Below are 143,467 nucleotides of genomic sequence, written 5' to 3'. Positions count from 1 at the left end.
TTTCTGAGGCTGCACTCTGGCTTGTAGGACTGTAGCAGTTCAGCAATGCTGAGATCCAAGGCATGAAGAGGTTAAACGGAGCTAAATTGTGTGTGTCTTTTAAAATTTGTTAAAAGCCCAGCAGTCACATACGCATATCTTAGCACACTGATGTCGGTATTTAGACCAAAGCACTACTGTGCCTGTAAGCATGTCCTCACAGAGCAGCTAGAAACATTATAGTTTTGTTTCCTATATAACTTCACTGTTTTAACATAAAATAACATAAATTTCTCTACCTAAATAAAGTATGAATCAACAATGAAGTGATCATGTGAAAGAAAAAGGACTACTAGGCTACTGTAGACAGCACGGTGCACGAGTGGATAGCACCGTTGAGGCAACAGCAAGAAGGTCCCGGGTTCACAACCCGGCCTTTCTGTATGGAGTTTGCATGTTCTCCCTGTGCTTGTGTGGGTTTTCTCCAGGTACTCTGGTTTCCTCCCACAGTCCAAAAACATGTATGTCAGGTTGATTGGTGACTCTAAATTGCCCATAGGAGTGAGTGTGAGTGTGTGAGGTTGTTTGTCTCTATGTGGCCCTGTGATGGACTGGTGACCTGTCCAGGGTGGACCCCTGCCTTTCACCCAAAGAGAGCAGGTATAAGCAGGTATAGATGATGGGTGGATGGATCAGTAAGACTGTGGTTGTCATAGGAAACAAATAGTCATGGATTTATAAACTCCACTGATAGATACAATGACAGAAGTAGTAAAAAAAGTAAGTATATAAAGTGAACATAAAACATTAACATGAAAAAAAAATGAAAACCTACCATAAAAAAACATAAGAATGTACAGTAATAATACACAATACTTCTATCAATATTTTGATAAATACAGATAAATTCAAAATACTAATATTTCAGAGTCCAAATATCTTCTCTAATACTGTATATGGCAATACTGATGAAAATATTGACCAAATAAATAGCCTATCTCAATTGTAATACCTCTGCTACCATGGGCATTTTCTGAATAGTTTTTTGATTGATGCCCATCTGATGTGAATATAAATTAATATAAAATGCAATTAGTATGAATAGCTTTTGCCAACTATCTTTAGGAGAGGTGGCGGTAGAGTTTTTGACTGAGCTACTTAACAAGATCTTGGACAGTGAGAGGATGCCTGAGGAATGAAGGAGAAGTGTACTGGTGCCCATCTTTAAGAACAAGGGAGACGTGCAGAGTTGTGGAAACTACAGAGGAATAAAGCTGATGAGTCACACTGAAGTTATGGGAAAGAGTAGTGGAGGCTAGGCTGAGGTCAGAAGTGAGCATTTGTGAGCAGCAGTATAGTTTCATGCCAAGAAAGAGAACCACAGATACAATATTTGTTTTGAGAATGCTGATGGAGAAGTACAGAGAAGGCCAGAAGGAGCTGCATTGTCTTTGTAGATTTGGAAAAGGCGTATGACAGGATGCTGAGAGAGGAGCTGTGGTTTTGTATGAGGAAGTCTGGAGTGGCAGAGAAGTATGTTCGAGTGGTGCAGGACATGTATGAGAGCTGTAAGACAGTGGTGAGGTGTGCTGTAGGGGTGACAGGAGTTCAAGGTGGAGGTGGGACTACACCAAGGATCGGCTTTGAGCCCCTTCTTGTTTGCTGTGGTGATGGACAGGCTGACAGATGAGGCTAGACAGGAATCTCCGTGGACCATGATGTTTGCAGATGACATTGTCATCTGTAGTGAGAGCAGGGAGCAGGTGGAGGAAAATCTAGAGAGATGGAGGTTTGCTCTGGAAAGGAGAGGAATCAAGGTTAGCCACAGTAAAACAGTACATGTCTGGCACAGTGGCACTGGGAAAAAGACAGGAGGCAGAGCTGGAGGTAGCAGAGCTGGAGATGTTGAGGTTCTCTCTGGGAGTGACGAGGATGGATAGGATCAGGAATGAGGACATCAGAGGGACAGCTCATGTTAGATGTTTTGGAGAAAAAGCCAGGGAAGCCAGATTGAGATGGTTTGGACATGTTCAGAGGAGGGACAGTGAATAAACTGGTGCATTTCCGAAAGGAAAAGAAGAAGAAAGAAGAAGCTTTGCCAACTATGAGCCAGACTTGTCTGTGCATGTACCCATTTTGCTCATGAAGCATTCAGGAGCTGTGTTAATTAGCAGCCTGTATACAGAGGCTTCTGAGTGGCAAACAAGGTGAGTGAGTGAGATTGTTCCTGTCAGGCAAGTAACAGAGCGTGAACATCCCATTAAACACCTCTTTTTCCTCTCGAGGCCACATTTTCTCTCATTCACATGGATCACTGTGCTCTAGACTGGCCTTTCACCACCTCCCTGAGCAGAGCCACCATCATGTCAGCACTAACATCAGCAGGACTAAGTATAAAAATGCCCCAAAATTACATCCCAAGACTACAAGTGGACACTGCAGCTGCTGTTATTATTTAGTGCTAGTAGATAACCCAGACAGAAGTATATAGTTATTCGTTACTGTGGAGAGGCTCAAAAGAAGATACAGTTAAGTCTGGAACAAGATCCAGTGCAGTCAGAACAGTGCACTGAAAAACACTTTCAGGGAGAAAAGGCCTTGATGAATGTATGCTGTTGCATTATGTTTATATGAGCTGGGAGAAGTGATGGAAGTAGGTGTTAACTAAACAACCCCAGGGAAGACTGAAGACTACTGAAGAATTTATGAGCTGTCATGAAATGTTGCATTTTTTTGCAGTAGGAAAATAACAGTGATTACTGACGCCTGTCACGAGATGGACTCCTTGGGGGGGGAGGGGGGTTACAGTTTGTACAGGTTTATCTATACACACACAGACACTTTAAATTAGACACTTTTAACAGCACAGCATCACTTACCTCACACTCACTCTGTATCTGTTTCCACCTGAGGCCAAGGTGAAGCCCTGTGGATTTAGCAGTTTATTAGTTTCTTTGAGGCTGTAAATAGGCCGACTCAGGCAGAACAGTATTTAACTACGCCCCAATGCATTAAAGCATCCTCTTAAGTACATTTTTCTCTGTGCTTGTATGTTTTAAAGCAAACATTTATTAATGTAGCTTCAGTCCAGATTAGCATGACTATGTATTTAAGGGAAAAAGATGAAGTAGGTTTTTCAAAGCAGTTTGAATCTCCATAACACCCTGCTGCCAAAGAAATGCATTTTTCATCTCAGTGACATCTTCGAGGAAAACTGCGTTTGTGCCACTCATACTATAAATCCTATGCTCATTACATTAAAATATGTTGTTGGTGTAACTTTCTCAGTTTCCAGATAGCACAGCAGTCTAGTTTTCCCTGTTTCCTGCATAAATTCTGCTTTCTCTTCACCCCAGACAGAAAGAAACACAACTTCCAGCTGCGTCATTTAGACAGATATGAGTGGGTAGATAGGAAGCTGGCACGGCGCTGCCACTTCCAACATGCCAGCCTGAAGGATGAATGTCACCGTAGGCACTAATGCCAGTAGAGAGATGCCACCATAGATTCTATCCCAAGACATCTGGAATCCCAGGTGCCCATCCCGCAGATCCAGGTCTCAGCTGCAGGAAGCCAACAGTTCTCACAAATGCCAAAAGCCTCGCAAAACTGGCCAAGCCACACTGAAGCTTATCAGCTCCACCACAACCCTTTATGGGGCTATTCACCTCAATCAAAGCTGTTATTTAGGTAATGAGCCAAGATGGCGGATATTGCTGCGCTCCAATTACCTGCTATGTCTCCCCCATCTTCTCCTGCCAGCTTCCCCACAACCCCTGATTCTCCTCAGCATGCCCAGCTGCTCTGGCGCTGCTCCACAGGGGGACCTTTCAGAACAGAAGGGCTCTGTTAGAGCTAGATCCACTCACAAGGGCTATTGATGACTGCCATGGTGTTTCGCAGAGCATGTCTTATCAATAGTGGAAAGATGTCAACCAAAGTGCAATGTCAGTGGCTACTGACAAACTCAGAGCTGTTATCTGATTTTTAATCATATGTAAATTGTCATAGAAATTTTAAATCAGTTATAAGGATAATTTATTCCAAATTCTTGGTCATTAATCATCACATCACTACTGCAATCTGCAATTAGAATGAGAAATTGCAGAACAAAGTGTGGTTTAATCAAGTGTGTTTTTCTGCTGGCATACGGAAAACTCTTTTTATATTTATATATTTTATATTATTGCTGTTACACAAATCCATCCATCCATCATCTATACCCACTTATTCCTATTTAGGGTCACAGGGATCTGCTGGAGCCTATCCCAGCTCTCTTTGGGTGAAAGGCAGGGGTCCACCCTGGACAGGTCACCAGTCCATCACAGGACCGCAGATCCATAAATATCTTTACAATTAATACATTTCATTTTATCATATCTTTTTAAAATAAAAAGTTAAAATGTGAGTATCATGGCAAATATCGTGCAGTACATATAATAGATCCTGTGAAACAAGACCAAACCTAAGAAACTCTGCCAAGATTAATTAATTAGATTAAAAAAACTTACAAGTACTCTACCACAGGTGGTGTCATAAGTGGGTGATGAGAACAAACTATCAACCTGTATTCAAGCTGTCCTGTCCAGACAAAGTCCTAGAACCACTAGTTAACTCACAGCTGCATGGAGGATAATATTCTCCTTCAGGGTTTAGACCTGCTCATAGCACAAAAACAGCAGCAACTGTTGTGGTGGATGGTGTTATATTAAAAAATGCAAAAATTGACATCAGATGCTATAAAAAGTTATGGTTATTCAGAGCCACTGGGGACACATTTTTAAAAATATTCAGGTCTACAGTATATTCAGGTCTTCTTAATGAAGACACATGCTTCTCAGTGCAGTAGTGTGTGTCTCTTTGGGTTTACAGTCTACAAAACAGAAGAATAAGGTAAGCCATCTTAGAGACTGACAGACATAAATAATGATTAGAGGTAATGTGCTGTTTTAATCTCTTTATAGGAAGTAAATAGTAAAGTAAAAAAAAGGAAAGTAAGTAGTAAGTAAAGAAAATGACAAAACCACTGTCCAAATTCTGGTAGATCTCACAGGAGGGTAGTTTACAGGCTCCAGGTCACGTTTTAATCTCATCTTTAGCTTAACAAAGTAAAATAGACACTCAGAGCTCAAGTCATGGTCATAAGTATAATGACCAATATAGTACTACCGGGGTACTTTCTGTGCAGAGTTTGTGTATTGTCTGTATGTGCAAACACATGCAAGTTAGGTTCACTGGTGACTTGAGATTACCCATAGGTGTCAGTGTTTGTGTCTTCATGTTACAGACTAGCAATCGGTCAGCTGGGATTGGCTCCAGCTCCCCACGACCCTTGACATGATAAATTAGTAAGGATTATACATGGATGGATTACGAGGAGGATTACAAAAGGAGTATTTGCCATCAAGGTTGTCAGCTCCTTCCCCATCTTTCTATCTAATTAGCTCTAAACCTATTTTAGTTAACCAACCCACAGGAAGTTTTTGGTTTACTTATTGACACTGTCAGTCACTGAACAAAAATACTGAGCTCAGCACAACAGGAAAAAGGGAGCAATAATAAATTCCCCTATAGGTGAAGAAATATTTACAGCCTACAGGTGAATACTGGTGTCAAAGTGAGACTTATGAAATATATATGGACAGCAGCTGTAACAGCATATGATAGTTGTTACATCATAACTTTCACAGAACCAGTGCAGCTATAGGTATGGCAAACTAAGAGAGTAATTTTATTATGGGTATGTTGCAACAGAAACAGTACAGTATATCTGCCAGATCTACCTTTGAGTAATGAGCTATACAATACGTTCTAGGTTTTTCATTCACACAAAATTAATGCCAACATATACAGTGATATGTGATACAGCCACTTATTGTGTGTGTGTGTGTGTGTGTGTGTGTGTGTGTATGCACGTCTTTCTATGGACATGTTTTACTGCTGATGCTATTCTTGTGTGGGCATTTTAGTCTTGTGAGGACATTCAGGCCGGCCCTCACAACTTGAAATGTTTTTTTGAGGGTTAAGACTTGACTTTAGGGTTGGAGTTAGGATAGGCATTCAGTTGTGATAGTTAGGGTTAGGGTCTAGGGAATGCATTATGTCCATGAGTGTCCTCACAACTATAGTGAGACATGACTTTGTGTGTGTGTGTGTGTGTGTGTGTGTGTGCGCACGCGGTGTTAATGGAAACCATATTGTACCACAATGCAATGCACAGTGGCAACAGAGATGTTACTCATACCTGCAAACGAAGTGACAATACAGATTTGGTGGAGTGAAGGCTTCTCTAATAGCTTGGTGAAAATATACCCCTTTGTGTGTACTGACAATATTAATATATACTTTATGATATATATACAGAACTTAGACAAAGCAATGGAAAGCTAATGGAAAGTTATATCTGCCTTCAGGATTTTTCTGTGAAACTGAGCATAAGTATTTATTATCCCTTGAGTAAAATGAAAAACCTATTATTTTAGAAGTTATGCTCAAAAAATGTTCTCTTAAAAAACTGTCACAGACAGTTATAGGTAACTGTATTTTATTTGACTAACACTGGCTTGATAATAAAGTGATAGATAACCTTGTAACCTTAAAGTCATCTATCTATGTTAGCTGCAGTTTCTTTCTGCAGTTGCTCTTTGTCATTGTTTTGGAGCAGCAGTTCAGTCATGCTGCTCTCTCAGTCTTCACCTCCATCTTTTGTGGCTCTGCTTCATTTTCAGTGGCTGTCACTGTCATGTTCTGTGTTCAGTTTCTGGCTCCTTGCTCTGACTGTGCAAGGAATTTCTTTATTTGTAGTACATATAAATACAGTAAATAGGTAAAAAGTCACTGAGTTTTTGTGTAAAATACAAGTCTAATTCATTTAAAAGGACAACTTTAGTGGGTTTGGGTAATTGGGCTGCAGTTTTCTCTTAAGTAATAGACATCACTTATCATCATCAGAAAGCTTCTGTTAGAATGAACTATAATTTTATGAAAATGAAACTTGAGACTTATACGTCTAGTTAAAGGAAAACTTGAGAAATTTAACTTGACTAGAAATTTAACGAGACAGAAATTTAACTAAAAAATGGCATTTTCAAAGGTTTCACTAATTAAACAGTGAGCCGTAAAAATGTATATGCTATTTTATAATTATGTAATCTGAAACTTGATTCCTCAATGCCAAACGCATTCAGAAAAAGGCATATTTAAATAAAATACAGGGTTTGGGGGATAATTCTTTGAATTCTACCCATTTTTGCTTTTTCTATGCAGTTTTCTATTGGTGTCCAATTCTCCTTTTTCAGCTACTAATTTGTATTCAATGGGTACACTCATCACAATATATCTAACCTTTATCAATCAATCTATATTCATGGTGGAGTTATGGTCCCAAACTTAGGGTCAAGCATGTGAAGGCTATCAGGGGTCCCAAAAAAGATGTGTTTAGTTTTATTTTCATTAAAGAAGATAAAGTTTTAGGAAAGCCAATGCAATTATAGAGCAATTGAAGTGACCATTATTTATTTTTAAAGGTAGATAGATTTGCAGGTCATGTGCATAGCAATGAGAAGAGACTTATTCACCATCTATTGGTTTAGGTCCTATTTAACAAATCGGAGGTTTGCAGCAGATATAAAGCCCTGGTGGTGAGTGGTTGTTAGGCTGCTCTCCTTTGGCATTTCCACTGTGCAGCTCTGCTCTCCTGGTGTTTGGGTGACATTTCCGATATGACTTGACAGGTAGATGCTGCCTTTAGAGTTGAACCTAGCTAAACTTGGTAGGCCTTACATCAAAAAGATGAGACAAAGATACTGGAATAAATAATATTGGCAGAGTAGCAATTGTTAAAGCCTCCAGGGCTGCCATTTCAATGTAGAGCTGAAGGACTTTCTCACAGGCAACACAGGAGGTGAGTAACAAGTCATTAACATATGACAACACTGACAACAGAGTAAATAACAGTAGATATCTTTTAGAACAGTTAGGGTTAGGGCTTGGGTTAGGGTTCAGGGTTGAGGGTTAGGGTTAGGTGCATTTTGGTGGTGATAGAAGCAGAAAGTGTAGAAGATGAATAAAAGAAAAATAGGAGCAGGAATTTGCAAAAAGTAAAAAGAGATTTTTAAAATAGTAGCCAAGCCTCTGCCATAAATAGAATCTTGTGGAAAGTTCAAAACTGAACAACTAAGAGGGGGAGCTTCAGAGAAGGGATGATCATTGTCTTTTCTTACCCGAGGCCGATCCCTGCAGCACTTGGCCACAGTGCAGAGGAAAAACTCCCATTAGAATGAAACCTCCAGCAGAACTGGGCTCAGTTTGGGTGGACAGCTGCCTCGACCAGTTGGGGTGAGTGGATAGAGGAGAGAGAAAAGAACAACAACAATAAACAACAAATAAACTCTGTGCAGGTTGGTGGGGCCAGTAATTGGTTATGTTTAAAGCCTTCCAGACTGGAGATGCAGTTCTAAGCTGTGGCGGCACACTACAGCTGACACGGGTTAGCTTGAACACAGACCACCATGACAATCTACATAGCATCGTGATTGGTACTAATATCCAAGTGACGACAAAAGTAAAGGCAGGCTGGGACCATACAAGGATACAGGACCAGATATGATTTTAATCTCACCAGTACTCAAGCCCTCTTCCCATATGTTCGATGTTCTTTAACATATGAGCAAAGGAGGAAAGCGCCAGAGTGACAGGGGAGTAACCCACAACAATGGCAGCATTTGAAGACCATAAAATAAGAAGTGTCAGGTAATCATAAACCAACAAAGAGTCCACAGCATATTTAATATGCACAAAACGTCACACAAACACAGGTGAATTAAGTAGCGCAGACAGCCAAACATCTTGTCCTATGTCATCATTTGTCCTATTGTAAGTAGTATAATAACAAACTAACAATAATCTCGGGAAAAAATGAATGTATGAAAATATAATGCTTGAATCAATATTGGAAAAAATAAACAGCAACAGTATCATAAAACTGTTTACCTTTAAGGCAAACTTTAAACAGCCAAAAAGAGTGAGTTTATATATCCAAATGATTTATATTTCATTGCAGAGCTGACAGTTATGAAGCAAGTAATGGGACTATATACTTGTGAATCACTGTGGATATTATTTCTGCATTCCACAAAGTCAGGATCCCATTTTCTGTCATCCTCAGAAGAATAAGCAAATCTTCAGCAGTGATATGAAACATTTGTTTATGCTGTTTGTAGCAGAGTGTGTGACGTACTAACTTTACCTCAACTTTCCCTGTGTACCTTTTCTTTCTGAGTCATTGTTCAAATTTAAAATAACACTGAACACTAGAATAAAAGAGCATTGGTATTTGGCATTTAGCTGTAGATCATTTTTAACACATATAGCACCACATCATGTGGTCCTATATTTAAAAAAAAAAAAAAAAAGTATGGCTCTGAGCATGACCGTCCAAAACCCCCAACTCCACGTCTCTAATCACAGGAAATTCCACAGAGATAAAGCACTCAGTCTGCTGATGCACATCAGAAAATGATTTAAACCAAAATGTTGTCTTGGTTTCATCTTTGGTTTTTGTTATGTTTACCTTTGTTAAATTTGGTTTACTGCTTTAATGTTTTTTACAGCAATTTTTCAGCCTGTAACGGTCAACGTTGTTGATCATCTCAAATTTTAAATCTCACACAAAATGGCAGGCAGTAAATGTATGGTGCACTATATGGAAGAAAGGTAATTTCAGACATTTGTTTTTCATTTGTTGGTACATATTCAATTGTGAAACTAACTCTGCTTTTGTTACTTTCAGATAAAGCCAGGTTTGTCATCCAACTCCCCAAATGTTACAGTGTTCCTTAAAACAGTACCCAGCGTAAGACAAAGACTGCTTTCATCTTTAAAGCTGTTGTTGCTGAGCCAATAGTTTTAGACTCTGAGCCCAAAAAGCAGTACAAGCCTATAAATTTAAGGGTCTGGGAATATGTGCTGACACTGTGCCAGCTCTTCTCTAAACAAAGCTTACTGTACATTTACTGCACATGGCTGTAACTAAATCCTGATTGTTGTAAGTGAAGAAAAAAACTGATAGAGGTAATTCATGCTCTTTTTTTTTAATTAGAGGCTGAAAAGGCGATGTCCTATTTGATGCAGGACTCACCCAGGTTGAGTTGTCTTACCACCATTTCTGTTCAGTTTTGAAATATAGTTCAGAATTTACTAGATTAAAATTAAAGTTACACAAAAAATAACATGCTTTTAAATATCCCCAAGGTGCTTCTATTAATTTTATCCTTTCATTTCAGCGTCCGTTATCCTGCTGGTCAAGCACAGGGTGGATAAAACCATAAAGTCTGATGGTGACAGGTTAGCTAATATTTTAGCATTGGGATGTTAGGCAAGGACGTCTGGCTGGGAAGGCTCTTGAGATGTGATACAAAGGTTTTTCAGACCACAGTGCACATTTCCAAAGAGTGAAGGCAGAGGAGGACAGGTAGCATGTTTGTGGTGTAGGTGGTTGACTGATGAGGCATGTTCTCGGGTTGATCTAGCTTTTATTTAATAAATGCCAAACTCATTGTGTTGGTGTATTCAACTTGAATCAAGCAGAATTTACATGATTACACGTAATCTTCTTGATGTTTCTTTTTACCTGTTTGGCTCACCAAATGACTGGAGTTCACTGTATTATGATCATGAATATACAAGTAGGGTGACCATCATAAACAACTGACTTTTAATTGTAATTTTATTTCATCTGCTTTACTGTCTACAACATCTGGCACCTAAAGAAGCTTCAACAAACTAAGAGCATTTTACAAATATTATCTGACCCAGGTTTCAGTCCTGGCTGTGGGAGCATAAAGCTGTAGAGCTGATATCTCATTAGTGACACAGTAGAGGTCAGGGTGAAAAACACTGTGCTCCTACTGGATGACAAATGAAGCCCTTCATGAGCCACAGGAAGGGAGGAGATGAGACACAGGAAAGAAAGTTAGAGAAAAAGAAGCAACAGATAGAGGAGAGGTGGTTGTGAGGATGTATGCAGGCGAGAGAGAAAAACAAGACAAATAGAGTTATTCTTATTATTGCCTCTTCTGGTGCTGTAACATCCTTCATTTTTACACATTATGACGTTTTTTGTTTTATTGGCATTTTCAGACTTTACAACAGAGGGCCGTGCATCCCTCCGAGGTATAGTTTGTTTGATTAATGAAACACTCAACAAAGGCAGTGAAACACTTAAGGGATTCATGCTCATAAGAAAATTGATTACCTTTAACTAGAAAACAATGGGGAAAGAGGAAGCGTAATGACTGGGCACCTGTTTTACTTCACAATCATTACGGGGTCCAGGAAAACAATCACCATGTTTTGTAAAACTTTAGTATTAATGGCTCCTATAAGTGAGCATAAAGTACCACTAAAAAAGCTTAGAAGACTGATTACTGGCATCATAAATGAAACATTAATATCACAGAGATAGTTTACTTTCAGCGTAGTCTTGTGTTTTGCTTAAAGACCAAGCCTCCTGCTGTACAACAGTCCATTTATTGTAACTTGCGTATCTTTGCAGTCAATTTGAAAGTAACATACTGTAGGTGAATCTAAACCTAAATCAATCTGGAAAGCTGTTCAGAAGCTTAATCAGTGTTAATTTGCACCCTATTTAAAAATCAACCAGTAAACCATTCATCTCTACTCCTTTACAACAAAAAAATCTGAATAAGGTTTTAGTGCTCCAGATTAAACCAACTCTTCATTTCACCACCCCATTTGATTCATCCTCTCTGCTAATGGACCTTGTGATGAGCTATTGATCTACAGCAAGGTGTCTCAGGAAGCAAGAGAGAGAGGACTACACCAGACAGAACCAAAGTGAAAACATGGCCTGATAAGTAATGTCAAAGGATCAGACTTGGTGTAATAATTCTATTCATTATGTACTTTTAGTATTCAATACTAATAATTAACTATTCACTTAGCCACCCTAGTTACTGTTGTTATGTCAACTTTACTAAGCTACAAACTCTGAAAACAGCATCTTATTGGCCATGAAGTTCCTAACCTGTGTTTTACTTCCTTAATGTCTAGGTTATGCAGTAGGCTGTACAGCACTTGTCTTTAGGAGTAACACTAAGTTAGTTACTATTGTGAATATGAAGCTAGTTAGCTGGACATGCTTCAAACACATACTGATGCCGTTTTTAATCTTGAGTGTCCCCAGTTCTGTCTAGCGTTCTCCTTCTGCTGATGAAAATAAACCATTCAACATCAAATTGCTCATGTGTAAGCACGGTCACAATGTGAAGACCTCACCTTTTCAAATTAATGTTAATCAATCGTTAACCCTGCTAACATGAATGTTAGTTTATCAACATGCCCTTTCCTGCCTGCAAACAAATGACTAATTTAACCTCTGACTACACTGAAGAAGAAAAGATCAAAAATCACCAAGGAATAATCTTGCCTGCTAAAGCTCCTGCTCAGCTCTGTGATAGTGGTTATTAGTGATGAGGTTTTCCATTTCTGGAAGGGGATCAGATACATTAGGAGCATGAGTGAGTGATGACGGTAATTAGGAGAGAGTTGTCCTTTTTCAACCTCTGCTCTTCAACCTTCTCTAGACCTTTGAGGACTTTCATTTCTGTCTGAGGCCAGTTCTGAATAAAAGATTAATAACATCCATCAGAAGGCTGTAAGTATTAATAAGGCTTCAGACACTGTATGAACTGTCATCCCAGAGGATAAGACAGTGATATTTTTAATAATTCGTCTATACAGTGATGTTTACGGTGCATCTGCAAAGAGCTGGAAATATGATAAGCAATTCAGCATGATACACAGCCTGTAATTATATTCTATTGCACTGATTTACTCTATACAGCTTAGCCAGACTCCCCACAGATAGTTTATAGACGCAGATATCCAACCTCCGATTGCATTCTAGTGGTTCAAACATGGCTCTATTATATTTCCTACAGTTCTCCATTTATTCACCGTGTGCCTCACCTGCTGCTTAGAAAGATTTGCAAGGCAGTAGAATTTAATCCCTCCCAGAACAAATTGAGATGTACTGTGTTTGCAGCTCAGCAGTAAGGGCTATCCAGCAGCTCAGAGAAGCCATGTTGTGCTGACTAGACTTAAGTGCTCACCTCACTGCACACGCCTACACAATGGACCTTTATTCCCATGTGTTGCAGAAAAAAAAAACAGAAAGTGTGCATGCGCATAAATGTGGTTTGTTCATGTGCTAGTGTGCATTTGGACTTTAAAAGTACATGTAATTTTCTCTGGGTAGAAGTATGGGTCTGTGTAAGTACACCTGAGCAGATGCAGTATATCTGGGTACTATATGCAAAAATGAGTGTTCCCATATTTCAGTGCTAAAGTAGAGGAGAGGTTTAGGAGTAGGCTGAGAAAAGGCAAATAAAAGCATCTCAGTTTTTCTCTCAGGTAGAAAAAGCAGTGGACAGGATGATTCTGAGCTTTAGACACATAAAAAAACTCTTAGAGTCAGCCAGGGGCCTGAGGGTTCATAGGACTGATGTTGCAACATCCTGTCTCCCACTCATAGCCTCTCATACACAGACACACAGAGAAAGGGTCTTTCTCAGTCTCTCTTCTTCTATTACTTTTCTTCTTCTGCCCTCCTCACTCACCTTTTCTCATGCTCAGATCGACTGGCTTTGTTTTGGGCCCAGCAGCTCAGGGCTAGAGAAGCACTCTGAGGAGGAATTGCCTTTAACCGAGATGAGGTTTGTCTCAGCTTGCTGTCGGCTCCCGTTTTAAGCCACAGGGTATTCAGTGTGCATTGCTGCACACACCGCCTGTATGGATTATTCCTGGCTCTTTGCCAGGTAAGTCAGATCACTTCTCTCAGGTTAACTCTATTCGCCCCTTCATTTGTGTACCCCTTTTAAAATCCACTGTGAAAAATCAGTCATAGCCACAAAGGGTGGTGGAGAAATCCTGCCTCAGCCAATGACATCAAATGAATTCGACAGTTAATTTATTGGGATTTCATACTGATGGCAAATTCAAAATCAAACAGCATTCATCCAATGCAGGGGATGCTGGTGTGACATTGGGTTGCCCTAGAAGATCTTCCTGTGTGACCGTTATGGGCATCATAATGAGGAATGGATGCACTTACAGAGTGAACATCACAGCAATATATCAGTGGATTTATGCTTTCAGTTGCCTTGCAGGCGTGCACAGCTACCTTTTTTCTTTTTCTTTTTACTCATTGACTTCTTACTTGGGATTCATATCAGTCTGTCCTCATTTTGCAGCATCCTATGGTAGTGGTGTGAAAACGACGATGCAGAGAAGGCATTGTCTGTTTTTGTCGGACAAAATGAGAGAGAAAAAAGATAATTGGGAAAGAAAAGGTAAAAAGAAATAGTGGTAAGGGTGGTAGGTAGTCTGGGTTTCTTTCTGCGATAGAGAAGAAAGTCTGGCCCGTAACGAAATGCCAACCAAATGAGGACAGATCAGGAGGCCGAGCGTAAGCTACCATTACTGAGCACCGAAGACGGATGGGGCTGGTTCTGCCGAGAGGGAGAAGTGAAACACATAAGCATTAATACACACTGTCACATTTACAACCATATCCTTAGGCTCATACAGTAGGACTCAAGGACACAATTTTATACAGTATATACACATATATACTACATGAAAAGGCACCAAGATGGAAAGAAAATAATGGAGGCAAGCAGACAAAGTGCTACACTTCAATGACAGGAAACACGTACGATCTGGTATGCACCCAGAAAAAAACTCTATTGAGGATGTAAATCCAAAGACATCAGGCAGCAAATAAAAGCACAGACTTTGACTCAACGACTCAGATACAAATTTTCAACACAACAAATCTCTGACTATAAACAGAGAATGGTTATGTTAACTCACAGATGGCAAATCATCAACCACGCAGCCAGCATATGATTGTACACAATCACATTGAAATATAATGTGATAAACTTGTAACTCAAAACCAAATTTAGGATTTTTAGTTGGCAAGTCAGAACACTTCATCCATCCATCAACTACAATAAAATCAGCTACCCATGAAGACTATGTGAGGGCAGGAGATGGGGTACAGTCTAAACAGATCACCAGTCCGTCATGTAGACACACAAACAACCATTCGTCTTCACATTATTTGAGACGTAAGAACCCAAATTGTTACCTTGGCTTGATTAGACTGTGATGTCTTTGAAACGATTCACATAAAAAACACAAGAAAGTATTTCCTACCAGAGTCCTTTACTGACATTAAATTATAGCTTTATAGTGCATGTTTAAAGCACTTCTTATTCATTTTTCTGGTCAACAGCTTCTGTCAAAAGAAGACCAGAGGAGCAGAGCGGGCTGCGTGAGGGAGATTTATGGAGAAACCCTGGCAGTAGCAGACCCACATCAAACAGTGTGACAGCAATCAAGCCATTTATAATGCCCAAGCAATAGGCAGTTCTCACAACGTATAACAATATGAGTATTACCCCTGCTAGTAGGAAAGGAGGTTGGACGGGTTTCCACTCATTCAGTAACGATACAGGAGCACTTAAACTAAGTTCTAATAGGTGCACACAAAGCCTTATATCAACTCAAGTCTGGAAGGTGGTATTCTTTACAAAATTGTTGCATACTGTTTCTTTGTTACTACATGCAAATTACTCTAAATAATATGTACTGATTATGCACTTTGGCTGTTAAGATGCAAACTGTTGGAATGGGTATGACTTCCCAACAAAACCTGAACTACTGCATATTAACATAACAACTTGCATTATGAAGATTAAGGTCATGTTAAGCAACTAAGCTCCACTTAAGTAAATGTAACTAGTCAAGCTTTCAATTTCAATTTTTGTGAATGACATATTATTTATCACCTACTGTAATGATGCAACATTACTTCCAAGGCAACAGCAGTTTCAACCAAGTTATGGAAATAACAATGAGTTATACCTTATCAACTGTGTCATTTCAGTCAGCAAAACTGGTCACCTGTTAGAAACGAGAAGACTTTCCATGTTTACCTCTGTCTGCTAATAGAATAGGGATTTCTGATACAACTGTTGTTGAAAGAAAGGGGTAATGTATAAAGTATTTCCTCTTGTTTTTCTTTCAATTACCAGGCATATGCATTACTTTCTTACTAGTCTGACACTGAAATGGACCTAAAACCACATGATTATATACACAACCCATCTGTCTGAGGACCCGGTTGCCTGATGTCTGTTAAAAATATGTGTGTTTCCACTGCAAGGGCTGATTGAATTATTACTTCTTCACATCTGTGAAACCATGACCCACTGTCTCTAAAATTACTAACATTAATAGTGCCATAAATATGCCTTCATTCTCAATGTAAAAAAATGCATGGTGTTGGGCAAGAATGTTGAGCTTCTGTGTCATATCAACAGCAGTGGGAGGAAGAGGTTATCAAATGGTCGATTAATATAATCTCAAATGATTTTCTCATTGCATTTGTAAACCTGATAATACTATAATGACACAATTACTTTTATATTTTCAAAAAATAAATCACCTTTATTGTCTGACAAAATGATGTGCAAATATATTATTGATGTCATGTGCAAATATATTATTGCTATTATAAGGCCATGTAATATGACACACAGATAAATAAACAGGTAGTTAAGAAGTTAAACAAATTAAGATTTTTTTAAGCAAGTCAGCTGTATCAGTATGAAAAATTCGAATGAAGGACTATTCATGCAAGTTGTTTTTTTTTTATTCCACCTTTGAGTATATAGAACAGGATAACCAACCCAAAGATTGCAATAAAGCTAGACAGGCAAAGTGTGTGAGTAGCTTTTTCTAACCCTTGTTGTTTTCACTGTACTCCCCAGAGGCTTGGTTCCTGTTTCAATTAATCCCTAATCAAACTGGGAGCAGTAAACATGATCTGATTTGGACTCTTCACACAGGGATGCTGTAATCAGTTTCTCTTCCTTCCAAATAGGATTTGGAGGGAGACCAGAGGACACACACCTCCTCTGTTGTTGAGATTCTCCTTTGAGATATTATCATATACTGTGACATGTCCTACACAGTAACTCCCAGTGCAGCTTGCAGAGGATGGTGTCACCACACAAATTTAGGCAACTGTAAACTTGAATGCAAGGTGACACAGAACACTGGAGGAATTCTAGTGGTGTTATCTGTTCTCTAGCGAGGTGGTGGCTCTTGAGTTTGTACAAAACCAGATAGCGGAGTACTGGTGTTGACTGCATAATGTCTAAGGAGAGAGGGGCCTGTAAACAAAATCTGATATATTATTCACACCTTGGCAAAAAGGTATCCACTGGTGCCTGATGCTGTGATGTGCTTTGACGTGTCACATCTGTTAGTTAATGAGTCTGACTGCGGAAGGGCCATCACATCAAGGGCATCAGTGGTTACCCCACTGTGGGACAACAGAAAAAACTACATCACCTTAAGGTCGAGCTACTGCTGCAATAAAGAACAACAGGCAGCTACAAAGAACCAGGAGAGCACTTAGATCAATCTATTAAGACACTGAGACACAGCATGGGTGAACTAGAGGGGAGGAGGAAGCAATGAGTAATACAAACCTGAGGTAAAAGTGAAGGAAACTGTAGTGTGTTAAAGGACAGCTAGAAGAACATTTGGCCACATATGCCTGGCAGATTAATTAATCTGCTCTATCCATTTTTAGTTTTAAAACCAATCATATTTCAAAATATTTGCTCAGCATGCAAGGACATAGAGAAAAAAGTTTTTTCTGTTGTAGCAGGACACATTCTGGAGTATACAAGACTGCTGTGTAGTGCACTGAAATAACACAAGACTGTCTGCTGGAGGCTGTGCACTCTGTCTCATAAATTATGTTGACCTGAGGTTAATTTGGTAGTTCAGCGCCCCCTGGAAGTTACTACCATTTTTCAAATGGTTAATCATCCAGGCTCTGCATCCACATTTCTACAGTATGAATTACTTTCCCCACTTATGGAAAGATACATTTTGACATATAAATGTCACAGTGTTTTTGCAGTATTTTCAAGAATGTGTGGGTTCTTGAGTGGGATTTATAAGCTTTGGCAGACAAGCCCACAACTGTCAATGCATTTTGATTTAAATTTTACTGTGCACAAAAATAGAAGACACATCACATTGTCTTAGTCTGAGTCATCAAATTCTAACCAATGAATTTAGACAAAAATCAATAAAATATCCATGTGAAATAACCAAAGCTATAATAGTGCATTGCATTCAATCTATTCCTTATTGATACTGCTTAAAGGTGCAATGTGTAAAACGTGAAACATTTAGTGGCATCTAATGAGGAGAGTGCAGAATGCAAACATTTGACGATTCCTGACACTCATTTCCGAATTGAGGGAGGGTTTGCTGGCCATCAAAACCCAATTCCAGCCAGTGTTTGGTTTGTCCATTTTGGGCTACTGTACAAACATGGTGGTGCAAAATGGCTGCCTCCATGAAAGAAGACCTTCTCCCTATGTAGATTTAAAAGGCTCATTCTAAGATTAAGAATGCAATAGTTGGTATTTTTCCAGTGATTTCACACTAATGTCTACATACTTATTCCTGCTAATAGATCACTCTAAATATCACATACTGAACCTTTAATGTGTACATGGTCAAGGGTGCTGGAGCCAATCCTAGTTCACATTTGGACAAGAGGCAGGGTACACTCTAGATAGATCACCAGTCTATCACAGGACTGACAGACACAGCTAGACAAACATTCAGGTCTACAGGCAATTTAGAGTCACCAATTAACCTAGCCCCAAACTGCATGTCTTTGAACTGTGGGAGGAAGCTGGAGTACCTGGGGAAAACCCACACAGACATGAGGAGAACATGCAAACTCCACACAGAAAGGCTCCTTGTTGCTGTGAGGTAACAGTGCTAATCGCCACGCCACTGTGCATTCCAATCAAATGCAAAGAAAGACTGGAGATGTTATCTCATAATTAGAAGAATACAATTTATGCTGCATTAATTACAGTGCGCCATAATTTGCCTGTACGTTTATTGGTTCAGAGCAAAAATGAAGAGTTAATCTTTACTATAATAAAGTGCACTCAATTCCAAAGCATAAAGAAAAGGTTGCAGCCCACCAGCCACATAGCAACATCATATTTCCTCTTCCTGTAAGTTTGCATCTGTTCAAATGTGTGAAGATTTTAAACATTTAATGTGACATTTTCCATATTAATTGTTTAAAGAGCCTATACAGGATTGAAAATATCACTTAGCCCATAATTTACCTGTCTTCTTAAAAAGCAATGACCGCTGTAACAACATTTGATCTCCGAAGCTTAAAACATTAAGCATTAGGAATCATACTGTAATTTAACAAACGCTGTGAAGTATATTTTTTGTGAGTGGAATGCACTTCTATATAAAAACTATTCAAATTTTGTGAAAATTATATGTCTTCACAGTAAAAGGCTGATAGAGGAAATATGTAACTCATAAAGCAGGCATGAAGTGCTGGTTTGCTGTCTAGATCTTCTCCTAAGAACCTGAAACACAGGCCAGTAACAAATCTGACATTTATGTCAATTCAAGGCTGCATTGCATTCTTGTCCACCAAGGTTTGCAGTTGCTAGAGAAACTTTTCTCTTTGCCTCTTTTGTGATGGACTTGTCCTTGTTTGATTGCAAAATGTTGAGCCTTAAAAGCATCTGACATTCAACACTGATGGTTTATAAACTGGGAAATATTCTGAAAATGAACAGTCCCAAAAATAATATCCAAGTTTATTTTCAACATCTGAACAAAAATTAATATGCATGGAAAATAGACATGCCAAGGTAATTACAAATAGCTTTAAATGTTTAAATCGTTTTATGTTGGACTTTTCCTTAAACACAGAGAGCAGAGATACAAGCAAAAACAAACAAGCAATTTTCATTTCATGGTTCTTGGTCGTGTGCATCAAAGCATACTTCGCCTTTCATGTCCTGTAAGTGCTCTAGAAAACGAACACCCACTTCACTCAAATCTCAAAACATGACGCATGGAGGGAGTGTGAGTAAAGTGAGCACCTCATTTATCAAGCCCCAGTTGGCCACCAGTGGGTGGGCATCACTGTCAAAAGGCCAATTAACAAGAAGCCCATTGTGAGCAGCACAGAGCAGCACAGGAGGGACTAATCATTAGCAGAGATTCATCATTAAGAAATAATAGGACCAGAGCAGGAAACACATTCTCAGCTTCAAATATCGTCAGATATGAAGGCTATTTCCAGTTGGAGAATAGGTATGAGGCTAGTGTGTCCATCTTATGATCTCTTATGTGCAGGCAAAACCTCCAAGAATATCTCAGTTACACTGGTCAAAAATAAGACAGGCTGCTTGATCTCACCATGGATTTGGAAGTGGAGATGAAGTGTGTCAATAGTGAAGAAAGACCTGCAGACGTGAATACAACTAGGATGAGAAGAAAGGGGATTTCCTGAAGCAAGTAATCAATACAACATAAAAAATAACTAAAGAGAACAGAAATGGGCCCTGGTGTTTAGGAGCAGAAGCATGGATTTTGCTGTTTTGGAAACCAATTTTTTACACAGTGTGTTTTTGTAAGACTGCTTTCATCTGTATAGACAATAATGCTTCTTAAAATCTCAACAGAGATGTGGGATTTTTGTGTGTGGACCAATGCATGACAGTATGTTTTGAATTAGTTTTGGTTTAAGATGAAATAGTCAAATAAACACAGACAGCACCAGAGCACGACGCTCATGTGGTAAAGATAATTTGGACCCATCCATGCTCCTGAGAAGGATTACATTTCATACAGGCCGTTTTCACCGTAGGACACATATGTAGGTTAGGAAATGTGCCTCTGGTCTATGGTTCTGCTTCTGTTTGCACTGCCCTCCACACACTTTGGTGGAAACAATGTCATCATCAAGTCTCCAGTATTAGCATAACAAACACGACGTGTAAATGTGTGCTTATAGTAGTGCAGAGGCAAAATGAGGATTTCAGTGAGGTGACCATGGGCGAAATGGCAAAGACATCACATTTCGTCAGCTGGTTCAACAGCTGTTTGATAATCCGCTCATACAGTGGTCATTTCTGGCAGAGTGTGGTTGTTAACTGACGTCCTCTGCTCAGCTGTGTCTAGGAGACATACTGCAGGAGCGCAGGCCAGCACTGATGTAAATAGTGAGACCACAGGGAAAATATAGTAGAAAAGCATAGCAGAACAAACTATATCAGCCCTTTAAGTTTCACTGCATTATGGCTATAGGAAACTCCAGGTTATGGCTCATTAATTATCTGTGGTGTATAAACGGTAATAGTCGAGGCAGACGTAGCTTGTTCTATCCTCTTGATACTCATCTACTTCTGAACCCACATGAAAACATTATTTACCACACATATTCAAGAACTGTCTGAAAACTACCTCTTACCCCCTCCTGTTTTAACCTCTTGTTATTGTAAACTGTATGCCATAAACTTCAGTATTTGCCACTGCCATTATTTACTTATGACCTGACCTGAATATTTGCTCCACAAATGTGTTACTCTGGTACACAATGGAATTAAGCTATATTAAATATATAAATATATATATATATATATATATATACTTATACATATGTATATATGTTCTTCACAGTATCTTAGCTGTTCCTAGCACTGCGCTCTTCTGGACTGAGATCTCTGATGTTGTTCCTGGGATCTGTTGGAGCCACTCTCCCAGTTTGGGGGTCACAGCCCCAAGGGTGCCGATTACCACAGGGACCACTGTTGCCTTCACCTTCCACATCTTTTCCAGCTCTTCTTTAAGCCCTTGGTATTTCTCCAGCTTCTCATGTTCCTTCTTTCTGATGTTGCTGTCACTTGGGATCGCTACATCTACCACTATGGCTTTCTTCTGCTGTTTGTCCACCACTACTATGTCCGGTTGGTTAGCCATCCACCAGTTTGTTGGTCTGTATCTGGAAGTCCCACAGGATCTTAGCTCGGTCATTCTCCACCACCTTTGGAGGTGTGTCCCATTTTGACCTTGGGACCTCCAGCCCATACTCGGCACAGATGTTCCTGTACACTATGTTTGGTTTTGGCCACTTGGTTTTGGCGTTCCATGTACGCTCTGCCTGCTAGCATCTTACAACCTGCTGTTATGTGCTGGATTGTCTCAGGGGCATCTTTGCACAGCCTGCACCTGGGGTCCTGCCTGGTGTGGTAGACTCCGGCCTCTATCGATCTTGTGCTCAGGGCCTGTTCTTGTGCTGCTACAATCAGTGCCTCTGTGCTGTCTTTCAGTCCAGTTTTTTCCAGCCACGGTAGGACTTTTCGATATCAGCCACTTCTTGTATCTGTCGGTGGTACATGCCGTGCAGGGGTTTGTCCTGCCATGATGGTTCTTGCTCCTCTTCCTCTGCCTCGGGCTTCTGTTGCCTGAGATATTCACTAAGTATTCCATCGCTTGGGGCCATCTTCCTGATGTACTCATGAATCTTTGATCTTTGCTGTTTTATCTTGGATGGTGGCTCTGACGCTCACCAGTCCCCGGCCTCCTTCCTTCCTCTTAGCGTACAGTCTCAGGATGCTGGATTTGGGCTGAAGTCCTCCGTGCATTGTGAAGAGCTTCCTTGTCTTGACATCAGTGGATTCTATGTCCTCTTTTGGCCAGCTTATTATGCCAGCGGGGTATCTGATGACCAGCAGGGCATAGGTGTTGATGGCTTGGACCTTGTTCTTCCCATTTAGCTGACTTCTTAGGACTTGCCATACTCTCTGTAGGTATTTGGCTGTGGCTGCTTTCCTTGCGGCTTCTTCTTGGTTCCCATTTGCCTGTGGGATTCCAAGGTACTTGTAGCTTCCCTCAACATCCGCTATGCTGCCTTCTGGGAGTTCAACTCCTTCAGTCCTGACAACCTTCCCTCTCTTTGTTATCATTCGACCACACTTGTCCAGTCCGAATGACATTCCAATGTTGTTGCAGTATACCCTGGTGGTATGGATCAGTGAGTCGATGTCTCGCTCATTCCTGGAATACAGCTTGATGTCATCCATGTACAGGAGGTGGCTGATGGTTGCTCCATTTCATAGTATTTCGTATCCGAAGCCAGTCTTAGTGATGATCTGGCTGAGGGGGTTCAGGCCTATGCAGAACAGAACCAGGCGGTGCACAGGTTGGTCTGTCTGGTCTTAGAGTCTTGAGTGACAGCTTTATCCACCAGTAGTTGATGTTTTGCTCCCCTGGTGTCCTTACCCATTCCTTTCTGGGCCCCACTCATGCATTGAGCCATGTGCTTACTCATCTTAGCCCCTATGATGCCCGACAGGAGCGTCCATGTTGTGCAGAGGCAGGTTATCGGACGGTAGTTGGATGGGACTGCTCCCTTTTGGGGGTCCTTCAGGATCAAGACTGTCCTGCCTTCAGTTAGCCACTCTGGGTGAGTCCCATCCATTAGCAGCTGGTTCATTTGAGCTGCCAGGCGCTCATGGAGGGCAATTATCTTCTTTAGCCAGTAGGTGTGGATCATGTCAGGCCCAGGTGCTGTCCAGTTCTTCATGTTTGAGACCCTTTCTTGGATATCTGCTGTTGTGATGGTTACTGGTTCCTGTTCAGGGAGGTTGTTGTGGTCTGCTCTCAGGTCTGCCAGCCACTGGGCATTGGTGTTATGTGATGCCTCCCTCTCCCATATGTTTTTCCAGTATTGTTCAGTCTCCAGCCTTGGTGGGTCTGTTCTCGTGTTACTGCCCTCCCACTGAGAGTACACTTTGGATGGAGAACATCCTGTTTATTCTCCGTGCTTCTATTTCTCCGGTGTACCTCTTCAGGCGTGTGGCCAGGGCTGTGAGTCGTTGTTTGGCAGTCTCCAGGGCCTCTGGTATGGACAGCCTGCTGTATTTTTTACCCAACTTCATCCCCCTTCTCTGCAGTTCATTTGTGTTGTATTTCTTCAATCTCTAGTTGTGATAGCAGTTGCCGTTTGCAGATGTTGGAACACTGAGCTACTAGATGTTTTGGCCCTAGTATACATGGTGGGTTTCGAAGTAACTATCGCTGGGGTTACTCATGTAGTAGCATTCCATCAGTTCTCTGTTATCAGCCCTCGTCCATGAGTGTCGTGTTCCAGTAGCCCATTTCTCATCAGGTTGCCCTGGTCCCCTAGCACCTGACACGGACCTTGTTGACCCGTGCGAGGTCTGAGCCGGTATGACTCCAGTATTTCTATCATTCATTTGTATCATTAATTTTTTTTTGTATTACAGGGAGTTACATGCAGTAACAGCACAAATGCCATGACGAACTTTTCAGAGACCAGTCGTATTTTATTGGACCAGTCGTATTTTTTTGGCCCAGTCGTATTTCATTGGAGCAGTCGTATTTTTCAGTCCTGTCGTATTTTTCTGAGACCAGTCATATTTTATTGAACCAGTCGTATTTTTCTGAGTCCGATCGTATTTTTCTGAGACCAGGGATATTTTATTTGGCAAGTCATTTTTTATCTGACCAATCATATTTTTCTCAGTCCAATCATATTTTTCTGAGACCAGTCGTATTTTATTGGACCAGTCGTATTTTATTGGACCAGTCGTATTTTTTTGGCCCAGTCGTATTTTTCAAAGACCAGTCGTATTTTATTGAACCACACGTATTTTCCAGAGTCTAGTCGAATTTATGGGACCAGTCGTATTTTATTTGACCAGTCGTATTTTTCAGCACTAGTCGTTTTTTTCAAAGACCAGACACATTTTTCAGGACAAGATGTATTTTTCAGGATCAATCATATTTTTCAGAAACCAGTCTTATTTTTCAAAGACCAATCGTGTTTTTCAGGACTAGACAAATTTTTCAGACACCAGATGTATTTTTCAGAAACCAGTCTTATTTTTCAAAGACCAATCGTGTTTTTCAGGACTAGACTAATTTTTCAGAGACCAGTCATATTTTTCTGAACCAGACCTGTTTTTTAGGACAAGACGTATTTTTCACAACCCAACATATTTTTCAGAAAGCAGTCATATTTTTCAGAGATCAGTCGTGTTTTACATAATAAGATACTTAACCTCCTGAGAACCAAGGAAAATAAGTGTCTTCCAGTTTCTTTCTGTAATTTCCTACCTATTTTTGGTTAAAAAAAACATGTTACAATTTAGACTTTTTAAAATTTATTTTTAATTTTAATTTTATAGCATGTCCACTGTACTGGACCATAGGACCGTTTGGATGTGAACAAACTGTCCACTACAAGGGACACAAGTCAGTGGGCTGGGTCTCAGGAGGATAATGAATATCTTATGGAGTAATGGAGTGCTCAGGAATGACTTTGTGAGTACCTGTGTGAATGACTGGATTCACCTACTTATGTAAAATCTCACTCAAACTCCATAATTTCTTTAATAGATTGGAGACACGAGATTTGGTGTCCAGCCTTAGTGCGTCTTTTCAGGGTTATCTTAATGAATACTCTGAAAAACAACTTAGTGGTTATAATAATACAAACATTTTCTGTAAATGCATGCAGAATAAAATTATATTTTCCCAAAAACATGGAGCAAATAGAGTGATCTGCCCTGATTAGGTGGATGAACAGTATGTGACCTCTAAGATGATACTCAAGAAACATAAGGTCCTCAAAATACTCACTGCTACAAGCATACAGTAATAATAGAAGGATGTATTCATCTAAGCTTTGAATAATTTCCAATATGCGTGGTCCTATTATTAAAGAGAGAAGGTGCAATAAGTCTAAACAGAAAATATATTCCAAAATGGATTCCTGCACAAATGACATGTCTTTCAAGGCTGATCATCAAGTAGTGACAACCGCTTCCTGCAGTTTCACCTCAAACATGAAACAAAGAACATTTCATTTTAGTATTGGGATAAAAATTTATTAATTTGCCCTTTGCCATTAAGCTGTTTAAAGAAATATACAGTAACTGAAAACCTATTACCCAACAGAGCCCTGTTCTTTTACCACAGCCTTTAGTTCAGATAAAACTGAGTAAGTTTTCTCATATTTACATAAATTACATATCTTAATTTTATTTTGCACTGTCTTTTGGAAACGTACTTGGCAGAGGTCAACTTAAAAAACTTTAAAGGATTTAACTCAAATGTTTAGTTCCACTTAGTGTCTCACCTTGACTCACCACTGAAACAGATGAGATTTTCTTCCCGCTGTAGTGTTTATGCAATATGATTTTCTTTGAGACATAAAGCTTGCATTGTCAACTCTAAAAAAGTAACCTGTCTGCATTTGTGTAATAATAATAATCCAATGAGATTCATATTCAGTTTTAGCCAAACAATACTAAGCATAAAGATCAGCTAAGAAAAAAAATGAGTGTTATAAATCTCATAACAAACAGTTATGAGGCACTCTATCTTCCATAAAGATAGTAATATGTAATGTAAAAAAAAAAGAACTTGTTCTTATTGATGATGATATCTACTGGCAGTAACAAAGTCACTACTACAGGACAATCTCATTTGAATGTGCATGTGATGTATTCTAACTATCAATCAAACAAGCGGTCATTTGCCTATTAATCTACAAGATAGTGTTGGGTGAAAAATCCAGTTTAGTCAGTTATGTGGACTCTACAGTCAATACAGCTCAATAGAGTAAAATACTGTTATATTTTACTGAAGCCTTTTTATCAGCATATTAGTAAAGTGTGGCATTTATGGATAACAGGATTTTACTGTTGGCATTGTGAAGTAAATTAACAGCAATTTCTCACAGTTTTAAAATCAGACAAGACAGTGAATACAAATAAGAAGAGAAACAAGAAACATAAAAATGGGACTAAAAATATAAATAGGAAAGTACAAAGATAAAAACAGAAAATAGAACCATGAAAAGTGGAGCTATAAACATTAACAAGGGGAACAATAAACATAAAAAGAAAACTAGAATTCTAAAAAAGGGAATGTGAAACATAAAAAGGAAACTAAAAACAATAAACAGGGAACAAGAAACTGTAGCAGGAAACTGTAAAGTGTTTCCAGCAAAAATTATAAACAAAATACATTTTAATGGATGAGAATATACAGATTCAGTAGCTTACATTCAAAAATCAATGAACCGGGTTAGTAAAGAGTGTTACCAAAGATTTTAGATTAGAACCAGAATCACACAATACCACATCAAAGCCAACTACAGTCTCTGCCGCAGTGTATCCTGCTACGCACCTGCTGAAGATGGTGGGGGGCCAGTAATGGATCACGCCCTCGTCACCTCTGAACAGTGTGTAGTGGTACCTGCACTGTGGGAGATGTGACTGGGGCTAAAAATTGGATTCTACCAAACTTGGAAAATTGGCATTTGTAAATGCAAAGAAAACTCTTACAATACCCTGAAAATCATCTTATAACTTTTCTGACGGGCTCAGATCCCTCAGGTTATGAAACTGCTCACCATATTTATTCAACAACTCTTTATAATTCATTCAGGTAAAACCTTAAATTAAATGTCAAGTGCCTGGCTCCACAGGACTGAACAGAAGAACCAAAAATGTTGTCCTTCCCAACTTTCTGTTCCTTTTGTTTCTCCTCTTGTCCTGATTCAACTAATGGCTTTTCTTTAGGTTCACTTTGAAAGCTTTGTACTTTGTAGCTCTCAGTGCATCAGTGTGTGTGTCCATGGGTTTATGTTGCCATGACCAGGTCAAGGTTGGATGTTTTGTAACCAGGAGACATGCACAGAATGGCTGAGAGGCTCTGTCAGTGGTTGCACACTGCCTATTCAGCCAGTGACCATAGCTGCCCTGTTGTCCACTGAAAAGAGCCATTCCTAAACCAGCATCTCCTGCACACACTTTTACCTTGAGTGCACCAGCCAACACACAGCTTGAAATTCACCCCACATACCAAACAATGCAGTCGTTACAATGCACACTCAGTCCTCTCTGTTTCACTTTTTATCTTTGTCTGTTTTCCTGTATCTTCTCTCTCTTTGTGTGCACCTCATTCTGCCTCACTTTTGCTTCATGCTCTTTATTTCTTTTGCCTGTTGTTGTTTTTTTATTCTTTTCTTTATATCTGCTTGTTTTTTCCGTGGTCGTATCTGTTTCAAATGTACACATACAGACTGCTTTCCCTCTCTGTGTGTCTCTGTCAGACTATGTCTGATGATAACCTGCCGAGGTCAGTCACAGTGATCAGCTGTCAATCAACCTGGCATGTGCAGCCCAGCTTGCATGCAGTGAATACAATGAGTGATGAGGTGTGTGGATAAATGCATGTGTGTGCGCTGCATCATGGGGGGGGCATGTGTGGGCGGCGTCTGCCAGTGTGAGGCCTCAGAAGACAAATAAAGGTGTAGTGGTGGTGGGGGTGACCTTGCTACTCAGTAGCACCATCTCAGCAGCTCTGAAGTAACAAAAAGATATTAGACAAAAAGTAAGCACACAAGTTTCAGATAGATGTAACAAAAAAAATGATCACTCACACAGCTGAAAGTATGTTGGGAGAAGGTTTTGCAGACATTCCTATGTGTAAAATGAAAAGCCAAAACCTATAAATATGCCCTAAACCCAAATGCAGATCAAATGGTCTTTCTGGTCTCTTCCTAATGAAAACAAATAATTTATTGAATATTATTTCTGTATTCATCAAAAGCATATTTTCATATGTGCATGTTACGCCTTGTTTTAGAAAGCCTGACATCTCTTCTTTAGATTCTTGATGACACTACAAGATTCATGATGCAGAAAGTCTAAGGTTTTATGTGAAGCAGCTACTTCCTCACCTGCTAGTTTGTGACTATGTTCTCTCCATAGTAAAACATCACCAGAGGGCTTGTTTTGGCTGTTTAATCCAACTCATCACTAATCCAATGCATATAAAAACCAAAATAACCCTCAAAGGGATGTAAGTATTTGATTTACACAGTTTCCATAGTCTGTCAACAGGATTGTACTTTAACAAAGTATTAGAGTGACTACAAGGGGTTGATAAATGAACTGACCAACAATACTTAATATTTCAGACACTGGCCTACACTTTGAAGCAAAGCAAACCAGTCAGCAGCTTTAAACAATATAAAATGCAAGATCTATAGATGGGTCAGTAATGTTTTAGCAAACCTGCAATGATGCACATGCCATTATATTTATAGACAATTATGTTCTACAATAAAGTGTCTGTAGCATGAAGCTATTCTGGGACTGAAGCCAATAAAATTGCCTTGTTAACCATGTGTGTATTAACAAATGAGTACATAAAAATTCTCTTTTTACCCGTACAGGTGATATATCTGCCTCATGTTGAGCCAAAGTGCTCGAATTGATCTTCTCATTGCCAGTGGGGTCAGTGACAGATCATTCTCAGCAATTTCCTGGGTTTAGGAGTGGATAAAAACAACAATGGGACAGAAGAGACAGGAGGGGCATTATTTCTCTATACTGAGGCAAAGGCCTCAGGATGCTGCTTCATCATGAATGGCTTTATTTTTGCTTTCATTGTCACCTGATGTCATACTGGTGTATGATGTGCTCAACTATATAAAGAAATTGTTGAGCAACTGAATATATTAATGGACATTTTGCCACTGTCTAGAAATGTATTATTCTTAGTGTAGTCCTCCAAGGGAAAGGGAAGGCCAATCCACTGAAAAGGAACAGAGAACAAAAGACAGCTGATAAATGAAACAGTTGGGATAGCAAGTGAGGGAATCCGAGAGAGATGAGGGAGAATTAAGACTATTTTTTTATAATGAAATTTCTGGGACTCTAAGTCTGTTTAAATATAATGACCTAGCACAGTCTATGGTGTCACCTCATTATTTGTTTGTCTTATTGCATTCATGCCTCTATGGGATATAGTGAATACACCATGCTAGTCAAGAGAGAAAGAAAGCCTCTTATCTTTTTCTCACTCCTCTTTAAACACACAAACACACACAGACACACACAAAGAGAAATCAGCCATCAAGGGGCGGTACAGTGCATATCAGTGTTAACACAAGTAATTGCCTTCCGGCTTGGAGGCTTTTGAGCATTAATCCAGCTTGACAAAGTTTGCTCTTGAGTGCGTGACTCAGAGCCTGGTGTTTTGTATGCACTCTTGGTTTCTACTACTGCCAAGACTAAAGCTGTAGAGTGAAAATAATTCAAACATGTTTTGTAAAATTTACAAATGTAAATTTAAAAAAACTAAATGCTTGCTCCACACTGCCCTGAAGCTGTTCGCCCAAAAAAACAACAAAATGCACAGCCCTGGTCTGTGTAAAAATGCACTCCAAAGTTCAGCTGATGCTCGTGTGAAAGAGTAGGCTTACTAAACTAAAAAGAGTTGTGTTTTTCAACATTTATGTAAGGCAGAATATCTCGTTTTCCCATACAGACTGTTTCCAAGCTGTGTCGGAGAGATATCTTCTCATAGCTGCATGTGCAGTAGTTCCACTGAGGATGAAAACCTCCAGTGTCAAAGATTGGTTAAGTAACCAAGACCTATTTTTATGTGCATAGATGCACATGCATACTGTTTTAGGACCAATTTGAAAAATCTCAGACCTATCCTATTTTTATTATTTAATAGTTTTCAAGATTGTCCATATGTAACTGAGCTACTTTGACCAAGGAATTTCCCTTGTGGACCAATAAAGTTTATCTAATCTAATCTAATCCATTAAATGTGCAATGTGTAAAAAGGGAGAGTACGATGGCCGTCACCTTTAAAATAAAACACAATTCCCTGTGTCCCTGTGTTTGGTTTGTCTGTTCTGGGCTACTGTAGAAACATGGCTCACTGGTTGGTATTTTCTGGTGATTACATAGTAATGACACCATATTTATGAATACTTTCTGTTAATAGATCGCTCTTAGTATTAAACAATGAACCTTTAATACCCATCCCACAACTTATAAGAATGTTTCATTTGTTAAGGATCTAGCCATCTTCACATTAACACGCATGTTCACAGGAGGCCCCAGGAAAGTGTCTGCTCACTTACTGGCATCAGGAATAGGATCTGATTGTTTTCCCTAAACAGGCAAAGAAGATCTGTGTCAGTGGGAGGACTTATATTCACAGGAGAAAATTAAGACCTACTAAGGCATATATTAAGATTTGCACCCACAACGAAAGTTCTGTACTTAAGGGACTGATTTTGACACAAAAATATGCACTGCAGAAAACCTTATTTACATGTTGCAGGAAGCCTTATTTACATTTGTAAATCTTTGCACTGTTTTCACTCCATGTACATCACTGACATTTGTCTTACACTTGATACTACTACGGAAGTCACTCCAGAAATGAAGTGAATTTGTCATCTATGGAAATAGAGAAATAAGAAGCCCCAAAAGGGCTAGTACTGAGACAAATTCACCTTCTAATGTACGAGATAAGGAGTATAGTGAACCTTTTTAAAACCCAAATCTCATCAAATAAATACAATATCACATTCCCCTGCTGGAAGAAGACAGTGCTGGAATTACTATGCCTACAGCAACTGCAGGGTTTCTTATCTTTTATCCTTATGATAAGATGAAATGTTTTCTCATTTCCTTTGTTTTACATTTCACACATCAGCGACAAGGTGATCTCTTGGAGGTGTGAGTACCCATGTTAAGCAGCCTGTTACTGAAAGAAGGATGTCATTCATTATGAAAAATGCTTAATGAGATCTTCCCCAATACCACCTTGTGATTTGAAACTGGACTATCCTGCCTGTGAATCTTTAATGACAATATTAAATATTTAAGATATGACTAAAGACTGAGTTGACAAAGCAATTAGATATTGACTGACCTTTTCAGTGTGTTTAGTATTCTGTATCACTCACTCGAGATTCATTTTACAGCCACACTGAGCGATGAGGAAAGGAAGCAGTGGTAAAAGTGCTACAGATCTATTCCAATCAATCAGTGCCTGAGGAGTCTGGGGGACAATTTCAAAGTTTTCATGTGTTAGGCAAAACTTATGCAACAAGACAGGGTGATATGAGATGGAGTTATGCTACCTTTGATAAGTAATAGAAGGACAATTTCTGCACTGCTGAAGTGGAAAGGATGGCACCAGGTAATTTTGATCAAGAACACTCTCAACATAAATTTCAAAAAAATTCAGGCAGATTATTTCACATATCTTCATCATGCAATATTCCTAAAACAACCTCAGCCAGATATGAATTTCATTTCTAGCCTTGTACTAAAATGGTTGCACCACCAGGAAAGAGAAAATAGTACATCTATACAAGAAAAAAAAAACTTTTATGAATTTATACTAAAGTACTGGAATAAAATAGCAATAAAAGCTGTTACATATTGTCTGTCATGTGAAGTATAATTCCCACTAATCATCATAGCAATAAAGCAGCATTTCTCATTCTGAAATTTTCCATCCCCTTTAGTTAGCATTATTAACTAATAGACAAAACTTTGTCGTCACACATATCGTTTGCAGGTTTTTACACACAACCTACTCTACACCCAGTGTCCCATAGAGAGAGGCCTAACCCTGTCATATTTCACCTGGTTTTAGCTGAGGTCTCTATGGGAAGGGTAAACAAGGAAGCAGTGCACAGACCTATTACCACTGAATTCAAGGTCAGGTGTTTAACTGCCCATATGTCCAGCTGACACTAAAGCTGAAGTTTGTGTCACCTCACCAAGTGTGGGACATCCTGACACTTTGCATTTTTGCTGCAGCGTCAAATATAACATATGACCAACATACAATCAACATCCAGTGAGTTCCCTTTTTCAGCCTAAGAACAGACACAGAACTATTGCATGAAATTCTTCCCACTGAGACAGAGAAGAATCCTAGTGGTCTATCTTGACCTGAAAAAGACAAACATGCACAAAGCTCCTGTGGCACTGCTCTAACTATGCAGGTCACTCGGCCTCTTGGCTGATGTTAAGGCAGACTGTGTTATGCTGTCCTTATAGACAACAGCTTGAGGGGGATTCAGTAGATGGATTTGAAAAGCTCCCAAGAGAACACTTTGAGGACCACAAGTAACTCCCACAGAGAAGCGGCTACATGTGTCACTGATCCTAGCCACCTGAACATTGTCACGAAGAGCTTTGGTGGCTGAAAGCTAAAGACTGCCTTCTTCCCAAAAAACCAAAGATGTCTGAAACTTTTTCATCCCACACTTTTGATTTTTGTAGTGGAACATGAACATCACACATTTTCACGTACCGGCACTGAATTCTTTATGGAGAAGCTGGCCCTGCCGACACATCTGTAAAAGACCGTGGCAATGCAATGCATGTGGAACTACTGAATACAGACGGCTCTAATAAGGTATGAGACTGGGCTTTTTCTTTGTTATATTCACTATATCAGTGCATACCTGCTGAAATGACGTAACAAGACTCTTTGTCTCCTCTTCCTCTATCACACACACATTCACACTCCAGCACACACATGCTATGCCATGTGAAAGTAGAAAGGCCAGTGACACTGGTGGCTAATTAGGGACTTGGCTCATTAGTTGCCTAGTCTCCATTTCTAGCCCCAGCAATTATCCCTTTGAGGGCCACAGCAATGTTGAGCCTCCATGTCCCTCTCCCACTCCCTCTCTCATTCATACACACACTTATGGGGGGGGGCATAAATCTGTTTACACAGTCACATTGTGTGGACTCAATGTCCTTATGGGGACAAACAGCAAATCCCTATAACAGGGACGATCACTTTTGTCATCACACCATAAATTCTATGATTATATTATACTTTATTTTTATTGTATTATTTTTAAAGATAGTTAAACTTTTACACAGATTTTTAGGGGGCCCTGAGCTGTCAGTCAGGGGGTTTGAGACTCCCTGAGATCCCCAGTATATTGCACGCCAGGTTTAGGTTATGGTTAGGGTTAGGCATAGTGGTTCTGGCTAGTCTCCATGAAATGATTATGTGTCAATGTAATTCTCTCTGATGTTATAGAAACACTGTATGTGTGCCTTGGAAATGAGGAATGGAAACATATGTGTGCATATGACAGGAGGGGAGAGAGAGAGATTGGTAGGGAACCTCGTACTTTGGCCCTTTTGACCCATCCTCAGTGTGTATGTCGTATATTGTATATAGGTGCGTGTGTCTTCCTCAATCTCGGGTCCTCTACCAGAGGCCTGGGAGTTTGAGGGTTCTTCGCAGTATCTTAGCTGTTCCTAGCACTGCACTCTTCTGGACTGAGAGCTCTGATGTTGTTCCTGGGAGCCACTATCCCAGTTTAGGGGTCACAGCCAATTACCACGGGGACCACTGTTGCCTTCACCTTCCACATCTTTTCTAGCTCTTCTTTCAGCCCTTGGTATTTCTCCAGCTTCTCATGTTCGTTCTTTCTGATGTTGCTGTCACTTGGGATTGCTACATCTACCACTACGGCTTTCTTCTACTGTTTGTCCACCACTACTATGTCCTGTTGGGTACCCATCACCTGTTTGTCGGTCTGTATCTGGAAGTCCCACAGGATCTCGGTCACTCTCCTCCAGCCCATACTTACCACAGATGTTCCTGTACCCTATGCCAGGCACTGGGTTATGGTGTTCCATGTATAAAACATATGAGAGAAGGAGGTCTATGACGTGAAAAACACATCTCAGTTAGATTTAGCTAATGTTACAGTAGATGCACTGCAATAATGAGAAATTCAGGAGAAATTCAGATTAAAATATATCACAATACAACAATAATTAACTTTGTTTGTAAATCATGCATTTTACAAGAAAGAACAAATTATAATCTTTAACATCATGTGTTTTTATTTTACTAAATTGTGACTTTTGTTTTGAAAAGCTCATGGCTATGGTAAATTATTGTTTTCTGACTTCAGAGACCTATCTTTAGGCCTCACTAGGGCTGTCTTGGCTGTGTGTTATTATGGTACTGAGAGGTGACCCATCACCACAGTCTGAGGGCATGTGCACTCTGCAGTAGGTTTTCCTGTCTGTATTTGTTTGCACTCATCCTTCCCTCACGTCTGACCTGTCCCTGCTGCTGAGAAGCATCCAAAGAGTTCAGGATTTGTCTGAGTATTTTTTCCTAATGCTCTCAAAGTGTTTAAATAGTTTTACAAACTGCAAATGTTCTGTAAAATCCCCTTTGTGAGAGAAGCACTTACATTCTTAGGTAAAAGTAACAATGTGTGTAAGAAATACTCTGCTACAAGTTAGTCCTGCATTCATTTTTTTAATCATAGTACAAGAGTACCAAAAGCAAACATGCACATAATGTAAAATTGTACATTGAATACAAATTTACAGTATACTGTTGAAATATACATGTAAGTATTAATAAATGATTGTGTACATGATTTTAATGTTGCAGCTGATAAAGGTGAAACTCATTTCCACTACACTATATGCTTATAATTTGAAATACTTCACATACTGCTGTGTAGTTTGTAAACTCTCCACCAGTGATAAATAAAGTCTTATAAATATATTCCATTTCCTGTCCAAATGAAAAGTTGCTATTTGAATTTCAATAAGTTGAACTCCCGAACCTTTGATTGGATAATTACTGCAATGGCTTAATATGTTTTGTGCAACAATTCTCTTTACCCTAAATGATGCATTACGTAAAGGGAAGAAAAGAAGAAAGATGTGGAAAAGATGTTATTGTATTTCAAAGGCTGAAATTATTAGCCTGCATCAAGCAAACAAAACAACTAAGGAGACTGTTAAGAAAAGGCCATCACATTATTTAAACCTGAAAAGATAATGGTAAGCCTTCATCTTCTTGGAAGAAATGTAGAAATTCTGAATGACCATGATCAGAAATGACCCTGACGTAGTAGTAAACTGACAGTAGAAATCACATCTATATTTAACAAGGGACGTAAAATCATTTCCACTGGTGCAATGTGACAAGAACGCACAGGAATGAGAAAGCCTCTTGTTACTGAGGTTCATTTTAAATGAAGACTCTGTTTGCTAGGGAACATAAAGACTGAACTTTAGAGCTGGTCTGTGTCCCTATTCAGGGGGAACAAACTGAAAGCCGAAGGCTGAATGCATCACAGCGTCATGACAAGGCTGGTCCCATTTCAAAGGCTACTTTAAATACAGCCTTCTTTACTTGGGAAATTAAGGCTTCATCTGTTTTTCCTTTTAGCCCAACATATCCCAGCATTCTTTGTGCGCCTGTAACAAAAGGTCATCTGAATTAAAAAAAAAGTATAATATACAATATATATATTGTAACCTACCAAAATAAATGTTGCTCTATTGTCCCCACAGCTTTGATAAAGATGGCATCTGGAAATAATAAGACCAGGTTTGATCAATTCTAGCAAGAAATAAGACTTGACCAATTAAACTAAGAATCCTATTTTTCAGTGTCAAACACAATAATAATGACACGATACCCAAGACAATATAATAGCAACACTGGCAGTGATCACCGCAGAGGATAAGTTGTCTGAATGAGATGAAAAACTGTTAATATACTAACACAATCAAAACCGGAACATCAGAGTAAACATTCATGCATATAAGCCCGAGATCTGTGTCAAGTGTGTTCAAGTCAATCCATAGTTTACTCAGCTTATAGACTCCTACAATGTCTTAGAGTCCATTTGGTGGTGCTGTTGGTCCATCACGTTGAGGATCTGTGGAATTTGGGATTTATAGCTAGGTCGTAAAGTGAGGATTATACTGTCAGTGATAATGTCTAGGCTATGAAAGCCAGCAGTGTTTGTGAGTACAGGAATGTCCTCTCTATTCAGTCGAATCGGTTCTGCTTGGTTCACCGGATGGGCAATCGCACCCTTGTCAAAGATCTGATGAGTCTTTTGATATATACTAAATATCTTACCTTAGTTCTGGGAGTGATGAGAGTGTCTAAGTTTAAGAAACAGGTCAAGTGTCACATTCCTTTCCTGAGACTGCTGTCTGTTTTGTTACAGTTGTCTACAACAGCTAAGAAGGTCATGCTTTTGTAGACCACATCCTTCAAAGGATGAGGCCCCTGAATTGGGACACAGCTGTGGTGTGATGAATCCAGATTTACCCTCTTCCAGAGCAATGTGCAGATCAAGGTAAGGGAAGTGCATGAAGAACCTACGTTGCCCAGCACCCTCTGTACAAGACAGAGTATTAAATCTGTGGTCAGGCCGAGGCTCAGCAACAATATTTGCTAATAAAAAAAAAAGCACTGAATGACCAGATTATCCCATTAATGGATTTTTTTTTTTGTTCCTGATGGCACAAGCATATTCCAGGACCACTGGGATTAATCAGGATCAAACTGTGGAATCACACATGAACTGAGTCTTGTCCTTAATACTATTGAAAGTCTAGGCAATATGCTAGAGAAAACTTTATAGAGTGTTTTGAATCTCTTGTCACCAGTACAAGATCTTGGCCAAAAATCAGTTCAAGTCTGGATGTATGGTATACAGTTGTATGTACTGAAAAGTAACTAATGAGTAATGGTATCAGGTAAATATAAGTGCTAAGTATGTTACTTAAGTAAATGTAACTAGTTACTTTCTGTTGCTGAGAGAAAAGCAGATGCACCTGACGAGTTTGGATTGCTAGTACAATACTTTTGTAAATGAGAGATTTCAGCTTTTGATTTTTATTGGATTAACAGAAACTTCTAAAATATGTTTTCACTTTGTTATTGTGGGTTATTGAGCATAGATTATATTTTATAGAATTATATTTTAATCCATTTAAAAGTAAAACTACCAACTACAATACAATGTGTGGAAATAGGTCTGAATACTGAAGTGACTGTACATTGCTAGATGGAGGACCTTGGACAAGCACCAGATGAACTCTGGAAAGGGTTCAGGATGCTGATGGGAGCAGTTTGTCACAGCACAATGCAGTACAGAGCAACACAATCAAAATGCTGCGTCAGAGGGTGCACAGGATGTCTGCAAAATAATGGAGTATGTGAAATTTCTGACCGGACGGGGTAATGTGTCAGTGGCTTGCTCCTTGCTAATTAGTATGACTGTCTCACTGCATTTTGTCTATCCTAAAGAGGACATGTACATATTTGGAGTCTTTTCCCAGCTCTGGGTTATTCAAGGTTTTCTCCAAAAGTACATTTTAGCAGGTTTGCACACAACCTGTGTTTGAAATCAATCCTTCATTCATTTCCCTCTATATAATGTTCACTCAAGAGTTCAACCAGAATTGAGCTCTTAGTAATCAGCATCATTTTGCATCAACACTAAAAGCTAAGGGAAAAGGCTATAATAGTGTATAAAAGTGTAGTAGTTGACGTAATGCAAAATTACGTGATAATGCAATTTGAAAAAACTTTAAATGTTATTTGAGTGTTAAGTGTTTCAGCAGTGTTTTTTATTAATCACTCAGTGGTAATCTGTACCAGGGCACATTACATGGTGGGACTGTTGGGAGGAATTCATTAAAAATATATGATGTTTTTTTAAATATATTAGTGCATAGCATACACAGCATTTGCACACAACTACGAAATTGCAAACACATTATTGTGAGGAGTGAGTGAATTTGGAAACAGTCATATAGTTGTTACTAAACTGCTGCTGTCAGATTGACTGTTCAGATTGTTGCATAATGGTTCAACCAGTGTTCACCCATTTATTTTCATTTGTTCAAATTGAATAAACCTAATGTGCAACACATTTTTACACAAATGCTAATAAAAATAGATACTTGTACATTTCTAGCATACACACTGCATAAACCCGTTTCTGTACTTAACATTTTTTCCACCATCTTGTAACATTCAATTCAAAAAGTGGAATTAAAGTTACAAATCTGCTCAGTCAATCACAACACAGCATGTTCAGTTAAATGATAATTTAACATATTACTGCAAATAAATTATAACCTGTCATCCACACCCACAACAGCACTACAAAGTCACAGCAAAACAATACCATCAAAAAAAAAAAAAAAAAGAAAGAAAAGACATCGTACCCCTGAGGGATTTGAATCTACTGTGATGGTATTCACACACACCATAAAGTGTAAAGGTTCAGTATTAAGGTCCATTGTCCTCCTCTCAGTGTGTGCAGAAGAGCAAATGAGCGCAAAATTGTCCTACTGCACAGGCAGAGTCAGTGCAGTTCAAACTCTTTCAACTTCAAAGGTCATCAGACTGGATCCCCCTACAGGGGCCTGCCATCCTTAGGTGGAGCCTTCACAGGATCAGCACAATGAAAAGAACTCCTGACCTGTACATCACAGTCAAAGGAGCATTCAAAAGCTGTATCTAACGTAATATATGGTGCATAACATAAAAAGTTATTCACGTCTCACTTTCTTGTACAACTTTCAGTAATTCATTCAGTTCATTTTAAATAAAATTTTAGTAATTGAAATCTATTAAATAACATTGGCTGTCACATTGTTGTCAATGATTGCCAACCATATTAAGGTGCTATCTGAGCTCAGGGTTTAACACAACATTTATGTATTTCCTTTTAAGCAGCTGATGCACTCAACCTAAAAGTAAGAATGCCCAACTAGACATCTAAAAACTCAGTATAATTTCAAATGCATTATGCTTCAACTTAATTTACTCACAATGTCAGTTTGGTTAATACTATCAATTTGTATGGGTCACACTTAAGTTAATGGAGCTAGATGCCTTCTCTCCACAGGACCCAGTTCTTGTCTTCAAAATGTTATTACAGTTTGTTAATGGAGTATTTTCCCCCATAGTCACAGTACTATGTTTCCTAACAACCTATTGCAGATAATCAAAATATAGTTACCTCTGTGCATGTAGACAGACTCCTGCACATCTGCACATATTGAAAGTATTTCAAAGAATGCTTCAAACCATATATCATCTTTGAAATGAAGGTTTGGATTTATAAATATTTAAAAACAAAATGCTTTGGTAGCCATGGTAGCCTGTTTCTTTTCCCTCTAAGTTTAGTGGACTCAGTGTACTGTAAGATGTATTTCTGAAGTCTTCTTTGAGTGCAGATATTGCCAAATTCAACAGGGCACAAACAATTATTAAACCTAACTGCAAATATGAAACTCTTGGTATTTTTTCATTCGCTCTCCTGTAGGTCTTGAATCTTTGATTCTTCATTAACTTCAATTTGCAGCTTTTTTTTTGTCAGTTTGGAAGAATAAGAGGAATATTTATAGTTTCAGCTTTTTGTTGCCTTTTTATCCCCCATGACCAAAGTAAAGCTGAATTTTAATGTAGAGTATTAAATAGGCAGCTGGGGTGGTCCAAGTTTCTGGGATTTGAGTGGCATACTATTTGGATATCACTGCGTGCATCTGTCCTCCCATCTCATCGTCTTCACCACTCAGACGAATACATAATTAGTTGCCTCTGCTCTGCATGTTTCATGGTACAACAGGAGCAAATCACACCAAGTCAGATTTGGTCTTATCAGTTCAAGCAAGTTTTTGGCCTAAGGTGGCTACTACTACCAGAGAGTTCCCCATGGGCATCACATAATGGGCAGTAATTTGATGTAGTAATCTACCAAACTTCTCCTTCCTGATGCTCAACCAGTTCACTTATGTTGCATTTATGCCGTAACTTAAAAAATAAAGTTAATGTTGATGCAAGACAAGTTATACGTCTGCAAGTTGAATTCCTCTTCTGTTAGTTAACGACTATGTCACTTTAATTGCTAATATTGGTCTAAAATTGTAACTGTGTTGCTGGTACTCTCTACCTGCCAGAGTAAAACTCAAGAGATGGAAGATTTTAGTGTGTTTGTTAGCAGTTGGAAAGCAGAAGATATGTCATACTGGGTGTGTGTGAGTCAAATCAACAAATGAGATGTGCTGCTGATTCGTGGCAGGCATTCAGGTGGAGCAATTTTCCTTGATGGTGTGTCTCTGTAGACATTTACATGTTTTTTCCAGAGTTGCTTGTTTTGACAAATAATTTTGATCCAAAACTGCATGCTATGAAAGAAATGTAAGAGATGAAAGAGTGTGTGGAGTGACTTACCTAAATATGAGCTCTGAAGTGATTTATGAACATCTAGCCCTGTTCACAAACTGCTGCTCCTTCAAGAAACATATAGAGTACTATACTTTATTTAGCTACTCATGGACATGTGTGCCATGAGACACTAGAAAATCTTTATAACACCTGCAACGTACAGGCTTAAGCCAAATTTACACCATACCTTATTGCAATAATGGCGCACCTGTACAGTAGGCACCACTGCCTATATCTTACTGAATCAAAAAATACCAGCATGCGTTTTGTCTGAGATATATATATAATAATAGGACCATTCATATTTTGGATGGATGGATGCAGCCACCTTAGATTAACTATGTTGAGAGACACACAAGTCATAAAATGAGCATCAACAATTAGTGTTTAGTTAAATGAAAGGCAATTGAGAGTGTCTTCTGAGACCTACCATATGCAGGACAGTACACTTTCCTTTGGACGTTTGTTCCAAAGTTAAAATACAGAAGTACTCCATAGTTATTTTAAAAAAACAGTGTTTGCTGGCCTCCAATGCTAGCAAGTGGCCAATATTATTATTCCATTCTCACAAAATATCCCATCTATTACTCAGTGAGAGTCATCATATTATTGTCAATAATGGAATCGGGGTAACTATCGTAGAGTTTCTGAAATTGTTCAATCCTTATGGCTAAACCTTTCTTCCCTTGTATTGATATGTATTGGTATGTACTGTATAGGTACAGCCATGTTGAAAAAAATGTTCACTGTAAATTTGGTTTTATTATCCTGTAAGTTTCTGGCTGAAACAAAACCCTTTAACAAAGTCTTGTTTTCTCTATGAGTATCATTGACAACTCTTTTCTTCAGCCAAGAGACTGTGGAGTAAACAATCCAGACTTTTCTCCTGCACAGTGTGCAACACGGGCTGAATTCCTCTTTCCTCAAAGTGTGAATTCCAAGACACAACAATTGCATTATATGGTCACAGTGAAACACAAACAACCTGAGGGGAGGACGAGAAGCTGGATGTACTCTAATTAAAACTGGAACAAAGAGAGAGTCCAGACCTTGATAAGAACTGTTCTTTGTCTTTATCTTGTACTGCTTGAAGGTGCAGTGTTTGCATCTTTATATGATGACTGCTACAAGGTAGCATGTTTTATTAATCTCCAGAATTATTATGCAAATATTTGCATAGCACTGCTCTGACATCTCGACTACTGTGATCAGAATTATAAAATACAATAAAATTGCAACTGTCTAAAAATATTTAAGCAGCTCTTCATCTTGTCTTGTAGTAAAATATACCTCAGCAGAAAATACTTATTTCTTACATTATTTATATATACATATAATTACTATCTAGCCTTGGACTATATTCTCTGAAAGATGCAAATCTTCATTAGTTTTTGGATTCTAGTCTTGTGTCTCTCCATCTGTGAGGTTTATTCTCAGCACTCAAATGCTTCACCCAGTCGTGTCTCTACTCAGGATGAGGTTCATGAGCTTGCATGAAACCCCAAGATATCTGTTTGAGAGGGTGATTCGTAACGGAACCACTGCCAGTCTACAGATAAACAGCTAAATTTAAGCTTCAATTGTCCTCAGGTGTATGGCTGTACATTCTGAGAACCAGTTTGAGCTTTACCACGGCAGTGAGGACATAACAAGAAAGTGAGGACATTGTGGTCAGTTCTTAAACATACTGAAATGACTGTATGAGAGTTGAGGTTTGATTTTTTGGTTCAGATTAGATTAGGTTTACCTTAAGGTTAGGAAAAGGGTTGGCTGTTGTCTTGTTTTCTGTGCTGTCCAAGTCAGCACCAGTCTTTTAGCAGATTTGAAGTATGGCAGCAATCTTAATGCTAGGGTTGCCAACCATCCTGTAAAATATGGAATCATCCGTTAATTGTCAACTAAAAGACCTGTTCCACACAGGAAAGGTTTTGTTGCTTATTTTTGAGACTTAATTCTGTGCAAATTTATGAAAGAAATGTTACAGGTTAGATTATAAAGATATATGTGTTTTGTTAACTGGAATGTTTGGGGTTAGCCTAGGAAATGCATCATGTCAATGAGTGTCTTAAGATGGTTAGGCAAATCTGTGGGGGAGTGCTGGCACAAAAACATATGTAAATAAGCATGTGCTTCAGCTCTCAAGGGAAATATATTGTCAATTCATACAGCAGATGACTTTTCATTATTGTGATTAGGTTTATAAAAGGAAGGTTTAAGAAGTCCAGCCTTCAATTTATTAGTTTTGATGACTTACTGAACAGTGAAGCGAAACAGGAGTATGACTGGAACAGGAACCCTAGATAATGATCCTTAGAGCCAAGAACCTGCTGAGTTTTATTTTAGCCTTGGGGTAAGGGATTGATTTACATCTGGAAACAGAGATGATCACAATTAACTACAATTAACTAGCTTGTGGTAGAGAAATGAGCAATGCTGTGGGTGGACACCCAGGATTTAAAACTACTCGACACAACTGTAATAAAGTGAGCCAGCACAATGTCGTAATGTTATATTGCTGAAGTTTAAATGTGATACAGGGATCCAAGTGAACTGAGAGCGAAGCCACAACAGAAGTGATATATTTGCATGGAGTTGTGGCTCCTGCTAAAAATTGGTTGCTTCTGGGCATGTTGACTATAGAAATCAGTGTTGACTTGAGATATAAATCATCCTGATGGGCTGGATATTGCAGCTTGTATGTTGTTGCATTCAAGTATGACCCAAATATATCATCACTAACTACACTGTTTCTTCTGTTACACCTGCTATGGCAGAACAACTTACACCTTTATCTAGCTTATTAGTCCTCAAGCATTAAGCCCATAGCAGGCCAGTAATAGGTGGGATTAATAACAGTGTTAATCACAGTAATGATGGCTCTGTTCCACTGAATTATTCCTGTAAGCCATGCACACACTCCCAATGATCAAGCTGTCATTAATATTAATTTCATTTTTCTGTGATATGATATGAAATAATGAATTGATATGCTGCAGTTGTGATTAAACGAGGATAGTAATATCAGTGTAAACACACATATTCTTCTGTAGAACCTTTTTACTTTATGGAGCATTTCAGCATATTTTTGTTGTTTTGTTGTTTTGGTCTTTGTCATAGGGGCAGAGGATTTGGCTGGACCAGCCTCAAATCCAGCCATACAGTATTTGAGCAGAAAAAGACATTTTTCTTACACACAATATGAAATTTATGGAAAAGTTGCCTGTGTAAGCATCGCATGCCAACAAAAAACATATTTATGTGTAGCTACAGCCCAAAAAATTATTTATGCTGTAGTTACTCTAAACATGTCTTATATAATATAGTGTCTATTTAATCTGTAGAAAAACTAGCATGTACAAACTTCAGGTTGTGGTTTTACAAGGGGGTATGTCTAAGACGAGAGCACTGCCTTCCTGGACTCTTCACCTCACTGTAATGGGTGGATTACAGAACAGGCCTAGTGGGCACAGGCTCAGGGGCTCATGCTGTCACGTAGCCTCTGTGGAGCATCTCTATGAAGTAATAGTTGATATATCTTACTGGAAAGTCAATTAAATTACTACAGAGTGTCACAAATTTTGAAAAAAAAGGAGATGCAGAACAACCATCTGAGTTCAGCACTGTACTTCGAAACTACTGAACCATATCTAAGCAGTTTACACCTTTGTAACTCGGGTTTATTTTTGTAATAGTACACTTTGCCATGTTTTTATTTGGCACTTTTAACATATACTTTCTACTCTCTGCCTCCCCTTGTTCATCTCTGTGTATCAAATTCCTTTGAAGCCCAGTCTCTCAAACAAAAATCCTGTTTTCTGTTGAAGCATGATTTGCCTTGAACACTAATATACTGTAATACAAACAGATTATGCTGTAACTTGTGTAATTGCTCTTCATAGATATAGATTTTTCAATAAAACAGTAATTACTGGGTGAAATCCCAGCTGTCCCATTACACGCGCATTTGGGCTGTCACTTTATGGGAAGGTGATTAATCACACAAACAGTTTCTCATTTTTAAATACATCCTTAATGCAGTCTTTTGCCTCATAGACTGCACACTACCTCTACTGCTTTCCCATGTTTTGTGTTTACTGAAGATCTAAACTTTTATGTGACTTTTGGACCACTGTTACAAAAGTGGTCTATGTGTGCGTCTGTCATGGGATGACTCTGAGGCCATCTCTACTGGAGACAAATCTGAAAAAGGGCCAGGTGATGTTGAAACTCACTCTGGTTCAGCTCCCACTGCACAGAAAGCAAAGTAACACATTCAGAGTCAGGGACCTCTTACATTTTCCAGTTGCACTCCTACCTGTGCCAGTTTTCGTTCATTATTTTACACTCACCAACCCCTGCCTGTTCATCTTTTTCCTCTCTCAGGAAATTGTTTTTATATGCCTCTCTCAAGCCCTGCTCCTTTCTATATTTTACCCACTTTCAATACCCTAACGTTCACTATTTCCTTCTTTGCAGTGTTATTTTTTCTGCCTCCCTTTGTTCATCACTTTCACAGCATGGTGCAGAGTGGACAGCTGGACATTAATCTGTCACTGATGAGCCCCACTCACCATACAGCTCATGGCTGCTTATTAGGCATTCAATAAGATTAGGAGTCATTGGTGCCACAGAGACTTTTCGCAAGATGGGAAAATATGAACAACTAATTCAGGCACTAATTCAAATGATCTGACTGTCCTCTTTTCAGAACTGAATATTCATCTTTGTCATTTCACTGCCTTGCTTTTTAAAGATATCATTGTGACATCAAACTGAATCTACAGTAAACCTTCACAACCACATACTGTTAATACTTTTACATCTACAGTTATGGTACAGATGGCATATGATAGACAAAGCATGTAGAGAACTTCATTCTTAATGCATATTTTTAGAGATCTCAAGAGGAGGACATATTGATCAAGCTCCATGGTAACACTTGTTCAGATCCACAATCCACAGCAGCTCCTAAAAGAAAATATGTTCCTTTTTTCAGACAACAAATAAAGACAAATGTCAATTAGTGCACCCAGGTTATTCTGCAATCCTTGTTTTCTTCTCCCTTCCATCCATGTATGATTGTACACACATCTCCATTTTGCTGAACAGTCTCATCTAAGCACTTAACCTCCAATTTGCATAAGTCATTATGGTTGTCAGAACGGAGGAGGCTATAAATTCTGCTAAGTGTTCATCCATCGTTGTAGGTTTAAAAATGCCCAACCAATTTTTACATTTCATTGACTAATGGAGACAGAAAGAGCATCTATCACCAAAACATTAATACATTTGATGAGCCAAGCAGTTTCAACTTAATTCATTTGGAGGTACAGTACCTGGTGTGTGGAATCTTAAACAGGGTCACATGTAATGCCAGCAATTATATACTGTATTTAAAAGTTCTTCTGACTGAGGAAGTGCCGCTTGGTCAGTTGAATCAAACTTATATTTATTCTTTAAACCTTCAGGGAGAACTGTACTTTCTTATTCAATACTTTTTCCTCTTGCCAGCATCAATTGTAAGAAATGTTTGTTCTACCAAATCAGAAGCACGGGTATCCCTCCCACTCCATCAATAAACAGACACCAGAACAATACTGCTATAGCACGGTGAAAACAGGAAACTCAATAGAACTGCTGCCGCCTTTTTAGAAAACATAGATTTTCCTCCAGCACTCCTGACAGATGCTGGTGTTAAAGTGTCTGTGCACAGCTGGGACTGTGGGGAGCAGACTGTGGCTCTCAGTGTGTGCACTAGAAGGACTGTCATTGATGCCACATCAAAGAGCTGAGTTGACATTCCTGGGTCATTGACTGCAGACTGAAAACAGCAAAGACACTGAAAATGTCCTTTAATGATAAGACAGAGGTGAGGAAACACCAGAACAACTTGGACAAGATGAAAATTTCTGCTGACTGCGCTAATGCAGCGAGACTCCACCACAGCAGTACTAGCTTCGAACCAAGTGAAAACTTCAGGCTTCTGACAGAAAACACACTGGACCTCCACACCAGAGAAAAAGGCTGTATTGTCATTATATATTTAAGTGACGCTGGTAAAGTTGCTCAAATTCCATTTAGATTTTGCATTTGAACTTGAAATAACCAAAGTGTGCATAAAAATATATGCATTCCCATTACCACCCCTGCCTTAACAGCATGCTCACACACAGGACAGAATCCTGAAAAGTTTTCTCACACAGCTTGGTTTCTGCTCTTGTTTACTCCGTACACTACCACCACAATCTTTTGAACTGCAGTCATATCCACAGACATAAGGCAAATAAATTGGACATATTGTCATTTGCCTAATTAAGGCACACTGTGCACTGTTCTTGGAGGGTGTGTGTGGGAGGTTCCACTTACTCTCCTCATCATTGCCACTTGTACTTTATGCACCAAGAGCGAATTGTTAAGCAGGTCTTTCCAAAATCTCCAAGCTCATTGACATAAAGTGCATCTCACCACTTAGCTCACATAACACTTCCATAATAACAGTCATTATTTTCAGCACACATTTTTCTGCTTCATTTAAGCCATTCTTAACAAGGAGCATCTATCATGAAGGTGCTTCTAGTCTGCGGTCACACTGACCTCCAGCACTCTGAATTATTCCCGACTATCTTCTCAGCGCTGTCTTTCCCTCGCTGCAGGACAGAACACGCCACTGTGAACCTTTTTAATTATGAAGACATAATTTAAAACTTCATCAGTCCTGGGTGGTTGCTGGACAGGGTGACATAAGCAGCCAGCAGGCTCTCCGTCTTACAGTTGGGGTCATTTTTTTTTTTTAAATGGAGATGAGGGCATGCTAATAGGGTAGGTAAATAAGGGCAGTTCAGCTCAAAGTGTACTTCATAGTTCTAAAATTAGTCACTAATAATGATCACACTCATGTCACTTTGATGAAACTTTCCTTCTTCTACAGCATGCATTTATCCAACAACAAATTATAGCCTTGCATTGATTGTAGGCTATATGTCATTATGTGCGTGTGTGAGATGAGATTGGTGAAGCTGTTAGGCGCACACAGCATCATTATTTTGATGGTGTCATCCTCTGCTCCTGTGACTTGGTGAAGCAGCAGGACACTGAGAAATGAGGGTGAGGAAGCACAGCCTGGACAAACACAAGGACAGCTCTACCTCTGACAACACTGTATTAAACCAATTATTCACTATCATGGATTGTTTTCTGCGACAGTAAATGTTTTGTTTACGCGGCTCAAAAAAAAAAAAAAAAAAATGTAGTGGATGAGGTGCCATCTACAGCGCAGGCGGTGGACACTGTAAACATGTTTTTCTGCTCCCGCACTACGATAAATAAAGAGACTGCTGTTAGAAGATTTAATTCTGAGAAGCCTCTCTCTGGGGCTCAGCCCTGCATTAAGAAGCCTATTGTGAAAAGCCTTCAATTAGCATGTGTACTCCTTCATCTTCTCACCAAAGTCACCTTGAACAATCAAATTATCTCTAAATTTAAATAAATCAATCACTCCTAAACAATCGGTGTTCATTATCTCCCAAGGAATTTCCACTGTCTCTCCAAAGAACGCCTCCCTTTCTACTGTATACACCCAAGCACTTAAAATACATGAGTTTAAAGTCACCTACAAAAACATGTGTGCACAAATAAAAAAACACTGTAGACAACAATAGCTTATTCTTAAATGTCTTTTAATTGTCGATCACACAAGGCACAGTTGTGTTTGTTTTCACCACAGTTTGGGAGGTTTTAGTGAGTTTCCCCAGACTTAGAAAAGTTGGAGTTCACTATCTCCAAACCTGCACTCTGCTCAGTATGGGCAGACAGACAACCATTTATGTTTTACAAATTGCTCTGTGCACTGAGATAGAAATTCATGCTCACTAACACAGTATAATGATAAGTCTCTAAAATATGTTCATTTCGATGAACATAATTTAAATTTATTTAAAACTTTGGGACAGATACAGTAAAAACCCATCTTCAAAGTGTCTAAAATAGGATAAAAATTATGCTACAGCCACCATATTGTAGGTGAAAATATGATGATTCTATATAATAGTGGAGCAAACCAGTCAAACTGACTTGTTTTCATTCGTATGAAATATAATGATAGCAATTCTAGTGTGTATGACTTCAGATGTAAACCGTGATGCATTTACCTGGCAGTGAGCTGGTTCAAAAATATCTCAGAAAAATAATTTCTTTTATCCTCGAATGGCAATGAACAGTTTACTCTGTGTGCTGTTTAAAAACTACTGACTGCTGTGTTGTTTCCATCTAGGTTGGAGTGATATCCTGCTCTCAGTCTCATCAAAATCACTCCATCACAGCCAACAGAAGTAAAAGCCTTTCCCCAGACAGAACAAAAGGAGGAAGCTTGTCTGCACTAAAAGCATTTTCACACTGCAGGACCAATCTGCAGCACTATTGCCCAGACTAAGGTCATTTCTGTTCAAAAAGCAAAACCCAAGGTGATGTAGTGAACTGATATCCCCTAGGTCAGCATGGTACATTCCATCTTGGTAGCTTTGCGTGGTGAAAACTACCTCTGGGCTTCAGCATCCACAATTTTATGGTTTGAGAGGCTACAGCTGAGAATGCTGTTTTTCTAGGTGTGAAAAAAAAGAAAAGAAAGAAAAGCTCAACAGATGTTCAAACACGCTTATCTCCGTATCTGCTGTCAGCCCCAGATGTCCTGTAAATAGCGCTTCTCCTCCCTCAGCTTTGCTAGTCTCTTCATGGCCTCCAGTTGGTCCACCTGAATCTCTGTTTTGATCATCTCCAACAGGGTGTCATTCACATCTTTAGCCATGTTCTTAGCATCCCTGGAAAAGGCAGAAAATGTATGAATATATTAGGACGAAGGTAGTATAATTAATAAACATGTTTTCAAGACTGTGCTACATGTGTCCAAACACTGTGGCAGGCTGATATTTTGTAAAACCAGTGGGTGCTGCCAGTCTAGCACTGCATCCTGAAATGAAATTGCAAAAATCTCTATCTTGCTGTTGCAGCATTTTGAGGGAGATTTGTCATCCAGCAGTGATATTTTTTGACTGTAAAGTATTCACACTATTTGGATGCTTCAAAAGTCATTTACTCCAAGGTGAGGTAAGCAGCCTGGCAATGATGAGAAAGGATAAACACTAGACAGATACTATACATTTGTTGACACGACTGGTTATATGCCCATGTATCTTTTTTGTCTTTGTACTGGCAGAAACAATGTGCTGTGACAGCAAAGGAGTGTAAATATATGCAATAAATGCTACAAAGCAGGGTAGAGGAGAGCTTGTTACTTGTCCAGGTCTGTCACTAACATCCAGTTTGCCTCTTACACTGTTAAATAAATACTGCTCACACTCCATCAAACACCTGATACTGAGAGGAGACCAAAGGCTGTAGATGAACACTGAATGGGGCTGGGTATGACATAATCTGCAACATTTTATGGCTTTTCTAACCCTGCTCACACTGAAATGTAAAAATCATAAGTAACCAGGTTACTTGTATATACACATATTTATAGCAGAGTGAACTGAACTGAAGACAACTTCAGCCATGAAGCAGATTTCCCCCTCATGCTTCCTGACTACAGTGTGGCGGCTCACACAGAAGAAGGTGAACAGAACATGCATACATGAGTTCATCCTGCATCAAAACAATTCATAGCAAAATAAAAATTGGTATCAGGTTTGCCAGCCATACTATATGTTTACATAAAAACAAACAATCAGGCAACCAGGAAATTAACATGTTATTGATGTCTATGCATTTTGGTAAAGCAGCTATAAATGTTCACTCCTGTACCAGCAGCCATCAAAACTGGCCCACTGGGCTCCATTAAAGCAATGGAGCCTTTGAGAGCAAGTGACCCGCTGAGCCGTAAATGATATAAAGATAGCGATTAGTTTCAGTTTTAGTCAGCAGCAGTGAACAAAGACAGGAGACCAGTGTTTCAGTTTCGGTGACATTTAGCAGGTTAACACACCTTTACAGAGCAGTTCTTAGTTTGTCATTTTGTTAATTCTGATGTTAATAAGTATCTGTTTAAATCCTGTCCAGACCAAAAGCATTCACACTGGCATCCTCTATTGGTATAGATCTGAAGCTCCGAAACTGAGCTATTCATTGGAAAAAGATGATGATGATGAAACTGTCTTGGTTGTGTCACAGGTGTAAAATATCTCTAGCTTACATCAAATGTCCACTGCAGCATTTCACAAGACCTCCCACAGCGTATTCTTTAGCAGCAAGTCATTGACGGTTTTTAGGATCTTTCACTTCCTTTCTCAGCAATCATTTACCTATAAATGAGAAACCCTAAAACTACCTAAAAGCAGCATTTCGGGTGTCTTTTGTTTTTTTTTGGTGGTGACAATATACTAGAAGATATTATATTTTTAAGAATAAGAATTATATTTTTATGTCATATACATTTATCGGCTGAATTTGTACATACAAAGTAATTTCTTTTGCTGACCCCATTAGTTTTGTACACTTTGTATTGCAGATTTGTAACTAAACAGTTTAATATTTATTAGATAAAAGAATGTCCATCAGTCTCCACTCAATAATCCACAATGACGAAATGAAAATTAAAAAAAAAAATTCCAGAATTAGATTTTTTTTTTCTTTTTTTAAATTCAATAAAATTAAAAAATTAAATTGTTAATTTACAAACTCATTCAGATCCTTAAATTATGCCAATTATGGCTTTGAGTATTCCTGGGTAAGTCTCTACGAGCTTTATACACCTGGATTTGTGCAGTTTATCCCATTCTTGCAGTCAGATCCTCTCTAGCTCCGTCAGATTGGATGGGAAGTGTCTGGGAACTGAAATCTTCAGGTCTCTATACAAAATGTTCTGTGGAGTTTAAGTCTGGGCTTTGGCTGGGCCACTCAAGCACAGACAGACGTGTCCCAGAGTCGCTGCAGATTTGTTGTGGCTGTTTGCTTCAGGTCATTGTCATGCTAAAGGGTCAGTTGTCACCCCAGACTCAGGGCATATGCACTCCAAAGCAGGTTTTCTGCAAGCACCTCTCTGTATTTGGCAGAATTTCTCTTTCCATCAGCCCATGCTGTGAGGTGCCCCCACAGCATGCTGCTGCCAACATTGTGTTTCATCATGGATGTGGCATTAGCAGGTGATGAGCAGTACCTGGTGCTCACCAGACACAGTTCTTGGAGCTCTGCCCAAGAGTTTAATTTTTGTCTCAGAGAATGCTCTCTGCATCTTTTAAATACTGTTTGACAAACTCCACTCAGGTTGTCATACAAATTTTAATCCAAATGGCTTCTGTCCAGCCACTCTGCCATAAAAGCCTAAATGACCGATCAGCTGAGATGGCTGTCCTTCCTGTAAGCTCTGTTAGAGTGACCACTGGGTTCTTGGACATCTCCCTGACCGAGTCCTCTGCCTACAAGTGAATGTAAGAATCACTCTCCTGTTTCAGTTACCAGTTTACAACATATGGATGTACAATCTTTAGTCTGAGACAGTGTTTTGCACAACGAAGCATTTCAAGAGACTTCCAAGCAAAATAAAGATTTTATTGAAATTCACACATTAACTGTATTCTTTATGTAAAATTTCCAATTATAAGCTGCCACCAAGTCAGTTAAACTTCAGAGATATCAATCTATTGATCCAGGAAGCACAAGTGATGCACACCTGCTTTGGAGACTAATGAAAGTGACAACAGATGTAATGAAGAGGCAAAAGCAAAACAAGCCCCAAAAAGGGAATGGTTTTACATGTGGCTGGCACAGACCAATGCTCTCCCCTTATCCTTCATGAGTGATTTTTCTGAAGTTTTGTGTTTTGACAATCTTTGTCACTACTGGCAGCATGAGGCAGTACCTGCAGCCCAATCGGGTTTCACAGGTAGCCCAGTTACTCCAAGATGGTACATCCATATGTGCAACTACAAGAAGGTTTGCTGTGTCTGCCAGCAGTTTCAAGAGCATGGAGGAGATATCAGGAGACATTACATCAGGAGGGCTAGACAGGGCTGTAGGAGGACAACAACCAAGCAGCAGGACTGGTATCTCCTGGTATTTGTGCAAAGAGAAACACTGCGAGAGCCCTACAAAATGACCTAAAGCAGGCTACTGGTGTGCATGTTTCTGACCAGACTGTCAGAAACAGACTCCATAAGGGTGGCATGAAGGCCTGACATCCTCTAAGGCTCACAGCCCAGGACTGTGCAAGTTGACTGACACACACTAGATAACACCAGGGTTGGCAGGTCTGCCACTCATGCCTGGTTCTCTTTACAAATGAAAGCAGGTTTACACTGACCACATGTGGCAGGTGTAAAAGAGTCTGTAGATGCCATGGTTAACTTTATGATGCTTGTAAAATCATTGAGCATGACCGGTTTGGTGGTGGGGTCACTGATGGTCTGAGGCTTATCATGGGAGGGAAGCACAGATTTTCACGTCTTAGCCAACGATATCCTGACTGCCTTTGAGGTACTGGAATAAAATCCTTAGAACAACTGTCAGACCAGTTAGTTAGTGTGTTGGAGGTTCCTGGATGACGAAGCACTGGTGTCAAAGGCCCTTACGCTCCCCTGACCTAAATCCAATTGAGCAGCCACTGGACACTATGTCTGACTCCACCAAGTCCCACCACAGCCTGGCCAGGAGCTCACTGATGCCCTGATCCAGGACTGAGACACTATCCAATCTTAGTCATAAGATACTTAGCTGTGTGGATGAACTTGAATGAACCTGTCATTTTAAATTTTCAGATTGATTTTTTTATGTGATTTTGAATACAGCCCTTCATGGGCTGATGATTTTGGTTTCCGTCGACTGTTTTGTCATTTTGTTCTGAACAAATTATGTAGTACCATGTCTGTAAATGTGCATATGTAAAGACTTTCCAAACTCATTCACCTTCATTTTTTTTTTTTGCGATATTTTTACCTTATTTTGGACACAAGATGATCTAATGAAATCAGATCATGAAGAGACCTTGCTGAAAAAGTCTCAGCTAATATAAGCTGCAAATTAAAATGCACTGCAGTCATTTTAGACTCACAGTGGACACTGACACACTGAATAGAGCAGCCAGAATATGACAGAGTCATACCAACCAGGCATTTCGATAAATATAAAACTCAAAAATTCATTTAAAATATTTAGAACACAATTATTTTTACAAATGTCTTACCCACAGACATAAAGGTAACCGTTCTGTTTGAGCAGGATGTCAGTGATGCGTTGGCTGTGAAGCAGCAGGTTGTGCTGGACGTATCTGGGTCGTACTGCTAAAGTAGTGCCCTCCTCCTGGTCATCTCTGGAGAAACACACCTTGAGGTGACTCAAAGTACCGTTGGACTCAAAGCCCTCCAGCTCCTCTCTGGCAAAAAGAGAAGGTATTCAGTGACACATTTCAACATTTAAGGTCACTGTAAAGCTAATTTCCCAGACATTTATTCCTGCAAACTCAAACAGGCTGAAGCTGATTTGTGGAGTGTTTCCAAAGCTAGATTAAGAAGATGTGGAAAAAATGATCATGTGATAGTGAACAGGAGTACAAAAAAAAAAAAAAAAACAAAAAAAAACACACACTTTCATGCATTATATCAAGAGGTATATATGGAAATTGCTAGTGTAATAATATTAAGTATTCAACACATTTTTATACATTCTGTTTATCCTTTGACATCCTAAACTCCCTTCAGATATTTAACAACAGCTTCAATTGCCTTGTAGGACATATAACCTCCAGAACATTTCCTACAAACAAAACACCTGTCATGCTCAATAAAAAACACTGATGGGCAAAAGGTCTTACCAAAACTGTTGCAGACAATTCATTTATCTTGTTTAACAAGAAAAGCACAAAAAAGATACAGATTTCATAAGCAAGGTCATGTCACTGTTGTAAGCATCTTTTTATAATCATTCCTTCCGGCCTTTCAGTTGGATGTAACACTGCTCCCTGTCGGTGATTTGCTTGCCAACTACTCCTTCAGCCTCAGTGTTTTTACAGGGCCTGGGGTGCTATTCGTAGGGAAAGGAGGAGGACAGTGATCAGGGAGTATGGTTTACTGTGGCTCAGACATCTTGTTTAAAGTTAAGCAGTCGGAATGAGCACAAATACACACAGATGCAACCGAACACACACAGAAGCTCATAACAAACCATGGCTCTGGGATCATGTGTGAAGGTCTTTGCCTCAGGGTTCTGTTTTTTGCAGTTGCCTGAACTAAAATAAGGTATTTTTGATAACAAACAGACATTGTGGTGTGAATACTAAATGGAGAGAAGAATATTGTTGTCTTTGTTCGATCTGAACAGTTGCCTATCCTGCAACATTTACCCCGTAACCTTTGCTTAGAGACCATGTCATTAAAGGAATTTCATTGATGTGTAATTATAAACTCTAAACCTAAAGAACATCACGAATAACAAGATGGATGGTAGAGTTTTGTTTGTTTGCAATCCCAGTTATCATGTTATAAACTGACAACCACATGAGTAAAAACTGCTCAACAGTGTCTTCTAAAAACACACAAGTGTGAAGGGCTCCTGAAAGTCAAAACCTGCCAGAACCTGTTTATATAGCAAAACTATGAAACTACCCTTCCAGTCGTGTTTCCTTAACAGTAATCATATCATAAAAAGGCTAAGAAATCAAAGGAGGTTGAGAAGAATAAGAGCATTTGAGGGGAAAAGGGAGGACAAGTTTGATGTGACAAGCTGTCAGATTGGCATTAACCTCTCACAGAAACGTTAAGTGCTTCAGCTGATTGAGGCACGTCACAAGCTTTGTTTTTGCTGGTGGAAAATTCTGAAGGCTGGGCACATCCTGTCTTAACATTTTGCAATATTTCCAAAGCACTTAAGGCACTATATTTATGCAAGTTCAAATTTCAACCCCTACATATGACGTCAGCTAAACTTTTAAATAAAAAAAATAAAAAAATCTTGGACACTGAAAATGCTACAAATTATGGTAAGAGGGTTTCGGCATTTCAAAGCAATGACAGGCATCAAAATGCACTTAATTTTAGAGAAGTCCAACAGAGATGAATGCGGGCAGGCAGTACAGCTGAGGGTATGTTGTTCTCATTCTGTTAACCTATTTAAATTGACGGGTGGCTCATAAAACACAGACTAATCGCTTTGGTCAACACTATGGGGTGTTCATCAGAAGCCCACACCGTGAACAAACGCTGCCTACTACCTGGCTGTGAGCTAGTATTTAACTAAGGGATAGAGGAAGTAAAGGGGAACAAACAACATCCTTTGTGATCTATCCTTCTGTGATTAAGCATGCTAATCCATTCGCACTATTTAATCCTAAAACAGAACTTGATCAGCGCACCAGTAATCAGTACACGCTGACCGCAGATACTTAAAAGAACTGATCGATTAGTATGTTGTCAGCAGAGTAACGGCAAAGCGAACTGATCAGGGCAATGATCTACTCACAGGGTGATGCTGATTTACAGTGCTTCGATAACAGTAGAAATCAGTGAAAAATAAAGTTTAACCAAGCAGGTTCATTCACAGAAAAAAACAGACTGAAAAACTCATAAAAGAAAATTATTAACAAGATAAAAGAAAATTATTAACAAGTGAAAGAAAATTACACCACTTGCAGACATTAAAGTTGATGTTTCAAAATCTCTCCTGGAGATAGGAGGAACACAAAGCAAAAACTCTCCAAGTAATAACAGAAGGATAGTGGTTCAGTAGCACTTAACTGCTTCTGAGTCTAGAAGCAAATCAGATCATCAAATCTGTTTGTATCCCTTACAGAATATAACAACAATGTGTAGCTTTGAAAAACTTCAAAAAAATACGTCAATTTATTTCAAATTGTAAAAACTCAAATATTGCCATTCAAATGCTCAGTATTTGGATACAACAGGCACTTAAACCTGCATTAACTGCTTTTTCTGGCCTAACAATAGCACTGACTCACTGGTTTTTGAAGATAATGTGTCAAACTTGTTGATAAACACTTGCTAATTTACACAAATGCCACAGAGGTCAGTATTAGCATTCATTTGGAGTCAGTTTCTGGCCACCTGACAAATGAAAATCCAATATTCACTCTCCTTTTAGCACCACTAACTTCTACGAGAAATATTAATCAATACTGAGTGACTTCTTTCACATCACACATAGTCACTTGATTCAATGTTCATTTAAAAATCATGTACCTGAACATTTGGTACATTACCCTTTATCCATTAAACCAAGTTCAAAGACAAAATATGTAATATTTGTTAAGACTTTAATAAATTTAAATATTTTAACACATTCAAACTTGATCAAAAACACAACTATAACAATGAGTGCCACAACCACCTAATAACCTCAGTGCAGCTTCCTGCCTTCAGTCACATTACATGTTCTGGTATTCCTGTCCATTATCATTCATGGCAAAAGAACATATGGGCCTGGCGAATAGAACAACACAAGAAGCTAAGTGCTTAAAAGTGTCCACAATACGCAGTAGAAGTGAACAAAGAGTACAAAGTGTACAGACAGGACTCACAGACACACTTACAGTTCATTAGGCAGGTTGCACATATCCATATTTGAAATATACAGTAGCAGACCAGTATATTTGACTCACAAGAACTTACGGAAATAACGTATAAAAGGTGTAAATAAATAAGTGTATTGGATCTGTGAATACCCACCAAATTGAAAAGAGAAACACGACTCACCTGAACAGGTAGTCTCTGTCTCTGTGGCGACAACCAAAGAATAACCAGGTCTCGCCAAATCCAGCCTCGGGGTTCTCCTGCCTCTCCTTCTCTCTGAAAGTCAAACAACGGTTGTTGGTGGTCAATCAATACTAACAGACGACCAGACCAGATGGAGGAGAGGGAGTCCTTCCTCACAGCAGAGGTTAAAGAAGAGTAGTGACACCATTAAGCACTGTCTGCTGTAATAGTACAATGAGCACCGCAACTGCCTAATGCACGGAAACAACTGTGCATGCTGCAGTGAGGACATTATATGTATTATTAAATTTCACCCAAACAGAAGGATAGAGCCCATAACTATAAACAGTTACTAAAAATGAACCTCGGGTTACTGCTTTGTGTGTGGGTGTGTTACTTGTACATTTGTGTCCAACTGTGCTTGAGTGAAAAAAAACTGCTTAGGCTAAAGCGATTTCTCTTGTGGTTTGGGAATTTGGCAAAGCTCCCAGGATCCTTTGCAGGCAATGGCAAGGCAGTGGCACAAAGCGCTTCTGAGGATGCCTGTATCTGTGCTGCACACCTGCTGCAAAGGTGTCAGCTCTCTCAGAGATAACAACAGTTGACCCCCCCAACCTTTCGTGATGCCATCAGTCAGTTGACTTTCTACAGAACACAGCATTATCTGTTACTCCAGTCTTGAGGGAGAGAGTGAGGGAGAGAAAAGGGAGTGGGGTGTTGAAGTGACCAACCACAACAAGGAAGGATACCACAGACAGCAATTGAGACCGAGCTGTTAGTGCTGTGCTGCTGCTACACTCCAAGGAAAAAGCGATGCTTTCTCAAAAACCCATCCTTTTCTATTTACCAATAAAATACATCATGCTTTGTCTATTTTCACCAGTTGCAAAAGGACAATACCAGCAAACGCTTACGCTTGACAGGGTTGTATAGTGCAGAAAAAGTAGGTGATACTGCACTGATTTTGTGCTGAAATGATCAGTAGATTTATTGATTAGCACAAGTGATTGCTTTGAATTATAATAGGAGTCATATGTTTTTCAACAAAAAGGTTCCACCTCTAGTTTAAAACTCTCAAAATTAGATCAACTCTATGAAAATGTGCAAATATATTTCATTTCAAAAGTTGCTGCTGGATACAACTCTCCCACTTCCCCATAAGTCCATTGTATGTGCACTATAAGATTTGAGTCTCAACATCACACCTTATGTAAGCACCATATTGAGTCAGTGACTGGCTTCCAAAAATGTCAATTTCATCTTTCACATGCACACCTTAACTCAAGGTGAGCATCAAGAAAATTCAGCAGACGCACTCCCAACATCCAAATAGAATAACAGTGTGCAAGAAACTGATTACATTGTTGCTTAAAATTTAAATAGCTGGATCAAAAGTTATACATTTGAGGTGACACACTGAACCATGCACTTATGCCAGGGTTCTACACTGTGGCTCACGAGGTTCAGATTTCAATTTCACTTTTTGCCTGAACCAAAAACTTAGCAACTTCAGATTCTGTAATAGTTTTGTTGTCAGTGCAGCACTGTCAAATATAGCTGGTTAATTGCATACAATTTCCACTTGTCTAGCTCAAACAGGAGTATGGCACTTGTACTTTAATGACTGCCAACATATTGTCAACTTCCTATTCACTCACTGTTAGTGAGTGGTGCTGGAGTTGTTGCGCAGAGAGGGCTACTAGGGAGTACTTCTGCAGACAGCAGTGTTGTAGTCACATTTCTCTGTGCTGGGTTTTGCAATAGGCTGGAAGTGGACTTCAGTCAGAAGGATGACCCACCTCTCTGCAGTGAAAGTGGTCACTATTCCTCTCTCTTGCAGGAAATCGCACAGGCCTTTTGGTATAACTGTGGTGGTTCCTCTCAACATCCTCCATAGGAACTCTCTGTGGATATCCCCAGTGAATTAAGTACAGCAGTAGACCTCATGCCCTCACTCAAGGCATTGTGTCTATACCAGGAACAGGCCTGACAGAAACAGTAACAACAAAGGAGTAGAGAGCCAAGAACCCTACCATCTTCTCGGAAAATTCTCTTCCCTCTGACCCCATCCATCCACAGACTCTGACCTACACATTCATCACTTTCCAGCTTCATATTCAGCACTTTATTTGGACCCTGCTCTGCAAAATAAGAACACTTCCCCTGGTGCACACAGGTGTAACACAGAACCTCGACTCAACTTGCTTAAACCCTGGTGCTTTACTGATTAATCTGTTGTGCTGTTGATTTGACCTTTTAATTTCAGCTGTCTTTAGGTCTTTAGTTCTGCATCGTATCCAAAATAGAGCTGAAATCTCCTACTCATTGATTCACTCACCACAACTGCTCATTCCCCATTTCAATTTTGGTGTGTCTTTGTTGTGTGTTAGTTGTATTGTTTTGTATATGACAGAAGATGCCTCACCAACTCTACTCTATTCTACTTAAATAATGAACAGCATTGCAGAGCCCCAATAATCAGTCTCAATGAAAAAATGAAAACACATGCAAAAGTGTGACTGTGAATATTAAAACTACATTTTGTTCTCTTTTAGTTAACCAGTTAATAAAAATGCTTTGCAGAAGTTTGCTTAAAGTTAGTTTCTGTGAATGGGGACTGGTAACAGAGTTGCCTGGCTTACTTGATCCGAACTCTCAGACCCCATCCATTAGCATCCTGGACGAGATTCTTCTGATCTGCAAACAGCCTCAAGTAAACTCATTTTAGTGGGCTCCTCTCACTTCTCTCACTGCCAGCCCTAAAGGGATCAATACCAATATGAAAAACCTGGATTCCATTCTTACCCCACCGGCGCCTTCCCTTGAATACAAATCACATCACTTCACATATCCACACTATAACAGCCTGCAATACAATCCCGGGGGGAAGGCAGCATCTACAGAGAACTCCATTTGGGGTCAAAATCAGAAGCAGTTGCCTTTCAACGGCATTCAAATGATCAGCAGGAGGGGAAACTGCAGGGGAAGCTGAGGTGAAGACTTGGTAAACATCACAATTATATTGTTCACCTGTTTTCTTTGCAGATACATGCAATGGTACTGAGTTGCTATTTAGGCAATGTCAATGTGGGGGGAAAAAAATCTTAAATACAAAAACAACTTGAGGCATAATTACTAAAATTACAAAATTGCTAAAATTATATAGATTCAAAATGTTGAGTTCAAAATGTTTTTATAGTGCAGGACACTGGAGAGCAGCAAGATGCTGTAGCCTGATCGTCTGTCAGGTGAGACCTATTAATGAAAGGTCCAAATATGTTTAGACAGACTTTAGACTTTACTACAGGTTGTCATATTGAATGTTCCAAGTATGCCTACTGTCATATCTAAGAATGAAACCGAAAAGAAGCTTGTTAGAGCTGTTACAGAGATTAAGCCTAACCACTCAGTTAAAATACAATATTTGCTTTACTGTCCGTTGTCCAAACTAAACAAAAAGACGCTGAAAGGCACATTCTCCATAAAATCCTAAACTACAGCAATCAATACCAGACAAGTGGGGCCTTATTAAAATCTCCTAGTACCACCAAGTGAGCCTCTGACCTTTAGAGACTTGTCTTCTACTTGTTACTAGTGCTACAAACTCATACAAAGTACTTTCAAAAACAACCATCGATTAACAGCAGGGGTAGAAACAGGGAGAGGTAGCAAGATCGAAGTGTCCCCATGGTGTTTTGCTGCTAACAGGACCCTACTCAGGCCTTGAGGCAGATATGGCATCCCGTTGACAAACTGGTGATTGTTATCTCCTATCAGTGTGCTGCATCAGCTGCCAAGGCTTTGTTTGGAATCTCAAGGTGGATTCTGTACAATGCCACTAGCCATGACAGGTTTTCACAATCATCCACTAGCAGAAGAAAGGATGAGAGGCACAGAGAAGAAGAAGGGAGTGAGGTAGACCTGATGAATCTGTTCATATGACAAGGACAAGCCTCTTGAAATTAAAAATAAAAAGATAACTGAAATATAATTAAATAAATTGATTGATTGAAATGTTGAAATAAGAAAAAAAAAAACCACTGATCTTACAAGGATGCGTTTGATGAGGCCTTGCAGTTATGAAACAAAGCCTTCAAAATCAATCAAGGTCTGATTGGTTTATCTGCAACGACAATCAGTCTTGCAAGGACAGGCTAATAAATGTGTATTTTACTATCTTGGACGTTAGAGGTAAGCTATGTTTGGCTAATGCTGTAAGGATCTAAGTATGTCTGATTGGGTCATATCATTGCCTTCCACCACAGTAGTGCCCCTCTGGCTCAACCAGGATCAAGAATAGGAATCTGTCTGCAAATGGTGTGACCAGGTCAGTCTGAAAACATGCACTATCTTCTGCATCCCAACGGCACAAACACCTCTCACCCAATATGACCGCTCATCCTGCCTAGAATCTGCCGCAGACAACCCACCATCACTCTATTCCTGTGTAACCTCTCCAAGCAATTATCCACTGACATCACCCAACACAACTGAGGAGACATTGGGGGGAATTTACAGAGAACTGGCGTTGACTGGGGCACAGCCTTGTTTATACAAAGCCACCCAAGAGTTAGACATGGCAGTCTGACTAAGAAGGCTTACTCTGCTTTCTGAAGTTATGGTGGTTATGGGCCAGGTTGAACACAGAGCCATCAGCCAGGATTGAGAAGCTGCAGTCACATTAAATCCTTCTGACAGATCCTACTCTGAAATCTTAAATTATCCATTAATTCAGAATCTCAAAAATTAAACAAAATGCCAGGTTTTCTACATAATTATTGCAGTCCTTCAGAATTTAGACAGTGATGGTTAAACAAGCTGGAGAGAACTACTGCATACAGAACTAGCACTGGCAATTACAAGCAATGATTTACTCCAGCAATGTGGCCACCACCTTGGACTTTTTACTTTGGAATCAATAGTGCTTTCACTCCTTGCTGTTCCCTACAGACCAAGTCATGAATGTGTGCATTGGAGAGGGTCTAATTTATTCCTGAAGAGAGTGAAACATCTGAAATAATCCCTGACGTGATCACATCGTTTGCCACAAAATTTATTATGCCTTACAAGATGAACATGAGTGGGACTTTTATGGGCTTTGAACAGGGTCTTGGTTAGGGTGGCTGCAGATTACTTGAAAATATGCATAGATGATGTGCGCTTAACATCACTTCAACACTGTGAATATTCATTATGGGGTCCAAGAATTTTAGATGTAATAATCCATCGCACACACCACACCAATCAGCACATAACATGCACGTTTCAGATGCTTGACATGAACATTTGATTGACCTACTTCACAACTGTATAATGTGTAAAAATGGCATAGGATCAAATACATTTGGAAAGGCACTTCTTTCTTCTTGACAGAGCCATTTGCTCAACACAAACCATGTATCTCTTGCATGATAAAAATGTTACTTGCAATTGTGCATAAAGCAGTATTACATTTTCTATACCTTTGCTGGAGGAAGCCAATGAACGGAGCAACTCCTGTGCCTGGTCCAACCATTACGAAGGGCACTGACAGGTCAGCTGGTGGTCGAAAGGAGCAGTTGGCTCTCAAACTCATATAGATCTAGGATCAGAAGCCATTACAAAACATTTAAAACAAAAAGGAGTAATTACCAACAATGCTGAGCAGCCATTGTGGGCCTACAAATCTATTAATTGATCTATTTAATATTCTAAAGACATACTAATGAGAAAACTCGACTTCAACTGGAATCCAGAGTCCATAGTAAAGAAGATTTACTTGCTTTATTTCAATTAATTTTTTAATTAACACACACATCCCAGCCAAAATCTTTGTTTTTAGTGTTTCACACATTAAAATAGATCCTTCTAAAATGTGTAATAGAGACAGCCTGAATCCCTAATGCCAGACACAGAACAATTTTCTGAAAGTCTGCCTTCTCATTTACTCAAGATCCTCTTCAGCTGTAAAGTAAGAAAGGGAGTCTATCTTGCTTTTTTTGTTTTTTCAAATAGGGAAACTGCAACAGAGCCTAGCCTGTAGAAGTACATGTATTTTTTATTCCTATAAATGTGGAGATATATTTATTACAGCACTGTGAGTATTTGTACTCACAAATTTTAACACTTACAAATACATGCCAAGGCCAAGAGACCACAAATTTGCACATTCTAGTTTCACCCATTTATTTCCCACTGTACTCATTACCTTTGGCAGAGCTGGGCTGCTGGACGATTCGGCCTTTCTAGGGAAAACCAGGCTAGGATTGATGAGGTCAAAGAGCCAGCCGGTACACAAGCCTCGGCTCCCCGCAGGCCGCCCAGAGCATGCTGCTAACTGTACCACGTTGAAGACAAAATGCAGCTTTCCTGGGTGCCTAAGATGTGAGCTATAGAGATGGGACCACAGAGAGTTATAGATGGAGAAAGACAGAGACAGGGAAACAACAATGTGCAAGAGTGTGCACAAGGCATATAGACAGTGACAAGCAGAGAGGCAGAGAGATATACAGAGATGAAGGGAAATGAGTAAAATTCAGAGAAACAGAGGGAGAACAGAGGGGTACAAAAAGGTGCAGATATTATGAGGGAGCATAAATTCTCTAGACTAGACAATACTCTTACAAATGATTCATAAGAGATCACTTATAGAAAAATATATAGTTAAACAACAGCTGATAAACGTAACAGAGTTACAGAGAGGTTTAACACAATGGCAACCTCAAATATGGACCTAGCCTTGAAATGTGACAAACTGATTTACAGCAATGGTTTCAAACTTTTTTGTCTGATGTTTCCCCACAGCCCTGTCAAGTGATCCTCAACTACTGCTTCATCAAGTCCTGGCATGTTCTGAAGAGATTATTTTAGTTTCATTTTAAACTGGATGTTGATAATAATAATATCATCACCATAATAATCTGCATTTTTTGGTATCTTATAAAACATCAAATTACACCTTACAAAACAAAAAAGACGATAATTAAACGAGGCTAGAATAACATGACAACTGAACCATTACAAAAGTGTTAATTTATATAGATGTGTTTAAATCTGTTATTTGACAAGTAAAAACAGTCCAGCTCATGGATTTGTAACAGTATTGAGTCTGCAGGAGCTCAGGAGCTGCAGAGCAGAGCGAGACATCAGAGCAGCTGAGGAGGTTGATAAAACACAGGAAGAATGAGCACATAGAAGGTCAGAAAAGTATGGGGGACCGATTATAGAAGACTGAAGTTAATAAACAGCATCTTATCACTTAGTGATAAGATCCTTGTAGCAGAGGTTTGTATGAGTATATAACACAATTATGTAAAAATTAAGAATTTTACAACCCAATCACTTTTTTTTTTTTTTTTTTTTTTTTTAAAATCAATGGAATTGTTATTGTTTAGATTGGTTCAAGTTTAACTTTTTGTGGCTACCACTTGGAGTGACCAAGTTCAACCATTCATCCATTACTTTATGAACAAACCTAGATAGATAGACAGATAGACAGACAGATAGACAGATAGACAGATAGACAGATAGACAGATAGACAGATAGATAGATAGATAGATATGCTAAGAGAGGAAAAAATAACTTTTGTCTGTCTAGCTTTAATAAAACTGCCTCTCCTTTCTCTCAGTTCAAATCTTCTCTGCAAGCTGAAGCACTCCCTTGCTTTCTCATCCCTCACTCTCCTGTTACTGTGGGCCACTGGAGACCTCTATTGACCACAGCATCAATAATGCAGGTCTCTAATGTCTCTGCACCATCTGATAAACTACAGCTACCATCTCTCCTGTCTGCACCCTGTGTCTGTACAAACACACACACAAGCAGTTGAGTGAGGAACTAATTAGAAGAGCTGAGAAGTTTTGACATTGTGTTAGATGCCACTTTTCCACATGAGCTTTAAAGCAAACCTAATAGACACCAGTTTAACAATGAAAGCAAATCAATGGAAGGCAAAGTGGGGCAAAAAGTAGGAACACTCTGGCCTATTTAAATTAAGCACAACTAGCTAAAGGCTACACAGTATTTACAGTCCATTCATTTCTGCAGTTTTTCCTATCACTGAGCTTGTAAGAGAATTACTTCTATAAATATCTATCAAAACAAAAGCACACATAACACTGTCCACAATGGACTGTCAAAGCAAATCCATAAAACCTAGAGAGATATACAGACTGAGATACATGTACACTCAATGCTGATAAATACCCCCAGAGCATGCTTCACCAGACGGATGGTATTAGCAGGTGATGAGCAGTGCCTGGTGTTCACCCGACATAGTGCTTTGAGTTCTGCTCAGAGAGACCAATTTTTGTCTGATCAGACCAGAAAAACATTTTCCTCATTATTTTTCAGATATGACCCTGAGAGGGAAGACAATCAGTCGGGAGTAAAGACAGTTCATAATAGACGTTCACAAATCCTCGCAAGAGACCAGAAAATTGTAATATATTTTTAAAAATCTAGCTTTTATGATATGATAAGTTGCATAATAATCCAGGCAACAGCACCCCCTCCTTGAGTCCAGAAAACTTCAAGTAGGAAATAAACTGTTGCAACAAGATTTGGTCAAACTATGAATACAGGTGCAAGAGTTGATGTATAGGCTAGACTTACAGTGGGTATGGAAAGTATTCAGACCCCTTTAAATTTTTCACTCTTTGTGTCATTGCAGCCATTTGCCAAAATCAAAAAAGTTCATTTTATTTCTCATTAATGTACACTCAGCACCCCATCTTGACAGAAAAAAACAGAAATGTAGAAATTTTTGCAAATTTATTAAAAAAGAAAAACAGAAATATCACATGGTCATAAGTATTCAGACCTTTTGCAGTGACACTCATATTTAACTCACATGCTGTCCATTTCTTCTGATCCTCCTTGAGATGGTTCTGCTCCTTCATTGGAGTCCAGCTGTGTTTAATTAAACTCATTGGACTTGATTAGGAAAGGCACACACCTGTCTATATAAGACCTTACAGCTCACAGTGCATGTCAGAGCAAATGAGAATCATGAGGTTGAAGGAACTGCCCAAGGAGCTCAGAGACAGAATTGTGGCAAGGCACAGATCTGGCCAAGGTTACAAAAGAATTTCTGCAGCACTCAAGGTTCCTAAGAGCACAGTGGCCTCCATAATCCTCAATGGAAAAAGTTTGGGACGACCAGAACTCTTCCTAGACCTGGCCGTCCAGCCAAACTGAGCAATCGTGGGAGAAGAGCCTTGGTGAGAGAGGTAAAGAAGAACCCAAAGATCACTGTGGCTGAGCTCCAGAGATGCAGTAGGGAGATGGGAGAAAGTTCCACAAAGTCAACTATCACTGCAGCCCTCCACCAGTCGGGGCTTTATGGCAGAGTGGCCCGACGGAAGCCTCTCCTCAGTGCAAGACACATGAAAGCCCGCATAGAGTTTGCCAAAAAACACATGAAGGACTCCCAGACTATGAGAAATAAGATTCTCTGGTCTGATGAGACCAAGATTGAACTTTTTGGCGTTAATTCTAAGCGGTATGTGTGGAGAAAACCAGGCACTGCTCATCACCTGCCCAATACAATCCCTACAGTGAAACATGGTGGTGGGAGCATCATGTTGTGGGGGTGTTTTTCAGCTGCAGGGACAGGGCGACTGGTTGCAATTGAAGGAAAGATGAATGCGGCCAAGTACAGAGATATCCTGGAAGAAAACCTCTTCCAGAGTGCTCAGGACCTCAGACTGGGCCGAAGGCTCATCTTTCAACAGGACAATGACCCTAAGCACACAGCTAAAATAACAAAGGAGTGGCTTCGGAACAACTCTGTGACCATTCTTGACTGGCCCAGCCAGAGACCTGACCTAAACCCAATTGAGCTTCTCTGGAGAGACCTGAAAATGGCTGTCCACCAACGTTCACCATCCAACCTGACAGAACTGGAGAGGATCTGCAAGGAAGAATGGCAGAGGATCCCCAAATCCAGGTGTGAAAAACTTGTTGCATCATTCCCAAGAAGACTCATGGCTGTATTAGCTCAAAAGGGTGCTTCTACTCAATACTGAGCACAGGGTCTGAATACTTATGACCATGTGATATTTCAGTTTTTCTTTTTTAATAAATTTGCAAAAATTTCTACATTTCTGTTTTTTTCTGTCAAGATGGGGTGCTGAGTGTACATTAATGAGAAATAAAATGAACTTTTTTGATTTTGGCAAATGGCTGCAATGACACAAAGAGTGAAAAATTTAAAGGGGTCTGAATACTTTCCGTACCCACTGTAGATTGTAATCCTGGAAGGGCAGAATGACTCTTTCTCACCCCAAGAGGATCGATGAAAGTCCATCTACAATCCTGAGGGTCTAGATGACTTTTGCTGATTTGCTTTTGATTTTGCTGATTTTTGCACCAGATGAGATCATGTTGATTTTCTACTCAGTCATAACAGTGTTCAGTTTTAGATTATAGCCACTGTTATGGAAGATGAAAATCATACATCATCTGCGGGATAGACATTTTTGTTGATTTCATGATTAAATTTTTTTTTTTTTTTTTTAAATGTGAGGTATATTGTACTAAAATGTATATGAATAACAGCTGAATCACTCTTAAACTGTACTAACTCATAATGTTAGAGTGTGCAGTGTAAACTGTCCTTACTGGAATATATTCTTAGAAAAGAGATAACTGACCTTGTCCCCACTGCAGTTTGGTATACTAAGTTGGGGCATTAAGAGTACTGTAATTAGGCAGATTCTGTATAATCTCCTGTGTGGAGTCTTTCCTAGGCCCAGAATAATTAAATTAATTTAATTCAACAGAGACTAACCAGAGAGTGTGTTTTTCTATTCATCAATTTGGTACCGTTTGTGTGGACACACATATATGCAAGAAGGATTCATTATTTTCCCTCTGTCTTACCTGGGGTCCTACTTCCAGGATTAAAAAAGAAAATGTGTATTATTTGAGTATTTTGTCATAGGTAGGATTTATCTTCTGTTGTATTTCTAATAAATCCCATATGATTCATAAGAATCTGGCAAACCGTTCGGCGCCTCAGGAGGGGGAAGCAGTGCTCTGCTAACACTGTTTACAGTGGAGGTGGGGAGCTGCTGACCTCGACTGGGGATATTGTCGGACGGTGGAAAAAAAAAATACTTCGAGGATCTCCTTAACCCCACCGACATGTCTTCCATAAAGGAAGCAGGGGCTGGGGATTCGGAGGCTGATTCATCCATCACGCAAGCTTAAGTCACTGAGGTAGTTCGGCAGCTCCGCAGTGGCAAAGCACTGAGGGTGGATAAGATCCGCCCTGAGTACCTCAAGTCTCTGGATGTTGTTGGGCTGTCATGGCTGACAAGCCTGTACAACATTGCGTGGCAATCCTGGACAGTACTCCTGGATTGGCAGACCGGGGTGGTGGTCCCTCTTTTTAAGAAGGGGGACCGGAGGGTGTGTTCCAACTACAGAGGGATTACACTCCTCAGCCTCCCTGGGAAGGTCTATGCCAGGGTGCTGGAGAGGAGGATCCGGCCAGTGGTCGAATCTCGGATCCAGGAGGAACAACGCGGTTTTCATCCCGGTCATGGAACACTGGACAAGCTCTAAAACAATCTCATGGGTGCTCGAGGGTTCATGAGAGTTTGCCCAACCAGTTCACATGTGCTTTGTTGACTTGGAGAAGGCATTCGACTGGGTCCCTGGCAACATCCTGTGGGAGGTGCTCCAGGAGTATGGGGTCCGGGGCCCTTTGCTAAGGGCTATCCGGTCTCTGTACAAATGGAGCAGGAGCTTGGTTCACATTGTTGGCAGTAAATCAGACCTGTTCCCAGTACATGTTGGACTCCAGCAAGGCTGCCCTTTGACACCGGTTCTGTTCATTATTTTTATGGACAGAATTTCTAGGGGCAGCCAGGGGCTGGAGGGAGTCCAGTTCAGGGACCACAGGATCTCATCTCTGCTTTTTGCAGATGATGTTGTCGTATTGGCTCCATCAAACCAGGACCTCCAGTGTGCGTTGGGGTGGTTTGCAACCCGACTGTGAAGCGGCTGGGATGAGAATCAGGACCTCCAAGTCCAAGGCCATGGTTCTCAAATGGAAAAAGGTGGCTTGCCATCTCCAGGCCAGGGGAGAGACCCTGCTTCAGGTGGAGAAGTTTAAGTATCTCGGGATCTTGTTCATGAGTGAGGGAAGGACAGAACGCAAGAATGACAGACGGATCGGAGCATCAGCAGCAGTAATGCGGTCGGTGTACCGGTCCGTCGTGGTGAAGAAGGAGCTGAGCTGAAAGCCGGAGCTCTCGATTTACTGGTCAATCTTCGTTCCTACTCTCACCTATGGTCAGGAGCTTTGGGTCTTGACCGAAAGGACAAGGTCTTGGTCTCGGATACAAGCGGCTGAAATGAGCTTCCTTTGCAGGGTGGCCGGGCACTCCCTTAAAGACAGAGTGAGGAGCTCAGTCACCCAGGAGGAGCTCAGAGTAGAGCCGCTGCCCCTCCACATCGAGGAGAGCCAGCTGAGGTGGCTCGGGCATCTGGAAGAGCTGGAGGAAGTGTCCAGGGAAAAGGAAGTCTGGGTATCCCTGCTTGAGCTACTGCCCCTATGACCCAGCCCCAGATAAGCAGAAGAAGATGGATGGATGGATGGCCCATATGATTTTCAGAAATATTCTTATTAAGAATCAAGTGTGGAAGAACACAGCTGTTTGAAAGAATTGAATTATTCTGGTGTCTTATGGGAAATATCTAAACAAACGAGAGGAAAAGAAGTATTTCTGATGCTGTTAAAAACATAAAAGTGTTCCATTTTCAAATAAATTAGATATCAATTTTTTTAGACTAAAAAAATCAAAACATGGGTTTTTATGTAAAGGTAAAAGAGTTTGTCAAGAGTAATTCAAAACTATTTCCACTATTTTTCCAAGCACTGTTCACAGGTGTGTAGTTCTGTATGTTATTTAACTCCACAATGGGACAGATGTTTGCAATGCTATAGAAACAAAGAGTCAGTTCTCTTGTTTTTCCATAGAAATGATGCTATAAGAGCACAGTTAGACAGTTTTATGCAATATAAAATAGAAGCTACATTCTTATTTTGCTGTCACCTTACCTGGCTGCTGAATAAGGCCTGGACTGCAGTTTCGGCAAATGCTCTGAAAGGCAAGCACAACTGTCAATCTTCCAGCTGTTTGCTAGGATTTTGTTACACAGACACCCATAACAGAGAGGAGACAAAATATATAAAATTCTCCTCAGTCCATTGAGACATCCTAGCTACCAATCTATCCGCAATAACCGCCACCCAGGTTACAGTACTGTTTCTGGGACACACTTCTATATTTACGAAATTACAAACTCAGGGTTATGGAATCCCAAGTGTCCAGATGTGGAGCCAGTAGGAAACAGATTGCTTATGCACACCTTATTTCAAGCCAGCCATGAAGGTGCCCTCTGTTCTGTAATGTGTAGTCTGCATTGCATCCATGAGAAGGTGTCAGAGACATCAGGAAAACTTAGAAAACTTTTCATCCAGTAGAACAGTATATGCCCTTTGCATGGCTACTTTGATTAAGAGTTATGATATGTACTTGTATTGTACTTCCTTACATTTAACTTGTATCTCAATGATATATGATCTTGGAAAAGCAAAGTGTCACCATGTATACCAGCTGAGACACATTTTTCTAATATATTGGTGAGAAAGACAAACAGCTGGACTAAATGTGTCCTCTCCTGTTTTTCTCGATTTCTATGGCATCCAAACACCTCAGTGTTAGATAGACAGTGCTGCTCTTTGACATCTATTTCATTTCTTTGAGCTGGGAATTTATTTTTTAAATGATGGTGAATAAAACACTTGTAAGTTTGGAAAAAGGTTTCTGAACCCAAAAAAAAAAGACCTTATTTAGAATAGACCTTGTCTAGACTCCATCATATTGTACAATTAAAAAAAATAAATAATTAAAAGCTGTTTTATTTTTGGCTCGTCACAAAATGTTTAGTTTAGCCAGTTAAACTTTGGACATCTAGTGATTATTTTCTTATTACATTATATTAATTTTGCAGATGCTTTTGTCAAAAGTGACTTAAAATATGTGTTCAAACCACAACTTATATATATATATATATATATATATATATATATATATATATATATATATATATATATATATATATATATATATATATATATATATATATATATATATATACATATATATATATATATATATATATATATACTATATATATATATATATATATATATATATATATATATATATATATATATATATATACACAGTGGGTACGGAAAGTATTCAGACCCCTTTAAATTTTTCACTCTTTGTGTCATTGCAGCCATTTGCCAAAATCAAAAAAGTTCATTTTATTTCTCATTAATGTACACTCAGCACCCCATCTTGACAGAAAAAAACAGAAATGTAGAAATTTTTGCAAATTTGTTAAAAAAGAAAAACTGAAATATCACATGGTCATAAGTATTCAGACCCTTTGCAGTGACACTCATATTTAACTCACATGCTGTCCATTTCTTCTGATCCTCCTTGAGATGGTTCTGCTCCTTCATTGGAGTCCAGCTGTGTTTAATTAAACTCATTGGACTTGATTAGGAAAGGCACACACCTGTCTATATAAGACCTTACAGCTCACAGTGCATGTCAGAGCAAATGAGAATCATGAGGTCGAAGGAACTGCCCAAGGAGCTCAGAGACAGAATTGTGGCAAGGCACAGATCTGGCCAAGGTTACAAAAGAATTTCTGCAGCACTCAAGGTTCCTAAGAGCACAGTGGCCTCCATAATCCTCAAATGGAAAAAGTTTGGGACGACCAGAACTCTTCCTAGACCTGGCCGTCCAGCCAAACTGAGCAATCGTGGGAAAAGAGCCTTGGTGAGAGAGGTAAAGAAGAACCCAAAGATCACTGTGGCTGAGCTCCAGAGATGCAGTAGGGAGATGGGAGAAAGTTCCACAAAGTCAACTATCACTGCAGCCCTCCACCAGTCAGGCTTTATGGCAGAGTGGCCTGACAGAAGCCTCTCCTCAGTGCAAGACACATGAAAGCCCGCATAGAGTTTGCCAAAAAACACATGAAGGACTCCCAGACTATGAGAAATAAGATTCTCTGGTCTGATGAGACCAAGATTGAACTTTTTGGCGTTAATTCTATGCGGTATGTGTGGAGAAAACCAGGCACTGCTCATCACCTGCCCAATACAATCCCTACAGTGAAACATGGTGGTGGGAGCATCATGTTGTGGGGGTGTTTTTCAGCTGCAGGGACAGGACGACTGGTTGCAACTGAAGGAAAGATGAATGTGGCCAAGTACAGAGATATCCTGGAAGAAAACCTCTTCCAGAGTGCTCAGGACCTCAGACTGGGCCGAAGGTTCACCTTTCAACAGGACAATGACCCTAAGCACACAGCTAAAATAACAAAGGAGTGGCTTCGGAACAACTCTGTGACCGTTCTTGACTGGCCCAGCCAGAGCCCTGACCTAAACCCAATTGAGCATCTCTGGAGAGACCTGAAAATGGCTGTCCACCAACGTTCACCATCCAACCTGACAGAACTGGAGAGGATCTGCAAGGAAGAATGGCAGAGGATCCCCAAATCCAGGTGTGAAAAACTTGTTGCATCATTCCCAAGAAGACTCATGGCTGTACTAGCTCAAAAGGGTGCTTCTACTCAATACTGAGCACATGGTCTGAATACTTATGACCATGTGATATTTCAGTTATTCTTTTTTAATAAATTAGCAAAAATTTCTACATTTCTGGTTTTTTCTGTCAAGATGGGGTGCTGAGTGTACATTAATGAGAAATAAAATGAACTTTTTTGATTTTGGCAAATGGCAGCAATGACACAAAGAGTGAAAAATTTAAAGGGGTCTGAATACTTTCCGTACCCACTGTATATATGGATTTTTTAATTTGAACTGATTTTTCTTAATTGAACTGCAACTAACTAAGAAGTTAAGAAGATAGTTGTTGATGAATGTTCTGTACATATATATACAATATATACAGAAATAAAAACTAACTAACCTTAGTGAAGCAGGCAAATTTTACAAGGACAGCTAAAATTACAGGCTGGACTTGATTCTAATCAATATTCTTCAGCTGTAGAGAAGTCATTTGTAAATAAATGATTACAACTATGCTGCAACAAAATAGATTTAAAAAAATCAATAATGTTTTCAAAATTTCTCAGTAAAGGGCTGTAAGTAACACCAGATGGGCAAAATGTTGTTGGACAAACATCACAAACCACACATGTGGCAATCCTTTCCATCAGAGCAAACACACAGTATCAATCAGAGGGTGTATCATGTACATTAACACAATCCTCAGCAGCCGCATGGTGCTTGAGCTGCTGCCTTTGGATCACAGACTGACAGCACATGTCCAGAGCTGAGGACATATCAATTCATCAACTTACATCATTGCACCGTGATGATACTTCTGGTAGTTTCATAGGATATATAACCTTTCCAACATTTTCAGGGCACAGTGTTTGTTGAAGTGAGTGATTTGAAGATACATCTTACAATATGCATTTCAAAAAGGTTCCAAAAATAAAGTCCCAGGGTCCCTGCTATGTTTTTGGAAATAATCATTTTCAGGGGTATCATCGATCAAATTGCACAATATAATCTATTCCATCTCAAAACTCTCTCTACACTGCAATTTATATGCAGAGGTAGCATTTTAGTGGGGGAAAAAAAAATTAGATTGCAATGTAGCTGAACATAAAAGCTGTGCTTCTTAAGATATATGGAGAGTTTTGACTGCAAACAAAATTAAGAAGGTTGTTAGCATTAAAGCACTAAGAATAATTCTCTGTGGGAAGTTTTCTTCCCTTTTTTAATGGCCTATATGCTAATTTCAAGTCACTTCTGATAAAATGACCTACTAGGTCATGGGGTTTCAAAAACCATTTAAAATGTTTTCCAAGGCATTTTATCATATCCTAAATGAATAAAGTGGGCATATGTGTCCAGGTTCCTGGACATTTTATTTTAAATGTGACAGCTTTTCTGGAGTGAGAACTTGAAATGTAGACCTGTTGGTTTTACTTTAGTTTTCTTTACTTTGGATCACAGTTAACAATTGTGCTGAAAAAATAAAAAAAAATAAAACTACACCCTGGTACCATTACATTTGAGCCCCATGGTAAAGTAAATTGAAAATGATGCTCATGGACAACATTCAGTTCCCTAGGGCTATGACCCCAAAGTTTTCATCTGACACACTCTATGAAACAATGGAGCATAAAACAAGGGAGCTGACTGAGGGAAGCAGGTATCTTTCTCAATTTATACCCAGCCTGCACTTGGCCAAAGACATCTGGGCCTAGACACATTTCTTCTCATTATTTATAGTTAGTGTATAGCATAAACTCTGATCAGCAAACACCTCCCCTTCGGTCGAGGTAATGAACCAAGGACTGTGTAAAAATGCAGCAGTGTACTTTAACAGTGACACACAGAGTCAGAATTGACCATTAACCTATGATCCAAATTGACCCTGAGTACTCATGTCCTTGAAAAGCTTAGTGGCTCAACAGTAAATGGCTCGATGTCTCCCAAATAACAGCTGTTGTCCTGAAGGGCCACCAACTCAACATTTTTCATGAGGGCAGAATTGTCTTGATTTCTACCAATTTCTGCATCACTACTCTATAAAAGGTGCTGTAGCTGGCAAGTAGACCTAAAATAACTGACATTGGTGTAGGCAAAAAGCAGTGACACAGCTGTTTTAAAGGACAACTCAACTTGTATGTAAAGCTGTAGCCAACTAATTTCACTGTCTGGTAGGCTGTAGTCAAAGCTTATAACATCTATACTCAATGGACAGTCAGCTATCTTAATATGGTTAGAGAACATGTAAGTTTTCTACTAATTGTTGGCTTAAAGAGTCAAAAAAGGGAAAGGTGTACAACAAAAAAAATGATCTACATAATTAACATGGAGGGAGATAGTGAATAAAGTCAAAAAATATCTTTTGACTAGCAGCTATAGTATTAACATTATATTCACAGAAACTGCAAAACAAATCCCACTTTGGAGCAATATGGACTTAAAAATGAGACAAGGAAATGAGTGTTGATCCTTTGGGGAGTCCTCTGATCTATACTCTCTGACCATGGAGTATAATTAAATGTGCTGACAGAAACAGCCTTAAGACTGTGCACACTAACCTCAATTTACTGGGGCTACAGTGACCCCTATTGGGTGAAAATGTTCCCAACAACCTCACCTGAATGACAACATACTTGACATAACCTGGGGTCTTTTAAAAGTGAAATAAATAGCTTTGAATGAATCATTCCACTGATATTTTGTACAGGTGCAGTTAAAATCCCAGACTTATGTCATTCAGTGTAATTCCCAATTTGCTTCTGCCTCTTTTAATTAAAGACAAATCTATTATAGATTTTTTTAAACAAATTCAACAGCCTCTTAAAAATGCACCTAAATATCAGTCTGTTTTTTGTTAGTTACTGATTAAGTATATGGGTTAAACATGAACTGTAGCGAGTGACATGAAACAAAATTAAAATAGTAAAAGTGTTTGATCAGATGTGTTTACTTCAGACTATTTTCATGCAGTTTGTTATGTAATGCATGCAGCAAGGTCTTACCACGAACTTGTATTACTGAAAACAACTCATTTTGGATTTCAAGAGGCCCTGAATGAGCAAGATAACAGCTGTAGTTCTGACCTATCAGGAGGGTGAGAGGAGGTGAGCAGGATGGAAAGGCTGTGAGAAGCTCCAAAATGCTGAGGCTGGGGTCTCTCACATACTGGTTATAGTCTGCAGCGCCTTGTTTACTGCAGAGTTCCTGCAGTCTCCTCCTCTGCACACCATCTCCAGTATGTTCCACCAGTGCTCGCAGAAATGCCTAACACAGAAGGAGAGATTGTATATGTAAGTGCTCAGCACCTCCAGCAGCAGCAATGGTCATGATTTTTTCAAGTTTTCTGACTCAGGCACTAATTCACAAATGTAAAAAGAAGAGCCACTGCAATAAGAAAACTTCAATGCTACATTGAACAGAAACTGTATAATACGCCTTTATAAGTTTTCTAGATACTGTGAATGACAAATGTCAAGGTAGACCTTGACATCAGCCCACTTATGGAATCCGACCATTTTAGTATGTGCAATGTGCTTTCTCCCCCCATAAAATTGCAATTAAGTTTTTACATGCTTTTCAACTTACTGAGAAATCAGCCAAGGCAAAGGCATTCTTTTAATCCCCTGGCAAATTAATCAAAATTAAGTAACACAATCAATGTATGAAATTTGCAGAAGACAAGCTGCCATTTAATTGCCTTTTTATTAATAAGTGATAATTATTCTTATTGTGTTGTATTGTATTGCATTTAAATTACTGGATTAAAGATATCATGAAGAAATATTAAAATGCAGCTCCTGCTCAGCTTTTAAAGCAATTTGACTTCATTCCGCAATCATTAATCATTCTGATTCAGTAATCAGGACTTCTAAATATTTGTCATGCCTAAGCGTTGTGTATAATTTCAGTGATTCATTATAGTTCATGAGTGCACATATGGAGGGGTTAGTGGCAAATTCTTGCAGCTTGTATTGGAAGATTTATTATCCCCATCTACCAATCCAAGTGGTAGAACCAGCACTGTGCCACCATTTTACTTGTGTCAAATTTGTGACTGAAACTGTCCAAGATAAATCAAATGTTCTGACATTTGTCTCTGTAGAATTGGTTAGACAGTATGTGCAAGTACATCTATCTGTATTTGGTGGTATTGCACATATTATGAGTTAGAGGCTCAGGTGATTATCTTTACCTATGCTAAAAAAAAAAGGGTTTAAAAAAAAAAAAGTGTTGTAAATGCTTTAGTAAAACAGATTAACTACACAGGCAGGTGTTGTGAAATAAAACTGCTACTGCCTTGTGAGTCTGAAGACAACACTCTAACCTAAAACCATTAATTTCTGCACAGGAATTTATTCACAGAAAAAGAAGTGTCTATGCATAAGTCTTACATGCAACAGGGAACTGAACTTATGATAGCTGTATCAGTTGGGATGTCTGATATTGTTTTGTCACATTATCATTTCAACTATCAAAAGTATATGCTTTAAAAATCATGGCTGGCATCAGCAGTCGTGTTCCTTAATGTTTTTAATCCCCCAGCCAAGTTCCCTTCTCATTAGATATCATTGTTGTCTTTTTTTAAAAACATCACTTAAACAATGCTGAATTGTTGTATTTTTTATGGAGTTATTGGAAGGTTGTCTTATGTTAACATTTTCCAAACAGCCTTTCTTTTATCATAGTACAATGTTCGCAAAGATCAGTAAACCACTGATGCCAGAGGAAATTGTATAGACTATATATTTTCTTTATTAAACAATGACTTAAACTTGCATAATAAAAAACAGGATTAGAAGGTAATGTTGTGAAAAAATAATTTCAGACATGGAAATTAGAAAAATCGGTAGAGAAATGTTCATTGCACAAGTAATGGTATTTTAAGAAATGTTGCAAATTTTGGCTGAATCAAGGAAACTCGCACATGCTACATTACCAGACACTACCTAAGCATTCATTGACCGTGAGTGCCATTGGAGTTGATAGTATGAATATGTAACTTCACACTAATTTCTAAGTATAATTGCATTTCTGCAAGTACTTCTCCAAGCTTTCATAACACAAAGACAGTGTGCCCTAGCTGCAGAAAGTGGAACTAAAAATAATGTCTTCCCTCTTGTTATGCAAATGTGCGACAACAGTAGGAGATCACATGAAGTCACTTGGCTTATACTATTTACAAAGTCAGTAGTTGCAGAGCAAGTTTGGACAGACTATACACTACCTTCTTAGGAACACTTCTGATCTCTAGACACCATGTGAGCAAGTAGATCAGAGAAATGTTTTGGGGGATGTAGGGTGGCACATGGGCACCTATAGCCAGGGAGACAAGGAGATCACAGAATAACTCTAAACTGGTAAATAAGGACCATTTATAAAATGTAATCCTTAGTATGAGATGTGCTATCATCATGTAATAAATATTGCATTATGCATGCAATTTTGATACATAATTGTGCATAATTTCAATACTACTATATATAAGAGTATAGATATGTTTTAAGAGTGTTAGACATGGATGTCAAAATGACATGACAGGTGCACTTTACCTTTTTTCTTAGTGTCCTTTTTTAAAGAAACACGGACACAATGGTTCTTCTTGTCCTCAAGGCCCAATCTGTGCAGCATTTTGTCCACTTCAGAGGCATTGTTTGGGCAGAACACATCAAAAGAATCCCCCGGCTGATAGACTATTTCTGGGTAAGCCTAAGGGGGGGGGGGGGACACATATAGTTTAAGATAAACTAATCTAATCTATGTAATCCATACCGCATGCTTAGAAAAAGGACGTTAACATAATAAACTTACAGAGATGTCCAGCTCTAAGAGAAGAGTTATCTTGACTGAATCTTGTCTGGTAAGCTGAACTGCCCTGGATAGGGGCACTTCATGAAGAGTTTCTTTGTTTAATGGGCCATCAATCTAAAAAACACATTTATGAGGTGACTGCTGAAGTATGGCACAAATCCTGGTTTTATCAACAGCATAATTCCTCACCTGTCCCACAGAGACCACATCCTCAAGAGAAACATCGAGGTAGGGAGGAGGCAGTGCAGGAACATTAAGAGAAGACTCTGACAGCGGTGGCAGAGAGCATGTCAGTGAGCCTTCCAACAAAACATGGGAACCTCCCGTATCCCTGGTCTGTGTCTCTGCTGCTGATGCAGAAATCCTAGCAACATAACCAGACTCGGATGACATGCCAACACCTCCGGCAGGAGAAGCTGGCCTACGATCAGAAACAGCAGTCTGTATAGCAGAAACTGAAGACGAAGCAGCAGGTGCATTTTTGGAGTCTGTGCCTACAGTTGATTTAACCGAACCACAGTTCTGGTCATCAGTGAGGCTTAGGAGGTTAAGCTGGACATCTAGTAGGGACAAATCAGGAGTTTCCTTTGCTGAATCCTCTAAAACCCCTTTCAAGTGAGCAGTTTGATCAGAAGCCATTTTTGATAGAGCTTCTTTGATGGCTTTCCACAGTCCTTCAAGCCAGGGGTCCACAACTACTTCCAGTCTGGAGAAAGCAAAGTCCACAAATGAGAAAATGATGACAGTGTAGCAAAAAGGGGAGAAACAGAGCACTGTTAGGTGGTTAAAAGTCAAATGCTTAACTTCGTTTTACTGCAGAACTTACCCTACACCATCATCTGCATATCCAGTCATATAGAATTGTTTGGCTCCAAGTTCTTGCAAACGACGATCAATTGTCTTCCCACAGTTGCAGAAATTTGCATAATTTGTATCTCCCAATGCTGGGGACAGACAGAGCAAAACAGATGAAGATTTTTCAAGCCAGAAACTGTTCATAAAGTAAATAATGTGCAATGCTCTGTGCTGTAATGATTTACACTATTATGTTTTGCATCAAGATCCACATTTTCACAGATGAACAGCAAAGAGAGCAACCTCAGATCCTTGTGGTTAATTTTACCTAAAAGTGCATAGCAAAGGTGTTTATAGTGGTCAGGGGCCAGAGACTTCTTCTTGATGTGCCTTACAAATTGGAGGGTATTGTCTGGTGGTTCACCATCTCCAGTAGTAGACACAATAAAGACCACTGGGGCATTCTCCTTCTCCAAATTGTACTGAAACCAGTTATATGATTAATCAATGGCTGGTATTTCCACAGTCCATTTAAAAACACTCCACATTAATATCCACGCAATTGTCATGCATGTATCATCAGCCAAACAATAAAAGAAGGGCTTAAATAACCCAGAAGCTAGTAAAATAGGTATAATGTGCACCTAACTACCTTCTCAGTTTGGTTCAAGCAACTGAGCTCAGCAACCAGTCCATGCCCCTCTGCCTCCTCAGCTATCCCTTCAGCTATGGACTTGGCTTGGCCCTTCTGGGACCCATATAGAATCACAAAATGAGGTTTCACTTCACAGGGCATGCTAGAGAATCTGAAGACAAAGCAATGTATGTAGACTTAAATGACATTTATTAATGACATTTGTTAATAGACATCTTCATAGATGGTATGTTGATATAACTGCAAAAGCACAGGTGTCTCTGGTAATAAGAAATATTCCTTTATTGTGTCCAATTCTCCCAATAAACCATGGCATTGTCCCAGTAATCCACTGTATGCATGCACAATATCAAGACTGCAACTAAAGGAGCTACTTCTTTAATTTTGTTATTTCCACCTGTGACGTGTCAAAACATGCTCTAAACAATTAGTGCAGCAGAGAAAACCACTGTGGGAAGTACTGGTGTGAGCCAAAGTTTGACAAATACAAATGTCACAGACTTTTGAAATCTTTACTTGATATATTTTATTGAAAAAATGGTCAAGTTGTCTAGCTGGCAAACATTGCCCACCCTTGTAAACCGTGCTTGCACAGACAAACACAAAATATGGGGTTAACATTAGATTCCAAAGATCAGGAGTAGATTCTGGGGTAAGTGAGGTCTGTTGCTGTATTTCCTTTATCTTAATATAAACCAAACCTGCACCCTAAGCCTAATCAGTTGTTTGTGTGGTTTTGTGTGTTTGTGTTTGTGTGTGTGTGTGTGTGTGTGTGTGTGTGTGTTAACCTGACCCCAAGCAGGTTATCTTAGTTATCTTTAAAAAGCACCCAGATGTTGACATTACAGAGGCGGTGTAATTCAATATAGCCACCCCAGTTTACCTACACATTTCTGGCTTTTGTCACAACACAACCTACTGTGCACTGAGCGCATTGCCCGGACATTGCGTCAGTTTTTGACGTTGCCAGTTTTACCCAAGGCTAAATGTTAGATCCCAACACTCGGGCGTAAGTATAGGTAGGTGGTTATGGTTGGGGTAAGGCTGGGGTCAAGTTAAGCAGCATAAAACACAGCCAGTTAGGGTTAAGGTGATGAGTACGCTCAAATTAAGGCAAACCCAAACCGATTTCACTCCCCACTAAATCGACCCCTGAGTCTTGGGATCTAACGCACATCGTTACACAACTCCACGTGGATTCGAACATTTTATTTGCCCTTTCACGTCTAAATCAAATCCACAATGACAGCAGAGTCTGTCAAATAAGAACTAACTATATGCGTGTTTGCTGGTGTGTTTTTCACATTAACAGCAACTGACGACTTGGCTAACATAAGCTAACTTAGTCAGACTTTACGGACTTGCAAACATACAATCTTGTCCTTTTCAGCGCAAACTGTCCAAACCTACATACATGAACAATCATAAAGCACAGAAATAAATGTAGTGTGAATTTCTCTGAATGTGTATTTGATACCTTATTCTGAAGCGCTTCAAAGCAGTCCTCCCATATAAGCACTGAAATGTCTCTTTGCAATTGAATGGACCCCGAAATTCACGCGAGATTTCAGTACTCCGCGACTGAACGTGATCTTTTTATTATTAGGACATGAAATGCGTGGAATTATTATTCTCAAAATCAATTTGGTAGTTATTAGCGTGTAAAGGATGAAATGGAATATAAATACATGTTCAAAAAAGCAGATTTGTTTAAATGCCTGTAGGCTACAAGAAAACGAATCAATCAACATGCATGGAAAAGACAGAAATAATCAGCATTAGATGTTACTTTAGGATTTACCATTTGTTAAGGGAGTGAAATGAAAAGGAAGGGAAGTGTTGCAGTTTGCAAGTTCAAAAATTGTGAATGAAAAGATTGGGAAATAAATAATAGTAACCTGCAATTACTAAACATACTATGAAAAGTTTCCTGCATGATAATTTAAGGAGGATCTTGATCCCCTTCAGTTTGCCTATCAGAAACACATGGGAGTAAAAGATGCGGTGCTTTACATGCTGCACCGGGCATATCCCTGTCTGGATGTGCCTAGTTTGTATGTGAGGATTATGTTCTTCGACTTCTCCAGTGCTTTCAACACTATACAGCCTCCCATTCTGAGAGACAAGCTTCTATGTATGGGGGTGGTCCCCTCCCTGATGTCATGGATTATGGACTATTTGACATCCAGACCGCAGTATGTCAGGCTGGGGAGATGTGTTTCTGGGACACTGGAATACAGCATTGGGGCTCCGCAGGGGACTGTTCTTGCTCCTTTTCTGTTCATGGTCTACACATCAGACTTTAGGTATAACTCAGAGTCTTGTCACATTCAGAAATATTCTGATGGTACAGCTGTTGTGGCATGTGTGCACAGTGGACAGAAAGGGGAGTACAAGGACCTAGTGGAGGCCTTCACTGACTGGAGCAGAAAGAGCGACGTTCTCCTGAACACCACCAAGACTAAGGAGCTGGTTGTGGATTTTAGGAGATCAAAAGCACCATGCCAGTCAGTCTGCATTGATGGACAGGAGATAGAGACTGTGCAGACGTGGGATGGCACTGGACAAAAAACTAGAGTGGTCTGCCAATGTGGATCAGTGTACAGAAAAGGGCAGAGCTGCCCCTTCTTCTTGAGATGTCTTGGTTTGTACAATGTCTGCAGTGACATGTTGTGCATGTTCTACCACACTGTCATGGCAAGTACACTGTTCTATGCTGCTGTCTTGTTGGGGGAGTGGCATTACAGACAGGAACTGTAGGTGCCTGGACAAACTAGTGAAAAAGGCCAGTTCTGTGATAGGCAGGGGGCTGGGCCCTGTAAGAACTGTGGTGGAGCAGCAGATATGGACAAAGCTGCTTGCTATAATGGACAATAATAAACATCCCCTCCATGGTATACTCATTAAACAGAATAGCAGCTGCAGTGTGAGGCTCATCTCACTGCACTGCAGAACTGAGAGGTTGAAGAGATCCTTTGTCCCCACAGCCTACAGCCTTTGTAGGCTTTTTAATAGTAATTGTTTATATGTTATTTATGTTATATGTTATTGACTGGGTGCCTTTGTAGCGGGTATCAGGCTGGTACAACACTACTAACAGTTTAAATTTGTTGGGGAGTACCAGTGCTCTGAAAACAAGTCAAAACAATGCGAACACACATTTGTGTGTGTCACACCCTTATCTTCTTCTCCTTTGGGCTGCTCCCTTCAGGGGTCGCCACAGCGAATCATCTGCCTCCATTTAACCCTATCCTCTGTATCCTCCTCACCCACACCAACTATCCTCATGTCCTCCTTCACTACATCCAAGAACCTCCTCTTTGGTCTTCCTCTGGGCCTCCTTCCTGGCAGCTCTAACCTCAGCATCCTTTTACCAATGTATTCACTGTCCCTCCTCTGAACATGTCCAAACCATCTCAATCTGGCTTCCCTGGCCTTTTCTCCAAAACATCTAACATGAGCGGTCCCTCTGATGTCCTCATTCCTGATCCTATCCATCCTCGTCACTCCCAGAGAGAACCTCAACATCTTCAGCTCTGCTACCTCCAGCTCTGCCTCACACCTTTATCTGTTTATTATATTTCATAGTGAAACTTAGTAAATATAAGAGCTGCTGGACAATCTGAATTTCCCCTATTGGTAATGAATAAATCTATCTATCTATCTATCTATCTATCTATCCAACATGAAGCCCAGTAATGATGTTGTTACACACTCTGGTACAGTTGGTGGCGACAGTGCAGCTTAAAGTTGGTTTGTAGCCGTCCCTCCAAACCAAAGAAGAGCACTGACGTACTGACGCAGTTGGTTCCTCTCCATCCACCCATCGACTCTTCTGGAAGTCGCCGGCAGACTTGTGCGGCTTGCAGCTCCGTCTCTCACTGGATTTACTCCGCAAAAGCTCATTATTTCAACTGTTAAACACTCTTTAGGCATTCTGATCCCTCAGTCAACATGTCCAGTTTGGGGACATTAGCCTTCGATGAATATGGGAGGCCTTTCATCATCATTAAGGACCAAGATAAGAAGACGCGGTTATCCGGCATTGACGCACTCAAGGTACAATGGGCTAGCTAGCGGTGCACAATTGTGACATGTGGTTAGCAAGATACCGAGGTTGCATCTCGTTGAGCATATAAACTGTTAATACGGTATGATATCTGCTCACGTGTAAGGCATTGCTTTATAAGCACTGTACTGAACTGGTTAGTTAAAACGTTGGTGTCATAGCAAAAAGCTAGCATTAGCAATAGGATTAGCTGGTCATGCTAACATGAGGCCCATGTGCTTGCTGTGCTACACCCAACGGGTATAGCTGTGTGTCATAGGACTGCCTCCACAGTGGTCAGAAATGGATGCATATCCTGGTACAAGCTGAAACACTCAAGAGTGAGACCTTCTGTTAAATCGACTGATTCCTTGGTTTTTATTTTTGCAGTCTCACATAATGGCAGCCAAGGCAGTCGCCTCAACACTTAAAACATCTCTGGGACCTAATGGTGAGTATGAAGCAGTCACATCTGACGTGCTATAATCAGTACCTTAAAGCTGTTCGTTTCATTGGTGCTTGGATACTTGGAGTTTCTTTGTAGTACAGTAAAATTAACTATATTTGAACACCATCTGTAAACATCCTTCCCACTAAATTGTGACAGCAATTTAAATCTCCATTATATATTTTTTAATAAATGTTTTCAGTAGAAAGATGCTCGACACCAAATCTTAATGTGGAGAGGTATTGATAGAAAAAGGTGAGAGGCTTCTGCAAAGATATCCCCCTGTCACGTTTTCATACTGACAATTTAACAGCAACAACTCAGACAAGACCAAAGTCAGGGGTGGTAGCTCACTGATTGCTTTCAGGCCTCATGCCAGTCCTAGCATATTATCCAGAACTTTCACTGACATAGCTTGTTCTGTTTTTGCACCCAGGTCTGGACAAGATAATGGTTGACAGTGATGGAGAAGTGACTATCACCAACGATGGAGCAACTATTCTCAGCATGATGGATGTTGACCACCAGATTGCAAAGCTTATGGTGGAGTTGTCCAAGTCACAGGATGATGAGATTGGTGATGGAACCACTGGAGTTGTTGGTATGTGAAAGAACTGTAAACCTGAATTTGTAACATTTTTGCTGCGGTGTTCTGGTGGTCCTAGTATAGAATCTTCTGCTATGTGAGTACATTTGTAGTTCTATTTATATGTTGATAATGTCATGCAATACTATATGGGTAAGACTGCAAAGGAGGCAGTAACTTCTGTGTAAATTAAATGTACACAGGGAATTAGACATCAGTAACACTGCTGTAGCTTTGATCCAGACAACCTGCCTTCATAAGTAACATAATCCAGCTATTGCTGGTCACTAACTGTATTTTTCTGTTCTTTAGTGTTGGCTGGGGCTCTTCTCGAGCAAGCAGAACAGCTGCTGGACCGCGGAATCCACCCCATTCGGATTGCTGATGGTTATGACCAGGCTGCACGCATTGCTATTGAGCAGTTGGATAAAATTGCAGAAACCTTTCCCTGTGATCCCAACAACAAAGAACTGCTCATTCAGACTGCCATGACAACACTGGGATCTAAAGTGTGAGTCTCCTAGATGCAACAGTGTTGGGTTGCTGTTATGATGCAGGGAAAGTGCCAAAACCTAGACTACTGGGAAAGTGCAGGAACCTCTATCTGTGTCGAGGAAGCTGTTTACACACTTGCCAATCTCAGTCACCCAGTGATAACTCCTATTCTTCGTGACTCTCAATCCTTGCAGGACGACTCATATTCCTACCTCGGTAAACTAATGGATATGTAACTAACTCGGCTGGTAACTCCCATTCCTTGAATGATTCCCATTGTTCGGCAAGCGTCTCATTCCTCCCTCAGTAATCCCAATAGATATGTAACTAAGACAGCTAGTCACTAGCATCTCTAGGCTGGCTACTCTCATTGCTCGGCTAGCAGTACTCGTCCAACTCATGAGCAAAACGTAACTTTTTTTTTTTTTTTTAGGCTAAATAACATTTTAATGTAAGGTATTATAAATTGGTTAATGCATATATAATGTTAATGCCATAGCCAGTGACTGGTTCTGAAAATGAAATTAGACACACAAGTTTTTAGGTATCACATGAATTTCTTTATTGTGCAAGCTATAATGTTAATGAGATGCAGACAGTTACCTGTATTGTTGCCTACAGTTTTCATCAAGCCTGTCAAGCATTTATGGCTTAGAGCGCAAGTAATGTTGGCTATCCCTATATTCTTGTGCCTACTATAACAGGTCTGTTTTTTATTCACTGCATTTTTATATTAACAGGCCAACCCCACTGAAAATTCATTCTACTGTAAGAGTGAAATTACTAACCTTAATACTGAACATCTTATTGCCCCACAGGAGTGGGTTGCATTAGGAACGGCATCCGATGTAAAAATCCAGGGTGACAGGCTTGAAAGCACAAGGATATCTTTTAATGCCTGTGGTGAAAACTGTAGGCAGCAATACAGATACACATGTTACATATTCTTTGGGCTAAAAATCAGCTGCTGACCTTGACATAGATAAAGGCTCCTACGACTTCTCAGTAGTCACTCTCCCTGCGCCATATTATGTTGGTATAATTACAAAGCTATTTATCATTTCATTACATATCCATATTCTCTCTTTACTTGGTTGGTATTAGATCGTTATCTCTCATATTTAAGTTCTCTGATGTTAGAAGGGAAGGTAATATAGTGTTTTGTGTAACACGAGATCAGATCTGCTGAAACACTGTAAGATAAAGTTTTACTGTTGTCTTTCAGTATCAACAGATGCCATAGACAGATGGCAGAGATTGCAGTGAATGCAGTCCTCACTGTAGCAGATATGGAGAGGAGGGATGTTGATTTTGAGCTTATCAAGATGGAGGGCAAGGTTGGAGGCAAGCTGGAGGACACACAGCTCATCATGGGAGTCATAGTTGACAAGGAATTCAGCCACCCTCAAATGCCCAAGGTATGAGAAAAGGGATATCCAACTGTTTCTGCATCCAGTGATGTCTGATTACAACTAAGTAGATAACATTTAAGTACAAACCTGATTTGCATTTATGACTTGCAACAAAAATCCAAGTATTCCAGCCAATTCTGCTGGAGAAAATTTACGGATTGTTTGTTAGAATGTAAAGGCAACCACTTAAATGCGAATGTAAATTCTATTGGCATGTATAACATAGAGAAACATAGGCAAACAGTAGATAATGGTGTATAGGCTCAAATCTCAAGGACTGCTGCTGCAGCCAAAAATTAGAAATTGGATTGCTTTTTCCTTTTGTGTGACTATTCTATATTAACATTTGTTGTTGTTCATCACTACTCAGGTTCTGAAAGATGTAAAAATTGCCATCCTCACCTGCCCGTTTGAGCCTCCTAAGCCCAAGACCAAGCATAAGTTGGATGTGACCTCTGTTGAAGACTATAAAGCACTGCAGAAATATGAGAAGGAGAAGTTTGAGGAGATGATTCTGCAGGTTAATGTCACAGAATCTGTTAGCTCCTGAAGCTTCAGATACCATTGAAATGTGAAGTTGTCATAAATATGACATCTTCTAAAACTTAATTCATGGTTATCCACATTATGGTATTAAAACTAATGCTGTTTTTTTTTTTTGTTGTTTTTTGTTTTTTTTTAAAGGTCAAAAACAGTGGTGCCAATTTGGCCATCTGCCAGTGGGGCTTTGATGATGAAGCCAACCACCTTCTTCTGCAAAATGAACTCCCTGCTGTCCGCTGGGTCGGAGGTCCTGAGATTGAGGTTCTTATCATGACAGAACTTCTTGAAGACAAGTTGTTCTTGAACAAAAAATTGTCACATTCTTCACTCATTTAATATTTTAGGGCTATGAAATGCTGGTGACCAGAAAGTGTGTAGTAAGAATGTACTTACCTAATGATTTAAATGTACAATGTCAAATATTTCCTGCGCAGTTGATCGCCATAGCCACAGGAGGTCGCATTGTTCCGAGGTTCTGTGAACTGACCCCAGAGAAGCTTGGCACAGCTGGTTTGGTGAAGGAGATCTCCTTCGGCACAACAAAGGACCACATGCTGGTTATCCAGGAGTGCAAGAACACGAGGGCTGTCACCATTTTCATCCGTGGTGGCAATAAAATGGTAAGTACAGATGTGACTTGTAACAGTGTCATGCGTTCATTTGTTTATCCGTCTCTGTCAATTCACTATATCTGCACTGTAAACAGATCATCGAGGAGGCTAAGCGTGCTCTCCATGATGCGCTGTGTGTAATTCGCAATCTGGTCAGAGACAACCGTGTTGTGTATGGGGGAGGAGCATCAGAGATTGCATGCGCTCTGGCTGTCAACCAGGCTGCAGACAAGGTGAGGAGCACTAAAACCACACTACACTATGACTTCTATTTGCTCTTACCAGTAGAATAAACATAATGTCCATTGTCCTGTTTAAATCCTTTATAAATTCTGGCCTTTTCCTTTCTAGTGCCCATCATTGGAGCAGTATGCGATGAGGGCTTTTGCTGATGCTCTAGAAATAATCCCAATGGCACTGGCTGAAAACAGCGGCCTGACCCCAATCCAAACCATGACAGAGATCAGAGCCAGACAGGTCAGAGAGAACAACCCCTTCCTTGGCATAGACTGTCTGCACAACAACACCAATGGTAAGGAACAGAGTGGTCCTGAATTATTTACCAAAATGAATTAATTTCATCTGGTGATAGCATGCTTTCTCTCAAAAATTGGTGATGCTGCACCTTTGTGACAAAACTGACATGACAATGCATTGCTGTTTTGTGTTGTTGTTGACTCTTGCACAGACATGAAGCAGCAACATGTGGTTGAGACCCTGATTGGCAAGAAGCAGCAGATCTCGCTGGCTACTCAAGTAGTTAAGATGATCCTTAAGATTGACGACATCCGAAGCCCAGGAGAGAGCGAGGCCTGAACCTTCTGAACACCAAGATGTCTGTGCTTATGTCTAGGTTTTTGGCACTTCCCAAGCACCATGTCCAAACCGCACTGAATATTGCTATTTATCACTTGATGCATAATGTTCAGGCTGTTATGTCGAAGTCACCATTAAAATGCTGTCTGTTTAAAATTTCCAGATTCTGCACTGCTGATTTTTAATTCTCAATGTCAAACCTTGATATGCTGAATTTTTATTTTGAGGTTTTTACATCTTACATGTCTTAAAATTTGACAATCAGGTGGATAAGTGGTAATTATACTGCAGTCTTTGACTAAATAAATGCTTGCAATATTACATGTACAAGACAGGATACTGCATTTGTAGACACTTGCCTAGTGCTAACCACATTTCACACTCATGTGTATTAGTATCCAAAATAAATTTGTACTTCTTGATCATCAATGAGCAAAAATTAAGAGCATCAATCACCAGCTCTCACTAAATATCACGGCTACATTCTAAATTCAATCCGATTGAATTTAGAATCTGTATGATTAGAAAGTTAAATGCATCATTAGCCACTCCAGCACCATGTGCAGCAGAATGATTTGCCAGCTCTGACCTCATTTACATGTACTTCTTGAGCCAGTTGATCATGTCTGTTCTGGCCTCTTGGATCCTGGGTTTGTCTGTGGAGTTGATGTCCTCTCTCTTGCGGTGAACAAACCCATGAGTCTGACCAGGAAAAATCTTCACCATGTAATCCACTGTGCATTTTTCTTTCAGCTTAGTTTCAAGGGCATTCACCTGACCAGTAAAAGGATATAAGTGTAGGTTATTGTGATTATATGACAGAGATCATAGCATTCTGAAAAACCCGCAAAATGTTTCATTACTGTTTTATTTTAACATGTAGATTGCTGCCAATAACACTTCGAAGACCAGGGCCAGACATAAGGGAAATAAGATCGTTATCAAAATCAAAGCAATACTGAATCTGTACCTACAAAAACTACTGAGGTCATGCAGGTTTACCTGGTCCAGTGGGATGACCTCATCTTTCTCCCCAAAGATGAACAGTGTGGGACATTTCAGCTCATATATATCCTCCCTGTCACGGACAATCCCTGCACAGTTTCATGTAAATCCATCATGAAAGCAGCTGTACAGCAACCATACTGCGTTCATTTTTACCTCAACACACAATGAATTAACACTCATATAGCAAGACCTTACCGTAGACTGACACTCCAGCTTTGACTTCTGGATATTGCAGGGCCAAGTGATGTGTGGCAGCTCCTCCCCAGCAGAAGCCCACTGCACCGATGTGTTTGGCCTCACATTGCCCCTTGAGGAACCTTAATACTGCATCCACCTCTCTGGGACAAAAAATAAATTAAAATTCTTAAAAGCACATAAGGGAAAAGCGAATGAATAGTTGTTATCACAGGACTGAGATTAGCAAGCCATTAGCAAATCCACATCAGCAGCTAGGCCTCTTAATGACCTTTAGGTTCCAGCATTCAACAGGACTTGAAAAAGTCTTACTTGTTTATCTTTGTTGGCTTTTTGTCCTCGTACCACTCCTGAAATTTGGACCAGTCATGTGATGGACTCCATGGCTCTTTTCCAACATAGAAATCTGGACACACTGCACTGCTCAAGGCAAAAATAATGGTAGAAAAGAATTCAACATTTTAGGAAACAGACCAACATAAACCAGGGATTTAAAGCTAAAGTCTGTATACTATATGTAGACCTATTGCTTGTAGACACACATGTAGCCTACTTATCACTATAGTATCCACAATAATTTTTACATACATGTATCCATTGGCAGCCAGCATGTCAGCTATATATCTTGTGTTGGAAAGCTGCCACCCATAGATGTCATGTATGACAATAATGGCCTTGTCAGATGCAGTGGATGGCTTCACTAGATAAGCTCTAGTATGCTCTATCTGGACTTCATGGCCGAGCCCTCCATACTCCATCCGATCACCAATATCACAGGGGCATGGATTGGCTTCATTTGCCATCTGCTAACAACAGACAGACAGAAAGTCTTGCTGAGGGGACAGAGGGGTGAATCTGCTTAAACTAACATTGACTTTATCTGCAATGTGCACCCCAACGCAGTTAGGAAGCATTTAACACAAACTTTTCCAGTATACCCCGTTAATCTAAAGAAACTCACTTTCAAGTGTAAAAATAATGTGTTCAAAGCTGTTCAAAATAATTTCACACAGACATACCGTATTGTTTCCAGTTTAACGACGAGACACGAAACAACAGGAAGAAGTCTTTTACACCGCTGAAAAAGTTGAAATCAATGTTCAACTCGGTGATTGTAAAGCTTGTGTAGTTTGCACAGAGAGCAAGGTTCCTGACATTACCTTCAAAATAAAACGCTGTACGCTCCTGCATTCAAAATTGTCTGATTATCTCTGGCACACTATATTAAAATGAAATGCCTTTGCTGTCCTTTGCAAATAAGCTACCTTGTCATAGCTAATAGTAATAGTCATAAAAGCATATGGTAAAAGTTTAACATGCTAGGCTATGCACTGTCTGCAGGTCTTTTTGTCATCTTAAACATGGGCCATCTATAAATTGGAAAAGGCCTAGGAGATTCAAAAAAGTTGTGTCCCATGACACAAAAACGTTAACACGCATTGACTGACTGATTGGTTGACTGATTGGTTGATTGGTATTAACTTTAACTGCCACAGTGTCCGTCCAAAACCGGTACCAGGTTGTATTGTATCTGCTTGGGTGACTTGACGCGTTGCTTAGACAGTCAAACTTTAACTGAGAAGACCTCAGGAGTTCACGCAGTGTGTGACGTAAGTAGGTTATCTTTCCTTTCAACAGAGTATGGCACATGCTTCCCAAAAGGCACCGCTGGGATTCGAACCCAGGATCTCCTGTTTACTAGACAGGCGCTTTAACCAACTAAGCCACGGCGCCGCGGGTAAGCTCGATGCATGAAATTTTGAAAATCATATGTCTACCTTGGTTTATTTTTTGATAGCCTCTAAATAAGTAAATATAATATGTTATATCTAGTGTTTTTTATGAAACACCACCAGCCTATAAATGGGTGAAAGCCTATTCATAAATTCTTTCACATGACATGCCTGGAAATGTGATCAGTTATATAACCTTAAATCCACTAAGGCTATGTCCAAAACCACTTCCTCATACTCTGTAATGCAGACCTATTAATCATAACATCTTGCATCATCATTGTAATTATTCTCATATCACAAGCACTCTTAACCGATATTTAGAACCATTATTCAACTTAATTATATTGTTGGAAAGCAATGTTTCCTCAGATTAATAAGACTATTTGGATAAACTTTTTTGCTGCCAGTTAGAATGAAGAAATGAAACTAAAAATCTAGAAATTTGTTGCAACAGAGATATATAGCTGCAATTATTTTTTACAGATTAGATTAGATGTTTCTCCTTTATGTTCCTGCTGCCTGGGGTACCCCATGAAAGAATATAATTCTGGGACCCCATTGTAAATTTGTATATATGTTTCATGGGCCCCTGTTTGTCTCACAAACAACTCCTACCAGTGGCCCTATGCCTGATGCATAAAGGGAGTGATATCTTTAACTCATTTATTTTACTTTTGTCCTTAAGTAATTTCTGGACTCAAATTTCCTTATTAATCTGACAAAGTTGTAGGATCTCGGTGGCTATTACAGAAAGCAAGGTCCTATTACTGAATGTGGATTTCAACAATAGTGAAATGAATAATTCAATAAAATCCCTGTCTCTTGAAAACATCACAAAGCCAGATCACACCACACATCTCATATATTGTGAAAACCTTTTGTATTTGATTGACATATGGATCTTTTTTTTTGATTGACATATAGATCTTTATTTTTATTTGATTGACATATAGATCATTCATTTTTATTTTAGTATATTGTATATATTGTATACATCAGATTATTTTTTACTATACTCCATGTGCTGCTGTTGTCTTTCAATATTATTGTAGTAGCAATAAACAAAAAACAATTATTTTTACTTGACCTTCACCAACTACATGACGTTTGTTAACGGGAAGGTTCCTTGCTGTAAAACAGGATCCATTGTCGTAACCACGGTGGTAAGGGTTGTGATGCATTCACTCATTGTCGGCATAATGAAAAAAACAAAAAAATAAATAAAAATTATTCTGACTTCTTAGTGTTCAGGCATTATATATTCAGTTTGTTGCCTTGCATTCACGCCATATAGAATCAACCTTAAATTAGCTACGCATTTTGTATCCTGTAATGCAGCAGTTCACTGAAACCAGATAACGTTAGTGAATCTTTATAAGTGGTAACCTAATACAGCAGCCAGCAGTTTGTTGACATGTCTGTAGCTTTTATCTTTTATGTCAGAAACTGGTAGTGTTTTATCATTCTAAACTCAACCCAACCCCAACCTCACCCTAACTTAACTCGATGCAGTCACTTTTGCATACCCAGGACTTTCATGATCTGATGTTTACCACTTACTCATCAATTATGGTTTGAACCGGTTTTAAACGATGCGACGCGAACGCACCATGAGCGCTATTAGAACTGTTGTGACAGGAGGTAACAGTGACGTCAGCACACGCGTTAGCGAGTTCAGCGATTCGCCTCCAAGGTTTTATCTGTGTTTTTAGCGACGTGAAGCATGTAACGTTTCGCCCTGAAATACAGCGTAGAAATAACACTTTGCGTGTATCGATGAACGCAGACTGGGTGTGAGAGGACAGCGGCGCAAGCGCGGGTGCTCAGTCTGTGAGGAAACCATTTAGCGATTGTCAGTTAAGGATACACTCCTGTGCCTAGCTTAATTTGGTGCTTTGTGTCGTGGATGGGTCCACCGTACACGGTAGTCGTGTCTGAAGAAGGGGTGAACATTGCTTAGCGAACAGCATGGATACTGTCGAAGAAGGTAAATAACCGAAGAACTGTCCTGTAACGTTACGCCAGCTGGGGTTAACTAGCGTTAGCTCTGAAAGTGGAACAACCAGCACAACCAAGCGTGCTGCTGAGCTGGCCTTATCGTGCTGAACTTAGCTGAGTGACATATATATTTGTAACCTTTCTGTCCAGTGTGACGCTAATTTACGAAACAAAGGTTTTATGCGGCCATACTGTGCAGCAGCAAAGTACTAAAGCTAAGAAATGACCTGACGTTGCTGGTGATGTCCTCATTCGCCTGATGTGTAGGCGTATACCTAGATGAAGTTTCTTTTGTAACTTGAGTGTATGTAAATACCCAGGCTTATCTAACTTGTATATTATGTGGATGTTATTGTGTTTGTGTGTGTGCAGCGGATATTTGTCGTGTGTGCCGATCTGAGGGGACACCAGACAAACCACTTTACCACCCTTGTGTCTGCACCGGGAGTATTAAGTTTATCCATCAGGAATGGTAAGTGGGGTTTGCCTGTGTCTTCCTAATTCCCATGTGGTTATGTTGAAAGTCAATGTAACCCTTTCCTCCTGCACAAAGGGATGCAACTTTCCTCTTTATTAAACATTTGCTTGTGCACAAGCATACAATTGGCACAAATATGATTAATTGGGGTAAGACTGTTGGAATTAAGACAGGCTACACAAAACTGATTTGGGAGTTTGTGGTCCAGCAAGGTTATTCCTGTCCTGCCACAAGGTCTGTAAGAAACCCTCCCAAAATAAAAACCTACTGTCTTTAAAATGGTTATGGGACTTTTTATCTCATAATATTTGGGGTTGTGATAACAGTGATATTAGATAATTAGATTGCCGAACATCCAACCATCCATTCCTATTATCCTGTAGATGATTATGGATTAAAGAGGGTCGTAGTCAATTACTACATCGTATAGCAAATGCTTTGACTTGATGATAAAATCCAATATAATCTGGAATTTTAATTCAAAGTGCTTGAGAAATTGAGTAACCTGGAACACAGGTTGTGTACTATGATTACTTCTATAGTTGTGGCTTGAAATAAATTAAAAAGAATCCTTCCATCCATCATTTATACTACTTATCAGTCAGAGGGTGGCAGGAGGGCTGGAGCCAAACTCAGCTGACATTGGACAAGAGTTGGAGTACGTGTTACCAGTCTGTGAATGTTATTAAAGGATCTCTTAAAATGATGCACAACAGGTCTGTCCTTTACCATATTCAGGTTACGTAGTACTCCAATTTACTGGCCTGAGGTTTGGTATTACCATGATGGAAACAATAGTAGCCCTTGTAAGTAGTTGGACATTGTGCTGTGTTCTCATCTCTCCTGTGAGTCATTGGTTACAATAGCATGGAGGAGATGGAAATCCCCAGATAGAAACATATGCCAGGCTGGATTATTCTCTGATAATTGCTGAGCCTCAGCCTATATCCATATAAGTCCACAGTTATGCCCACAAAGTTTTGAAAAGCAGCTTGTTATGTATGATACTGTTGCACAATATACAGAATGCTAAGCAAGAGAGTTTAGCATGAACCTATTTGGGACTCAAAAGAGGAATGTTTTTTTTTTTTTTCTTACCAAAACATCACCACCAAACACCATAATCATTTTATAACAACAAAATTATGCAAGGTGTTTTGTCTCTTTATTGGTCACGCAATTTTAAAATACATTCTCCAACTGACAGTTAAGTATGGAAAATGGCAATCAAAAATCATTCCAGTTTGGACCTACCAGCTGCAGGTGGGGACCTGCTTTGATGAGCGGACTAATAGTTTGCATTTCCATTTGAGTCTTCACACCAAAAGAGTGTGGTGACAAGATCATGAAAACGCAGTTGACTGCGGGTATTGTTCCACTGGCACATTTGAATAAGACTAATTACCATGGCAATATTAAAAAGCAATTCATTTAGTGTTCATTTAAAAATTATTAAATAAATTCACTTATTTGAGTATTGAACTGCCACTCTGAATACTGAATTTTTAATTGCAGAATGCATTTTCAAATTGAAATGACAAAAGTGTAACTTGAATTTCCAATTGAAAATATATTTCTTAAATGAGTGAGTAGGAAAATTATTCTCTTTGTTGCTAAGATGCTAATTAGTGCACTTGTTCAAGTTTATGCACTGCACATTTTAGGTTGTTAAATTGTGTATATTTGACTTTCTGAATGTTGCTTTACAGCTTGGTCCAGTGGCTAAAGCATAGCAGGAAGGAGTACTGTGAATTATGCAAACACAGATTTGCTTTCACACCAAGTAAGTCCTTGTGGCATTAATGGATCACCCACTTAATTTACCTAGACTACATGAAGTTTCTTGCCCAAATGGGATCTAAGGTTGTGGTTTTGCTTTTACATGTGAACATCACATTTACTGAAATTGGCATTTATTGTTTTGTTACTACATAAGTATGAATTAAAAATAACTTCTAATAGAAAACAATTGTATAGAAAAGATTTTAGATTAATGTTTGTCTCTTTCACTCAAGTCTATTCCCCAGACATGCCTTCGCGCCTACCCATACAAGACATTTGTGCTGGCCTTCTGACCAGTGTGGGAACGGCCATTCGTTACTGGTTCCATTACACATTGGTGGCCTTCGCATGGCTCGGGGTGGTTCCTCTCACTGCATGTAAGCCCAATTAACTGAATGTATACTGAAAACCAGTATGATCATTTTGTACAAAGGTGTAAGTTGCTACATATTTGTCATTTTGTCTCCTCTTGTTTGAATTGATCTTTCAGTGCATGGAAGGATCATAGATTTTTATTTAGTTGAAAATTTTTATTAGTTTCAAGTATTAGAAAGTGAATGGTCATGATTCCTTTTTAGCGTTGGGCAGTAATACAGTACCAGGGAATCCTGGGTTATTTAAAAATAGCAACAGTATTCTTTTAACTACCACCATGAGCTACTTGGATGAGTAGTGAAATGTTTCAACCTAAAAAACTAAAAGTCCAGTTGCCATGACTCAACCTCTAGATACCACCATAAAAAAACCTACTGTGTACTGTGCATTGTTTATAATAAATGTTGTAAGAGTGTGTGGGTCAGCCGATACGTAGCTGCTTGAGGTTATTTGTGTGTCTGTGTTCACACTGTGTTGGCTGCTGCTAGCTATTAGGTTTAGGTGACTGGATGTTTTGGAAAACACTGAATGTCCATAACTGCTCCTAACAGAAAGAGCTGAATCATTGAATGCAGAAAATAGTGAACTCTCATCTAATGTTGCACTGCTGTCACATGACATGGATGCTCAGAAATGCATTTATTACAAAACCAAGTAGAATTTAGATTTATCCTCCCAGAAACAATCATCAGTAGGCAGATGGTAATACTGTATACGGGGCTTAATTTGGCAAAGGTTTAAATGTATCAGAAACTGTCTAACCCTGTTCCTTATCCACTGTTGCCCCAGCAGGCTATGGTGGAGTGTCACAGTTTTGTGCAAATGTGAAGACGCTAATAATTTACAGTTTGCAAAGCACATTATTAATGAGGTGTCTGTAGGAGCCATGAATGCATTTAGCAAAAAGTTTGCGTTGTCAAACACTTTTATTTGTCGGTATGTTTTTATGTCATTATATTGAGTTCACAAGGTAGTTATTGTATTATCACCAGATAGCGAAGATAAAGATATAGGTTAGGTTTATTTAATTCTGAGATATTACATAAATTGTTCTATTTTAAAATTATCTGCTATATACACATTTGTGTTTTTTGTAATATTTTTATATACTGCATAATTTAAAATATTTTGGTCTTCCTCAGGTCGCATCTATAAGTGTCTGTTTACTGGCTCTGTGAGCTCACTTTTGACACTGCCACTGGATATGCTGTCTACGTGAGTAATAATACAAGTATTCTTCCGCATTACATATTGTAATATGGAAAATTGTTTTGATCTCAACAAAGCTGGTGTGTTTTACTTGTTTATTTTTCACATTTCTCCATAACTTAAGTTTTTCAGTTATGTTTTTTTGTATGTGTTCTTGCAGTGAGAATCTACTTGCAGATTGTCTGCAGGGCTGCTTTGTAGTCACCTGCACTTTGTGTGCATTTATTAGTCTTGTGTGGCTGAGGGAGCAGATAGTCCATGGTGGCGCTCCCCAGTGGTTAGAGCAACACCAGCCGCCTCCAGCACCACCACCCAATGTGGCAGGACAAGCCAATGAGGTACATTTCTTAACTGATTGGCAATGAGCTCAAGAAATATCAAAAATATAAAGGAGAATCATTAAAATAGGTAATTGACACTAATCTCTGAGAATATGCACATGTTAGTGAGTTCTTGTAATCAGACATTAAATATAAGTGAAGAATGAAGATACAAAGGTCTCTGTGTACCTCTTATATCTAGATACTATATCCTGCCTTAATCTGTAAAATCCATCAACTCTACAGTATCCTGTTCTGGCAACATATTTGTACATCCAGTCTTAATGACAAAATAATTTGTCAACATCCTAAAATGAAGTCATTTATACTTCCCTCACCCTCAGGCACAAGTTGCAGGTCATGGAGCAGCTGATGAGCCCCCTCCACCCCCCCAAGTCCCTGCTGATCTGCCAGCCCAGAATGAAGAGGAACCTGAGCCACCTGATGCCGCCCCAGACCAGGTTGATGATCAGGAGCTTGAGGAAGAGGGTGTAGCTGCTGAAGATCCAAACAATGGTCCACAAGGTTAGAATGTGATAAAGTTATTTAGTTTGGTGTTGATTTAATCTTTCCTGTGTTGTCTGAATCTAATTATGTAACATAAAACACAGAGAAGTTGTGCACTTTGTGTAAAAATGATTTGGAGCAGAATGTCATGATTAAGTGTGATTGTGTCTCCAGTAGAGCAAACAAAGTAGTAAACTAGTCTTTATGTCAGTGTTTCAAAATTCTACCAGTAACACTCATATTACTTATTTTACTCATATTACATCATTTTATAATTTTCATTGGTTAATGGACTGATTTCACAGCAGGCTAGGCAAATATGACCGATAATGAACTGTGATTGTATAATCCATTATTGTAGTTGTGAAATACCGTTACAGATAAGTGAATACAATGAGTGACAGTAACAGGGTTCGTCAAAATTATTGTTTGGTCTTGATGCCTACGACCAGCCTGACTTCATTTGACTCCATAAACCTAATATAGGTGTTTTATTGATATTGAGCACTGTAGTGGTGTGGCTTTATATGACAAGCAGGAAGATACAATAAAATTTTGAATGACTGAAGTTGCTGACTATTGCTAGTGCAGTAATTGTTGATGTCTTTCTCTGTAGATGACATGAATTGGAATGCTTTAGAGTGGGACAGAGCAGCAGAGGAGCTCACATGGGAAAGGGTAATTCTACATGACATTATTGATGTTATACATCTCAAGTACAAAATTTACAGAACTTTGTTTGAAATTTTGCTGTTTGTGTTGCACATATACGCACTGGTGGAATCTTTAAAATTTTTTTTTAGATGCTTGGTCTGGATGGTTCACTGGTATTTTTGGTAAGATTTTGGAATAACTGTTTTGTCACAAATGTTTTTTTATCCCAGTATAAATATGAGAAGTGTGTAGTTAATATCTCACCAGATGATGACTACTTGTCTTTGTCTTGTAGGAGCATGTGTTTTGGGTAGTGTCACTAAACACGCTCTTCATCCTTGTCTTTGGTGAGTAGACTGAAACAAAGACGTACAATAAGCATAAAGATGTACTGTATAATCTTTTGATCCTGCACCCTTTGTAATACTGAAAGCAGACCTAAAATACATTGGTGTGTTTGTATATGCTATAGTGAGAACATTTCTTACTTTTTTTCCTTTATTTAGCATTTTGTCCTTACCACATTGGACACTTCTCTGTTGTTGGTCTTGGATTTGAGGAATATGTAAGAAACCACATTTATCAGCTCAGCTTTATTATTCAACAAAATATTTTATTAATTATACTTTTAATTTACTGACCACTGGTGTGTACTTTTCTTCAGGTCCAAGCCTCCCATTTTGAGGGCTTAATCACAACCATTGTGGGGTACATACTTCTGGCCATGACCCTTGTTCTCTGCCATGTATCCTTTTACCAAAGAACATAAGTTCCCTGTACTTCAGTGAAAGTCTATGTAGAGTGAAAGTCAAGTCATTGACTTTCGCTTCCCAATATTACAGGGTACTGGATTAAAAATCTTTTCTGTTAAGTGTGTGTAGATGCGTGTATGTAATGCCAATGTTGATCCTTAATTGCTGTCTCAGGGACTTGCTGCTTTGGTCAGGTTCCAGCGTTCTCGACGCCTCCTTGGAGTCTGCTACATTGTTGTTAAGGTAACTTAAAGCCTTTAAAGGTATAGTCTGCGATTCTAGTGAAGGATTGTTGAAATTTTGATAGTATCTAGACAAATCCACTAGTCGTTTAAGTTGGGGTTTCGTAACCACGACCCTCAGAATTCATGAACGCACATTACCACGGCAGCAATACTAGCGACTGGGGGGAAAAGCCGATGCCAAAGGAGACATGTCAGAATCCAGCGCGTCGGCTCATTGTGGGTAAGTTAGACTCAAAGTTAAAACTCAAGTTTCCACGTTGCAAGTTTATTTCTTTCCAGGTCATTGCCAAGCCGCCTTATTTGCATTGTTCCGAAACGCTCACAACTTTGGAAAATGAGTTAAAAGATTTTTCATTCACTGTAATTAAAATGTAACCATTCCCAAGGTTAGAACAGTCTTTGTGGACTCTGCACATTAGAGTCCACATTAGACTAGCAATTTAGCGACATGTTCATGGAAAAGTTGATTTAGTAAACCTGGTAATATGACATGGGTAATGTAATTTGCTAACATGATATTACCACAATTAAGCAACATCATTGACACTAATGTTTTTTGGTAGAACATAGCAAACTATTTTTCCACCTGTCTACTAGAAAAAGAACAATTTCATTCAAATTGTTGAAAAGAGGCACATACTGTATGTGTAGATCTTTGACCTGGCCTGATCATAACTCTTCCTTTTCAGTTTTTGTTCTTCTGGCTTCCTCCTCTGCAGTTGTCAAATTGGTATTTATTTAACTGTTTTGTCTTTTCTCTCAGCTGCACAATTGATGATGTGACTCTCCAAACTCTAGCTTATCCCTCTTACCACTTCTCGTTACGCTGCACAAGTGAGCTCCTAGATCTAGTCAGCTGAACTCCACACCTTTTGTCATGAGTTAGAGAGCAAGAGCTGCAAACAACCATCTGTGTTTTGTGGAGCACATTAACTGTAAGGCTGAAAAGAGAAATGTGACCAAATGTGTAATGAAGTAGAATCGCGGGCTATACCTTTAAGTGCATTTCAGCTTTGTGGAACTCACACAAAAGTACCATCCTTTGTGGAAATACACACAGAATTACAGTATAAACGGAATATTTTCCATCAATCATATACATAAACCAAGGGATGAAAATAACTTAATACAGTATGACTCAGAAATGATCAAGTATATGCCTTGACTAAATTATTGATAGAACCCCCAAAAGGGTGTTTATAGTGCTATGGTGTCACGTACACTAACTCTCAAAATAACTGAATTAGAGATAAGGTTTCACATAACTTTTATAGAGAGATTTTAAGTTTCCAGTTGATCTTCATGTGGTGTAAACTGTTACTGAGACACATATTTGTTTGCATTACAGGTTTCTCTGCTAGTTGTTGTGGATATTGGGGTGTTTCCACTCATCTGTGGCTGGTGGCTTGACATCTGCTCTTTAGTAAGAATCTCTTGCTCTTCTCATTATTCTGTTACACAGATAAATTATTTTGTTCCTCTTGTTTTTAAAAGTTACAGCTCAACACATTTGTCTACATTTTTTTAAAATTAAAGTTGCATATTTAGTTTGGACTTGTAGTTAAATAGAATTATATATATTATATATGAATGTCGTAAGGTTTCTCTTTTTTTAGTAAAAAGGGTCATTTTCTGAAAACGCCTGTTTTTCCTATTTAAGTCCATTGGATGCTTCTGTGTTGGTTTGTCAAATTGAGAGGGGTGTGGCTTTTCCCCTGGGAACCTTGTCACTGCCATTGAAATGGCTTTTAACAAGGGCGTCTGTCAAAGACAGAGGTTCTGATCACATAGTTCATACATTTAACACAGTAAAACAGACAAACTGGATGGGCTGATTTGTTGTTGCTCTCATGGAGGGGTACAACTGCCATGTCTTGCAAAAGTGATCAGAGTGCCATGGAATTGGTAAATGGAGAGGATAAATAAAATTAATTATTATTATTATTATTATTAATAATAAAATTATTAATTAAAATAAATAAAAAGCAAATACTGAAGTACAGACTTTTGTCATGTATGCAAAGTATTGTCTGGAAACAGACATCTTACTTTTTTGTTATAAAGTATTCTATGTTGACTGTCACCATAGCTATACCTGTCAAGTTAGCTCCAGAGATTTGGTGGTTCCATTCTCACAAACTCTATGATGGAAACCATTCACTATAGGGCAGTGGTCTCCAACTTCAGTCCTCGAGGTCCACTGTCTGATTGGCTGAACACACCTGATCCAGGTAATCAGCAGTGGGTAGGGCAGGGATAGTTGGAAAACAAACAGGACGGTGGCCCTTGAGGACTGGAGTTTGAGAACCCTGGCATAGGGCTTGTGTAGCCTCCTTCCTCTTAAATTATTTATTATTTAAAAAGTAAGCCTACTTTCAAAATTATTTAAAACTAAATAAAATACATTTTTTTGGTTTCTGTTTATATTGTCTGATTAAATGTCAGCTAATGAATCTGCTACTATTTTTTTCATGGCAGTTGTAACCCCCAGTAGTTCTCACTGCTTTTGTCTCAGTCTCAAAAGTTTGCACTTTTTGGTGTTAACTGGTACAGTGTCAGAAAACCAGGTCACTCTCCACTTCCTGATACCTCCTAATCATTCCCATATTTGCTAATCATTGTAAACCAATGGGTATGTTTTCTCTGCCCTGCCCTGAGCAAATCTACATCAGAAGCTTAAGCCCAAGGAAACAATGTCCCTCTTTATCTGCATGTTCACTTGTGACATTAATCTAATTGGTCTGAAAATGGACTGTGTCAAATAAGCTGTTTTTATTAAAGTTCATCACACAGATTTAAAATAGCCTCTGATAATGAAAAGCTGTAACTGTAAAATGTAGAACATTAAAAATATCAATTTTTTTTTTACAGGTAAAAAATTAAAAAGATAGAAAACTACACTGTATGAGGAAAAATGCCAATATGAAAAATTGGACTTAAGCTTGAAAAACACTACATGAAAATGAAGAGTAACTTTGGGATGTACAAACATTCTTTAGGGCTTATTTTATCATCTGGCCTACTGCATTCATCGAGCAAGTAATTAGGACAGGCCACTTCAGAACAAACACTGAATCTCTTTGTTTTGCAGGAGATGTTTGGTGCCTCCTTGAAGGATAGAGAGTTGAGTTTTAAATCAGCGCCTGGTACCACAATGTTCCTGCACTGGCTTGTGGGAATGGTTTATGTCTTCTATTTTGCTTCTTTCATCCTCTTACTCAGAGAGGTAAGATAATAAAGTGAAGCATTTGTTTTGTGTTTGCTTTCTTAAGTTGGTTAGTGTTGGTTAAATTTCACTTGTTCTAGCTAGAATTTGAAAAAAACAAACATGTTGTTGTTGTTTGTCCTCCAGGTGCTGAGGCCTGGAGTGCTTTGGTTTCTGAGAAACCTTAATGACCCAGATTTTAACCCAGTGCAGGAGATGATACATCTGCCGATCTATAGACACCAGCGGCGGTTCATTCTGTCCGTGGTGGTGTTTGGCTCTATTGTGTTGCTCATGCTGTGGCTGCCCATCAGGCTGATAAAACTGCTGCTGCCCAACTTCCTCCCATACAATGTTATGCTCTACAGGTAACCAGCAGACATGGCAAAAGTTTCAGCCAGCTGTGTGAAAGCTTCTGCCTTTTCTCTACCTAAAATAGTGTGCATATATCCACTTCAAATCAGATAGCCACCATATGTAATTGCAGTAGATCTTGAATTAACAGGGAGGTATTGCACATATTGCCAACATGAATAATTGATCAAAACAGGCATTGTAGTGAAATACTCATTTGAATGTATACTAATAGAAGATAAAACCGATACTCAGAAGTTTAATTATTGTCAAATCAATATTGGACAGAAATCTTAAGCATAATAACTGTTGGTTTACGCACTGACATGTACTGTTGAAATATCTTTTTCTGATCACCTCTTTCACCTTAGTGATGCCCCAGTCAGTGAGCTGTCTTTGGAGCTGTTATTACTTCAGGTTGTGCTCCCTGCTCTACTGGAGCAGGGGCATACCCGCCAGTGGCTCAAAGGCCTAGTCAGAGCCTGGACAGTCAGTGCTGGATATTTACTGTAAGTTTCAATGGACTTTCTCATAGTGTAATATTTTTTCATATTGGTTGTTTGCAACTGTCCAATGATTTCTCTTTGTCTCCACAGAGATCTTCACTCCTATCTCCTTGGGGAGCAAGAGGACAGTAATGCCAATCAGCCTGTAAACAACAACAATAATAACAACCCCGCTCCTGCTCACCATAACAACAACAACCGTGCTCCAGTCGTTGGCGAGGGGCTACATGCAGCCCACCAGGCCATCCTGCAACAAGGGGGGCCAGTGGGCTTCCAGCCCTACCACAGACCCCTTCGCTTTCCACTGAGGGTAAAACAATTCCAAGGTTTTTTGAACATTTACCATTGCTGTTTTTTGGGGTGTGGTCTGCAGAGTTAAATGTTGTATTGTTACTATTTTTTAGCACTGTATAAGCTCTTTTGGATTTCCAGTGATATATATATATTTTGTTACAGTTCTTTTATTCATTGGTTCAGGGTGATGATTTACCATTTTCAGAACTTTCTGAAATCATTATTATAAGTTGGAAAGCCAAATTAATGGCATTGAGGCCGGTTTTGAATTATTTTTTAAATATTAAATGTATTTAAGTATATCTGACATTTCATTCACCAAAAATTTACATTTCCAAAACAAAATCCATATTTACAAACATTCTGTTCTTAGTTTTTGTTCTCAGTTTTCTCTGTTCTCTCTGTTCAGGTTTTTCAGATATTATCATAATGTCATTACATTAACATAAAATATACTTATTCATGAACACCTATCTTATCAAATCTCTAGTTTTTGTTTATGATACATGAGAATTATTTATCAAGCACATTATGGTTGTCTGTACTTATAACATAGATAAAGGTCAGATCATGTTATATGTGCAATTCATACAGAAAACCAGTTAAGATATGTGTTTTCTTGGTCCTGTAACCCCATCGTAGTTTAAAAATAACACCAAAACTACAGTATAGATGTATTTCGACGCTGTGGCTTGGAATAGGAATGTATCCTCATTTGTTGACTTTTCTACATGTACTTTTATTCTAAAACCTCTCTCCTCCTTTCTCAAGATTGTGTTGCTGATAGCTTTAATGTGTATCACCTTGCTCGTGGCCAGTCTCGTGTGTCTAACCCTACCAGGTGAGATGTGGGTGCATGTAACACAACCAGCAGTCTATTTTCTACTATGTAGATCTACACCCAAACCATAATTGAGGGGTGTGTCTATTTAAATACATGTTTCTAGTCTTCTATTTTAAGTTCAAACAGTAATTTTTGTGTTCCTCAAACAGAATTGACATGTGCTGTATGTTGGCCATATGTGTTTCAGTGTTCACTGGGCGCTGGCTGATGTCCTTCTGGACAGGAAACTCTAAAATCCATGAACTGTACACAGCAGCGTGTGGCCTGTATGTCTGCTGGCTATCTATTCGTGGAGTCACTGTGCTGCTGGCCTGGATGCCCCAGGGACGCACCGTTATCCTACACAAAGTCCAAGAGTGGGCACTCATGGTAAGCATCAGTGAACAGGCTCCATTGTTGGCAAATACCAAAACTTGGCCACAGAGTGATATTACAATCACATCTTCCCTTTCCACTTACAATATTCTCTAGAGCTACACCTGAGTGCAGTGTTTTTGTTAAATGGTTGGTTTCTTATTATATTGTTTATTACAATGCAAATATTACTGGTTGGAAAACATCTGCATAGTTGTAATATCCCATCCTTATAGCATCACCTCTTCCAGTGCTGCAGCTTGTTTCATGAAGCAAGAAACCTGCTATCAGTAAATGGGAATAAAACTTAAGACTATAATATTTGCTCCCTTAATTTGTGTAGATTCTGAAGACTCTGGTTGTAGCTGTGCTGGTTGCTGGAGTGATTCCATTGCTTCTGGGCCTGCTGTTTGAATTGGTCATTGTGGCTCCACTAAGAGTACCTCTGGACCAAACACCCCTCTTCTACCCCTGGCAGGTATGATTGTGTGTAAATGTTATTTTCCTTCTCCTCTTCATTGTTTCCCAGTTGAATCTTTAAAGTCTCACTGCATACTCTTTAAAAAATACTGTATAGGTGCTCTTACATTTTTCTGTTTGTGTTGTCTTGAGGACTGGGCTCTTGGAGTGCTTCATGCCAAAATCATTGCTGCTATTGCTCTAATGGGCCCTCAGTGGTGGCTCAAGACTGTGATTGAGCAGGTGGGTTTTTTTTTTTTTTTTTTTTTTTTTTTTTTTTTTTTTAAAGCTATAAAGTCTTTTCTGCTGTGTTCCTCACCTTTAAGAGTCTAATTAACAACTGTAGATTTTGTATATTCTGTTTCTAAAATGACAAGAGCCAGGATAGTTGAGAGGTTAGTGTACATAAGTTGGAGAACATGGGTTTATTCTCTCACGTCACTCTGCTCAACTGCCAGACACTGGATCCCTGCCACAGCCATAGATGCTGTTTTGTAGATTACTTTGAATTCTGCACTTAAACAGATGGATAAAAGAAGCCAGTTTCCAAATGGAGATCGGCACAGCACAATTACCTGTACAAACATTTATTTATACATTTCCTCAGGTTTATGCAAATGGAATTCGTAACATTGATCTTCAGTTCATCATCTGTAAACTGGCAGCTCCAGTCATCACAGTCCTGCTACTGTCTTTGTGTGTGCCGTACGTCATTGCTGCTGGTGTTGTGCCAGCTGTAGGTGAGTGCCTATGCATCACTTAAAAAGTTAATTTATTTTGCTATCTTGTTTTAAATTCACTTACTCGTGTTAAGACTTTTCACCACACTCAAAGACAAATGTCAGTAAATACACTCTTCAAAGCTGAGTAAATATGTAATGTAGATGGCAAAGACTGGAATAAAACATGTATAAAACTTAAGTTTCTGTTACATCCTGTAAATATTTTGTACTTTTTTAAATTCAATGTATGATGCGACTTTACATTACAAAGTATTCTTACAAAATCTTGCTTTTACTCCTATCATATTTATTTGTACGCAATTAAGATGACTACATTGACAGCTAATGGGACTTTTACTGAAATTATATGACTGAAGTGTGTTGTCTCCACAGGAGTGACCCCTGAGATGGAACTTTTAATGCAGAGGAGAATATACCCATTTCTTTTGATGGTGGTCTCGCTTATTGGCATTCTGTCATTCCAGATCCGACAGTTCAAACGTCTTTATGAACACATCAAGAATGACAAGTAAGTATGTATAAAACACAGGCTAGGTGTACTAAATTTAGACTTTATAAAGATGGCAAAAAGTACAAGACTATCAGTAGGCTACTGAATTTGAAACACAGACCAGCAGTGTTTAGGGGTTACAGGAAAGCCAAATTACCAGAAACATAAGGCACATGACTCTCCATGAAAAATGATGCACAGCTACCTCTGACTTTGCACAAGTTTTTGGAAATTGGTGTTTCAGTGACTGATCAGTGTGAAGGATCTTAGATAAAGTTGGTCTCAATGGACAGTATCTAAGAACAAAACAAGTTTCTCACAAAACTGCACATCAAGCTTTGCCAAAGAGCATGGCAAGACTGATGAGTATTGGCAGCGTATTCCCTGGCCAGGGCTACCAACAGCAACTCAATAATACCAACCATGAAACATGGAAATTATAGTCCACTTAATTCGGGGCTACTTGAGTGCAAAAAGACTGGTGGAAATGAGTGGAAATGACATTTACAGACGTCACTATGAATCCAAAACAGCATTAGTAGTATAAGTAACAGTATAATAGGAGTATATTAAAACAATGTAAAACAAAACCCATCCAACAAAGAATAGCGGAGAAGAAAATCATCTGTGAAGAACTGCAGAACATCTTCTCACAGATGTGACCAGGATCAAGACAGTCACATACAGTACAATATATTAAAAAATACAGGAACCTCAACATGAAGGGTGTATTGGCTCTGGCTAAAAATAAAATAGTTTGAAGTAGCCAGAATTTAAAGTTACTTAACAGCTCTGCTCTGAAACAATTACAAAGTCGTAATAGTGTGGAAATCTCTCTTCCCAGGTACCTGGTTGGGCAGAGGCTTGTCAACTATGAACGGAAAGCCGGAAGACCAAGTTCAGTTCCCCTATCCAACCCTCTGCCAGAGTAAATGTTTGTCATAGGTTGCTGCATTTTGCGCAACCTACCCACAACCCTTACTCCATTCATTTTGATTTCATCGCAGTCCTGTGCACCTTTGTGGATTAAGTAGTTGTTTAATGTTTTATGTTTAATTTCTTGAATTCTCTTTCATGCCATTCAAAGCTGGCATGGGAAAATGTTATAATCAATTGAGTAATCCCCTCAGACTAGGTAGGAGGGTGAAGGTTACAAGATTGATTTGAAGCTGAACATTCGTATTGTCAGTTACGCCTTGCTTTGGAAAGTGATGCCTGATAATTGTACATGTGTAAATACTTTGAATGCAGATTTGGTCTTAAAAAAGATGGATCAGGATTAATGCAATGACCATTGTACATCTTAAGTGTATGTTTATTAAATAAACTGACAATTTATCATTTTTGCTGCATATGTTCTCAATATAAAATGTATGCCTATATGTGGTTGTTTAATGGATAGATTTAACCATACATGGTAAGATTAATGTAAACATCGGGGCTTTTTCCAAGCTGAGTTCAGTTTCACAGACAATTTAGACTGGTAAATGGTCTTAGCTTTTCTTAGACAGTTTTATAAAATAAGGACTGATGCTTATTTTAAGCCTCAAAACTTAGACATTGTACCCACAGACTCTTAAACCCAGACCCACGTTTCCATGGTAACAACCAGTGACACCAGCCATCTAATAAGGAGAAAACATGGCTCATAATTTGTGGGTTGCTAATAACAGGGAGCAAGCAGTGACAAGGTATTTTTAGAGAGCTTTGTGTTGTACAGTTACAGGTTTGTGTTTTTTTTTTTTTCCCAGTAACAACCCTTTATTGTTAAATTCTTCCAGAAAAATAAAGCCTCCTGTTAAGTGAAAAGAGCTAAGCTGTTGGGTGTGTTTGGTTGGTTACCCATATTTTAGATTTTAGTCTTAAATTACCCAAAATTCATAGCAAATTTGTCCTGCTTAAAAATCTTAATATGTTTGTGCTACAGATACATTTCTAAGTCTACATCTTGTACATGTATTAGTTTTCAGTCATCATAGAGAAAGGATATGCATTTTCACCTGGCGTTTTCTAATTGAAATGGAGATATATCATGGAAGTGTGCTTAGTACATGACAGGAGGAGGTGTTATGGCCTCATCCTTTGGTATGAGCGGAGACTTCAACACAATCCCAAATTTCTCCGCTAGAATATCAGGGATCTCCTCATCTTTAAGTTCCCTGGTTGTGGTTTCCATCTCTCCCTCTGTCTCCACAGTGGGAAATATGGCTGTGATCAGCCTGCGGCCAATAAGCGTGATCCTTCCGCCTGGCTTTAAAACAGTGCAGAAGGCCTTGCAGAAGAAGATGGACGAAGGGGAGCTCTGGTGGTACTGGCACATGTCAGTAAAGTCTTCCAGACACCTGGGTTCCAGGGTGAACTTGTAGATCTCTGCCCAGTCTCCATCTGCACCTCTGTTTTCCTCATTTTGCCACTCCAGAAAGTACATCCCTGTGCCTTTTCTGATACGGTACACCCGGTGGCCCTGCTCTTGGGGGGCACTGGTTTCTAATGAAAGAGGGACAGTGAAGCCAGGAATCCCGAACCCGACGTCGCACAACCACCGCTGCCCCTGAAGGCTCACCATTAGGATCAGATGGTCAAAGGGTGGCCCATAGCGGCCCGTGGTCATATTCTTCACCTGGCCGGAGAGCAGAGTGACCTGGAAGCCCAGTTTGGACAGTAACCAGGAGAAGAGGCCGTTGTTCTCAAAGCAGAAGCCGCCTCGGCGCTGGTTCACGATCTTTTCGTACAGAAGAGGAAGTTCAAGGTGGACTCTCCCGCCGCTGTGCACGGTCAGGTCTTCAAAGGGCACCGACAGCAGGTGACAGGTGTGCACCGACCGCAGCACGTGCAGGCTGGGTACAGCTGGAGCCGCAAAGCCAATGCGCGACAAATACTTGTCCACGTCCATCTCCACGGAAGTCATGTTCGCTGCGATTTGTATTTTTATCATCTAATACTCTGACTTTTAGCTAACCGAGCTCTCTGCCTGGACTTTCACCTGTTTTGAAAACCACCATGTTTGCCCTGGTCTGACTTTTTCTTCCGGTTGTGAGTTATATTTGAGGGCAGCACACTGTCCTGCTGTTGGCTCCTCCTTCATGTCATCATAAAGCAGCCATTTCATCAGATGTTACGCAAATAAGAACCTGTATTTGGGTCACACAGCATCTACAATAGTAAGGTTTATCGGGACTTTTCATTAAGTCTACAATAAAACATGCAGAGGGAACTTAAAGTGAGACTGAGGGAGAGCAAAGACACTTACAGGAGGAAGTTGGAAAACAACTTCCAGCAAAACTGACGTCTACAATAAAAACATGCAGAGGGAACTTAAAGTGAGACTGAGGGAGAGCAAAGACACTTACAGGAGGAAGTTGGAAAACAACTTCCAGCAAAACTATGTGAGGAATGTATGGTCTGTTCTGAAAAAGCTCCCAGGTTTCAAGGTTAGTGGTAGTCAGACTAATGGAAACCTGAGCAGAGCCAAGAAAGATGGACGTGCTCTTCAACAGGTTCAGCACAGGACCCACTGAACTCCCATCACTTCAGTACCACTGACCACCACAAAGCTTTCTTTCACCACATCCATCAACATGTAGAGGGTCCTTCTACTCCCTCACCCACCTCTCTGCTACCAGCAGCTCTCAGACTGCATCATCTGCTTTCTTTAGTGTAATTTCACATGGACAATGGAGATTGATTTCTCCTGTCCCATTAATGCAATTAGACCAGATACCACTGCTTGTCGTCCTGGACAGGTCACCAGTCCATCACAGGGCCACATAGAGACAAACAACCTCACACACTCACACTCACTCCTATGGGCAATTTAGAGTCACCAATCAACCTGACATACATGTTTTTGGACTGTGGGAGGAAACCACAGTATAGGAGCAACGTGACTATGAAGAGATTGCTAAAAAAGACACGAAACTACAAAGAGACAACGCAACAACAGGAAGACACGAACGTAGGAGATATATAGGGGCCTTTTACACGTCTGTCCCCAGGGGCCCGATATCTCATGATCCGTCTATGCATATCCCCTCACAGATAGGGGGTCAGGTCTTTCATCTGTCACCCATTTGTAGTACGTTTGTATGCAGTTTTCTATTATTACACTGTTTAATATCTCAAACTGATGTTTAATTCTGCTCCACTGAGTTTTGTATATAATTTAGTCTTAATCCTGTCCCTTTTTATCCCGGACCACCTCCTTTGGTTCAGGTGACGTCACACTGAGACACGCCCTTCTCCCCACTAGAGGGAGAAAGATGGCGCCCACACAAGTGCTGAGATGCTGTCAAAGGGGTCTGGCGTGGATACCTGTGATTTTTATCGCCCTAGTTGTGTGCTGGTCGTATTATGCTTATGTGGTGGAGCTGTGTATATGTAAGTAGACGTCCTGCCGCCGTGTGTTAGCTCTTTAAAGCGTTTAGCCGCCCGTGTTGTCCCTGAGCTGGCCAGCAGGAAGCTCAACAATGGTGTTGGCCGGCTCCTCCAAACCCAGATACAGCTCATTATCCGGCAGCTGCCGTCGCTTTTGGCTGTTTTATTTTAAGGAGACATGTGTTTGGGTCCAAGATGAACTTTTATAGTTCAGTTTATATCGCTGCCTGTCTCGTCTCTGGGGTTTTTTGAATGGAGTCAAAACACCAACTAAATAGCATTTGATGGCTGAGCAGATAAGTGACAGCTTTAAATAGGTAACTTATTCATGAAGTTACTGTGGCTTTGTCTTTGTTTGAGTTAAAATGAGAACCCGGCTGCTGTTATTGCCATGTTTTACCTGTTAATGGTGTGTAATTCATGATTTAAGGGTTTCACAAACTTTTTCATGCCAAGGTTGCCTGTTTCCTCATTATAGATGTGTTTGTATCTAAGTGTGATATGCAAATTGCACACACTTAAATAGATCAGTGGACCCACCCATTAGGGAACCCAGTCAGAGGTGATTAGATTAGTGGCTTGCAACCTTAAAGGGATCCATCAGCTTCCGTGTGGGGATGAATAAGAGATTTTGATATTTCTGTCTGTGTCAAAACAAACCTAAATGAAAATCAGGTGATTCTGAAGGTTTATTCTTGATCCTGGAAACTGGGATTGACAAAACGGCTTCACCACAAAGTCCATTTAGTAGCAGTTCTCGAGCTTTTGATCATATCACGCAGTCTTCCTCAGAAGTGGAGTCTGTACAGTTTTCATTGAAGCTTGGATTTAAAACTTTACCCCCTTCTCAGCCATCAGCCCAAGTTTTGAATATTTACTGAAAGTTAAACCCAACAGTTGATAAAAAAGTGTCTTCACAAGGTCGGTGAGAAGTCTCTTAGTGTGCTCGGAAAAATGTAAGCTGCAGAGAACAGCTGTATGACTATATCTAAAGCTTTAGTACTGCAGAAGAATGAGCCTGTGGTGAGAGGGTCTAGTAACATAAGGTTGAGAAGAATATAATTTGTTAAACTTGTCCTCTGGTTTTGGGAAACACATAGGAGATTTTGGTACAGTTTAAATTTACTGTACAGTGGTTAAGGAGAGTCATTGCACAGTTTTATATAAAATGCAGTGGTGAGAGAGGAATTTATCTCCTCTGATAAACTGCAGTGCACTGTGGTACAGAGTCAAGGGTTTTTAAGATGGAGGGAGATATATGCACGTACATATAACAGTAAAAAAGAGGAGACACGGTAGTTGACTGCACAAGCAAGCAAAACAGAAGCAATTTTTGTTCCCATACACAGCCAATTTTGACATTAAGCTTATTAGTCTTTATAAAGCATCCTTTTCATCTTTCCAAAAATCATCATTTTGCTGTTAATGCCTGTGTTTTGGTTTAAATGGTTGGTGGATTGTCTCATATTTTTCTGTTTTGTCTCTTACAGTTACCATCACCAGTATTGGAGAGCAGAGTAAGTGTCCTAGGGAATCAGAAGAAGGTTTATTTTAATGCATTGTAAAACTGATCTATGCCAGTTTGCTATTTATTGAGCTAATCTCTGTTTGGTCATGTGAAATATGCTCTGTAGACTTAGCTGAAACTATCTGGCACAGAAAATGTGCTCTTTTAAAGTGCTGATGTTGGTCTACTTAAAGCAGAGCAGTTCCTCCCCATTCAGCCTTATCTTTCCTCTCTCATTAATTAAAAGGTGTATAGATGTACAGTATTTCCTCTTTTAATCCATGTCATAGCATTTCCTTATGTTGGCGTCTGCTAATCTGCCTTACGTCTGTGCACATAACAGTCTGTGTATGTGTTGGTCCTGACACTTAGTTTTTCCCTGCAGTTGTCTACCTGATCTTCTTCCACCTCTCTTTCATAATGTTTGTATGGTCTTATTGGAAGACCATCTTCACCAAGCCTGCTAACCCTTCCAAAGAGGTACAGTAACCTGATTATCCAAAACAAACACACTGCACGTGTTTGTGTAAGACCCTGTTGCCATAAAGTCAATTTGATGAATGCATTTTTTCAAAAGAAAATCTGTATGCTCCACGTTTCTCTACAGTACTGCCTGCCAAAGGCTGAGAAGGAGCTTTATGAAAAGGAGGAGAGGCCAGATTCCCAGCAAGAGATCCTGTCCCAAGCAGCCAGCAGCCTGCCTCTGTACACCCGCACAGGAGCTGGAGGTATGTCCAGATGTGAATGTGTGAATTTGTGTTTCTTCCTATTTGCACCTGTGGGTCAGAACCAACTGTTCAGTATTAATGATTTGTTGTTGTGTTAACATGATGCAGCAATCCGTTATTGTGACCGCTGTCAAGTTATCAAGCCTGACAGGTGTCATCACTGCTCTGCATGTGACATGTAAGAAAAGCCTATTTATTTAATACAAACATTTGCTTACCTTATCAAAAAAATTCCATCTTTTAAACTGAATTTTTTAATCTTTCTTTTCTATTATCTTTCTATATCTGGCAGGTGTGTGCTAAAAATGGACCACCATTGCCCTTGGTATGTAAGACCTGCTTAACAAGAGATACACAACAATCTCACATTGTATTCTTACATTTTCCATCTCTTTAGCTGCTTCATGCGACTAAGAGTACAAATGGATCATTCTGATAGCCTGCAGTTGCTCAGCTACAAATACTTGTGCATATTGTCTTGAGTTTTTTGTGTAAATGTTAAACAATAAAACAAAACAAAAAAATTTGAATTTGCTTAATGTTACCTTACCAGTGGGGCAAAGCCTTTATGTTTTTAAAGTTTGATAAGATTTGTATTCAGAAGACGTCAGATGTTACATCTTTGTGTTTTTTTGTTTCTGCAGGGTGAACAACTGTGTAGGATTCTCCAACTACAAGTTTTTCATCCTCTTCTTGGCCTACTCGCTGGTGTACTGTTTGTTCATTGCAGCCACTGTGCTGCAGTATTTCATAAAATTCTGGACAGTGAGTAATGATGTAGGGTATTCCTCGCTACGCAGTCTACTCAGCATGGTGTAAATGTGAATTAGTGATACAGAGGATGCAGATTTGCTTGCATGTTGAAGGCTGGAGGAGCATCCTCTGAGCTGGTTGTGCATGGTGCTGAGCTCCCTTGTGCTGAGTTGTGCTGTTTCTCTGTTTTCTCTGTTCTCTCTCACCCTTCACCCTCTGACCCTCCCTGTGTTTCCCCTTCTGTTATTACACACTGGATCATTGTTCTCGGTCTCTTTTCTGTCTCTCTCTCTCTCCGCTATCACAACCATCAGTCACATCACTCATGTGGCCATAAGCACCTCTGTCCTTCTCTTTTCTTTTTCTCATGTAGCTGTTCCACTTTGAATTCCTCTCATCTCTGCTTTTTAGCCCAGTGTATACTCCATTCTGTGCAAGCTTTTTACATTCACTCACTCTCTTTCTTTCATGTTTTTCCCCATTACCCAACTTGGCCATGACCTGTATTTGCCTCCTGATTTCTAAGTGCTCTGCCTCCCCTCCTGCCTGTTCTCTCCTGGTTTTGCTAACCAGTCTTGTTTCTGTTTGTACTAAAGCTTTGCCGGAGGAAATCGGCAGAGAACTGTCCAAAGGTAACCCAGCCATCCTCCAAAGCCTTTAGTGTTGCTGTGCCTCGCCATCGTTACCATGGGTTTTGTTGTGATGTGCATGCATTGACATCACGACTCTTCTGAATTCTCTGTTCCTCTTTCTTTTTTACTTTGTCCCCTCTATTTCTGTCTTTTTATAAATATCCTGTAAATGTGAATTTGTTATTGATTCGTCTCTCGCTCTCCTCTTTTCCAATCTCTTCCCCAGAATGAGCTGCCAGACACTCACGCCAAATTCCATGTGTTGTTTCTTTTTTTTGTGGCGGCCATGTTCTGCATCAGTATTCTGTCCCTTTTCAGCTACCACCTGTGGCTTGTGGGGAAGAACAGGTCCACTATAGGTAACACATTAACCAATGTCTGCTGTTATTTGACCAGTTCAAAAAGTGAACATTTCTCTGCAGCTAATATTAAAACAATGCTACCTTTTTCAATTTTAAAAGCTGAATGTTCACTGTTGTCACACACTCTTCATTCTGTCATTTTTCTTGTCATGTTGAGATTGCAGTTTTTGGTTTGTTTGTTTAGTAATCTCAGTATTTGTATTCTCTGACCATTCTTAACTTACTATGTTGCTTCCTCTCTGCAGAGGCGTTTAGAGCACCAGTCTTTAGGACAGGTTCTGATAAAAACGGATTCTCTTTGGGTTTCCGGAAGAATATCTCTCAGGTCTTTGGAGACCAGAAGAAGTACTGGCTGCTGCCCATCTTCACCAGGTAGGGATTACAAATTTAAAACTGAGGAGATTAGACATAGAGGGACTAGGTGTGCTGTCAGTGGTACAAAATTTTTGCTAAATTTTGGGTTTGTATCACAGGGATTGTTTGGTTTGTGCCTAAACATTATGTGGTTGCGTGTGCATCACAGTATTTGGTAACTTGTTGTAAACCCAAAAAGAAAAACCCTTGTTTTTAACATGTCTGACAGATATTTGTATGCTAAAGTAAGAGTTGAAGTGAATCTCTCCTTTTAACTATTAGCTTATCTTTTCATTGAAAACTAGCCCAGATGTGGTTTTTTGCTCTGTGGGTTGACTGCACCTAATTTTCACTTTCCTTTATGTTTCATACAGCCAGGGAGATGGTCTGACATTTCCCACACGACTGGTTAATGCTGATGCAGAGCAGGCAACAGTGAGCCTGCATTCTGAGCCCAATAAAAGGTGATTAGTCTTAGTATAATGAAAGACATATAATTTAAGACTGGACTCTGACAAGGATTTATGTTTTGGAAGTTGAGTTCATTTAGCTTTTTTATTTTCAGTGCTGCTGACATCTCTGTGAGCCCGCTCAGTGAGTCACAGAATCGCCTCCTCAGCAATGAACAGCATGCCAACAACATCGGAGACCATCTGGTTAATAACACCTTCAAATCAGGTGAGCTCCACTGGGGATAATATTTTGCAGACAGAATTACCATTACCAACTCACTGTTTTGGAGTCTATCACATTTTATACAATTTTATATTTGTTTTTACAGCTGAAAGTGAAACCATTACAATCTCCATGGAGAGTGAGTCCTAACCAGGTAAACCCAAGTGTTAGAGCCATTATCAAGTAATTGGTAATTGTTCATGTTTTATTTTTTGGTTTGCTAAACAGCTCAGTGATTTTATTTAGCAGGCTTAAATCAGGGCCAGTAATTAGTTGATGGTTAAACAGAGAGGTGTATGTGAGGATATAATGTAAAATCAGATCAATAGCAACATTCTAATTAAGTGTGAAACTGTCAAACAATTAAGATGCAGTGGTGATGTTTAAACTGTTTCAGTAGATTAGTCGATTAGCTGTTGTGTTCAAATCAGAAGAGGACTGTTTGTGTGTGTATGTTAGTGTCGCTATAGAAAATGGTAGCTGCTTCCAACAGCCATAAAAATATGCCACAGCCCTCAACAAACACAGTATAAGGATTAAATAGACCAAAAAAAGGAAAGCTATTCCAGTTTACTTGTAAAAAGGAATTTGAGGGTAAGACAGAGTAAAGTAAATGCACAGTTGAAGGAATACTGTTTATCATTGTGGAGGTCTTTAGAGACTTCCTTAATGCACAAAAACTCCCTCTTTTTGAAGATAAAGAAGAGGATTAGTTGCTTTATGAACAGATGTGTGAAATTCTAACATGCTCTTAGCATGTGCTGCTAAAGCAAACACAAGAAATTTAAATGGAAGAGGCCTGCTTAAACTCGTGCAAAGAGCAGATGGAGCTGGAAGCCAAAGTTGCTGCATCAGAAGCCAAGATAAAGTTTTAGGGAAATAACAAAGGTGTACAGGATTGCATGTACAAGCATCAAGACCAGAGCAGGTTTAAAGGACACTTGCACTGTTAAAGATGAAGGTGATGAGAAATTCCAATGGAATTTTCCTGCAAATGTATGCACACAGCAACCAGCTCAGACTACTAATGTTTAACAGAAAGCTTTGCGTCATAGAGCACCTCTAGACCAGTTACAGCATGGACTCATGTCTGGTGCATTTGCAAAATAATGCAGTATCAAAATGAGCATGATATGCTAGTCAGCCAGCAAAATGTATCACAACTCCTACAGGGAGGCGTTCTGACATTTTCAGAAGAACCACTTGGCTACAACTCACTCATAGTGGATTTTGAACAGTGCACTGAGAATAAGAGTGTTAGTTCACAAGATAGGTTCTTCTACCTGCTGCATATCAGAACAAAAGACCCCGGAAACTTGTTTATAGTTTAGAACACAAGTAACCAGATGAAGGTCACAGGGAAACTAGGACGCTTTTCCAATGACACTACTATCACCACAGCCCGTAACAAAGCTTCTGAATGTCAAGATAAAGGCAGAGGATAGGAAAGTGTCAAACAGGTATGCTTTGTACCTGAAAGGATGTTAAAAGACTGTGAACAATGTTGAGTAAACTGAAAGAAAGAAATCAAACATAAGAAATCCAAATCAGTACAAAAGAAGGACCAGGTTTTTTGACCTAGTGGATTTCATTAAGCAAGGGTGAGCAATGACCCATGGGTTGGAGATATTTTGGATGAAAGCTTTGAAGGGGAAGAAAAAGTTAAACATTAAGAAAACTAATTCTTGGAGTAGCAGCTTTGCTACAGGTGTTTCTCACATCGGATGATACGGTGGGGGTCAATAACCACAAGAGAAAAGACATGCTTCCTCCAGACCAGGCGACGCTTTTCAAAATTCATGCATATATTGTTAAAAACATCATCCTATAAAAGAACAGACTATCAAAAACTGAATCAGGTACTGAACTTCCAGTAAGGGGACTAGGGCTTTTGTTGGGCAGGAAATAAAGAAACTTTCCTTTCCATTGTAACAGTGAATATTAAGTCCAACAGAACTGACAAGGTAATCCAGGTCTGTGCCTTTTTAGACCAAAGAAAGCAATCTTCTGTTGGTAATGATGTTATGGGTAAGCTTAATCTATGAGAAAGGATGCCAGAGATCTTATCCACTACAATGGGAACAGAAGGGAAGCCACATGTGCCTTCTGATCATGGTTAAAGGCTTTAATAAGCTGCTTGTACTTGTTAGTTTAGTTTTAGCTGAAGCTATGGAACCATAGAGAACATACTCTATGTATGTATACTTGATCACAATAGTGTAGTAATTGAAAGGTAATTTCGACACATTCTTTTGGTATTTGAGCATTTTAGTAAACTGTTGAAACTAGGACTGCAATACCTTAATACCTTAAAAGTATTTTCTACAGTCACTATACAAAGATTAAAACCAACAATGATTTGCCTCCAGTCACGGTTAGGGCAGCATGAGTCTGAGTAAAATATGAATCGCATGGCACTTTTTTTTTTTTTTTTTAAATGAAACCATAATTTCCTCTGTCAGTTCTTGACCAATGAAATATTCTTCTAAATATTTATTAGATTACATTTCTTTACATTCGGGCAATACTAACATCATGATCTTTATGTTACTTTTATTGTGCATAATTGGGTTGGAAACATTTGTTTAATATTCCCCACCTTTACTGGAAGGCTCTTCTTGAGCCTGACTTATTTTCTCTTTCTGAGACTTTCCTCTCACCATGTCAGTCATGTTGGATTTGTTTTTGAGTCAGTCTTTCTGTGTACAGCTCGCCACATGATGTAACACATTTCTCTTATTGCCTAATGCGGTTAAGCGAGGAAAAGGGAGTGCTGGCTTTGTTGTAGTGTTTGCTAAAGCAAAACCTGATAGTGATCGAGACTGAATAACTGTGATTAATATCTGTCACTCTCCAACTCAGATTGAGTTAGTCTGTGTCATAGACTGTTGTTCAAAACTGATTAAAAGTCACAACAGCGAGACACAATGCTGCACTAGGTAGCCTGAATATTTGTTAAGAATGTTGCACAAAAGCTTGTTGTTGCACAAAAGATCTCACGTATGCACAGTTGAATCTTGCAAACTTCAGACTCTGTAAAAATGTATTGTTTGTTCTAAGCCTTTGGGACAACGGTTTCAATAAATATTCAGGTCATATGTTATGTCGTAATGAAAGAGAAATGTAACTGTGCGCAGCTATATGTTACAACCGGGTTATATGGCACAAATGGATAAGTTAATCCAGGTTGGAGACTGATCAGTGTAGGCAGTCATTTTTGCATATATATGGACATTTTTTGTGAAATACTAGAATAATTTAACAGCCTTAACATTTAAATTTTAATAAATAGAGCCACACTAAGACCAAGTAAAACATGTCAGTCAGACGATTTGAGGACAACTCTGACTTTTATATGTACAGAAGTCAGATTTTCAGTATTGCATTGCACAATTATGTAAATTTTCAGTGCAATCAAGAGTAATTCAGCTAATTACCTTTTGTTTATTTCTTCTTTTTTCTCTACCACAGGAGAAACTCCTCAGTCATCTAATACAATGCCTTAAGCTGCGCAACAATTTATTTTGTCACCATGGCAAGTCTCCCAGTGCAACCCCAAAACCATCAAGCCCCATTCAGAGTAACTATGGAATTGTGTTCCTTTTGCCCATCACGACGCAGTAATGCGTCTATGGAATTGGCATTTTTCACATGCAGTGTCATAAGCAAATCCTGCACCTGCCTTTGCTGGACTTCTGATTTACAAGCTTGTTCTCTCACACCAACACATTCACTTGCTGTTTATCACACATTGAGCTATATATATATTTTTCTTGTATTGCTTAGTTTTTTTCTCACAGCTGCAGCATTTATTGATGATTCAGTTCAATTGAAATTCAAGAATATTGGAGGGAATCACAACTACTTTTGGTGTCTAGTGAGAAAACCTTTTTGTGCCAAAAGCTTTCTGGCTGCACCAGGACTCATTAACTTATTTACTAGGCACAAAGCTGGAATGAAGAGTGGGTGACAAGATGGAGCAGTTTGGGTTTTTTGAACATTTTTCTGTGAATGTACACCACATGTACATGGAGATGGATCAGTTTACCAGTGTGACTCTTTTGTCAGTAATGTTTAACTCATGAAGTTGGAGCATCTTTTGAGAAAGTGGTTTTTGCACTAAAACCTGGACTATATTTCAGAGGAATCTATTGCATGTTTTAGTGGACTGAACCAGCTCAAAGCTGGGAAGATTGCATTTGGGTTTTGGATGGTGTTTTGGATAACAGAGCACAAGATGGCGCATTTGCACTTTGATGTCCATCAAATAACGTTTATCATGCTCAAAAAGCAACCCAGGCATTTAACACATTTTGGATCATGTGATTTATGGTGTATTGTGTGTCTGAGTGATCAGCAGATGAAATGGCAGTGTTTTTAAAGAGCTAACTGAAGTTAAAAGAGTCCTGTGTTATAACGTGACACTTACACTGATCAGCTGTAACACTAAAACCACTGGTGGTTGAAAAGAGTAATATTAATTATCTCTGCAATGGCACCTCTCAAGTTGTGGGCTATATTAGCAACAAATGAACAGTCACATCTGGAAGCAGGAAAAAATAATGGGCAAGTGTAAGGATCTTAGAAACTTTGGCAAGGACTGAATTGTGACCTGCAAAACAGCAGGTCCAGTATGAATTGATTCATATCTACCAGAAGGTCAAGGAAGGATAAAACGGCGAACCAGTGACAGGGTCATTTGTACCCAAGGCTCTGAATGCAAAGAGAAAAAACTAGCCCTTCTGGTCTGATCCCACAGAAGAGCTGAAATTGCTGAAAAAGCTAATTCCGGCAATAACACACAGATGTCCCAGTGCATTGCAGCTTGCTGCATATGGGTATTTGTAGCTGTAATCTGGCCATCATATCCATTTTGAGCCCTGTCCACCACTGAAACTGCATACAAAGGGGACATGAGCATCCAAACTGGACCATGAAACAGTGGAAGAAGGGGGCCTGGCCCAATGAATCATACACATCATGTGGATGGCCAAATGCATGCTTGTCATTTACCTGGAGAAGAGCATGAAATGTGATGGAAAAACAAGTAAGATCCATGGAGACACCTCTTCACAAGTTACAGGACATAAAGGCTGTGCTGATAATGTCAGATATCTGAGCATACTCTCAGAGATCTGGTGGAGGGTCAGAGCTGTTTTGGGAGCATAAAGGACACCTGCACAATATTAGGCTGGTGGTTTTAATACTGTGGCTGATCAGTTTAAATGGACGGTTTTGACTTGGGAGAAGCAAAACACAGTGCAATGTGCAGCATCCTGCATTACCAGTTCTTTTAGTAAGGTAATTATGCTATGTGATGATCAGTGATTCTTAGCCCAGTGTCTATAGCCTGTTTTTTCTACAACTCAGCGCTTCAGTGTTAACTGAGACATCAACACTCATTGCCAAATAAGGGCTGACCGGTCAGGAGCTCTGATCGTTGAACCTGAAGTGTTTACAACATCCTAGCTTTATCTTTGCCTCACTGGCCAATGTCATCGTAACCAAATTCTATTTACCAGTTGTTGTGGCATGATGTTTTATACGAGGTTTGTCTGTCCCACTTGCTATAGTGAGTCATCATGTCCTTGCAATACCAGTTTTGGCCAGCAAGTGGCAGCAAGGCTCCTGTTATCTGCCCTCATTCAGTGGCGAGTTTTCTGTACTTGATAAACGTCCTGCTCAGGGCTCAATTCACTTTCATCTAATTTGCTGGTGCCGCTTTCTTCAGAATAAAATATTTTCATAGTATGTGATTAATATGCATTATTTTCCTTTAATGACTTCAGATTTAATTTGAAATGAAAGTGAAGTGAACCCAAGCGATTTAAAAATAGATGTCCGCTCACTTTGTCTACTAGGTATGTAATTTGGAATCAGTTCAGCTTGGTATGAACTTGAACTGCTTAAAGAGCCTCAGTTTGTGGAAAAGTTAATAGGGCATTGTCTGTCCTGTCAGCTTTCAACATTTGGGATGTGACTCAGAGGGTGTCTGCCTAAATCAGTAAAGGAGGAATTAACAATGTACCAGAGGGATGATAGTGTTGCATTACACATGCATGAATCAGGCAAACGATGTTTTGTCTGGACTTCAAAATAACAGTTTTCAGGAAAGAGAACCATCATTTTCTGAAAAACCTTTGCCATTTATGTGCAACTTGCATCATTTTCCTGACTGTTGCTGGACAAGCTTCCTACTCACTAGATTCCACCAGTGATGTACAGATTTACAGCTGCTTCTGTCGGGTCAAGTGAGTTGGTGGTGTTGTATGGTGTGTTTTTTGGTAATCGTCACAGTTGTGCTGAATGCTGTGAGGGTACTTCATCAAATGATGCAGCATTAACAACAGTCTGCTCTTTGGAGTTTATGTTTACATTTTATTCCTCCAATCACGTTTGACTGTTTTAGCCCCAAATGTGTTTATAATTACTCTTTGCAAAAAGATGACTGGACGGTTTTTGTTCCTGTTTGGATTATTCTTCTAGTGGATAAGGATCCGTTTCACACTTTGGTCAGACTCAAAGTAGTTGATGAAATTACTTTCTAGAGATCATAATTCAAGCTGTGGTTTTGTTATGATCATGTATTGATGTTTTCTAAATTTTTAACAGGAAAAAAAAAAATCAGTATCATCTGTAATGAGCATGGTTCGTTCATTGATTCTAAAATACAGAACCTGTCATCTTGTTTTACAAATTGCCTTCATCTCTCTGGTTGTTTGACCTTGAGACTAAAGTGTGTGTGAGTGTATTTTGTAATGCTTAATTGAGTGTTCTTTTGTAGTGTCGTCTTGGGGGAAATGCTTCTGTGCTGCCATGAGATTTTTATGTCTGTGTACATACATAACTGTCTGATAAATGCTCGAAAGCATGGCTCCTAACTTCTGTAAAACGTGTTTTATCATGGATTACAACATCTAAACAGACATGGGGTTTTAACTATAGCTAAGCGCATCATGTTTGGAATTAGCTTTACTCTGTTCTGTCTCAACTTTACAAATGAAGCCATAAAAACCCCTGTTAAAACAGAAGGAGGATCCGATCATTTCAGTCTAATTTCAGTTGTTCTGTTTTTTATTGAATGAAGAAATATTTTACATCTGTATTGTCTGTATTGTACACAGTGCAGGTGAAGCCTATCATAACTTGCTTATTGCTACTTTTGGTTTCTTTTTGTTACAACGTGCTATTTTAAAATCTGTGTATATATATATATTGATAATGTAAGAAAAAGACTACATATATATTTTTCTTGTCTGATTGATTTTACTGTTTTACTATTTTGTGAATGAAATACATGCCTCTAAACAGTTAACATGAAAATAACAATAAATGTTTTTTAAACCTCCAGTCTCTTAATTATTTTTGCTGTCATGCTGTCTTCAGTTCTTTGTTATGGAGGTAGTTTATTAAGCTTCACACAGCTCCCTCTGGAGATACCAAAGGCATCATGCAATTGTTAACACAGTAATACTCCCTAAGACCCCTGGGCCACTGGCTTGATGTATGAGCTTAATGAATGGCCTCTTTAATTGTTTAAGATTACTAATCAAAAGGGAAGTATTGTGCATAATTTTTAGTAGTTAAGTTAGTTAGTTAATAGTTTTTGTCAGTGTGGTTTTAATCTTGAATTTTGTAAATGGGTTAAAGATAACAGGAACTGTAGAAGAGCATTTAGTTTCTCAGGGGAATAAGAAGAGGACAGTTTACACAGTGTTCACAGTCCATTTTTGCTGCCAGGTATCAGAATCCGCATGTGCAAAATTCCTGTAGTGAAACTTGATGCTAGTTACACAACAAGACATGACAACTAAATGGGTAGCTGTGTTTACCCTTGTACAGCCAGATAAAGACAGTAAATCTGCTTTGGGTACGACCCACATGGTCTAAACCGGCATGTTGCTTCATGCCCACCATGTCTGAAGAGAGTCAACAGCCTGTAGATTCATGAGCCCGTATGAACCTTGAGCTTTGTTATCTGTCTAACACCCAGGCCCTTGACTTCTGCTATCAAAGCTGTAGTTAACAGCTCTGATCATCCTTTCTAGTCCCTAACGCTTCACTTCATTTTCTCTACAAATGTGCCTGATAGGGCTATTTATAAAGTAGAAGTTAAGCACATAAAAGAACAGACCCATGAACCTTCACATCTGTTTTGCAGACCTGAGCAGCAGCACACTGCTAATATGTCAAGAATCCCCAGACAAGCAAAATGAAGACAAATCACTTTTTGAATCTTGACAGAATGATTTTACACTTTATGCATATTTCCGTATGTGTATTATACGTGTCCATGCCCTTTTTATCTATAAGCTCTGAAGTTAATGACCTCAATGTTAGTATTTCAGGGGGACTAGATAGTGACTTATTGAAAACCAAACAAGTCTAACGTCCGCAAGGCCAAAGCAGTCACTGTTTCATAGAAGACCTTTAGATGGTTCAGCTATTAAACGGAAATCTTGCCATCAAATATTGATTGAATATTGGTTGATGGTAACATCAGTATCTACAAACACAGCCAACAGTTTACCTTGGCATTGAAATTGGATGAGGCAATCAGGTGTGAATTTTTGGAACTGGCCTTTTGTCTTCGTGGCTGAAACCCAGTTAATTGAATGTCTGGCGTAATGTTAAGAGTCAGAAAATTCTCATGTCCCAGTAAAATCAAGTGTGCTGAGCTATTACCTTAATCACTGTCTTAAGGACTTTTCCCTCGATGATTGTTAATATTATTTTCACAGCCTCTTTTTAATGAGATTTCAAATTTAGAAAATAAAACAAAAACAGAAAGATATGAATTCTGTTTAGAGTAGCGTTATCCCACGCACCTTCATAGTAAAACTGCATTGCTATGAAGAAATATGATGCTGTTGGAACTTTTCTGTCAATTTCATAAACTGAGGCCAGTCTGGACAAATCATTTCTGATGTATTAACAGGCTCTGTAATGAAAACTAAGGCAAGGAGTGCCTTGACGTAGCCAGAAACAGGAAAGGTGCCCAGACTTGATTCAAATGATTCAATGGTAATATAAGGTTAGACAGACATGGGTCATGCTCTGTATTTTGTAACATTGGGGAGAGTAGCTTTATTGTTGCATGTTGTGTACTTGCCATCTGTCCTTGTTTTTATGTGTCTTGGCCATATTTGTCATTCCTTAAATGTGCCTGCACTTGTAGCTCAACGATAAAGAAGTGTAAAATTTGAGCAAAGGAAAATCCAGTGAATTTAAATGAATTTAACCTCTTGGAGTCATGATTCTTCTGACAGACAGCAGGCTGAGGAAACAGTCAGGATGCAGAGAGAGAAGATTTTTGTTGGAAAAATTCTCATGAGCTCTTACTGGATGTTTCAACAATGTTTAGTACAAAGCTACAGTGTTGTGTTTGTTATTCAAATGGAGCCAAAGGGGGAAAAGCATTTGCAGCAAATGCCTCACAAGACGGTACCCCTGCACATGTTGCTATGGAAATTGGGGTGATGTGAGTGCCTGCATTGGCTTGGGTCGTGAAAAATGTCCCCACCAAAAAGCTGTGTGTCACTTTTGTGACTTGCAGTAAAGTAACTAATATGGCCAAGTCTTCTCAGAGTCAACCTAGTTTGACCTGTGTCAAATATAAGCAAAATACTTTCCTTTAGGTAAACCATGGGATTTCAGAAGAAACTCAAACTTTCTTTTGGAAAACATGGAAAAAGCCAGAGGACATAGGATGCCGCAAATGACGCTAACTCACTTATTGGGAAATAGTTGCTTGAGTGAGCCAATTTCTAAGGAGTTTCACTGCTATGCTGTGATAAAATGCTTTAGAGACCAATAAAATGAAAATTAAGCGATGACAGACAACCATGGGGCGTTTGTAGACAAATCACTGTGTGCTTCTCATTAGCTTATTTCACATCTCCCTGTTCCTCAGAAAGGCTACGACCACAAAATTGTTCCAGTCTGCTATCATGTAGGATGTCTCAGCTCCAGATCTGGTCCACACCTGTGGGTAGTCAAGTGTTTACTTGTGTGTTGTATTCCTGGTAACTGCCATTAAGACCTACACTTATATCAGCACTCACCGATACATGCAAATACAGAAAGGCTGATGAACATGACACAATCCAACTCCAGTGAGTTGTTGGAACAAGTAAAGAGGATCAGGCAGATGGTTTTATTGTTAGGCACAATCTCATGGTAAATGTCATAAAAGTCTTCATGTGTGTTCGATAATGGAGTACTGCCAACAAGCCGACTGATGTGCAGTAGACTGATGAACTGTGTGACATAGCTCTGAATGTGTTGGTGATTGGAGGCTGCAGGTCATTGAACTGAGCTGATAGGTTACTACATCACAGTGAAAACAGACTGTGGAAACATTCAGCTCCTCTCATCAATTGATTTTTTCTTGCGTTCAATTAGATTGAACTTTAATATGCAAGATCTCGAGGCTCTCCAGTGTCTTGCCTGTGCAATGAGACAAAACAAGACCAAGTACTGCAATTTAATTGTAATTGTATTTATAGCAATGTATAAAATTGAATTTTAAAAAACTATATATAACCATATGTGTGGTATAAGTCGTGTGTGAAAATGGGGCAAGTCGAGGTGTAAGATGAAGTTCAAGTGATGTGAAGAATCAGGGAGACAAAAACAATCCCCATCAGCAGAGCTGTGGGGTGCAGAGACCTGGCAGGACCTGGATGACTGGGAAGACTAGCAAGGTTCTTTTTACTCCTTTCATGGTCACCTTTATTGTCGTATCCTTGCACCAGTCCACCCCATGACCCTTATGATGCCACTGGTCCAGTGCAAAACAAAACTGTGGGATGACCCCAAGTTAAGTTGTTAAATAGTTAATAGTTAAGTTAAGTTGTTCTGGTCAGATCCTTTGCATAAAGATCCTTTTTTCTTAGAAGTTGTTCCAGAGCATTTTAGCATTCTTACCATTTTTTATTTAAATTCCTCTCTTTTAAACAGTTTTCCTGCTACTAAATATCCAATGTATCTCAGGACCCAGCCCATCCACTAATCTCCAATTCCCCTGTTTTTTCCCCAGCTTTAGTCCCAATCATAGGCCACGATTAATTAGCCCATCTCAATCCCTTTCTCTGACAGTCTGACTTTGGAGGAGGCAGGAGCACACAAGTTGATTACATCTTGTGCAGATGTTTCAACCCGAAAGAGATCAGGGACTGCAAAGTAGTGGCTGGGGAGAGTGTAGCCAGACAGCATAGGATGGTGGTGTGTAGGATGACTCTGGTGGTGAGGAAGATGAAGAGGACAAGGGCAGAGCAGAGGACCAAGTGGTGGAAGTTGAAAAAGGAGTGTTGTGTGGCTTTCAGGGAGGAGCTGAAACAGGCTCTGGGAGGTCAGGAGGTTCTTCCAGATGACTGGACAGCTACAGCTAAAGTGATCAGGGAGACAGGTAGGAGGGTACTTGGTGTGTCATCTGGAAAGAGGAGACTTGGTGGTAGGTTAGCTAAGAAGAAGTGGGACTCAGGACAAAAAAACAGGAGTACAGGGAGATGCAGCGTAAAGTGAAGGTAGAGGTGGCAAAGGCCAAACAAAGGGCATATGTGGATTTGTTGTGTGATAGGTTGGACACTAAGGAGGGAGAGGTGGATTTGTACAGGTTGGTGAGGCAGAGACAGAGATGGGAAGGATGTGCAGCAGGTTAGGGTGACTAAGGACAGGGATGGAAATGTATTGACAGGTGCCACAAGTGTGATGGAAAGATGGAAGGAATACTTTGAAGAGCTGATGAATGAGGAAAATGTTAGAGAGCACAGAGTAGAAGAGGTTGTGGAGCAGGAAGTAGCAAAGTGAGGAAGGCAGTTGGTCCTGACAACATACCTGTGGAGGTATGAAAGTGTTTAGGAGAGGTGGCAGTAGAGTTTTTGACTGGGCTACTTAAAAAGATCTTGGAGAGTGAGAGGATGCCTGAGGAATGGAGGAGAAGTGTACTGGTGCTCATCTTTAAGAACAAGGGAGATGTGCAGAGTTGTGGAAACTACAGAGGAATAAAGCTAATGAATCACACAATGAAGTTATGGGAAAGAGTAGTGGAGGCTAGGCTGAGGTCAGAAGTGAGCATTTGTGAGCAGCAGTATAGTTTCATGCCAAGAAAGAGAACCACAGATGCAATATTTGTTTTGAGAATGCTGATGGAGAAGTACAGAGAAGGCCAGAAGGAGCTGCATTGTGTCTTTGTAGATTTGGAAAAGGCGTATGACAGGGTGCCGAGAGAGGAGCTGTGGTTTTGTATGAGGAAGTCTGGAGTGGCAGAGAAGTATGTTCGAGTGGTGCAGGACATGTATGAGAGCTGTAAGACAGTGGTGAGGTGTGCTGTAGGGGTGACAGGAGTTCAAGGTGGAGGTGGGACTACACCAAGGATCGGCTTTGAGCCCCTTCTTGTTTGCTGTGGTGATGGACAGACTGACAGATGAGGTTAGACAGGAATCTCCGTGGACCATGATGTTTGCAGATGATATTATCATCTGTAGTGAGAGCAGGGAGCAGGTGGAGGAAAATCTAGAGAGGTGGAGGTTTGCTCTGGAAAGGAGAGGAATGAAGCTTAGCTGCAGTAAAAGAGAGTACATGTGTGTAAATGAGAGGATGGATAGGATCAGGAATGAGGACATCAGAGGGACAGCTCATGTTAGATGTTTTGGAGAAAAGGCCAGGGAAGCCAGATTGAGATGGTTTGGACATGTTCAGAGGAGGGACAGTGAATACATTGGTAAAAGGATGCTGAGGTTAGAGCTGCCAGGAAGGAGGCCTAGAGGAAGACCAAAGAGGAGGTTCTTGGATGTAGTGAAGGAGGACATGAGGATAGTTGGTGTGGGTGAGGAGGATACAGAGGATAGGGTTAAATGGAGGCAGATGATTCACTGTGGCGACCCCTGACGGGAGCAGCCGAAGGGAAAAGAAGATTCTAAAATTGTCTACATACTCCATATCTGTATATGTGTTTACACCAGACACCAAGACAAATTCCCAGACCTGTAAAGTGTTCTTTGCTGTACCTGGCAATAACTGGGGGAAACCTCTGCACAGCAATAGTTCTACCTGCAGACTGACAGCAGACCAGCTCTGCCATAATCTGAAAATGATGATAACACAGTTGTTCCATTTTTCTAAAAGTTGTGCTTTTTCACTTCTGGCACTGGATGAGACGCAACTAAGGAAAACGAGGAGACACCAGGAAGCAGCATGAAGAGCAGCCCGAGCTGGCAGCGGGGAGGCGTGCCCAGCGAGTACTGGATGTGTTTTTGGGGTGTCAGCGAGGAAGGTGTTGTTCTGAGGAAAGTTTGAACAGCGAGGACGCTTCTCCTATCACGGCATCTGACTTTTACGCGCCGAGTGTTTGTGGATATAAACGGGACTCTGAGCTCATTTGAACCTGCATTTGTGAAAATCTTTCGACAGCAGCCATGAATAATGCATCGAACCGAACCATTGATCCAAGCTGTGAGGACGAACCTCCTTTGGCCATGGACATCATCGTCAGTGAGTAGACTGCGCCCGCTGACTGTGCCATAAATCAGTCAGTCGCAGGAGTTTTATCCCGAAGAGCCTCATCAGATTATTGACAGACTGATTCCCTTTTATACTCCAGTAGATTAAATCTGCAGGAATCTCAGTTATTATGTGTGACAGACTGATCTAGTCTAGTAGAGTAACTGTATGATACTATCTGTTTTGTTTATGGCCACATAAAAAAAATCCGCAGGGTCCAGTGAGCCCAGGTCAAAGCTCTTACTGGGGTAGTTAATGCCACAGACAGAGCTCAGCTCTGAGCTGCTTGGTGTTTTTATTGGGGTTGAGGTTATTGTATAAATTGGTATTAAGAGCTATGACTAATGTTGGATTATCTGTTTCACTTCTCATGACACTCCTCACTGCAGTCTACACACTAATCCCGTTTTGATAGTCACTATTCCTTAGGATATTGAATTTGTCTTTGTGTGCTCCTCAATTCTCCAGAAACTTTTATAGAGTTGCATTATTTATATTATTGCACTTGACGGCTTCATAGGCTAATTCAGACTGGGCTGAATGAAGGTAAAATTACACCCACTTCTGTAGCTGATCAGCCTAATTCACAAAACTCCTTTATTTTCAAATTAGAACAGCACTAAAACAACTCTCCACAAAGTTGATATGGTCTAATTTAACCTAGGCTGCAATTGTCGAGCCTATATATTGTCCTGTGCAGGTTTAAGATTATTGCAGGTTTTAATGTCCAATAAATAACAAGAAAATATAGTACTGAAGTGCCAAGTGTGGCAGGATGTTATGTAACTTTTACCAGTCATGCCACCAGACTTTTTCACCTTCCCATTAGGGAGCTGTTGATAAGTAAGAAGCTCTGTCCTGTAGCGATTTGTCCTATACACATTTTTAATACATGAATTGTCTAAACAGTGATGGAAGCATAAGTCTCATAAGTCTTATCTTAATGCATGTCAACCAGGCTAACCAGTTGCAATACACAACTCCTGCGGTTCTCTGTCCCCACAGCTGCTTCCTTCCACGGCTCTGAACTAAATAACACATGTTAAAAGTTATCATCATTAGTATTATTATTACTATTGCTGTTGTTTGGCCACAAGAGAGCAATGATATATTCATTTCTCAGCTGTGCCACTAGTCCATACAATCCCAAAGATTTATTTCAGCCTCATCCACCATAATCTAGTAGTTATTGATTAGGCTATGCTTGTGATAGTTATACTTTACAATATTAGTACAATCTGGATCAGGTTTGTCAGTAAAACAGGAAAGTTTAAATGTTCAGGGTTTGCTTTTTGATTTATATAAAGCTCTATGATGTGTAGATGCATGGCTGGTTAAGAGTTAAAGTAACAGAACACAAATGGATGGCAGTACTATAGAAAGAAACATAAAACATTATTATTAGGGTTTAAGTACTTTAAAATGTAAAATGGATCAGTTGACAATAAAAAAGTACTGAGCAGACACATTAAACGGGCATAGCGACCACTTACAAAAAAAAAGTTTACGTCTGCAGACTTTTGTGTATTTTTTGGTACTGATTACCATTTCAGGTACCAGAAATTAAGTGACGCACAGTGTGAAGCAACGTGCTGAAACTATGTACACAACGTTTCCTCCCACTCTTTGTTTCGCTATGAACATTATGCCATTGTGGTAATCAAATGCAGCTTTGTCATCACCTACCTTCCTTTGTCTGGGACATCTGTTTGAGCAATTCGGCCGCAAACTGCTGGTGCCCACAAGGGAACTATTCCTTACATCGTACATGACATGATAACTTACAGCTGCTTTTAGAATCATCAAACCTTTCAGAAGTTTTAAGAAACAGAACTAATTTTCTTTCCTGTTGTACAAACAATAGCCTGTTTCATCCTTGGCTCACATTTCCAGGCCTGTTTGTTTTCATGAATCCATTTGTATTCGGATGACGCAATTGAAGCCCTTGAATATCTTATTACATGAGGAAAACGCTCCGCAGTCCAAGAAATGACAAACTTAGATGATGTTTCCAATTTCCAGTGTGTTTTATTGCAATAGTCTGCCTCTGATGTCCTGCATTCTTATTTTCACTTACATTGTACATTACTTCACAAACTGCTCTGGATCACTATTGACTCTGTTTACCTCAATCAAACACAAATTCAGAATCAACTGAACCTAGACTCTTGGCTGAGCTGGTCCTTGTAACTGTATCACATCACTGTTTTCCTATTTTGTAATCCTACATGTAATTAAGGCCATTCCTTACACTATTCCCTGGTTATTATTGGATGTTACTTCTAAGTAAGTCATTTCTACATTTATATGATGTCCACATTAAGAAGAATTTAATGGTATAAATCTCATCCAGGGCATTTCCTGTAGCATGCAGTTTTCTGATGTTTTCAGTTTGAGCACAGTTTGGTGTTATTTGCAATAACAAATCTGGGGCTTCTTTTGTTTTTTATCTTTTTAAAGTCATGTTACAGTCTAATTTAAAGTTGTTTTGAATTTACTGACACTAATTTACTCAGACTGCACGACTACTCATTTCCATCCTTTGATAAAGGCTGCAACAAACCATTAGTACCCATTAGCTTCATAATGGCACAGTCAAAGATTGTATCAACTTTCAGTTTCGGTAGAATGAGGTCTGGGTCTAGTCCCAGCTGAAATTTGAAGACAGTTCATTTGTTGCAATTTCCCTTCTCTCTCTTCAGATTTGGACATCTTTAACATTGCCCTGTACTCCATACTCACTTTCATGGCAGCAGTGTCCTTGCTGGTCTTCATAGAAGAATGTATTTACATCTATAGGAAGGTGCCGCCCAATAAGAAAAGTGTAATCATTTGGGTGAATGGAGCAGCACCGGTAAGACTGACACACCACTGGAAGGATTGTATGCAGAAAGATAGAGACAACTTTGATAGTCTTCCTCCTTCCTGCTGTTTCTTTTCAGGTGATTGGAACTATGTCATGTTTGGGGATGTGGATCCCCAGAGCCACCATGTTTACTGATATGACCTCAGCCTGGTGGGTATCTCTCGTAATCACCTTTCTTCTCTAACTGTACTGTGTCTTCCCACCCACAGTCTCAGATAAAATACCACAAATTTGAGTAACGCTTTATTTTGCTCTTTAATCTTTCGTCTAGGTTTGCTTCTATTCTTTGTGCTTTTCTGATTTTTCTTTTCTGGTGATCTTATGTTTCTTTCTTTTTTATCCATTTTTTTTGTCTTTCCCTAGTTACTTTGCCATTGTGGTATTCAAGTTTCTGATCCTTATGCTGGAGGAGGTGGGAGGTGATGAGGTATTCCTTAAGAGAGGAGGAAAACATAAACTGAAGATCAGCACAGGACCGTGCTGCTGCTGCTGCCTCTGCCTGCCACATGTGTCCATCACACGGTAAGTAGTCTTGTAATATGCTGTCTGCGGTTATTGTAATCAGTAGGAAATCCTAAAGTTTAAAGCTACTGCCCCTGGTTAAAATTAATCTGGAAAAGAAACCCTGCTAAAACACCATTTTGACATTGAGGTTTTTGTTTGCATTAAACAAACATCTCAGCTAGTGAGCTTTAGAGGTGCGAGCAGGCGGGTTTTCCTACCCTTAGACACAAATAATATTTCTCCTTGTTTGCTGTCTTTATGCTAAGCAACAACATATCTGCTATAAAGATGTGGAAGTTGTATCGACTGTTTCACCATAATCTCACCAAGAAAGCCTTCCAAAAGCCTAAATGAACTCTGCGTATGGGACTATGCTTTTCTCTGTGATGTATGTTGAGCCACTGTTGCTTTAATCCTGAGCAGTCCTTGTATTACCAAGTAGTGACTGTAACATCTTGCTAATGATGCATAGACCCTGATGTTGCTTCAAAGGTAATTGCTGCCACATGTACTATGAGGCCTCAGGGCAGTGCACTGATAACTTTGATGTAGTTGTTGGTGTAATCGAAAGTTGCATAACCTCAGAGATCCTCTGCATACAGTGTGGACCTAGAAGCACACATATGTGAATCCAACTGGAACACACTCCTGGTTATTGAACTCTGTCAGGGCTGGACTACATGTGTATCATATTGCGCATTGTGCACACTAGTCCCATCATTCCCCTTTCCAACTGTGCAAAGCCTGGTTGTTCTTTCACTGTGTCATAGTTGACTGATACATCTGCACAGTTTAAAGAAAGATTACAGTCTATAAAATATCTTTACACACATGTTGTTGTATACAAGATGTATAGCTATTAGAGATAAATAGAAATTAGGATGTAATCTTGGGGGTTTCCATATAGTGAGTTTTTTTCACCCTGAGATGTGAGAAACTGCTTTCAGTTCCAAAACAGAAAAAAAGTTGAGTCAGTTCTCATGGTACATACTATGAAACACTTGCAGGTTTTCACCAACAAACCTGAGTTTCTCTTTGTCTCCTCCCTCCTCTTTCAAACTACAGTTTTTATAAATAAAATGCGTGGTTGTACTGCAGTTTTAGCACAGCAGCCAAGTCACCTTGCTATAGTTTTTGCGTTAATCACATGGCACACCCTGGCCCTAAAGATCTCCCCATAAAGAATCATTGGAACAGGAGGGGCAGTAAAACACCCAATACATCACAAACCCTGTGAAATGTCTCTCTGATTATCAGAATTTGATCCATTAGGCTCAATATAATTAGGAAAGTCTGTAGAGTATTTTTATTGTTTCCTAGTAATTGTTTTGGGCAGTCACTAAATGTCTTGACTCACGTATAATGATGTTAGTGCTCATGCTCTATGGGCCCAAAACACAGAAGCTTGTGGATTATCTAAGTAATTTTTATTGCCAGCATCTGGAAGCATGAAGATTATTTTCAGAATTTTTGCTACTGAGCAACAAGTGAATTAGATCCCATACTGTGATCCTGTACTCCTGGTTTGTCCCCTGCGTGGTTTCCCAGTGCTGGTATTAATGACGCACACTTGCCTATCGCCATATATGAAATGGAAGTCTCTCCGAAGCAGCAATATGCAGGTACTTGGGCTACTGTCTTAATATAGAGTTGGCCTACACATCACAATATACTGCATCTGGTTACTCTGTCAAACATTAGAAAATAACATCACACATCTCCAGTTGGACTAAACTAATTCTGATCAGCTGTTCAGGGAACAAGAACCAGAGTTTCCTATCTCAAAGCTAGTCGATTGAGATTTCAGGATTACCTTCAGAGTTTGTTAAAGCCCCTTTCTGGCACTGGGCCCTGGACTTCAGGAATGACAAACGTGTGTGCTTATTTTTGATGCTATGCACAAATTAACAGGCAATCACTCTGTGTAAAGTTATCAAAAATCTCGTGTAACTCCACCTATTCCTCACAATGTTGATGATGATATGTGAGCCAGGACAAGATCCTTTTCTTTGATCTAGCGCTCAATTTCCTGTCAGATGATGTCATGAGAGATTTGATATCTGTTTATAAGAAACTAGGAGGTACTGTTTCTTCAGAAAGTATTAAGACCCCCTTCCCTTCTGCACACTTTGTGTTGTAGATTTACCCTCTTCCCTCAATAACACATAATGACAGTGAAATTTATGAAAGATTAAAAATGGAAGTCCCTCATGTCCAACCGGAATCTCAGCGAATACTTGCCTCAGAAAAATAAGAAATATATGGCTAGAAAGCTTGAAATGTTTTCTTTTAAATGAAACAATACAAGTTGAAAACAAATCATCACTTTTTATTTAATCCGTATGAACGTAAGGAGAAGTACGTTTCATCCTGTCTCACCTCATTACAGCTAATGTGATCACACTGTTCATATGGAAATAATCTGAGGTGAACCAGGTAATTATGTGCACACCCCCTGAGAAATGACATAAAATGTCAAACTTCATCATAGAATTTACTCACTTTTTCTGTGCGTTTGGATGATGGCACATTATGCGGGTGAAGAAGCGCTTTGTATGTTCCAGACAGAGACGAGTTTACTTTCTCGTCAGTGAAAAAACACGACTCAAATGACAAACGTTTGCATCTGTATTGTGTGGCACTAATTCCCTCTCCGCCACATTCCTGACTGAAAGGCTCATTATGCGGGTCTTTGTACAGGTCTTTGTCTTCTCAGGTAAACCATTGTGATGATTACGATGATCCTGGCAAGGAGTCTGCGCAGACTTTAGCCATTAACATGTTTAAAAGCAACAGAAAAAAACACAAATGTCAGGGCATGTCAAAACTTGTCCAGGGCCCCAAAACATCCTCAGACCCCAGAGGGTTAAAGCAATAACAGCCTTAAGTATACTTGGGCAAGCAGGCTCTGCACACTTGGATTTGTGCAGTTGCCCTGCCAGATTCTCTAAGGCCTCATCAGATTGGATGGGAAGCGACTGTGAAATTAAATCTTTTAAGTCTTTGTATTTTAACAGTCCTCTCACAAATGTGCATTCAAAAAGATGACCGGTTTCCCAATCTGTAGCACAGAGAAGCCATCAGAGCATGATGCTGCCACCACCATATTTCACTGTAGACACGGTATTAGCAGGTGATGAGCTATGGCTGGTGTTCATCAGACATAGCACTTGAAGTTTTGCCTAAACACATATCTTATCAGATCACACTCATTTTCCTCATGGTCTGCTTAAAATGCTGCTGGTAAACTTAAACTGAGCTGTCATATGACTTTCACTCAAAGTGCAATCTGTTATCCATCATGATGGTTGTCTTTTGGATGACCTAAAATGACTGATGGGTTCTTGGTCTCATTCCTGACCAAGGTCCTATTTTCTTTGTCACTCAGTCCTGCCGGATGTGCAATTTAAGGAAGACTCCTCGTGGTTCCAAACGTCTTCCATTGCACAATTATTGACACAACTGTGTTCCTGGGAACGCTCAAAGTTTTAGAAATGGTTTTACACTCTTGACCCGATCTATGTCACAGTTTTATTGCCAAAGTCAACAAAAAGTTCTTTGGACTTCGTGACTCAGTTTTTGTTCTGGCATGCAGTGTAATTTGTGGGATGTTACATACACAATCTTTGTGTGTCTTTGTAAACTAAGTCCAGTAAATTCAGTTTTCCACAGAGGGACTCTAGAAACATCTCAAGGAAAATTGAAGTGATCAGCATGTGCCTGACCACAGTCTGTGCCGTAGAAAAGGCTCTGAATATATTTGTTACAGAGGTTTAGGCAAATTAGGATGAAAAAATGCCTTGTCTGTCTTTTTGGTCATCATGGTAATAAAATGTGTACAAAGTAGCTATGTTATATTTGAAGCCACTGTATAATTAATCTCAGTGGGACAGTCAGTGTTGTTTTTTATGTAAGAACACTCAAATATGGACATGCCTGAAGCCAACAGAGATGTGCCCAAGGCCATTCTGAATTGTTCAAAACATCCTGCATTAATAATTCCACAATGGACTTTTAATAGCTTTTAAAAGATTTAGAGACTATGTTCTTTCATCAGCAGCTTCCATGAAGTAGTTTCCTCTCTTCCAGGCACTCTCTCCTCCTGCTCAAACTTGGCTCCTTCCAGTTTGCTCTCCTGAAGGTTGTCTTGACCATCCTCTCCATTGTTCTCTGGACTAATGGAAATTTTGACCTGGCCGATGTAAGTTGTTAACATGGAAATGCTGAACAACACCCCTCTATGCTTTTGTACCCCACAATTCTGCTTGAACAATTTAAACATTTATTAATCTGAAGTGTCTTTCCAGCCAAATCATAAGCATGTGAACTGATGTAGCTCTGTGAAATAGCTGAGTTAATCAGTTACAATCCATACACATTTATTAATCACACAAACTCAGTGTCTTGATTATTTCTAAACCTCTGAGCAATGGGAATTTATTCATTTGTGCAATTTGTAGATTCATTTTTTTGCATTACTTAAATATGAATCTTGTACCTTTATTATAATAGTTATGCTTATTGCTAGTGGAGTTATAGTTTAACAAAATAAATGATGAAAAAGGTACAAGAAGGTCAAAGTAAAATAAATTCTACTACATCCAAACTGTTTATGAAGCAATAACAACAATAGTATCATTAATAAAAATTAGACTGAATCACAGTGCCAATTGACACATTTTAAAAAGCTCCATTATGACAAGTCTCCCATGTCTTTTTATCAGAGTAGTGTTGTTCTGCTCTTTCTCTTTCTCTCTCTCAGACCTGATTATACTCTCTGTGTGTGCGTGTGTGCATGTTTGTGTGTGGCTACATTTCAGATGAAAATTACTGGTTCTGCTATATGGATAAACCCATTTGTGGGCATCCTGACAATCATAGCCCTGTGGCCTGTAGCAATACTCTTCATGCACCTGAAGACTACTCTGAGGACACTCAAGATCGTCCCCAAGTATGCCATGTACCAGGTAAGGCAAAGAAGAAAAATATATGCCCACAAACTGCTGTTTAGACATGTCCAACTATATATGGCTGTAACACACAGATTTCTGGGTGTTGGAAAGTTAATGCTGAGTTGCATTTGTTGATGGCTTGGCTGGCATGGAGCTGCTTTGATGACTTAACTTTGTATTAAGGAGCTGTGGAGAGATGGAAAGGGATGCCAGATTCAAAATTTCTCTAAGCAATAAGAAGTATTTCAATAAGCCTAATTGCACATTGGAGCTTGGGTATCCTTCAAGTATTCTGGTTGGAATAAGGGTAATTATCAGCTGATGTCATGTTCACGGATAATTACTGCAATTAGCTGAAATGTACAAAAAGCACTTGCTTGGGGGGCAGTCCAGTCCTAAGCCTACATTATACCCCTACTGTTGGATGCTTTTTGTTTATACATTCTCTTTTTGCCTGGAGTCTGTATGTGTGTTTTTCTGTAAGCTTTGTGTGTACTGAGTGTGTTTGGTATGTTTACTGTGTGTCCTGTCACAGAAATGATGTTAATTTTTTCAAACGCGTCAGTGTGCATCTTAATTGAAACTAAACTTATGTAGACTGTTGCACAAACAAGTATAATGAAAAGGATACAAATGTTGACCTGGATAAATGTATTTAGTCATTTGTACACTGTAAAATAATCATGTGGGTGTAGATTCTTAAATATTTTAGGAAATATAGAAATTCCATCTATACAATATCTACCACTTATCTGGGAACATCTATGGTTGTGGGGGGCTGGAGTCAATCCCATCTGAGAGGAAGGGTAAACCCTAGAGAGATCACCAGGGCTGACTCCTGTAGAAAGACATACACTCCCACTCACAGCTAATTTAGACTCACCAATTAACCTGACCCCTGTCACGATGGCAGCCTGGGGGTGTTGTAGAGCAGACAGGGTACATGATGGTTTGGGCACAAACCTGATGGCGCATTAGGTGCAGTAGGCGGTCTTCAGGTTTTTAGGCTCTAGTAGAGGAGAGGCTGGATTGTTTTACCCCCATTGTGAATGTTTTGTCCTGTTTCTTTCATATTTGGATTACCTTGTTATGGATATCAGATTTCCCTGGCCAGGGTTTCACTCTGCCTGCTGTCCTAATTCCCATTGTTGATCTCTGCTCTTAGACTGTTTTGGCCACCAATTTCACAGACGGTGTTATACTTGGCTCAGCTGGGTGCTGCTGTTGGGTCAAGAACCTAAACTGAGACTGTTTCTGACGTCACAGTCCAGCCAGTAATGGACCCAGAAGGCCTGGCTGATTTTTGCCAGGCAGACATGTCTCGTCATCATGAGAGCCAGTTGTCTGAGCTCTGAGAGTCAGTAGAATAGTAGGGGTTGGGGAAAATTTGGATTCTTAGATGCATTACAATGTGGATGAGAACAATTATGAAGCGATTCATAAATCGCAATCCAAAATTGATTTCTTAAATGTTAATTGACAGAATGCAGCAGGCAGAACTCAGAACTCAAACATTATGGCTGACATTTCACAGACTGAGTTACCTGTTACTCAGCTGGGTGCTGCTGGTGGGTCCAAGCCCCAAAGTGAGAAACTGAGGAAGCCAAACCAGAGTACCTGGTGAAAACCCATGCAGGCATGGGATGAGCATGCAAACTCCATGCAAAAAGACCACAGGGTCAAACAGGATTCAAACCTGGAACCTCATTGAAGTTACCAATGAAAAATTCTGATCAAGTTTCTTCACTGAATGATTTTGAACTAGTTAAGGGCAAAAAATGAAAGGCAGCATAAAAATAACTTTTGTTAAAATGTCTTATGCAACACTGACATTAACAATGTACATGTGTGTGTGTGTCCATGTGTATAGCTAGTGCTGATCCTGAGCCAGCTGCAGACAGCTATCATCAACATCTTGGCTCAGGCTGGAACCATTGCCTGCACTCCACCTTTCTCTGCTAAAGCTAGAGGATACAGTGAGCAATCATTCATCCACATAATTAGAATTAGTCCATTTGTTTTTATATGTAGTATCAACAAGGAGTCAATCCATGCACCGACTCCTTTCATATCTCTTCTTCATCCTTTTTCTTCTTCCCTACAGTGATGAGTCAGCAGCTGTTGATCCTGGAGATGTTCATCATCACGCTGGTAACACGTCTGTTGTATCGACGACAGTATGACCCTTTGCCTAAAGAAGAACTTGACAACAATGAAAACACAAAGATGATTGCACTGCATGAATCAGTATGAGCGATATAAAGATGTGTGTCTATGAATACATTTTAATTATCTATATATATATAGAGAGAGAGAGAGAGAGAGAGAGAGAGAGAGAGAGAGAGATAGATAGATAGATAGATTACCAGTCTGACCTAAGAACACTCCTGGAAAGAAATGTGTCATTTAGTACTTGGTGGCTAATTGTCCATTATCAAGATCAAACTTAAAACTAACAAACCAACCAAAAAGCCACAGAAATTACATGTGCACAGGTACAAAAAGTCCATGCGAAATTTTTGTTTTGCTGTGCAGTGTTTACCTTTAACCTTTCTAATGAATCAAACAGCTGTATAAAAATTGAATTAGTATTGTGTTACACAACCCTTTCCAGGAGTAAAAGCCTTTGAATGAACATAGTATATTTTTGGAAATTGGGAAACCAAAAATGAAACTTTTGCCACTTATTTATATCCGATTTTGTTTAGTGAGACATTATTGCATAAATGATTATAAACTGTATGTTTGTTTTGCATTTACAACCAGTGGACCTGTATTGTTACTGTTAGCCAGCTTTACAATTTAAGCATTTTTAAACATCCTCTGATAAAATTTCAAATATTGAATGACTCTGTCTTTAGTTACAGCATTTTTAACATTTAAGACATTTTTTGATATGTCTTAAATATGTCTTTGACATGCATCAAACATAAAACAAACAAAAAACGAATAGGTACACAAGACAAACAACAGTACAACCAAATATTATAGGTAAAAAAAAAAAACAAGGAAAAAATAGGAGAGAACAAAGAGAGAAGTTTTAAGTGTGGGTGAGTGTGTGTTCCCGGTGTGATTTGTTCAGGGATCCCATGTAATGGAGTTGACTTTCGCAGTTATTGAATGAGTACAGTCTAGATGAAGTTGAGTCAATTATTTTGATGACCTAAATACAGGCAAGTCCTGTCTTGTGCTTAACAGAGCTGAAGAACCAGCTGAGATATTGAGATATGACAGTAAATTAAAAACGTTTTAAGTTTCCTCAGCAGAGACATTGATGAGCTTTTGTGAGTCTGTTTTCCTAACGCAAAGGTCGGCAACCTTAAACACTCAAAGAGCCATTTGGACCCATTTTCCACAGAAAAGAAAACACCGGGAGCCACAAATATAAACTGAAATATAAACTAACTCAGGATAAAACGTTTCTTGCCTTTATTCTATGTCTTTTAAATATTCTCCGTCTGTATCTGAATTTGCAGACCTCATCCACTCACATCAACCTTCCGCATCAGTTCTCAAACGGCTTTTTTTTCTCTCATCTCCATCCGGATATTTTTGAGCAAAGGCTGCGTGTTTATTCTGGAAATGTCTTGCAACATTTGACTTTTTGTTTGATAGTTTCTCATCACATATTAAGCAGACTGGTAAACCAGTCTCGTCAGCAGTGAAAGCAAATGAATATGCCCACGTAGCATTAAGCGTTCATTTTTCTTCAGATACTTTTCTTAGAGTTCTCCATAGTTGGTTTAGCTGGGGTCGAAAAATTAGCAGGCAGACAGCAATTTTTTATCATGTTTTATTTAGATTTTACAAGATCACAATAATTTTCAAATTTGGATTTACATTTTAAAAACTAACTAAACTAAAATATATTCAATTAAATACTCATTGTTTATTTTCCAAGGCCGTAGGGAGCCGCAGCAGAGGCATAAAAGAGCCGCGGGTTGCCGACCCCTGTCCTAATGTAATCAGCTTCACTGTCACACTGGATACTTTTAATCTTTTGCCGCTAGGTGGCAGTAAAAACCAAACAGCCTCAGTCAAACCTGTGGGATTGGAGCCTGTTTATCACCGCCTGCCTTTATTAAAACTGTAGCATGTGGTTGACATGGCCATGTTTTACACGGGGCACACTCTCTGTAGGCCTGTGTGTGGGCGAAGACGCTGTCAGATTGAATACAGATAATGCAAACATGTTGATCGACACGCCTTCGTCCAATTGCTTGGCAGCTGTTTCTCATTTCTGGGTTTTCGACCAATCAACAAGGCCTGGTCAAGTGCGGTTGAAACAGAAAGGACGGGGGCTCACGGAGCGTCAAACAAGTGCAAGCATGCCGGAAGTGTGGCGTGTTCTTTTCAAAATTAAATGCTTTGCATTTATCTAGTTTAAT

General features: G+C 39.5%; 7 protein-coding genes and 1 non-coding gene across 12 annotated transcripts; 4 read left to right on the top strand and 4 right to left on the bottom strand.

The window, feature by feature from the left end:
- Nucleotides 1–48,503: 48,503 nt before the first annotated feature.
- Nucleotides 48,504–81,961, bottom strand: mtrr (5-methyltetrahydrofolate-homocysteine methyltransferase reductase). 3 transcript variants are annotated; one of them, XM_026292259.2, is made up of 15 exons: nt 81,880–81,953; nt 80,400–80,553; nt 80,076–80,229; nt 79,779–79,896; nt 79,142–79,658; nt 78,953–79,066; nt 78,694–78,850; nt 78,369–78,457; nt 76,228–76,408; nt 70,592–70,634; nt 63,727–63,907; nt 63,002–63,120; nt 57,540–57,632; nt 54,020–54,208; nt 48,504–49,661 (listed from the first exon to the last, which is right to left on the bottom strand). In XM_026292259.2, the coding sequence occupies exons 2-15, from the start codon at nt 80,541–80,543 to the stop codon at nt 49,517–49,519; spliced, it is 2,244 nt and encodes a 747-aa protein (XP_026148044.1). In that variant the 5' UTR covers nt 80,544–80,553; nt 81,880–81,953; the 3' UTR covers nt 48,504–49,516. The 3 variants fall into 3 exon arrangements, with proteins under 3 accessions (XP_026148044.1, XP_026148047.1, XP_026148045.1); XM_026292262.2 differs by lacking the exon at nt 80,076–80,229 and having other exon boundaries at nt 80,400–80,495; nt 81,880–81,961; XM_026292260.2 differs by lacking the exons at nt 80,076–80,229; nt 80,400–80,553 and having other exon boundaries at nt 81,880–81,945.
- A 2,247-nt stretch (nt 81,962–84,208) lies between these two features.
- On the top strand, nt 84,209–89,520 carry cct5 (chaperonin containing TCP1, subunit 5 (epsilon)). Its single transcript, XM_026292639.2, has 11 exons — nt 84,209–84,461; nt 84,841–84,901; nt 85,335–85,499; nt 85,797–85,995; nt 87,205–87,397; nt 87,762–87,911; nt 88,076–88,195; nt 88,369–88,554; nt 88,641–88,778; nt 88,897–89,077; nt 89,234–89,520. The coding sequence occupies exons 1-11, from the start codon at nt 84,357–84,359 to the stop codon at nt 89,359–89,361; spliced, it is 1,626 nt and encodes a 541-aa protein (XP_026148424.1). The 5' UTR covers nt 84,209–84,356; the 3' UTR covers nt 89,362–89,520.
- On the bottom strand, nt 88,943–91,704 carry cmbl (carboxymethylenebutenolidase homolog (Pseudomonas)). Of its 2 annotated transcripts, none has more exons than XM_026292642.2 (6): nt 91,584–91,704; nt 91,153–91,367; nt 90,877–90,984; nt 90,565–90,707; nt 90,364–90,455; nt 88,943–90,135 (listed from the first exon to the last, which is right to left on the bottom strand). In XM_026292642.2, exons 2-6 carry the CDS (start codon nt 91,365–91,367, stop codon nt 89,956–89,958), a joined length of 738 nt encoding a protein of 245 aa, XP_026148427.1. In that variant the 5' UTR covers nt 91,584–91,704; the 3' UTR covers nt 88,943–89,955. The 2 variants fall into 2 exon arrangements, with proteins under 2 accessions (XP_026148427.1, XP_026148428.1); XM_026292643.2 differs by having other exon boundaries at nt 91,153–91,370; nt 91,584–91,690.
- Nucleotides 91,705–92,224: 520 nt separating this feature from the next.
- Nucleotides 92,225–92,298, bottom strand: trnat-agu (transfer RNA threonine (anticodon AGU)). Its single transcript has one exon. It is a non-coding gene; the product is annotated as a tRNA-Thr (tRNA).
- A 1,615-nt stretch (nt 92,299–93,913) lies between these two features.
- Nucleotides 93,914–109,210, top strand: marchf6 (E3 ubiquitin-protein ligase MARCH6). 2 transcript variants are annotated; one of them, XM_026292136.2, is made up of 25 exons: nt 93,914–94,287; nt 94,671–94,770; nt 96,486–96,559; nt 96,792–96,935; nt 98,076–98,148; nt 98,303–98,480; nt 98,807–98,987; nt 99,586–99,647; nt 99,773–99,805; nt 99,919–99,970; nt 100,130–100,188; nt 100,288–100,368; nt 100,550–100,618; nt 101,969–102,043; nt 103,712–103,846; nt 103,973–104,193; nt 104,551–104,688; nt 104,776–104,995; nt 105,751–105,820; nt 106,011–106,192; nt 106,521–106,655; nt 106,790–106,879; nt 107,244–107,376; nt 107,752–107,887; nt 108,714–109,210. In XM_026292136.2, the coding sequence occupies exons 1-25, from the start codon at nt 94,269–94,271 to the stop codon at nt 108,799–108,801; spliced, it is 2,748 nt and encodes a 915-aa protein (XP_026147921.1). In that variant the 5' UTR covers nt 93,914–94,268; the 3' UTR covers nt 108,802–109,210. The 2 variants fall into 2 exon arrangements, with proteins under 2 accessions (XP_026147921.1, XP_026147922.1); XM_026292137.2 differs by lacking the exon at nt 99,773–99,805.
- Nucleotides 108,874–110,872, bottom strand: LOC113121544 (arylamine N-acetyltransferase 2-like). The gene has a single exon (XM_026292138.1). The coding sequence runs from the start codon at nt 110,802–110,804 to the stop codon at nt 109,914–109,916; it is 891 nt and encodes a 296-aa protein (XP_026147923.1). The 5' UTR covers nt 110,805–110,872; the 3' UTR covers nt 108,874–109,913.
- Nucleotides 110,873–112,115: 1,243 nt separating this feature from the next.
- Nucleotides 112,116–124,604, top strand: LOC113121526 (palmitoyltransferase ZDHHC20-like). The gene is made up of 13 exons (XM_026292103.1): nt 112,116–112,246; nt 113,734–113,760; nt 114,136–114,230; nt 114,358–114,478; nt 114,587–114,656; nt 114,771–114,803; nt 115,123–115,243; nt 116,090–116,222; nt 116,471–116,597; nt 116,954–117,043; nt 117,145–117,257; nt 117,361–117,408; nt 120,726–124,604. The coding sequence occupies exons 1-12, from the start codon at nt 112,129–112,131 to the stop codon at nt 117,402–117,404; spliced, it is 1,092 nt and encodes a 363-aa protein (XP_026147888.1). The 5' UTR covers nt 112,116–112,128; the 3' UTR covers nt 117,405–117,408; nt 120,726–124,604.
- A 5,600-nt stretch (nt 124,605–130,204) lies between these two features.
- On the top strand, nt 130,205–141,442 carry slc51a (solute carrier family 51 member A). The gene is made up of 8 exons (XM_026291730.1): nt 130,205–130,748; nt 133,460–133,611; nt 133,700–133,773; nt 133,987–134,145; nt 138,217–138,328; nt 138,948–139,094; nt 140,950–141,055; nt 141,184–141,442. Exons 1-8 carry the CDS (start codon nt 130,673–130,675, stop codon nt 141,330–141,332), a joined length of 975 nt encoding a protein of 324 aa, XP_026147515.1. The 5' UTR covers nt 130,205–130,672; the 3' UTR covers nt 141,333–141,442.
- The last annotated feature ends 2,025 nt before the right edge of the window (nt 141,443–143,467 follow it).

The sequence above is a fragment of the Mastacembelus armatus genome, chromosome 20 (assembly GCF_900324485.2).
Source record: "Mastacembelus armatus chromosome 20, fMasArm1.2, whole genome shotgun sequence".
Taxonomy (NCBI): Eukaryota; Metazoa; Chordata; class Actinopteri; order Synbranchiformes; family Mastacembelidae; genus Mastacembelus; species Mastacembelus armatus.
This window is presented reverse-complemented; position numbering and strand designations above follow the sequence as displayed.

Coding starts and splice junctions, on each gene's coding strand:
- cct5 (XM_026292639.2), top strand. CDS start 84,357: ATGTCCAGTTTGGGGACATTAGCCTTCGATGAATATGGGAGGCCTTTC. Junction 87,912..88,075: donor TTGAGGAGATGATTCTGCAG/GTTAATGTCACA, acceptor TTTTTTTTAAAG/GTCAAAAACAGTGGTGCCAA. Junction 89,078..89,233: donor TCTGCACAACAACACCAATG/GTAAGGAACAGA, acceptor ACTCTTGCACAG/ACATGAAGCAGCAACATGTG.
- LOC113121526 (XM_026292103.1), top strand. CDS start 112,129: ATGGCGCCCACACAAGTGCTGAGATGCTGTCAAAGGGGTCTGGCGTGG. Junction 114,231..114,357: donor CTGCTAACCCTTCCAAAGAG/GTACAGTAACCT, acceptor GTTTCTCTACAG/TACTGCCTGCCAAAGGCTGA. Junction 114,479..114,586: donor CACCCGCACAGGAGCTGGAG/GTATGTCCAGAT, acceptor AACATGATGCAG/CAATCCGTTATTGTGACCGC.
- mtrr (XM_026292259.2), bottom strand. CDS start 80,543: ATGCCCTGTGAAGTGAAACCTCATTTTGTGATTCTATATGGGTCCCAG. Junction 79,659..79,778: donor TATGCAGATGATGGTGTAGG/GTAAGTTCTGCA, acceptor TGCTTTCTCCAG/ACTGGAAGTAGTTGTGGACC. Junction 79,067..79,141: donor ATGTGGTCTCTGTGGGACAG/GTGAGGAATTAT, acceptor TGTGTTTTTTAG/ATTGATGGCCCATTAAACAA.
- LOC113121544 (XM_026292138.1), bottom strand. CDS start 110,804: ATGATAAAAATACAAATCGCAGCGAACATGACTTCCGTGGAGATGGAC.
- marchf6 (XM_026292136.2), top strand. Junction 98,149..98,302: donor CCACTGGATATGCTGTCTAC/GTGAGTAATAAT, acceptor GTGTTCTTGCAG/TGAGAATCTACTTGCAGATT. Junction 99,971..100,129: donor GCTCTTCATCCTTGTCTTTG/GTGAGTAGACTG, acceptor TCCTTTATTTAG/CATTTTGTCCTTACCACATT.
- cmbl (XM_026292642.2), bottom strand. CDS start 91,367: ATGGCAAATGAAGCCAATCCATGCCCCTGTGATATTGGTGATCGGATG. Junction 90,985..91,152: donor CTGGCTGCCAATGGATACAT/GTATGTAAAAAT, acceptor TGCCTTGAGCAG/TGCAGTGTGTCCAGATTTCT. Junction 90,136..90,363: donor AGGTCATCCCACTGGACCAG/GTAAACCTGCAT, acceptor TTTACTGGTCAG/GTGAATGCCCTTGAAACTAA.
- slc51a (XM_026291730.1), top strand. CDS start 130,673: ATGAATAATGCATCGAACCGAACCATTGATCCAAGCTGTGAGGACGAA. Junction 134,146..138,216: donor CCACATGTGTCCATCACACG/GTAAGTAGTCTT, acceptor CCTCTCTTCCAG/GCACTCTCTCCTCCTGCTCA. Junction 139,095..140,949: donor CCAAGTATGCCATGTACCAG/GTAAGGCAAAGA, acceptor CCATGTGTATAG/CTAGTGCTGATCCTGAGCCA.